This window comes from Sturnus vulgaris, chromosome Z (genome assembly GCF_052056855.1).
Source record: "Sturnus vulgaris isolate bStuVul1 chromosome Z, bStuVul1.hap1, whole genome shotgun sequence".
NCBI lineage: Eukaryota > Metazoa > Chordata > Aves > Passeriformes > Sturnidae > Sturnus > Sturnus vulgaris.
This window is the reverse complement of record NC_142283.1, coordinates 26,091,429-26,199,644: the sequence shown is the minus strand read 5'-3', so window position 1 is coordinate 26,199,644 and position 108,216 is coordinate 26,091,429. Positions and strand designations below refer to the sequence as shown.

Genomic DNA, 108,216 nt, shown 5'->3' with positions numbered 1-108,216 from the left:
TTCTCAGTGTCCTTTGGCAGCACAGGACTGCAAATCCAGTTCTACCCATGGTGCCTGTGACTGCAAGCCCAAGAAAAAATTACTTTGGAATATAATGAAAGGAAAGAGAAAAAAACATAATACAGGGATATAGGTGAAGGACCAACTGGGACCTTGTATGAATACATATATTTCCTCCTTAGCATGTCTAAAACATTTTAATAGTGTTTCCAACACTATTGTAAATATGTATTTTAGTTTCTGTTTGATGGTCTTGATGGGTAAAAGAAAGATGGCAATGGTCTTGTTCTGTCAATTTTATTTTTTCAATGTGATCAAAATGTGACATCTAGTAGTGACTTGAAGTTGCCATATTTCAAATGCCTTGATTCAGAGAAATGCCTTCATGTGTTTATTATGTATGGCAGGGGCAAGGGAGAAGAAAGAGAGAGGGAGAAAGGGAGAGAGGCAAAGACTGTCATTCACCCGAGGTTTAACACCCCGAGTGTTCATCAGAGTCAAGGATAGATTTGTATTGATCTGATGGCAATGAACAATGAAGGTGTTCTCAAGAGATGCCAATGTAAAGAGATCTTTCTGGCATCTGGTAAGCTTAAGGAAGTAAGTATGTGTGTCGTTCCCTTAAACAGTTGAAACATGTTTGAAGGAGGAAAACAAGGGCTCAATAAATCTCATAGTCCAGTTTCATTTACATGAGCATATTCGCTCACAGCATATGATGATGCCCAAGCCAGAAGAAAAGAATAGGGTCCCATTTGTTCCTCAACTACCAGTTTACTGACTCAAAGGTCAGAGGTGGATTTCCCTCAAAAATGTACACACCGTTAGTAATAATCACACTGTTAATAAAAGAAATATCCTTTCAAAATTAGGTGTGTTTGTGACTATGTTCATAGTATTAGAGTCTCCATCTGATGGTGAAATATCTTTGCTCTGTCTTTGAATTACATGTGTATATGGGTATGATGACTTGTGATCTGAACAGGAATAAATGAGGACTTAAACTCTGCAAATATTGCACAAGTGATTAAGGAGGCCCTTTCTTTCTGGGATTGAATCATTATCATGTTACTCCCATTATGTGCAAAAGCAGCACCATTGAAATTTACTGGAATGAAACACAAGAAGAGAACTAGTTGATCTCTATGCAAATATTGCTTATAATGTTAGGGAAGTTGCAGTCAGTATTTCACAGGGGATGAAATTTAACTAAAGAAATGAGCTTGTTGCATGTCCTTTCAAGGCCCATGAAAACTGACTGCTAGTGTCAGAAGTAGTTATAAAATTTTTGTTTTATTTTTGAAACCATTATGCTTTTCCTGTAGTTCTTGAAGGCAATGGCAGTCCAGGTAAATAATGTAGCGCAACATTCCAGCAGATTTGAGTGGGACTATTTCTTTTCCTAGTGAACTCTGCTTCTATCCCCTTAACACTATTAAAGGCACACCTTTAATATTCATGGAAGTATGACCAAGGACATGATTTTGCAGTCTTATTGGAAAGTTATCTCTTTCAAGTAAGGCATCTGGCTTGGATAAAAAGTGAAAATTCCCTGATGAAATAGGTTTTAGGAAGGAATTTGAAAGATGTGAACTTGGCAGCCAAAAGGTTTTTTGGGTAGAAGAGTAGTCCATCTGAGACACAAAAGATAAGTGCAGAAAAGACAAGTGCAAGAAAAGGAGGGGAAAAGGAAGGGAGCAGCAACAGAAGTATAAGGAGTTCAAAAAGGAACAAAAGCAAAGGATCACCCTGAGATTCTGAAAGACCTCACTGTAAAATCTCATTATAATTTTATAAGATTTAACATGAACTTTAATGAGCAAACAAACAGAAGAAAACATTTGAACTCGATGATCTTAGAAGTCTTTTCCAGCATTAATGATTTTATTCTACTTTTAAAATAAAAGGCAGGGAGGGGAATGCCAGTAACCCTAAAGAGAGGTTCAGCTCTGTGAGAAATTATCCTAGGAGTCTAAACCTTACACTCAGCAAAGCAGTTTTCCTCACAATAGGTTTCTTCAGTCTGCACTGTGTAACTGCACTCCTCTTCAGAGAGGCCTACAGTATCTTTAAAAAATTATATCTAAAGGAAAAATGTCCATGCCTTCACTGATACAAAATAGATACCTCAAGAACCACTTAGACTGTGTTCTTTTCTGTATATGATGTACTAGCCACCACTAACTAAGCCCTTCTAAAACCTTCAACATTTTGTCTTTCATTTTTCCCTGCCTCTGAGTATATATAGGCATTATAGCTAACCTCCACTGGTTTTTTTAATGTTAGAAATTGGACTGTTTAAGTATATAGCTTTATGGACACCAGAAGAACACTTTTTAAAATTTTTATCCAAATGAATAAATTTTTATGAGTTTTTTTTGTTGCACATGTTATTTATTCATTTTTTTCCCCCTTTTCATACTGTACTGACAGAAAAACCTGTATTTAAGTACTAATCATCTGCAACACAAATATGAGTTCCCCCGTAAGTCATTTTATTATGGAATATATTTACAAGAACCGAACCTGGCAACATTTTATTACATAGAAGGAGATTATTAAAAAAAAGGCTTTGACAGGCCAGACATATAGGAAGAAAGAGACATATGCCTTCTCTGTGTCACCAAACATGCCTGTCCAGGTTGTCCGGGTCAAGGTCACAATGGTTTCATTGCCTCCTTCTTCGCCAACTTCCCTAGCAAACAAGCTATTGCCTGTGAGAAGAAGTGGGGTGAGTCAGTTTGATGCAGATTTTAGTGGGGGTTTATGGCACTAATGCATTGGAAATAATCTGGAAAGAAGAGATTCACAGCTAATTAGGAGTTCCTTCATGTCATAAGAAGACATGGGAGAAGCCAGTTTTGTATTAAAATAATTGAGTCCTAGAGTCCAAAACTTTCCATCACCACCAAATCCAGCAGTCTGATATTTTTCACTGTTAAATTGAGCATTCGGAATTGTCCACGCTGGCACTGCTTTGTCAATAACAGAGACCACTTCTGAACACTCTATAGCCTATACAAAACTTTCAGTTCCACCTACTAAGGCTTTTTAAACAGAGTATTTTCAAGGAATGTCAACCGTCACTAGAATTAATTTTGATTGCTTAGATAACTGTGTCATTCAGACAAACACCTCCTATGAGTATTGATATGCTCTGCTGTACAGAAGTTCTTCATTGGAATCAGGTGCTTTGCTCCCTCAGGCCTGTTTGCATGGCATTACTGCTTTAACCTCCAAAAACGTGGTTTTGTCTGAAAAATGAACTTTAACTCCTTTATACTGAAAGAAAATGCACATCTTTAAAACTAATCTTTGTGTGAATGGTTCATGAAATAAATTATTTTGAAGATGAGGCTATTAACAGTGGTATTCAGCCAGGAAAATGTAAAAGAAATGTGGGGGCAGAAAAAAGAGCACATCAGTTTAGAGAATCCAGAAATAAATTAAATCTTTAAAACTAACACTCTTGCTGTATAAATAAGACATTACATGATTAAGCAAAAAAACCTGTTTACTTTTTTGTCATTGTGTTCTCTGTAAGAAATCTTGCTTCTTTAAAGTAATGATGTACAAACCTGTGAATATGTGTGACACATGAATTACAATCACCTGGTAAAATCCACAATTGCAAGGTCAGATATTATTCACAATAATCAGATGAAGGCAGAGGCATTCGAGGGAAGAAGGTGGACAAGATTTTGTCTCCCGAAAGCTTTACAAACCTAAAAAAATAAAGCTCGAAAAATTAAAAAAAAAATCAAGAATCCTACTGAGGAGGGAGAATATATTTTTATGTCAAGAGAAAAGTTGTGCTGTCAATATGGGCTTGACGCACTGAAACTTTTGCAGAAGTAGAAATAAAATATTTTGTATTATTTAACTGGCAGCAAAATATGGGCAATTATGAAGTTTTACCATTTGTAAGAATGTATTTTTGCATTATAACATTTTAAAGCAAAATTAAATTAATTAATTTAAACATTCCATCCCATGATCTTTTTAAACCATCACCTAAAAAGTCCAGGTCCTAAGATTTATTGTTCTTTCTTATATATTTCCTTTAGAAGCACTATTACAGGAAGACTAGAGGCCAGCATATACATGTGAAGAATTTAGATTTGAGAATAAAAATTTACCCTTGGCATAATGAACAGATTCAGAGAATCCATAGCTAATATTAAATTTAAAAGAAATGCAGATCCAAAAGACTGAAATGCCTGCAGATATCAGTAATATTGACTGACACTCCATAGCTAGCAAAGGAGAAGCCATTTGTGAACCTATGCAGGGTTAGAGGTAATAGTTTATTTAACTTATGTGTCATTTTGTTATATTTTTCTCATTTCTTGCAAATACTTATTAATAGATTAAAAAAAGAGCAGAATCATCCACAGATAACATACTAATATGTAGGATCCTGTTCAGCTCAATCTTTGATGCAGTTATTAATTTGGATTTCAAGAATGTTTTGAATATCTGTGAAACTTGTTTCTTCTTCTATGACATTTGTGACAGATGGATATTATTTCCTCTTTGTGGTAAATATATATTTCCTTTGTCGTAATGAAATGCCAACATTTCTTCAACAACAGCAACAAAAAATATACAGATGAAGAAAAATAATCTGTCAAGAGTACCTGCAGAAGGATTTATATAAAGGAAATGTTCCTAGCCCCAAAGACATGATGGCACAACAATACTTTAACTTGTCTTGTCTGTCAGCGCAATAAGAAACACATGAATGAAAATTATATAAGTACTGCAGAACAAGAAAGGATTCCGTTTTAACCTAGGATTGAAATATTCTTTATTTCATAATCTGCCTGCGAGATAATAATACATTTTATGTCACAATCCCATATAAATTATATGCAAACCTCTAGTAAAAATTAGCTATTTTTAAAATTTATTTTTACTCTTCATCATAATGTCTCCTAGAACACACCTGTGAATGCCTAGAAGACTGACAAAATAGCATAAATATTACCTGTAACACATACTTGATGTCTGTGAACATTTCCAGGAGGTACCCTGAACTCTCAATATCCAAGTGAGCATTTTAAGAACATTGAAAAGAAATCTGAAAAATTTAGTGTGCTAAGCACCAAGATAGCAATTTCAAAACTGATGATGAATTGGTGACCAAACATAGCACACAAGTAAGCAGCTAGTTTTCTGCATTTTCAGGGAAAAGCCCCTATCATCACTGGGCTCTGGAGTCTATTTCTGGCACAGATGCTTTGCTTCTAGTGAAACGGGAGAAAAGGAGAAAGGACCATCTACAAAGCAGGTTACTGTAGTGACATTTTCTGAAGAGGCAAAAAACACTGGGAAAAATCTGGGGTCAAAGATATGACACTCACATCCAGCACAACGAAATCCGCTTGCCACCAGGACCATAGGACGGAAAAATGGGAGCCCTAGCCTGAGCTGTGGTCTGCAAAGCTTGCAGCTGACAGGATTTCAGCCTGAAACTGAGCTGGTTCCTCCTTGTACAATTTAGGCATATATTGGGTAGCCTGGCTCTTGGCACTTGAAACTAGTTTTAAGCACATCTAGGAATACTCTAGCAGACATATGGGTATTTCCAGAGTAATTTTGCTAGTGGAAAGATGTGTTCACAGAAATTTCAGTTAATTTCAGACAAGGTAGCTAGAAGAGGAAGAATTTTACTCTGTTATTTTGAATGTAAGCCATGAAAGTGGAAATTAAATGGCTGTTTTGTGGAATTGGTTACTGAGCCTCAGATGTATCTCTCAGCTAGGTGGAGCTGACACAGGAAAAAACTATCCACCAATTCCTTGCCCGTCTAACAGAGTGGTCTCAGCTGAGTCAATTTGGATGGCCATGTATTTGTAGACTAACCCTAGCAAGAGGAGCCAAACTAAAAGAACAGATTCAAGAAACCTTGCTGGAATTTATCCAAAGCTCATCACAGGTGCAGAGATTATACCATCACTTGAAATGTAAAATGTGTGATTCTGCTATGTATCTTTGACATGCCATAAGAGAGTACAGACAGATAATCCTATACAAGTAGTAAAATATTTCTAGCAAAGATACTGTGAAAAAAATTTCCTGATGATGAAAATGAGATGTTTGGAGAACTGGCTGAATGGTAGATATAAAAGGCTGGTGATCAGTGGCACAGGGGAGAGTTGGAGGCCTGTGATTACAGGTGTCAGTCAAAGTCCAATATTGGGCCCAGTATCAATGTCTTCAATGAAGGCGCAGGTGTCTCCTCAGCCTGTTCACTGATGGCCCTGAGCTGGGAGGAGAGGCCAACACCCAAGTTCTGTGAAGCCCTTCAGAGGGTCTCAGCAGGCAGGAGAGATGGGTAAAGAGGAGCCTTCTGACATTCAGCAAGGGAAAATCCAGGGTCCTGCACCTGGGGAGGAAGCACTCTATGCACCAGGCTGGGGCTGACCTCTGGAGAGCAGCTCTGTGGAGAAGGAGCTGGGGATCGTGGTGGATGTCCCTGAGCCAGCAGTGTTCCCTGGTGGTCAAGAGTCCAAAGGTGTCCTGGGGTGCATCAGGAAGAGCACTGCCAGCACTCAAGGGAGCTGATCCTGCCCCTCTGCTCAGCCCTGCTGAGGCACATCTGGAGTGCTGTGTCCAGCTCTGGGCTCCTCAGCACTGCAGGGACAAGGAGATCCTGGAATGGTCCAGGGGAGGGTTACAAAGATGATTAAGGGACCAGAGCATCTCTCTTCTGAGGAAAGGCTGAGGGAGTTGGGCCTGTTCAGCCTCAAAGAGAGAGAACTGAGAGGGATCTCATCAATGTCTGTGAGTACCTGCAGGGAGGGTGCCAAGAGGATGGAGCCAGGCTCTTCTTGGCAGTGCTGAGCAACAGGACAAGAGACAATGGGCAGAAAGTGATGCACAGGAAGTTCCACCTGAATAGAAAAAACTTCTTGAGTGCATGGGTGACCGTGAGCTGGAACAGACTGCCCAGAGAAACTGTGGAGTCTCTCTCACTGGAGAAAGACTATTTAAGAACTGTCTGGACACAATCCTGTGCCTTGTGCTCTGTGATAACTCTTCTTGAGCAGGGAGATTGGACCAGACAACCCATTGTGATCCCTTCCAACCTGAACCATTCATGTGATTCTGTCATCCTGTGATTCTATGATGATGCTGAGTTTTATATTCACACTTTCCTGGAACTTGTTTCCCTGATTTCTTTCTGCAAGATTCCCAAACTATTTTAGTTTTCTTGTGACTTAAAAAAGACAAAACAAATTTACTCCACTCTGCATAGTAGCAGCTAGAGCCTGGATTATATAGGTTTGTTCTGGTGCAGAAATTGCCTGGAGGGAGTATTGTTTCCTGATATAAATTTATTTGTTTTATTCAACTGAAAAACAAAGTGGGAATTGTATATCCCATTGTTGTGCATGGCACCTGACTGTTCCGCCTTAGAGTGAGCTGAGAACAGAATCCTTTCTGCATTTTCATATTTGTTTTGTGTTAGAGAATGGAAATGTGAAGTCTGAAGTATTCTTGAACTTGTTCACTCATGATGTGGAAAATGAAGGGCTGTGTGCCTTCATATACCTCCTGAAAGAGATGTCTCGGCTTTTTAAAACAGTGCTGTATGTACCTCTATGGACAGTTTGTGTTGCCTTGCAAACATGTTTCCCAAATTATCTTCCATAAGACTTATCCATCTGAATATTGCTACTCATCAATGTATTTATACAGGAAAACAAAAATCAGTACTTAATCAATAGTTAGTTATTTTAAACAAGACACGTAAGACAGAGGGAATTGGGTTTTTTTGACCAAATAAGAGATTTTGAAATGAAAATTTCCTTTAGTGAGTTTGGATTTTGCCTTTTCTGTGTACTTCTAAATGATGTTTCAATCTGACTTTTTGAACAAGTATCACATTTTGTCGTATACTTGTAGTGAGAGAATGGATGAACTATTTTGGTCTGAAAAGTACCTATAAGTTAGATTACATGATTCAGCAATGTTGATTTAAAAGCAGAAACCAAAAGACTGATTCCCAAGAACATTAATATTGGAAAGGGGTTTTTCCCCTGAATTTTCCCATGTACTATTTCAGATGGTTATTAATTTTTTTATTTCTTTTAGATAGCCACAGAACAGCAAACATATACCACTGGCATTAGCTGAAACATCATAGCAGCAGCTTCTGGCACGCCCACAAATTCCCAGTTGATCTGAAACCATTAGCAGCCTTAATTCTGGCGACTTTTACAGGATCAACTAGGAAGGATTTATTCTTTCCTAAGGCAATTACTCACACAGATGGTGGGAGTTATCTTATGTTGTTCTGACCTCTACCGGAGAGAACACCAAGGCACATGTAATTTTTTTTTTTTTTTAATGAGGCAAGTGGAAGGGAAAGAGAAAAAAACACTTTTTACTTTGCTGTAAACTTTAAAACCATCTCTTATTATGCATGCAGGTAAAAGATTAATATGTATCTGATGGCCCATATCAGTGTGAAACTAATGGTTAGGTACTCACACACCTAGATGCTCACTTAGTAGCTCCTAGTTAGATTTGGAACAGCTTTGCAGTGGGAGCTTCACAAACAGATAAAAATGTCCAAGCTACCTCAAAATGTTCATATGTAGTTCAGGACATGATGTAGTCAGTAAATTTCACAATGTAAAATGTTGGAAGCAAAGAAGTGGATAGGGAGATGAAGGCAATAAGTTGGGGGTTTTTTTAAGAAGTTAAATTTTACTTAAATTCAGCAATTAATAAAGTGAGGACACCAGGCATCCTTCTGCAGTCAATGAATGCAAATGCTGGATTATGATCTCCTAATTTCTATTTTTAAGTGATAAAGTAAATAGGGTAGAAGCTAAACTAAAAGTTATGTCCATAGTTAGCAAGGAAGAAAGGCAAAGAGCAAGATTTCAGGAGAGAGAGAAAGACAAGGAAGAATTAAGGGACAATTTCATCAAGTTCATATACTGACAATAAAAATGTGACATATTTGTCTTTCTGCAGTTGGAACTGATGAACTAGTGAGACAAAATATTTCCTAGTTCAAACACTCTGGAATATAAAAATACAGAAGCATATTACCAACCAAATTTAATTGGTGTGAGAGGCATCTTCAAATAAAGAGACAAGGTAAAGGTAGGGTTTCAAAGAGTTAATGAGTGCCTTTTAGGAAGTGTTAGAGTCTTGTCAGGAATACCATATAATCTCTAAAAGTAAACATAGCCAGCCTGGGTTCACTCAGGTAAAGGCCTAAATAACCCTACATATAACTAGTGATATTCTAGTGGTATTCTGCAAAATTGCATATGGAACTGAGTATAGAACAATGAGATAAACCCATATATTAAGTAACCAAATACCATTTTAGCCTCTGACTTAATTAAGAGTAAAAGGAAGGGTGCTGGGACTTCTCTCATCTGTACATCAGAACAGGAAGGAAATGATGGAACCCATGTGAAAAAGAAGAAGTCCTACAGTCAGAGAAAGACTGCCTGGCCGGTCTGCACTTTCAACAACACTGGTTAAACACAGAGCCTCTCCTTCTGCCTCAGCCATGGCATGACCATCCTAGCACAGTGCCTCTAGTGTAATATGCATGCCTAAAACACAGAGATTGCCCATTTTACAGAAAGAGCATGGATATGTTCCATGAACTGAAATGATATGCAGACATGCTGTGTGTTTTCTGTCCGAGATATGGGGCATAAAGGAGCAGCAGCCGCTGGTCTGGAAAAGGGTGACAAGCCTCTCAAACAAGCAGATAGGGTGGCAGCTCAGGAAAAAAAACAGATCCTGCTTCTGCTGTGTCAGACTGGGACATAGGACATAGCTGGGCCAGCTTGTCACCAAGGAAGTGAAACTATAGCCACCACCACAATGCTGCATAGAAAAGGGAAATAAAGTTGCTTCCCTCTTCTCATCAGTATCTGTCTGCTCTTCAATAATCCTGCTGCAGCCTTCCATGGAAGTGTTACTAAAGGCCTGGTTCAAAGGGAAATCAAACCAGAGATCATGCCAAGGTTAGAGGAAGCTCCATACTGACAATGATACGTTTGCGTCTCAGCTGAACCAATCTGCAGGAGATGGCCCAGAGATTTAAGTCCTCCTTGATTTGAGTCAATTTTAGAAGATGGGAATCTGCAGGTTGTTGACCAGGATTCCCACTGTCTTTAGTATCCTAATGTGGAGGGAATGGCTGGGGGAGAGGGGATGATGCCTAAAGATTTTTTGCTTTTTATATCTATTTTTATATATTTTTTGCCTTGTCTATTTTTTTAAATATAGCTGTATATTTATTAACCCTTACTTACACTTTAGAATAGTAGGTTACCCTTTCTCACACATTTGTGCCACCTTCTTGAAATTCTGATTAGTCTTATTTTCAATAAGGACACCCAGCTTTGAACCAGCATTTAGGAGACAACAAAATAAGGAGTGAGGAACCCCTTGGAGTCTTTCCAGTAGGGCAGGTCCAAGGGTGGGTTACCAGGACAACCAGTCTTCTATTGGATGTACCTGCTAGATATATACAATTAATTAAACTCATTAAAAGTGTGGAAATCCAATACTGTGAATGCACACAGAGCTGTATTTTGTGCACCTGAAAGCTTTCACTTAAGAACTGTTCATTGTATTACCACTTTAATATTGTTTGGAAGATTTTTCTTGTGATTCCAGGCAACAGAGAGCTGCCTGGGTAATGTGCCTTAATAAGAGGTTTTTCATTGCCCCTGGGAGGCAATATTGAACAGAAGAGGAGACCAGATTTTAACACATTACATGGTTTGGATCTTAGGACATAGTGATAGATAGATAGATAGATAGATAGATAGATAGATAGATAGATAGATAGATAGATAGAATTACTCCTAGTCTTCCCTGGTGATGCTGAAAGCACCATCATATTATACAGGCAGATAGTGGGCACTAAAATTCTCTGAAAGCTGTTATTTATAGTAAATTGTCACTGTGACCCAGAGTATCTCACTTCCAATACATGTTGTGCCACTTCCCTCTGTTTCTGGAAATGACAGAATATTTGCTTTCCACTGTGCAGCAAAGTTCATTTGAGGAAAGGAAACACCAAGTGCCAAGGAGCTTATTTTGGCAGATAATATTAGAGACCACAGTTTACAAATTGAGAATGCCCATCTGCATGAGGCACACAAAAGCAGCAGTGGCACAGACAGAACTGTCAGCCTGCTTTTATGTGGGAGGACTGAGGCCGATATTGACAGAAAGAAACTGCTTGTTAAAAAAAGCCAACAAACAAACACTTCTCTATTTTTAATCTGGTTGCAGCTGGAACATAGCTGATTTGTGGTCCTTCAGCATTATTGTGTGTGGTCATCAGAGGCACCAGAAGGTGCCAGAATGGTGCAATACACTGGCAATATGAACATACCTTTAAAATTGTGTAAGAGACTTTAGGGTCTTTCATTCCTAGTTATTTACATGTTAAGGACTTTAAAATCACAGTTGCATGTCTCAAAACATTCTCAAGGCTACAGAAGGAATATGCCATAAGATAGACCACCACAACAGGAACTTGAGATAAAAAGTTATGAGAAGATAGTACTAATTCCAGGCCTAATATCCTGGACTCTAATCTCCAGGAGGTGAGATCTCATTATCACATTATGGCTAACATATCTGGACAAAAATTCCCAGTGTGGCAAACTGTGGGAAAGGAAGCAACTGCTCATACACATACAACATCAAGTTATGAGAACAGCATCTGCTACTACTCCACGGATACCCAAAACTTGGAATGTATAAAGGTAATATCCCCAGGGATCCCCACCACTAAGGAGCCCAGGGTGAGAAAGAAAAAGTGGAATGCCCCTGGATCCATGGGTGGTGGCTATCTTCAGCTTGATCTCTCTGTCTCTCTCTCTCTCCCCCCTATCTCCACCCCACCTATCTCCACCTCTCTTCTATTAATCTTTATGTTTTTATGTTTCTACCCCTACTAAGATTTAGTGTTAAATAAAATCCATATTCTCAATTTATTCTGTGATTCTGTGACCCTGTGATATTTTTTATTTCAACATATGGGCTTGTTTGCACTTTAATTCAGGCAGAGGCATCTCTCACTAATCAGATCATAACAACCAGCTTACCAGGCTTAGCACTTTTGGGAAAATGTCCTCAGTGTTTTAAATATGATTCCTTTAAACAAGTGAGTGTGACTTGCAGACATTCTAAAATTATCTTTTTTCCAAAATATCTGGATCCATGCCTGTATCTGCAGAACTGTTCTTAAGTGATTTAATAAAAAAAAGTTTTGAAATATCACATTTACTTTCAGCTAGCAAGAAATTAATCCCATGTTAATTACAATGATATTTTTCTACATTTTTTCATGTTGTAAGGATCAGATTGTTACTTTATATAAGTTATGGTTTAGATTGATATCATCTTTCCTGAGGTTATTGGTGTTTTGCTCATATGGCCTTCATATTTTGAGAATTTATGAAATTATTTTAGAAGATTTTGTTTCCTATATTTATTATTACATATCACTTTTTATCTTTCCTCTACTAAGTTTTCCAGGTAAAAAATTATTTTTATTGATTTACTTTTAAAAATCCAAGACTCATTCCCTATCAGTGATGTAACCTAATTGTCCCAATCTTCTGTCAGCCACGTGTCTCTCTTTTGGATAGCTCATTGCATGAAAATTGTTTCTAGCTTCTGGATCAATCACTTGTGATAACGATGTGTACCATTTTGTAGTCAGAAAGTTCAATATTTTAAAATTATCATTTTGATGAGTAAAACTGGTATTGATTGAAAACTATTTGCTCTAAGTATTATGGAAATTAAATATTTCCATTTTAACTGTTACAACTGATGCAATATTTTGACACAACTGGTTATAACTATTATTGACAGCAAATTACAAAATGGATTTTCTTGTCTATCTCCAAGAAAGAGACAAAAAATGTTCTTCATCTTTTTTTTTTATTATTAAGTTCTTCACAATGGATTAAGAATGTGAAATATTAAAAGCTCTCCACAATTGTGGAGAGCTGGCAAGGACACAGACAAAGAAGTCAAATAGTAAGTGGTGAGCATTATTTACTGAACATGACGTTAGTTATGCACGATACCAATGTACACATATAAGAATGGATCAAAGTGGCAAATAAACCAGAAGTATTGTAAATTTTCTTTCCTTTTGCAATTTCCAAGCTAAATCACCAATGTTTTTGAAAATTTACATAACTGTGATATTAGGAGCAGAGACTATTATGTAAAAATGCACAAAACATTTCAACAAAAAGTCAATGACCCAAACAAGCCTCAAAATGCATAATACTATTTTTCATTATTATTTTATTAACACTCCAACAGATGTGATTCGTAACTTTCTATGGCTATGCACTGCAACTGCGATGCTATATCTCAAAAGAAAGCAAAATATTCTGATGTCATATACTAGCTCCTTTCTTTAAATTTTCATGCTAAGCAGAATAAAATGGTCAGACCTTTGAAGTGTGAATCAGTACATTCATCTGTTCCTCAGACACAGAGGAGATTATATTTATTCCTACCTTGAATTATTATTAATGCCAAATATCTTTCAGCTTTTCACACTAGTCTAAAAGCTTCTAATAACTTATTAGAAGTTCCAATAACTCTTATGCAATGTTTAGTGTCTCTATGCCACTAGGATATTTAAGAGAAATTAATCAATAGTTGCATTACCTCCATTCTCCAAATATGTTTTCCTGTGCAGGAGATAATTCCTTTACCATTTTGATTTTTAAAATTTGTTTCTAGTCTTTAAGAATATGATAAAACTATTACTAGCTGAAAGTGGTAGTGTAATAGGAGTTCAACTTTCTTCATAGTTACAGGTTTTCTGTAGAAAACTACTGCTTTTCTTTTTCCTTTTTAACACATTTACAGAGACTTTCGATGGAATAATGCAGCTTTCCCTTGTTTTGGTCCTGATTTCCTCATGTACAATCTGAAATCTTTGGCTAAGCATATTTGACCTGCAGAGGAAAAGATGTATGCAGAGTTTAACTGACTCTTGTAAATGTTATACACAGCTGTGCTTTCAGTAAAATGTTTTTCTAAGGAAAAGGAAAACACATTAGGGACAAAAATTCAAACTTTTAAGAAAAGTCAACTGGATACAAATTGTTTTCCAGTCTTCTAACAAGTATCCCCAATAAAAATCTCTCATTTTAGCAATTTATTGATACAGACAACACATTTTCACAATGCCTTCAAATTAAAGAAGACATATGCCACGTTTTCTTCCGAAGCTCCTATGCTGCAAAAAACTGAAGCACATGGGTTACTTCTATGCACATGAAGATTTACAACAAACATATCGAGGTTCTGCTCTTACAGAAGTGTGTTTGAGTTTAGGACCACGCTTCTATCCTTCAGTGTCATATTATACTGTTCTTAAGGCTCCTTATCTGTACATGGGAGGGCCTCTGGCCATTCCTGGCTGCATCCCTGGGAGGCATGGATTTCCAGGTGGATAGCCTGGTACTCCAGGCCTCCTGGGCCCCGGTGGCCTTGTCACAGCTATGGATGGTGGAGGAAGGTTTCCTCCTCGGCTCTGTGGAGGATAGTGGCCATTCAGAGCAGGGCCAGGATGCTGGAGTGTCTGAGAGGAGCTGGCTTCTTGTGGCTGGCCTGTCTTCTTTGATCCATTGCCATCCTGTCCTTTCTTGCTGTCTGGAATGTGTTCAGAGGACAGAATTAACAAAGGTCATGCAAGTCTGAAGCTCCCTGACAGGGAAATCCAGCAGCTGCCTGACTATCCTAAAGGGCAGTAGAAAATCTGGGCCTCCTTTGCCCAAACGTGAGGTAATGCACCTTCATGACCTTTGTGCTGTGTTTTTCATCCACTTTTTTCTGCTCCCGTGGGGGCAGGTGGGCAATTTCTCAAGATGCACTTAGATATCATCTGTCAATGGCGATGAAGGCAGTAATTACACATGGCTCTTCCAAAGTCATCTCTCACCCGGGTTTCCCTCCTAGGCTTGAGGCAGTTCAGAGGCTGTAGGGCATGCATGCATGCATGCATGACAAGGGAAAGGAAACAGCCAGCAAAATTCCTCGGGACAGACTGACACCCACCTGCCCCAGCCAGACTTTCTGATAAGAGTTTCTTACTGTGTTCTCACTACACCTTCTCCATGTGAACCTGGCACAGATGACAAATACTTTCCTACATAGTTCTGGGTCAACAAAATGCAGCAGAAGGGTAGCAGATTTAGACTTTGACTCATGTATGATAGAAAAGAAGGATCACCAACACTTAGAGCAGGCTTTAATTGCTTTCTTCCAGCAGGACTATGACTTTCAGTTCAAAAAGTAAGCTTTTTACTTTGGTGCTGCCAGGTATGGAGTAAAATGTTGCAATATTTCTTAAACAAGCCAAAGAAAGATCAAGCTAATACTTGTGACTCAGTATTGTGAAGGTGTTTCAGGAGAGTATACCAGAGGAAACAGTCCTGGCAGTGAGGAAGACTGGGATCACACATACAGGAGTTCCTCATCATGAGACATTCAAACCAATACTTACCTTTGTTTGGAGTGGATTCATCTTGCTTGTCTCCTTTAGGCTTTGCTGGTGACTGTTCTGTCTCAAATGGATTTTCCTCTTGTTCATTTGATTTTTGTGCCTTTTGTTTATTTCTTCTTTTATTTTCTTCTGCTTGCTAATGATCAGGAGAGAGAAGGCATCTTTCAGTGACTCAAACAGTTTCTCTAATATTTAGTAAAATTCAAAAAATCAATAATTCTCTATTCTTACACTTTGTAACTTCTTTTTAAGTTCCAAGTTAGCTTCCTTGTAAGATTTGGATGTTGCGTTGAGATAATAAATGCTCAGGCTAAATTTAAAAAATAATAGTTTCTTGTTAGACAGTTATTTAAATGGAAAGACTTAGAACATTCCTTTAGTAACCATTGCAGTTGTGACAATATAAAGCCTGTATCTTTTTCTCATTTATTGTTCTTAACCAGTATTAATATTTTGACAACGAACCATGTGCTTCCTTACATTGTGAAGAAGGCGCTGTTATTTCAGGCGGGAAAATGAAAGAAATTATACTATCTATTAATATTCTACGTTCAATCTTATAGTATTTAAGAAAGAGGTTTCAATAAGTAGTGCTAAACTGTGAAGTGACTTCTATGAAATAAATTACAAAAGTTGCATGACACACCTTAAAAATGAGTAAATCATATTTATGAAAGCTTCTGAACAAATATAGTAAGCAATCTGAAATACTGTCAAGAACCAAAATAATACTCTTTTTTAAAAATTATTACTTGCCTCTTCTGCTAAGAAAAAACATAAGAACATTTTCATTTTGTAGTGTATTTAATTACTATTGTGACAACTCTATGAAATTAGTTGTTTTAACTATCCTGATTTAATAAGAAAAATCTGCTATGGAGTCTTTAATTGACATAAGCAGTAAATAATTAATCAGCATATGCTGTTTCCTTTGCTTTGCCTGATTTTGCTCTGTATTTGCACTCTTTCTTATTTTTCCTGTATTTATTTTTAGTGTCCTTACCCTTTATAGCTAAGGATTAAAATAGAATATGGCGTTAAGTGAACCTTGGCAAAATTTCATCTCAATATTTCATATTATTCATATAAATTCCTTTTATAATTTCTATTGTGTTCTGTAATCTTCTCTACATTTACTTGTAGTCCTGCAATGCAAAGTTAAATCCCAGCTTATCTCTGTATAGAATTAACTTTTAGTTCACCAGTATGCTAAATTACCCAATATAATAACCCAATCAAGCAGGTTAAAATGTCTTGATAAACCTGGATTCAATACAATATCTAAGAGCAAATATTCCAGGGTCATTTTTCTTTACCAGTTACTGAGTGACTCACAAAAGCCTCTATTAGCCTTATTTCACAGTCTCCAAAACCCTGTCTCACACCCCTGTCCCAATATTACAGTGTACAGTGTTTATCAGTTAAAGGTACTGAAGATCAGATTCACTGGAAGTAACTGAGAATAACTCTGCTCTGTGATGTTCGTGTTCCTACTGAACTTGCTAAGGATTTATGATGTGCTGTTGTGCATACTGGACAAGCTGATCAATATCAGAGCATTACAGATTTCCTATGGCCCTTTTCCATTTTAATTGTTTTCTATATTTTGTGGCAGGAACATTTTTTTAAAGTATAACTGAACAAAAAAAAAAGACATTGAACAAAAAAGACGTCAACATTTCTGCAAATGCACATTAAGTATGCACAAAGAAGAGATTCATTAATTGTTCAAGCACTCATCACTGGACAATCAGCTCTGGATTTCTTAGATATTCAGGCAGTAATGATTCAGAGTGAAAGAATCTTAACAGACCTTAGATACAACAAGCATGAGTTAATACTCTATACGTACACCATCAGCAGTATAAAAGGTAGGATTAGTCCAGGGTTAGAGGCATAACCAAATACCTTCCCAAACCAGGAAGGAAAGTCGTGCTCCAGAGTTTCTGATATGACTTCATACATTCTAGTCTTCCCACTATTAAACAGAAAAGTTGACAATATATATAAGCTAATCGCATCGCAACAAATCTGGAAAGAGGATAATATATGGTATCTTAACATTATTTAAAACTTTACACTCTGAAGGGAATATTGTCTAGTATTTATGTATTCTAAGGGGGAAAATAGACACCAAAATTCCTACTGTGTGCTAATAGGTTTTGCCGGGTTACCACCTAAATTATTCCTCAGTGAATCCATATATAAGCTGTGAACTCCATACCATCAACCAATGAATGAAGCATTATTTGTGCTCTATGAAGACATGGGGAAAAAATTCAAATCCTGTTTTTTATGTTTGATAAGGAAAAAGTGATCTGCTGCCAATTGTTTTTTGTTCAGCCCAATTCTTCTCTCTCTTTGGTGTGTACCAATGCTACACAGGTCAGTGGCTGCGTTTCAGGATATTTTTATTGTTGTTGCAGCAATCTAGTTAGCTTCATATGTAATTGTTCCAGCTTACTTAGAAAGTTATTTTCTCCCAAGATTATTTTCCTTCAGAAGTATATCAATAGATGTTCTGAAAATCCCTTTTGGTTTATTTTGCCTTTTTCTGTGCCTCAGGGCACAGAAGTTTGTAATTTTTAACCTGGATAAGACTGGCAAAATGGGTTTCTGTGCATCAATTATAATTAGTAGTTTTACTTAGTCGCAGGCATTGTCACCAAATTGCCACCTGATTGTCCAGTCATTGAAGTTTCCTGTCACTGCTTTTCAGTTATGGTAAAGAATTTATTACAAATAGGTCTTTTTCTTAACTTATTCTCAGTATTTAGGACTCAAAAAACCCCAACCTTAATTCTAATCTCTTGTTTTGTTGTAAATTCTTCTCTAAATTCAAGCAAATTTTCTGTCTCATCAGAATTTTAGTCCTGTCATGTGATTCTCCCTTTTAGGTAGCTGTGACTATTGCAATGGCAATCTCTGTCATTTTGCCTTTGGACAAATTTAATGTGGTGAGATTTCTGCTCCTTTACAAGGTGCACTGGGGATTCTACAGATCCCCATTTTACTCACAACAGTAATGTATTGTTTAAACCTTTCATTGCAACCAGAAAGTCTCTTTTACTTTTCTCCTACTCTTGCTGTGTTAATATTTTGTACAAAAACAAAGGCTAAAGACTTTTAAAATTTTTATTTTTTTATCTTGCCTGTTCTCATGTGATACAACTCATTATACTTATATTGCATGTTACCTGGCAGGTAAAAATGATGAAAATAATCCTAGACCTTGAATGCAAGATGTGTTTGCAGGTGTTTAGATGTTTAGAAAAGATCAATGACTATGGAGGCCTTGAAGACTTCAGAAACAAATTCAGTTTCACAGTGGTAGGTAGTACGGACATATGAAATTCTGTGAGCTGGAGAGAGTCATGGCAAAGACTGAACCACCATACATTTATCACACTCTCACTCATTCTGATCTGCCCTTCTTACAGCACACACAGACATTTCCTAAAACCCATCTCTTTCAATCGCAACAGCTCTACTCCTTAAAAATATTTTTTTCTTCAGTGCAGCAGTAATAATAATTTTTTTACACTGAAACTGACAAAAAGAAAAGATTTTCTATTCTACACCTCAGATAAAACTTTCTAAAGAATTAGTCCGTTTTCCAGGATTCCAGCTTCAGGAATTATCCACAATGAGAAATACATCACAATTAAACACTCAGCATATCAGGTGCTAATGCTTATTATAGAGGCACTTTTTTTCATTACTGCATCACTCACTATAATATGAGGAAGAAGTTCACTACAATTGCAAAAAATGGAGTTAAAATGCAAAGAACCTGAAAGGACCACAGTCAAAAGATGGTGGGATGGAGACAATGGTGTACACAGCAGGCAGTGTGGAGAGAAAGAGGATGAAAAGCAGCATGGCCATGTAGAAGTTATTGGATCTGGAAGCCTTGAAGACCCGTTCTTGGGGAACATTGCAGCACATCACTGCCCAGCACTGCAGATACATCGATGTGTGGAGGCGGAACACGTTGATTGCTGGGAGACATGGAGCATAAAAAGATCCCATCCTAGAAGACAAGCAAATAAACAAAACAGTCACTGTGTTATAGGACTTCTGTCTTCCCACATATGCCACACATTCCCTCTGACAGTGTGCTTTGCACACTGTGCACTCAGAAATTCATATAGCCAACTTTATGGGGGTTTATAACTGGTCTTTGTTCTTTTTTTTTAAAAGGTTGGAGATGTATAAAGAATTGTATGAGCTTTTTGTTTCGAAGTCCTCTTTCTCTGCAAATTAAATGATGAGTTGGTAAAATGTTTTTCCACTCTTAATTTTTCCAGGTAGCATCTTGTTTGTATTGTGTAAAAAAAGGATAGCCATAAAACTAGATATTACCAATTCCTACAGCTAGGTATAAACAAAATAACTTAATTAATAATTTATTATTTTTATTTACATACTAGCACTTTTCTAGGAAGGATATTTTTGCTTAATTGGCAGTTATTTTAACTGCTGTTGCCAGGGTAATTTAGTGCTTCATGCCAACAATTTTATTGATTCTCTTAAATACAGTTTTTTCTTGTGTATGGTTACACAGTTATGATGACACCAAAATAGTTGACACGTTTTTTATTTTGATCACACCTTGTTTCTTGTCTCATGCTGACTGAAGAGCAGCTAAATTCATTTTCATGGCCAAATTGCAGAGAATACAAGAGATCAGGAATCTGCTTCTTCCTTAATCCCTGTCCTTGTGATCAGGTGACAAGGTGATCAAGCCACTCTGCTTTTCCCCTGAGTGCTTCAGACATTCTATTTAGATACAGCAAATATATTTACATTAGGATTGGAAAGATCGTCTTGAGTACAGAAAAATGACAGACTTTATTATATTAATATATCTCCTTTCCCCTTTTTATGTATCTTAAATGAAAGATAAAGGGCTTTGCAGAAGTGATGGCTTTTACCACACAAAAAGCCTGATCAGCCAAGTCATATTAAATGTAAAAAATCAGGCCTTAGCAAGAGCTTAGAAGTTAACAGCACTGGCAGAGAACAGTTCCTGAGGAAGACTGAGCATCTTGCATGAGGATTCTACTTGCTGGTGGTTTTTACCAGTCATGCAAAGTCCAAAAATAGAATGAAAACTCACATCTTTTCTCCTCTACATCTAAGGACTAATGCTGCAGCAGTAGCATTGTTTTCACATTCATGTGACTGCACAGATAAGTATATATACATTTGCTTTAAGACCTTTTTGCACAGGAATATGGGAAAAGAATGGCAAAGTACGCTGAAAGGCTAAATTTCAAAGCAAAGCACTACAGCAAGCAATCAGTGAACAAAAGCATGAATTTAATCTATGTAGATTTTTACTGCTTGGTTTTACCAACACAGTGCAAAATCCTCATGTATGTGGTCCAATAATCTGAGCCCATAACTGTTTTGAACTCTTACAAATGATTGCAGTGTACCAGAGTTTGGTGTATATTGCATATGCTTCCATCAAATTAAATAAATGAGACATGATCAGGATTTCAGAAAAATCCTTCAAAGATACAGATAAATTCCACCATCCTGCAGATACAACATGCTTTGCCACACCTACCAGATCATGCCTTGGTTAAAGATCAGTCCCAGCACATTTCCACTTATATCAAACTCAGAATATGATGGCTGAAAGAAACGATACGGGTGTTTTCATTAGGTTTGCACAAAGGTTTTAAAATGAGTTAGAGCAGATGAAAACATTCACTTTGAAGAGTAGCAGCATATTGGCATCATGTTGCCAGGCCTCTTGTTGCATCTTATCAGTGAATCATGGAATAAAGAATATAATTCAAGGCCACAAGGTAGTCTTTAATATAGTTTGCAGCATTTTACTAAAAATCTTCCTGACATTTGTTCAGAGGCAGGTACTAATGGAGAATTAAAAATCATTCTGGGTCCTGGGTAAATTTTAAAGCAACAATTTAGAAAATTTCCATTGGAGTGGCTACTGGTTGCCAAAATATTGTGTCCTCCCGTACAGCATCAGCAATGAAATTTAATGTAATGAATATGATTTGACTGATTTAGTATCCAATTGAACTCTAACACTACTTTTCTTTTTTTTTCATATTTCAGTTATTGTGCTTTTGAAGTTTTTCTTTTAACATTGATAGAGGTTGCTAATAATTATCTTTGTTTAATATGAATATCTTATTTCTAATTTAAATGTTTGATGTGGATTTTTCCTTTAAGATTCAGAATTTTAAGAGCTCCAAGGGGTCCTATTATCTCTTTGTTTGCTGAAGAAAGTCCTGTTTTGTACATTTTTATTTCCAATGTAGACACATAAATACCACCAAAACTCTTTTATTTTTGAATTAATAATTTGACTCCTTGTTCTGATTTTTCAAATCTTTAGTCACTTACCCATCTCTTCTTTCACCTTAGTTATTAATATCGTAATTATGAATAATTCCAGTTGTAAACGTTGAATACACTGAATTTAAGCAACACACGTTAATTTGTATTTATGTGCACCAGATCAAAACTTTCTGCTAAGAAACTGGCTTTAAACTTTTATACTTTATAGTTTTATACTTGAATGTCTGTTTCAAATATATTATTTATGCATATATAAATATTATTTATGTATTTATACACCACAGCTGGTGTCTTGCCTGATTCACCACAATGATGGACAAAAAGACCATCAATAATGCATATCTTCCAGGTAATAATTATATTGATAACTGATAGAGGGTAAGAGGGGCATGAGATGCAAAAATAACAATTCAGCCCTACTGTCTGAAACAAGACAAAGTCATTCAACTGAAGTCTTCAATTAAAGACACAATTTTGACTTTTACTGTTCTGTGCTATTGGAATATTTGAAGCTCCCGCTCTCTTCCTGTGGGAGTCAGCCTGACTGGTATTCCAGGTCAGGCAACCATCACTGAAGAAGAGTTGTATCCCAACCCTAGACTGTAGGAAGCATTTGTTTAAGTTGTGACGACCCCAGAGAACAGTTCCAAAGAGTTATGGGATTGCCCATGTTAATATCTAATTTACTAGTCAATTATCACCACTCCCATACCCAGAATGTTCTCCCTTCCTTGTATCCCCACTGGCCCTCAGTTGGTGCAATGTTCCACCCCACCTACCCCATTGGACCCTGCCTCCCCTTATCCCACCTCTGCACCCCTTTCCCCTATACCCATTGGACCCTACTTAACTCCACCTCCCCTCCTACCCTATATTTTAACCCTGGACCTCCCTTGATCCCTGTCTTTGACCACTGGCTCCTAAAGAGACCTCATCCCCTTGGTTGTTGTGTTCAGATTTTTGGGCCTTGTCCCACTTTTACTTTCACTGTTATTAAAATGTTTTATATTACTAAGCCATGGTCATTGTACCACTCTTCTTTTATTTTGTCACTTATACCCAGAATATCTGAGAACCCTAAAAAGGATTATCAGGGACCACCCTCGACCTCAATATCTTTCTGTGTAATTTTGTTCATATACATATATATATATATGTTTACAGTAAACTGATATTTTTATGTCACATGTACTTATGCATCTGCTTACATAAGTGGAAAAATTAAATAGCTTACTAATACGACACTTGAAAAGCAATTGACTAAAGAGATCTGTATAGGATAAAATATCAAAAGCAACATGGAGATATTAATAAGATCATACAGAATCAGAAAACGTATGACTGTTTTTTGCAGCCTAGATAGATGCTAGCATTAACAGATAAAATAATTTGAAATCCAATTTTTGAACAAATAAAAAGAAAGTCTTCCAGCACAACATGCAAGTTAATCTCTGGAATTCTTCACCAAAGGACATTTTGATCGTAAAAAACATTTTTTTTTTGTAGCAAAAGGCTGAAAATTAATGAATATATATGCATGGCCACTAACCACAGAGACATAGGCATAGCTACTTCCTAAGGAAGGTTTTCAGATGAGCTATTTCCAGAAATTCAGTGATTTCCAGTTTCAACTTCCACTTCCAGCTGTTGTTTCAAGGCAGCTTACTGGACTTAAGGACCATAATGGACCAGACCATTAAAGACATTCCTATGACATTACTGCTAAATAAAAATATCAATTATAAAATGGTTTCAGGATCCCTTATAAGCAGATGTGTTGTTGCCAATTTTTCTGGTCATACTATATTCAAACTCCTCCATCTGATTTTGATATTAAAATTTGTTATCACTACCTGTTTGACCACAGCCTGACTAGCTGGTAGTATTTGCCTCCATCCCTACAGAATGTAAAGCAGAATGTAAAGCCTAGAAATAATGCTGAAATTTCATGGGAGTCAGCAAGTAAGAATGAGATTGTTGTGCTAGAAATGAGGTTTTTAACAGAAAATATGAAAATTTTCACTTCCTCTGGAAAACTGGGATTTCCCAAGATGCAGTTCTTAGCAATGCAACAAATTTTTATATGTATGAAGACAAAATTTTGACAAAAGAAGGTGAAAGTAACACCTATGATGATTGCTTATGCAGAGGTACCCTTAATAGCCTTTAAACTTCGTAGTTCTTTTCTATACTTCTCAATAAGTACAGAAGAGGCTTCAGGAGCTTCGCAAGCTTTTACAATACCATGACTACTACTTAAAAGCTGAAGAACAGCATCAGACCCCTGAAAGCATGAGTAGCTGGCAAATTTAACCCGGATCAGGTCAGTGTGAGACCTGAAGTCTCAACTCCCTAGTGAAGAGTTCTATGCCTGCTTATGTTATGGGCTTGTCTAACTTTACATCAGCTAAACTAATTCTAATGAAAAATATTAATATTAATATTAATAATATAAAAAAGATAAAAATATAAATAATATATACTTCTAGAATAGGATCTTTCATATTTTTCTCCACAAGAACTATGTGCTAGAAGACCCTATCCAATCAATGAGATCGTATTCTGCGAAATGTTCATATAGTAAATGTGTGAAAAATGTGTGTTCATACAAACAAAATAAAATTTACTCTTACAAAATAAAATAAATTTTAAAATTCCTAAAGTTGCCAAAGTCCAAAAAAGAAGACAAACATTAAAACAAAACCAAAATGCAAGAAAATGCATGTAGTTCAGGGATTTTGAAATTGATGTATCTAACCAAAAGTTTACTATGTATCATTGAAAGGAAAATGAATTTAGTGTGAAGCAATGGATAGCAAAGACATTTAAAATCAAATACTTACAAATCCATACTCTAAGTCCCAGCACCAGCAGTAATTGAAAAACCTCACAAAGACGGCTCTCAAAAAATCCCCGATTAGAATTGTGATGTATGTTGTCATCATGTCGGAGACTGTCAGGCGCACAAATTCCTGTTAGAGCAGTATTATCTTTTAGGAATACATTTAAGCAATTAATAGTTACAATAATAATTAAGTACTGTACTAAATCTGTAATTGTGTTTATCCTGCTTCAACATGGACAAAACTCTTAACCTTTCTATGTTCACTGATTCTGTAATGTGACAGATGTCTCATTTTCTAAGAGGTATCCTTGGCTCTAATTTGTGCTCATATTGTCAGATGAGACTTCCAGGGTATAATTAAACCAGGAAAGGCTTCCAGCCAAGATCACTGCTATAACAGAAATCTGAGCTGATATCTTAAACTGCTTTTGATCACAAAAGAAGAGTGAATGGCTTCTTTCTCGAGGAGTGTCAATGTCCAGTAGATATGGAGAGGAAGGAAGAAGATCCTAATGCAAATCTTCATGCCTCTACTTTTATTTTAGGCTTTTTATGTTTCACCAAAGCCTGTTGTAACAGGATTTACCCTGACAACCCAAAAGGCTATTACTCCTCCAAATATGAAATTTAAGGTAAAATTATTTCAGTTATGAGCACTTGGTGTTCTTAGCTTCTTATTCAGCATCAAGGAAAAGAGACGGGCTGATTTTTTCTGCATATATGGTCCCTGCTGGCAACAGGAGGACAGATTGTCAGAGTGATAGAGGAACAGCAAAATTAATTCAATATTGAATTTGTTGTCAAGGAGGAATCAACAATAATAAAGTAGGATCAAACAGAGGGAAAGGTATGTTAGAAAATTGTTTGGAAACCACACTTTATACTAGTGGGTCAATAAGAAAAAATGTTCAACTGAATCAAATAAAAATAAGATTTTCCACTAAACTTCTATTGTTCTTTTGCATTATTTTGCTTGGCTAAAGACAGAGATGCCTTCTCAAAACATAGTGGTGCAAGAGCTGTCTTATATACATGTCCTTTTTGAGCTACTCCTTAATTTTTTCAAAATTAGTAGACAAGCAAGGCAAAGATGGCATCAGAAAGAAGAAGATAAATTAAGAGGATAGAGGAAAGGAGAAGGAAAAAGGAAATGCTTTCAATTCTGTCAATTAACAGAAGAATTTCCAGTAAGACAGGATTCAAAGAAAATAAAATAATTTTTATAAAATTTTTAGTTCAAGAGAAAGTCTCACATCTGCTTCTTCTCACATTTTCTCATGTAAATGACACTTGTTAGCCAGAATAAAGAGAATTTAAATATCATACCCTATAAGACACTGTATGACCTATTTTCAAATATGAGCTCCAAGCAGCTACATTACCTGTCCTACCATTGTTTCCCAGCACGGCCCTCTGGGGACATCAGCAGGATCCACCTGTATTGGAGGAGCAGTTGAATTCTCTGGAATAGTACCATTGTACAAGCTGGCTTCCCATATTGTCATGTTATATTTGACTATCTTTTCTTCTTCCAGCTAAGTAGAGAAATAAATCGGGGGGGAAAAAATCAACATGAGCTTGATATCAACCCTCAAGCTTGTCTATTCCAAGATTCCCATTGCTAGCTTAGGCACAGACATAATTTACAGCACAAAAAGAATGTCTTTCTCTTATATGTGTGTGACTGACTGAAGGTCCTCAATGTTGTCCACCTACATGTCAAACATAGTGAAGGAAAGTAAATATCTTGCCTTGAGGTTGATTTCATCCATTAGGGCAATAATGAAAGTGTAGAGATTGCCAAGAAAAAGAGCAAAGATTCTTCCCAGCTGCCATCTTAGAGCTATTCGAGGGTGGTAATTTTCCAGAGAACTGATTACATCAAATAAAGTTGGACAGAACATTCCTAAAAGTGACATAACCGTGTTCACCTGAGGAGGGGGGGAAAATGTTAACAGTGAAATGTTAGAAATAAATTCCTTTATTATTGATCTGGGTGGAAAATATATTTCCGTTACTACTTTCTATTTGAGTTTTAATAAAAACCAAAATGCACTCTGATTATCACAAGTTGATGAAATCCACACACCATCCCAATCTGACTATTTCGACTAATTGCTTCCTCTCCATGACACACTAGACAATTGTATCTGAACTGTGTTCTGCCAGAGCTAGGTACTGCTGATACGGAGAGGGAGATAAAAAATTTATATTAAGAGAGAAAAGGAGGGTCAGAGAGAAAAAGGTATTTTCCACAAAGTCATCAGCAGCCCTTTATTATGCTGTGCACTTCAGGAGCAGATGAGAAAAAATATATTTACCATGGATTTCTCTACCGCATAATTGCATGTAAACAGTGATGAATCTAGTGTAATGAAATTCTCTACAAACTGTCTACAAATGTAGCTTAATACTTTTATGAAGAATTTCAAATGTTTAGCTATTGCTTCTTGCCTTGTATATAGGAGCTGCACTTTTGTTTACTCTAAGTTGTACATTAGATACTGGGATTTTTGGTCAAATCCTCAATTCATATATTAATGACACAAACATAAGAAAATCTGATCTATAAAATATGAAAAATGTGTGAATTTCACTCAGAAGACAAATATATTTATGCAATTAAATATTAATATCCAATCAAACAATGATTTGTATTCACAAATATGTTAATTATCTGTCAATAGGAAAAATTTTTAGCCAAATAATGTCAGTGTTGCTTTATCAACTCCTTTAGAGACACACTTGCTCCAGATCTTAAATCTGCCACTTTAGAAGTATATTTTTATTCCAGATACAAAAGTAAAACTGTGAGCATAAAGACAAATGTTACCTACTTTCCAGATTATAGCATAACTAATATAATAGCCTTTGGTAGCCCAGTTCATGTTAGCACAAATCTGTTATTGCACCTTTAAACTGAGAGAAAGCTGAATTCCTCCAAGCTCTGTCATCTCAGAGCTTATGCTGCCTTAAATCAAGAAATTTTGTACACAATTTTTACTTTCCTATCAAATTAAAATGTGATAACAAGTAACTTAATCCACTCTCAACAGCCTTATTTCTCTGAATTCCAGAGTTGGATTATTTCACATTTTAATGTTACTTTCTCAGTCAGGCTTTGCTGTTGAAAATTCTGGATTGATTTTCCTTGCTCCATCAGCTCATCAGCTTTGTGAGGCTAACACCTTTCTGCCTTATTTTAGGTCAGGTATGCACTTTACACTCCAGCTCAGAAGATAAACTTGAAGTAACAAACTAGTTTTACAGCATGCACAGTAGCATTTTTGCTGAGAAAATAAAACCTTCCCAGGTTTTCATACTGACATACTTCCCACTGTCGTAGCAAACAAAATCACCATCTTCACTACACACCTGTATCAGGCAGGCTGCATCTGCTTTTGAGGAAAGCATTAAGCACAGATTAGACACAAAAAAAATGGCATCGGACTTTTGGGCAGGGCAAGTGTAAATGGAAGGCATCGGTTTCAACCTGTTGCTACACTGCAGAGTTGTGTCCATGTGGTCCTAAATATCTTTCTCTGTGCCCACAGATCAATCACTCCGCTTGGACCAGTGTCAGAAGAAAAGCAAGAAGAGAGCAGGTTCCTTGAAGAGATCTTATGAATCCACAGAGTGTCTGGAAAACAATCCTAAGAGCGCAGAGGAGGAAATGTAAAGGCCTCTAATGAAAGCAAAATACTAAGGGATATTTGAAAAAAGCAAAGAAGAAACTTGATGAAGTAGGAAGCAGAGACACATAAGCAATTCTTTTGTTAGACATTTCCCACCCACTCAGAATATTTAAATTACCAGGGGGGGAAAAAGCAACATGCAAAGCAGAGGAACACAGTTTCAAACCACGTCTATTATAGAAATAGCACGAACTTCATTTCTTTCCCACCACCCGTAGTTCTCCAGACCTTCCAAGGCAAATTGCTGGGATCTTCTGACAACAAAAAAGATGAGGTAGCCACTTCCAGCAAGTGTGCATAGGGCTAAGAAGTTAGCAAGAACCCTTAGGAATCGAGTCAAATGAATATTTTCTTCTTTTCGGCTCTCCTGCTCCTCCACGATTGCTTCCTGCACTTGTTAGAAAGAAAAGAGCATTATGAATACTTTAATAGTCAAGGCCCCACATTGCTTTCTCAGTTGTTAGAAGTCAGTTAAAAAAATAACAAAGATGCAAAGGGACATCTGGGATTCATGTTTTGAGATGAATGCATATTATCTCATAAAATCTTGTTCAGGTTCTGGCAGATTCCGGGGTTTCCTTTGCCCTTGTTGAGTGTGCCCCCAATGAGTCTTGTTACACTTGTACTCCTGTGTCAAAAAAAACCAGCACATTCTTTCAACTTGCAAAGTGCTACAAGGTTGAGTGATATAGCAGGATAAATGTGTGATTGTCTGTCAGAAAAGGGAATGTCATGCTTTAAAAATTTGTTTGAAAAGAGGAAAAAGTTTTACTCTGAAAGTCAGCAACTCAGAAGGAACTAAAAGGTAGTTGAGATGTAAGAAGCCCCAAAAAATTGGGCAGCGCGGAGCTTCAGACTGCAGAACATGTTTGCCCCACATTTACCCTTGATCATAACTAATACTAAGACTCTGTGGCAACTATAATCTCCATTTTTTACTTTTGCCAGGTGAAAGAGCTTTTTGTCTGGAGTGTCCTCATGCAAGGAAGTTTTGCTAAAGCTTCTGACTTTGGTATAGAGATCAGTTGCCCAGAGGGGAAGCTGAACTGCCTGGTAATAACTGCCTTTCATGGTCTGCTCCTTTTGCAGCATGTGTTTGTCACATAAGTGACAGGAGACTGCAGCAGCTTTCTAACAAAACTCACTCAAGCCAAGACTTCACCCTTTCTTTCTGAGGTTGCTTGTTTGTTTGCAAGAATTACAGTAAAGCTTCATGAGTTTATTTCTCAAAATTAAGCCTTTTTCTCAACTGATTTGTATTATTTCCAAAATAGTAGCTTTCAGCATCTGCTCTTCATAGACAGGCAGGGAAGCTCATACAGATTCAGTGCCTTCAATCTGTATTTCTCCAGTATTTGCTTTCTTAGAATCTTCTCTTGATACCTTACACTTGAGGGCAGTTCTCTGTTACTCCTGCAGCTGAGGAGGCAGGCAGGGAGAGGGGGACAGGAGGACAGTCTCCTGCTGTGGACAGGAGAGGTGGAAATGAGCAGAGCAGCCAGTGCTTGGTGCTCCAGCTCCCGTGGGGTCACACTTGTCAGTGTGACTGCGAGCCTAGCATCCTCTTCACTGCCTCACAACATTTTGTATTCCTGTATTACATTCCTTGTATGTCATTGCATCGAAAATTATATCTTCCTTTGCATGCTACACGGGTGTGTCCCAGCCACCCTACAGCACAAACACACTCTTTAACATTTAACATATAGAATATATCCCCCCCACTGTTTTCACAGCCCTGCATCTTACATCTTGCCCCAGATTCTTTACACAATTACTCTTGAAATCAGTATTCATCAGCATACTCTATGGGCTGGAAAGAGGCCTAAGAACATTGCCTTGCAAATTGGGCCATATTTTGTAATAAATTTGGAAATAGAAACATTTTCTTACGGAAAAGCAAGTATAAACTCTAAATTCTGAGGCCTGTTCTTCTGATAAATAGCCCGACACCGATTATTCTATTACTTATTCTCTGTAACAAGAGAAGTTGACAATGTAAGGTTGGCAAGAGGGAAGACAAACACCATAGAAACTGGAAGCCATCAGAGATGAGAAAGGAAAATATTATTTTTACATTAGAATCAGTTTTCTAAAACAGAGGATATAAAACATGCTAATTTTCTTTATTTCACAAATAAAAAGAAAAAAAATCTGATGGTAATCAGAGACCCAGAAGGGTATAAAGATGTCAATTTGAGTATACGTTTCTGAGCCTCAGCACACCTAACTCTTGACCTTTATTCCGTCTGATTCACACCAGTGTGAAAACCAAATCGTGTTGCCTCTCCTTAGTAAACTCTGTTTTACCTTAAAGCTTGTTGTGATGGAGGCAAACTTATTATCTGCTGTCTCAGGATTTCCAATCAAGTAGTCCCAACTTGTGAACATTTTCCAGCTGAAATTAAAACTAGTGTCATCCCCACCACCATCATCATTTGCATTCTTTGCCATTCTACAAAAACCACAAAGACACAGAAAGACTTTGTTAGCACAAAATTCTGATTTGTGGGCATGATTTTTAAATGGTTCCTAAATTCTAACTTCTTTTCTGAAAAATTCTACATCATTCTTTCTGTCACTTATGCTTTATTAAATCTTTATTTCTGAAACAAGATGGAGATTTTCATATTTAGACAGTTTATAAGCTCACCACACACATTTTGATGAGAAAGAATGAATATATTTCTTTAACCTCAGAGAAACCCTGCTGGATAAGAAGCTTAATAGAAAAACAATATTGAGAACATCTCTTAAATAGAAAGGTGCAGAACATCCTGAACTGCAATAGACTTTATCAGAGAGTTCACAAATAGAAAGAGAAGAAAAGAAGTCCAATAGGTAAAATATTCTAAAATAACAATAAACAAAACAAATACATAAATAAAACAAAACAAAAATAACTAAGTATATAAGGAATATTCTAAAACAACAAGACAGAAGAAAACATGGTTGTAACATATAAAATAGCACTCATACAGCTATCTTCCCTATCATCTCCTATGCACATACAAAAAGATTTATTACAGTGTCCAGAAACATAAGATTATTTCTTCAGAAAAGCATTTCAGATTAAACATAATCTTGTCTTCGAAGTTCTCTGTTTTAAAGGGGTTTCATTCATGCAATAAGCATGGCATTGCTTTGCGTAGTTTGTTGCCTAATTCAAGTCATTAAACTCAAGGAAAGAGTGTTCTGATAAGGTACAAATCATGTACCTTATGTGATAGTCCTCAGTATTTCTGGTCAGGAAAAGGTGACACTTATTTAAAATCTCAATAATGCTGCAGAGTTATGTTATTGATATTGATGCGTTTTATGTACTACATTTTAAAAAGTCCAATAAAATGTATGCTCTGAAATCTAGGATGAGAATAATAAGTAAATAATACATAAAATCTTTCTGAGAGGCCAAAAATCAATACCAGAGTTGGTCATACCCAGAGGGGTCAGGGATCTTCTTGCTATTTTATTGTAGTAGTTTGTTTCCTCTCCAAAAATATATATATGTGACTGAAGACTTTTTTTTCTCAAGTGATTCTTGCCTTATGCAGGAAGCCAATTTGAAAACAGAACATGAAGTAATCTAGAGCTCATGCAAGTGAAAAATACTGGCATTAGAACAAAATAATGGAAATACACTAACAGCATTTTTCTCTATATTTAAAGTGTCTTTGAATCCTGAACTGCAAGCCCCTTATTTTTTTCACTACAGGCTTTTTATAAAAGTACTTGCTAGAGCCGGCTACTACTATGTTAGGTTGTCATCTTGTTTGAACCAAGAGTATTAAAGATTATATTAGCTGGCAGCATTTACTGTGGACTGTGAGCCACATGCAGTATTATTAGCCATATGCTTCCTTCTTGTGTTCTTCCTTCATAAAAGAGTTTAACTCACATAAAGTACCACTAAAGATAGAATTATTGCATTTCCTGTATTTTAGCTGAAAATCTACTGGATGCCAAGTACTATGAGAAGATGGGCTGACAGATCTCTTCCTCACTTTATGCATTCATTTTTATTTTTGAAGTTTAGGAGAGAAGTGTTTTGCTATTTCAGTAGAGATTTATTCTCACTTTCACAACACTGTAACACAACTTCTGGTGCAGAAGGACAGATAAATAAATACAAGTTGAAGGAGTCTTGCATAACTTTGACCTTGCACTAGATCCTGCATTGTCATGTAGTTAGAATTAGTGCACTTTTTAAAAAGACAGTCTCCAGGGTCAGCAGTGGAATTATCTGCCTTTCTGAATGTACTTTTTTCCAGAGCCAAGCAGAACTTACGTTCGAGTGACAATCATAAAGCTATAGCCAATAGACCCAACTCCAACAAGGAAATATGAAAGAGGCATCCTGAACTTGAGCCACCCAATTGTCCTCTGGTTATTGTAATAACCATAAAAGAGTACAGAATACTGTGCAAGGCCCTGAAAAGTGAGAAAAAAAATATAATGTCATTTAATTATGCACATAATCAGTAAATGCATCAATAGCAATGTATTAAAACATTTATTTCACTGAAATAAAATCAGTTGCAAGTATCACTATAACAAGGATCACAGAATAGAAAATGTGTCCCCTTATTTTAAAAAGACAGAATACTTCATAGCAACTTTAAAATCTTCTAAACTGTTCATTAACAATCTGTCTACAATTTAATGAGTCAAAACTTCTTCATCAACATACTTCTTGTAAAGAAAGAACCACATGTTTTTTTAAATTTATTTTTCAAATTACTAGCAGAGAAAATCCCATATTTTTAACTTAATTTTCATCTTTCAAAAAGTTATTTGCATTAGTTTGATATGAAAATCTTATATGCTTTCTTTGTGTAATAACAGTTGTCTGCTGTTCATTGGGTGATCGTTCAGTATATGTGATAACCAAAAGGTAGGGTCATTTTATGGGTGATTATTCAGTACATAGGTCTTTTGCACATATAGACTTGACTCCAACGCTGTCTAAAATGTTATATAAGTTCACTATCTTTCTCAGCAATTCTAAGTCTATCTTCTTTTCTGAATATCTTAGTATTAATTACCCTCTCTTCCACTGGTTAGACAGATGATTTTTCAAAATTCTTTACTAGTACCTTATTAACTGTAAGAAATTGCTGGCACCTGCACGGATCAAATAGCTAAAACTTCCTGGTAATCCTCAGGTTAGTGCAAGAACTCACCTCCTAAAAGAGGAACAAAGCCAGAGCCTTTACCAGGACAGCTCAGTGCATGCACAGCAGTGACAACCCTCCAGCTGGACGTAAGAATTCCAAGTGCAATATGTAGTATTTGACCACATATTGGGGGATAGACCATGCATAATTTTGACAGTAACAAAACAAGATGAAGGATTGGTGAATTAAAAAACATTTGCTTCCCTTCTGTTATTCAGTCACCCAGTTTCCTTAAAATTAGTAACATCTTTCTCTTATTTATTTTTTCAAAACATGCACTTGATTTATTGAAGCTTTCACTATACATGAAACTAGTCATAGGCTTATTTGAAAAACTTAATTCACAATTCTAAGCTGAAAATCAAATTTTGATATATGGCACACATAAATATTGTTTAAAATATCTTGATCCACATATCTCATTTTTCTTCATCTCTGACTAGATTTAAATATGTCTATGCAAAACAGATAAAAATATTCTCATGTCTAATAAGGCAAGTATTCTAACAGAGCACATTTTTTGCTAAGTAGAAGTAAAACTTCTACACCAGTCAGGACACATTCGAATTCAATAGTATGCATGTTGCACATTTTTGGTCACTAAAGCATCCTATAATTCCATTTTAGCCCAGGTTACAATACAGCCTAATGCAGCTCTGGAGAGCCTTTTGGGTTGCCAAAATTATTAAAATGCCTTTTTAGTCTCTGTTTTCTGCACGTCAGGGATAATTCCTGCACTGTGTATCATTCAGTTTGTTGATTCCACAGCATTTCACCATACGATTATGTAAAAGTAGATGTATATGGAAGATCTCTTTCACTCCTTTCTGAGCCTAAAATAAAAGATTACTTATTGAAAGTGTTATTGCAAGACTTGAGACTCTAATATTTTATGACTGGATTATAACCTGAAAACTGTATGTTAAACCTGAATTCCAAGTAAAATATATCAAAATCCAAATATGCTTCCCTCTTCCATGTCAATAATGTAAATACCATTTCAAGCACAAAAGAAAGCAGAATATGCATGCTGAGCTCATCTTTACTGGTCTTAGAGACAAGTGGGATATTATGATCCATTTATAAAGAGATGTCTCTGCCTGCAATAAGGTGACCATAAGAGACCATACACTGCATTCAACCATACAGATATTATTTAACAGTAACTATGAGGGGGAGACAGAGAGACAGAAAGAAATGGGAGTGAGGGGTTGTAAGAGACCGAGAGAGAGGGAAAGAGGGATGGAGAGACAGAGAGAGATTAAGTAGAAAGTTAGCACCAGTAGAAAGATACCACTATCACCAAGTGAATTCATTTGGCATCCTGCCAGTCCTTTTTCAGCCTGGTCTTCTCAGTGGTGGGGTCCCAAGTCATTATTCTGTGGTATCACCTTTATACCGTCCAAACTCCAGATATCCACGAGGTTCCTGTGACTTGGCATGGCACGTAGATAAGCACTTGCTCCCTTTCTCACAGTTTGCCAGAGTGGGAATTTTTGCTCATTTGCTAACCAAGCCTTCACCCCTGTTAGGCCTGGAATTAACTCCTTCCTACTGCAGCATCTATGCTTATCTCAGGTTCCATTATGTTGGCATATATTATGGGGACAGTGTTTCCTGCTGCATTTTTTACATCCTTTCATAGAGTTTGGAGTTCTTTGGGTTTTGTTGGGGTTTTGTTTAGGATAAAATATTGATTGGTGATGTGTGATCTAATTTACCTGGTAGCATACAAGTGTTGCTAGCAGATGAAAGGTATTATTTCCTGTGCTGTCTAAACAGAGATGTCATTGTCTTCAGGGAATATTTGTCAGTTTGACATGCCTCAAGAAAAGGTTTTCCCTTCATTATTTCATGGGATCCATCTATTTCATTGCTGTATTCTATGTCTATTATGTTTGCATTTGCTCCTTCTGTTAACTTCTACTTTGTTACTTATTCCACTTTCTTCTTCACACCTGTCAGTTTCTGTTTCTAATAATTATTAAAAACTTTTCCTGTCTTTCCACCATGCCTTCATCCATCTTCTCTCAAATACATTTCTTTTACAAGCTCTTCTCTGATATTCTGTATAAAGCTTTTCTAGCCTATTCTCTTTATAAAATCTTCAAGTTACTATAATTCCTTTTTTCTCCAATATTTCTCTGATGTTTTTATTTCTCATTTTATAATTTCATTATCATTATCTATCTTTCTAGACACATGTTTGGAAATTATTCTTACTGTCATTCAAATATACAATTTCTGAGGCACAAGATGCAATGTCATTTCATAAAATAGTCACTGCAAAATGTTACATACACATGTTTTTAGAAAAATCTTCCAATCCTTTTTTATCCAAGGAGAATCTATCACCGGCATCGTATGTAATCAAAGGGATAAAATGTATGGAGCTCACTGATATTTTTAATGTATTTTCTTCTCTTTTTTTCCCTAATTCATACTGCATTTAAAATTCAGAATCCTAATCATATAAAAGTGGAAGACCAAATTCACATTTAAGAAATGGAAATCCAGTACCACAGAATGGCAAAACTACTTTGAAGTATTTCCCCATGTGTCTTTGGATTGCTATATACGCTGAGACATGCTTGTGAATATCAAGCTTCATTATGTGTTTTTATCAGAAAGAAACATCTATACAGAGACCTTGTGAAAAAATATGTAAATTAATTGTCTTCTGAATTATGTCCTGAAATACTTAATATTAAAAAACTGAACATTAAAAAATGAAGCGATTGTGAATAAAAGTCATGTGGATATGCAATATTGCAAGATTATGCACTTACACTAAAATCCCAGAGAGTAGCAAAATTCATAGCAGTTGCTTCTTCAGCTCTCGGGACAGTTTTTCTAGGCAAAGAGCCATATGGCTTACCCATCAAAGCCTGGAACCAAAAATTAAAAGTGATATAGATTTTAAAGCAAAATAGCAGGAAAGGACAAAATGGACAGTGATCTCTCATTTCTTTGGAAGACTGGCTTCAAGCTCCTACACACTTTAATGAAAAAGACTTACTTCTATAATTCCTTTCACTGCTCCTCCACGTTATTGGTTGAAACTGTACTTAGCATATGCATTTCATGCTTAGCATATGCATACCATGGTGTGTTCTAAATTTAAAGTTCCACTAGTATCAATGGAGTGCCAAACTGTGCCTCTTCCATTCAAAGGCAACACAGAAATTCAACCATATTTCTCTAATGAGTGGTGTTTATCTTAAAAAGACCAAATTTTTTTTTTCTTGCATTACAGATTTTATTGGGATATTTTAAATAAAATGTATGGGAAGGTGCTAGGGAATCAGTTTTTGGATTCTGACAGTTCCCCTGCTGCTGGCAAGATGCTTGTTCAGGCACAGTACATCTCCTCACAGGGTCCTTTCCAGTCAGCTGAGACATCTCCTAACTCCCAAGACCACTCAAAAAATCACTGAGATGTTTTTGCAGTGACATCAGATGATGAATTCCATCAAACCCTACAGATTTGTGGGGATCTAGTTGGAGGGATCACACTACTGAAACGCTGGGCTGGGAAGTTGTTGGAATTTCCCACCTGACTCTTTCTAATCTGTTTACCACAAAATCAGAAAGATAAGAAGAATATGGGAATTGAAATCAGGGAGATGGCACAATAATTTTAATTCCATTAAAGCCCTGCTTTTAGAAGGCCAATATGGTGGCTCAAAAAATCCAGGAAGTATTACATTTCATAGAAGTAATTCATGTCTGAGGAGTACAATATCTGCTCTAAGTACCAGTCTTAACAGAGATGTTGAACAGAGGAAAATATGAGAGGTCTCTCCTGACTTTACAGTCCTGTTACATCTTATCAGCATGTGAATATTGCATCTGAAAGAATCCTCTGAGCCCCAGGACACAGCTTTCTATTTAGTCACGATAGTTCCCCTGGCTTTTTCTTAGCCTCAGTTCCTCCACTTTGTTATGCACAGAACCAACAAAAACAAACAAACAAACAAACCCACTCCCCCCGACAAAAAAAAGAAAAAAACTCCACTCCTATGTCATCCCAGTCTTCAAAACCATTTCAGAAGACAACCCTAAATATATTTTACATTTTCCTGTCCTAATTCAAGACATCTTTCTGTAGAGATAGCTTTTACAAAGGAAGCCCTTTTTTACAGGTTTAGAACAGTCTATTACTTGCAACTGGAGCATAAAGAGACTAAAATCTGTTTAAAGCTCCAGTCCTATGAAATCTCACTGCGAAGACAGAAATCCACACAGCAATCCTCAAAGATAATTTAAAAGATTCCCACCTCAGGCACCATTACAAGACCAAAGGTCAATCCAAAGAGAATCATGTTTATTCCATACATCCAACGCAAGAATATGAAATAGGATGCTACTGATGAGCCAAAATGACCTATGAAAACATGAGATGTGATAAAAAGGCAGATAATCTAGTCCTTTGATGTTATTTTATCTAAGGATGCACAAAATTTATTTAAAATAAGTAAAATCAGGAGAGGCTTTTACACATTTGGTTGATTCTAACTTTAATTAATTTAAAATTCTAATTAATTCCAAATTTAATTAATTTTAATTTTAATTTTTTTCTTTATTACCATAATTTGAATAACATTTTGCATATTGCATATTAGTACATCTTGATCTGGCTGAAAAAAGAGAAACAAAAATATAAAAGTATTAGTTAAATAGAGTATTTAGGGTCATATAAAAGCTCTGATACTTGCTATTATTAAATAATCTCTAGAAGAATGTTTCAATTATTTTTGTATTTTTTTCTGTCAGATGTGGATTTTAAGCATTCTTGTCATGCTAAGCCAGAACCAGCCCAGTTTTAATAGGAAGCAGCACAGAATAAGAGTGCTCACCAGATTTTTTCACATGAGATGAAAAACATTATCTGCAAGTGTTTGTACTCTTTTCTTCTCTTACTTTTCTGTTTATGTGCTCTATCTGTGGCCAGGTGTGCAGGCAGTCCCATCTTTAGGTGAAGGATTTGACCTCACACACTCCAGCCCCCTGTCCCAGACCTGAGTACAGCTGGAGGCTGCAGGGAATGCACTGAGAACCAAGGGCCTGATTTGACCCATTCTCTGCAAGTCAGGGCAAACAAAAATAAAAGCTCAAATTCATCCCCAGCACAGCTCTGCTGACTACAGGAGAGATATCTGTTAGAAAAGTCCCAGATTTCAGTTTCATTACCATTCATTTGCAGGGGAGAAAATGACCTTTCAGTAGATTTTTCACACAGTCTAGCTTGGGAGCCTGGAGCAAACTGACAGCAAATGAAAAGTAAATCTTCTCAGAGAGACTTATTTATATTGTTATTTCCAAACACTTTTGCAGACATGTAACACATTCTTTCAGTCTGTAATATGAAGTTAATATATCTTGTGTTATTTGGGACACATATATTCATATTTTACTCAGCTCAATCAGTAGAAAATTTAATAAACTTAAACAGGTATAATCCCAAAGTATAAAAAGATGCCAGCTAAGACACATTTATCGCAGCTGTGCAAAGGGAGGAACAAGCCATTCTGTCAAGGATTTCACCTGTGAACAAAACCAATCCAAGTTTCACCACTATTTTAAATCCACTCTGAGATGCAACATGTTCTGTGTATGAATGAAATAGTTTAAAGTAGACTTCAGCCATTTTTTCCTGCATGCACAGCCTCACCACACTAGGCATTGACATGAAGATTGGTATGCATTATATGAATTTCATCAGTGGAATAGGAGTCAGCCTTCCCCAGCTCAGGCCTGTGTGAGTCCCATAAAGTCCTTTTGCACAGATAATACAAAATTTCTGTTCTGTAAGGAAAAGAAGCATCTATTTTCTAAATAGGAATACTTCATCTGTTTGTCAATTTCTCTTTTAAACATCAAAGCTCCAACCTCAGATTCACCTATTGCCAGCATGGGGATGCAGCACAGCAGAGTTTTGATGCTCTTTGTTCTAAAGCCAGCCTCCCTGTCCTAGAAGGAACTCACATCTTGAAGAAGGGAGCCTACCTGAGATAGCCCAGTTCTTCAAACCCTTCCTTAATCTTTATAAATAGCTGGAGGACTGGAAGAGTCAGACTCAACTGAGAAAGGCTCTTTATGTTGTAGTGGGAAGCATTTGTTGTAAAGGGAGTCTAAGTGGCAGACCATCACTCAAGCACTTAAATCTCCTTCAAATGAAGGGCTGCAGTTTAAATTTGTCACTGGAACTGCAACACAAAAGTGACTTGTGACAGACTCCTACTTTCAAGTACACCCACAGTACTAACTGCACTGCCTCGTTTATGTATGGGGCGTCCAACATCAATACTGTTCTCTCTGTGTTATTATGTGGCTGACAATGAGAGAAATACAATTTACATGAAGCTCAAGATAATGAAATAAGCGGCAAAAATAATTGCAGTATAGCCTATACTGGATAATCTGTATAAAATAAATACAGACAAAATAAAGTGAAGTGAATAAAGTGAATGGCTAAATCCCAATTATACTTTCAATTATACTTTCCTAGGATTAATTTCAACACTGGCTCTTTAAGTACAACCTGTATAATGACAATTTTTAGCTGTATAAGTGATACTCTGAAGAAAATGATCAACTAGTTAATTATCAAGTTCAACAAATATTAATGAAAAATTAAATGCCATTGATTTTAAACTATGCATTGAAACAGGCACATATTCTAAAGAAATTTATCACTTTGGCAGACATCAGAAATATGATACTAGATACTATTCGTACTTACTTTCAATCTCCTTAATTTTCATTTCCCAGGGTATGCAGGCTGTCTTAAAATTTTCAAAATCTCTTTGAAATTTCATCCATTTCTGAAAAGAATCACAAAAAAAAAAAAAAAAAAAAAAAAAAAAAAAAAAAAACCACCACCATTATCTCAGTGCCCAGATGTTCAGTTTTCCTTGACCTAATGTGACCCCTTAATCATCCACAAAATCTATTGGCAGAGTCTACAAAGTAATTGTGAAGAACCATCTCCTTTTGCCTCTTTTAATATGTCTTCTACTAGATTTGTGTGAAGTTCCTATTTCTACCACAAAAAGAATTATTAGCTAATCACTTCCTTTCATGTCAATCTTTTTTTCTATTTGTTTTTTCTTTTTCTTTTTCTTTTTCTTTTTCTTTTTCTTTTTCTTTTTCTTTTTTCCTTCTTTGACAGAAGACTGTCTCAAGGGAAAGACTGGTCTTTGGATTCAGTCCACACAAATACTCAATCTACACCAAGAGAAATTAACTTTCACAAGATATTGAACTCTTGCAAATTCCTGTAAAACAGCTTGGTTTTGTTTTGATGACAAGTTTCAAAAATTAAACCATAAGCTTTCATTAGAAGTATTCTCATGTAAGAGCAGTGAAAATAAAAATTTAAAATCCATAGAAAGACAAAGAACGCTATTGTGGAAGATGAGTACCCATGGCAATAAGCTCTAGAAGTCTTCCCATTAGCTATACAGTATTTAACAATCAATTTACCTTGGTCATCATCACTTTGTATGCATAGAATTTTTTTCCTTTTCCTTTTCCAAGAGCACCTTCAAACTTTTCAACAAAAAGCTGTGCTTCCCTGGAAAGCGAGGGCAAAAGAGACATATATATTATGTTATAGCAAATTTTATATTGTCTCCATTATATTAGTGTAATTTTTTACTCCTCACAGAGCTTTATAAAATCTTGTTCCCTTTGTAATGTTTGGAAAGGAAAGCTCTGAGATTTTCTATTTTGCAGAAGTCTATGTATGTAATGTATACGTAATGCAAAATACAAGCAACTTCAGTCACCTGATCTAATACAAACATATCGGAGCTCTGAGATCTGCCTATGTCCATTAAAAGTTACTAAATACGATTAGTCACAGTAAGTTAGTAAACTGACTTTTGTAGTTCAGCTACTGCACAGTTATTCCTGCTATTCTGACAGTCATTCTGACAGAAGAAAGAAGGATCTTCATGGGACGCTGCGAATTCTTGGTGGTGATCATGTTTCCTGCTTTCTGTAATCCTTTGCTTTTTCCTACTCTTCTAATTTCTTCCTTCTCTCTTCTTTGATAGTGAATAAAAGTGAATTATCATTATGATTACCAGTATTTGACCTCATTTGTGCCTTAGTCTTCCTCTGGATACATTTGAAACTCCCCACTCCCAGCTTAGGACACATTGCCAGGTTGGGACAGATATGTGTAGACTAGAGCTTTAGTTCCCTTGTGCCCACCCGTCTCAACACTACATTTAATTTAGCTCTTCTGAATTTTTGCATGCATCTTCTCTAGCAGTACCATTCCTAGAGTAATTTCTTTGAAATGCAGCTTCACTGGTCCCCAAAAGGCTAAAATTTTGACTCCAGAAATATATAAATTAAATAATATAAAGATGAAAGGAAGACTATTAAACTCTTTTTAAAACACATAAACTGTTTACACATAAAGGATTACACAAAAGTGTTACACATAAGGGATTTAAACAACAAAAAGATGGGATCAAGTGCATACTAATGTTTCCTCCATTTAATCCAAATTCCATTTATGACTTTCCATTATGTCTCTCCAGAGAAAATGTGCTCTAAAGGCTAAACGTCCTAAACCACTGGAAAACAGACCAAGGATTCTTAACTGTCAGTGTACTCATAATGCTGTAAACTGTTTTGTTGTCACACTGGATAACTTCAAAGCACTCTATATTATGTTTATTTTTATTATATTGTATTGCAAAAAACAATACAAGGAAGAAGGTAGACTATTGGGAAAATACTAATTTTCATGCATATTTATTGTGATCCACATTTCTTTCTTCTCAGAACTGCTACAGATAAGTTTACCAAGTGAAATTAATTATTTTGCCTAGATCTTCTGCTCATAAATTTTTTATAAGGGAGGAAAAAGATAGTGTTAAACTGCAAAATCTGGCAGTGTTAATGACAGTATAGCAGTGTAGGTGAAATAAAGGAGAATTAAAATTACGTGAGATGTCCATTAACCACGTCACAACTTTTTTAATTTAATGGTTAAAAATCTTAACATCTATGAAAGTAACTTTGCATTTTTAGTTAGAAAAATGCTTAGAGTGATCTTCAGTCTGAAGATTTATTGAAGCCTTTCACAACTTAGACACCCACTGCAAACAATTGCTTTAGCTTGCAGTAGCAAGGGTCCAAATAAGTGCACATAAGTGCAAAATTGAGTTATTGAATTTAATTTTCAGTCATTGAGAGCTTTCCTTATTTGAGAGCCCTCTGAACACTCACTTTTACAAGTGCTTTCTCCCAAACCCAGCTGGTGAAACATTAGGGCCAGGGCAAGTTCACCTGACCTTCTCAGGGCTTCTGCACACCTTTTCTCAGCATTTGAAATTATGAATGTTAATCTAACATTTTTTTTCTCTCTATAGCACAAGGAAAGCAAAGATTCAGATGAGAAGAGATAAATATAACCAGCCACCCCCAAAGCTGCAGAGCCCATGTATTCATCATCTCATAAGTATTCCTTGAGGATCAAGTCAGCGTCCTTTTAAGGGTGTACATCCTTTATTTCCAATCCTGTGCTTCTGGATCACATTTGTGTTCTGGATTTTTAAGTCTGATCTTTCTGTATTTAGCTAACATTGACACTGACTGAGGATTCTTTATTTTCCAAGCCACTCTGAGTCCTCTAGAGATTTTACAACACACTGCTCACAAATATTTTTGTCATTTTGATTCCCAGAAAAATCTAAATTCCAGCCCTCCCAAGTAAGTCAGAGAAAATAGATTGGTTCAGCTACAGGAAACCTGTGTCCAAGGGTCACCTTTAAACACAAGCCTCAGGATCCAAAATCTTGCTGCTCTGTCAACAGATATAAGGGAGTCCTGACAGCAGATGGCAGCTTCCTCTTAAATTCAGCAGTCAGTGCTGGAACAGTGCCATAAAAGCACACAGACTCAATAAACTGCACCCCTATCAATCTCCCAGGTCAGCATACTATATTCTACTACCACTTCTATCACTGGGTAATTCAGGCTTGTTCATGAAAATTTTCTGAAATCAAAACCTACAGAGTAGAAGACTTGTGCTTTCAGTCACTAATTATGTTACACTGCAGAATATGAAATTTTCAAATTTTAGGTTGAGATTTTTTCAGAGTGAAGAAATAAGTTAGAAATTTAAGGACATAATGAGAAAACAGCAATAAATTAATTTCTAAATCCTTGATAGCATACAGGAGAACATTTAGCATCTATAGGTGAAACACTCAAGCTCTCCACAAACTTGTTCTGATATAAAATAAAGTTAAGCAAAAACAGGAAGTAATTTTCCATTTTTCCTTTTTTTTCTATCAAATTCCAAAAAAAATATTTATCTTAAACCCTTTTTACTTGTTTTAAATTAATTTGGCAAGGTTTTCCACTTAAACAAGTTTTTCTTATCCTCATCTGCCTCCTGGACCCCCATCAAGCAATTTTTCAAGTGTTATTGTATTTAGGCTTTTTCTCCAAGACAACCCAAAAAACTGCTTTTTGAAGGTGGTGATCTGGACGTACAGATTTTATGCTGCTGATGCTCCTGAATGCTTCCTGGAATTCTGTTTTGCCAGTGGCTGAAATTTCCCCTCTTCTTGCACCACTTCTTCCCTACATGTTTTATAATCTATATTTCACTGATTTTCATTCTGTTTCCCTGCATTGTACTAAGTTCATCATTGCACCACAAGCAAACATTTCTTACTGGGTGGTTACAAGTGCAGTCAACTGAGTTGCACAAGAAAGACTAAACCAAAAAACTGTTGGATCCGTATGTACACAATATTTATGAAGTTATTTTCATGTTTCATCAAAGAAGCATGAAGCAACGCCTTTCACTTTCTTAATAAATTGTTTTCCCATACTTAAAAGTTTGCTGTATAAATCCTGAAAGAAATCAGCTAAGTCCAAATGGTGGACTTGTAGTATTATTTTCATTTTCACTTACACTGAATTTTACTCTGGTCTAATAACAACACTTTTTTTTTTTCAATTAATAGAATTGCTGGCATTAATCCATTGGCCATTAATGCACACTGACCATGACAAGAAGATGCTTCAAGCATGCATTAGAAATTGTGGCAATAATGTTTCCAGTTCTTGTGAAGTAATAGCCAAAATCATCTCATAGTTAATAATCACCATATAGTTAATAAAAGAGTAGCCCATGCTATATGGCCAAAAGAGTGGTGATGAATATAGTTAAATCCATCTGTCATCCAGTCGCAGTGGCATTCCCTAGGGCTCTGTCCTGAGGACAGTCCTGCTTTATTGATGATCTGGAGGAGGGGATCAAGGGCACCCTTTAGTCAGTTTGCTTCCTCAAAGGAGGTTGTAGAGAAGAGGGAATCTCTTCTCCCAGGTACAAGCAACAGGACAAGAAATAGTCTCAATTTGTTCCAGGGGAGGTTTAGATTGGATGTTATAAAAATTTTTTCAGCATCAGAACAGGCTGCCCAGGGAAGTGGTTGAATCACCATCCCTGGAGATTTCAAAAAGAAGTGTAAATGTTGTGATAAGGAACTTGGACTAGAGATGGACTTGGCAGTGCTGTGTTAATGGCAGGACTCGATGATCATAAGGTTCTTTTCCAGTCTAAATTGTTTCATATTATTGTTACACAATTAAAATAAATTATTTTAAAAAGAAAGAAAGAAATTACTTTGTGAAAGAATAGTGGAAGTATTCTTTCATTGTTGGAATAAAAGAAATCGAGTTACCTTTGATGTTCTACAGGCATACCTTACATTTTGGTAATTTCACCAATAACATTCTAAATAACATTTTCATATTGCTTATGATGCTGGAGCCATCAAACAGAATATATATTCATTATCTCCTATTCTTTTCTTCTCCCATCAGCTCTGCAGCAGATTAGTCCACTGACTAATTACTCCACTGACCGTTTACTCCTGACCTCTGTGGTTTGTAAGTTACTGAAACCTCCTGGCCTCAAAAGTTCAGCATCAACTTGGCACCATTCAGTCAGGGACCAGGCTTGCCATGTCCTTTCCATGTCTGTGGCACATGTTCTTGTTAAATATAGTTCAAGAGATTACTTAGTTAAGGTTTCCACCTTGATGTCTTAACTATCTAAATGAAAGACCTCTATTTTTACATCCCTAAGGACTTCTGTCAAACTTTGTTCTTTTCTCGATTTCTTTTGTGCTATAAATAAATTGTGATAACAGGAGGAAGTAAGTCTTAGAAATATTTTAGAAACCACAACAAAAACCAAAAGTACATATATACATATTCATGCCCACTTGGAAGTAATGAGACTTCACAAACACAAGGATGTGTCAAAAACGACACAGACCAACAAAAACAATCTTTGTAATCACTGGTATCATGTGTTAGAGGTAAATTATCTGTATCACAAGATAGGCCAAAGTGTGCCCCACTAGCTAACTGTGAATTTAAAGAAGCTTTAGAGAAAGCTTATTAATTGAGTTACAGATGCAAGAACTAATAAATGTTTCAGAGGGCCAGGAGTTGTTGTCCCAGAGAAGCCTGAGTTAATTATTAATGCAAGGTGTGGAGTTACAGCTTCCAAAGTGCTAGGTGTATGGTACCTCAGGCACTTCTGTGCTGCAGAGAGGATGCATTACAGCTCTTAGAGCTTGTTGCTAATGAGTACGATTTGAGCAGATTGATCATATTTTTCAGTAACAGTTCAGGAAGGTTTCAGACCCTAAAAACTAAAAGCTCAATAAAAGCTTTTGTTGATCATCCAGGACTTTTGTAAGTCTTAGAAGACTGGCTGAAAGCAGACTTCAAAAAAATATAGTTGGGCACAGCTCACTTGAAAAGCAGTTCAGCAATAATAGTGGGCAAATTATAGTGTTATTTAATACGCAGCCTCCAAGACAACCAGTCTGGCCCCCAGGACTGTCAGTATGTCCACAGTAAGAGAGATGAAATAGTGATTGATGGGAATACAAAGAGTGCAACAAAAGATGAGAAATTTCCACCATCTCACACAAGGACTTTATGGATCTTTGGGTCTGTATGCTTATAAAACAGCTTATTTCTGATTTATTTGTCTTGATGGGCAATCTAAGTCCTGTAATAAAATGAATTATGCTACAAAAATACTGAAAAATCGCCATAATATATTCTGTCCCTAGCATGTGATCTTCTATGATGGAGTGACCACATCAGTGGAAAAGTGAAGCATATCAATCTGCTGGAGCTAGTCCAAAGGAGAAGCACCAAGTTTCTCTTAGAGTAACTTGGTTAGAAGGACAAAGCCAGCTTCCTATGAGTGAAGCCTGAATGAGCTGGGATTGCACAGCCTGGAAAATAAAAACTTTCAAGGTGACCCAATTACAGCCTTCCAGTACCTGAAGGGGCCTGCAAGAAAGGGGAGGGTCTTCTTATGAGAGGATGTAGTCATGGGGGAATAGCTTCCAAATGAGATAGAGTAAGCATGTATTACATATTAGGAAGAAATTCTTTACTGTGAAGGTGGTAAAGTGCAGACACAGGCTGTCCAAAGAAGTTGTGGATACCCTATCCCTGGAAGAGTTCAAGGCCAGGCTGGATGGGGCTCTGAGCAACTTAGTCTAGTGAAAGGTGCCCCTTCCAATGACAGGTGGGTTGGAATAAATTTAATTTTAAGAGCCCTTTCAATCTAAACCATTCTGTGATTTTAAGTGAAGAACAGATTCTTCACTTCTTGATTTTCCTAGGGGAAAAAAAGTTCTAACATTTCTCCTTGTGTTGTATGTTTATTTGGAAGTCCTTCAAAAAGCCTAAACTTGATATATTACAGTCTTTTTTTAATATAACTTGTTATTTCATTTGTTTTGATAATGAACTAATTCTCTTGTGGTATAAATTTAGAGAACACAGTTGGCACATCTCTGGATTCTTGTGTTCAATTCTCTAATTATATAGTACCATAATAAGCATTGCTATTGGATATAAACTAACTAGTTACTAACGGACTTTGTGTTTTTATAGTACAAAATTTTGTCTATCTAAAGTGCTATGAGCACTTTAATAAGGGAAATGAGATGAGTATAACACAGTAGCACAGCATTTAAAACCTTCCTTTTTCTTCATATTGGTGCAAAACTCAGGCAGAAAAATGCACAAACAGGGATGCAGTTCCCAAAATCCGACCCTCAGACTTAAACTGGGATGGCTTTCCCTGAAGGTTTTCCAGTTTGCAACAGCTGAAGCTCTGGCCCATTAATATTTGGGGGGTTTTGTACCTTCTTCTAATCAAAAAAATCACAAAATCATAGAATGGCAAAGGTTGGGAGAGACCTTTAAGAGACCTTATGTGCAACCATCAACCCAGCACTGCCCAAAACCCCTAAACCACATCACTGAACATGAGATGCAGATGCCTCTTGAGCACCTCCAGGGATGGTGACTCCACCACCTCCCTGGTGCACCTTATTCCAGTGCATGACCACCCTAGCAGTGACAATTTTTTTGCAGTATCTAAACTGAATCTTCAGGCAATTTCCTCTTGTCCTCTCACTGCAGGCACTGTAGTGGATATGGGCCCCTGACTCACCACAGCCTCCTTTCAGGAAGTTGCAAAAAGCAATGAGGTCCCCCCCAAGGCTCCTTTTCTTGAGACTAAACAACCCCAGCTCCCCCAGGTGTCCCTCATGGGACAGGTTCTTTAGTCCTTTCTGGAGCCTCGCTGCCCTTTGCTGGACAGGCTCCGGCCCCTCAATGTCCCTTTTAAAGTGAGGGGCCCAGAACAGAGCACAGACATGAGGTGAGGCCTCCCCAGTGCCCAGTACAGGGACATGGTCACTGCCCTTATCCTGCTGGCCACACTGTTCTTGACACAGCCCAGGATGCCACGGGCCTTCTTGGCCACCTAGGCACACTGCTGGCTCATGTTCAAACAGCAACCCCCAAGTTCCTGTCTGAAGAACAGCTCTGGAGCAGCCTCACCCCAAGGCTGTAGCACGGCACAGGGGCAGCTGTAACCCCAGTGCAAGGTACAGCACTTGGCCTTGTTGAACCTCCTGCAGTTGTCCTCAGCCCATTGATTGAGTCTGTCCCTCTGCAGAACCTTCTTGCTCTCAAGCAGACCAACACTCCCATCCAACTTCGTATTATCAACAAATTCAATTCCCATGAACAGATTATCAATAAAAATGTTAGACAATACTGACCCCAAAACAGGTGTGGGGAGCACCAAGAATGACTGGCCATCAGCTGGATTTAGTTCCATTCACCACCACTCTCAGGGCCCAGACAACTAGTTTTTACCCATTGAAGAGTGCGCCCATCCAAGCCAGTTTTTCTGGAAGGATACTTTGGTAGGCTGTGTCAAATGGTCTGCTGAAGTCTAGATAGATGACATCCACAGCCTTCCCTTCAGGTACTAAGCAGGTCACTTTGTCATAGAAGGTAATAAATTTGGCCAACCACAACCCTCCTTTCTTCAATCCATGTTGGCTGGGCTTGATCTCCTGATTGTCCTGCATAATGGCACCCAGGATAATATTTTCCATAAATTACCTGGAACTGAAGTTAGGCTGGCAGGCCTGTAGTTCCCTATAGTAGGACCTACAGCTGGTCTGTGGGTTAGAGAGAGTAAATGAATGAGGTTTGTTTTGAGACATATTCTCTGACCAAGGCTGTTGGCCTGGAGACCAAGAAGAGAAGAAGGAGATAAGCTGAAGAAAACTTTGCATCTGGGAAAAGTATTTTTAGAAAAGTCTTGCGAGAAACAGAGGTGGAGATGGGTTTCACACCAATAAATGTTATGTTGATCGATTGTAGCCAATGAATAAAGTGTAAACTGTGTAGAGGGTATAAAAGACAGCATGCTCTTGTAATAAACAGATATTAGCCTTCTGAAATGTAGTGTGCCTTTTTGTATGTCACATGGGCCCCTACAGTGACAGTTCCCCAGATCATCCTTCTGTTCCTTCTTGTATATGAGTGTTACATGTGCTAATTTCTAGTCAGCTGGAACTTCTCCAGTTAACCAGGACTGCTGGTAGATGATTGAGAGTGCTTTAGCTCTTTCACCAGTTCCCTTATTCCTGTGGGGTGGAATCCACCAGACATGTAGACTTGTGCATGTCTAATCGGCATAGCAGGACACTAACCATCTCCTGCTGGATTGTGGGGGCTTCACTCATTTCCCCATCACCAACTTCCTGCTCAAGGAATCATACGAGGTATCATAAGGACAACTGGTCTTGATATTGATGACTGAGACAAAAAAGGCATTAAGTACCTCCTCCCTTCTCTCATTCCCTGTCACTACACATTCAGCAAGCGATGGAGACATTCTTTGGCCTTCCATTTACTGAAAATATATTTATAGAAATCTTTCATTGTCTTTAAAAGAAGAGGCCAGTCAGGTTCTAGTAGGCCTTTGGCCATTCTAATCTTCTCCCTAGGTGAACTTGCAATATCCTGGTAGTCCTCCCAAGTTACCTGTCCATCCTTCCAGAAACAATAGATTCTCTTTTTTCCTTGAGATCAAGCTCAATATATCTGTTTAAGCAGGCTGGCCTTTTTCCCTAATGACTTGTCTTCCTGAACATGGGGACAGCCTGTTCCTGAATATTTAACAATTTCCTTTTTAAAGCATATCTAGCTTTCCTGGACTCCTTTGCCCTTCAGGACTGACTCACAAGGGTCTGTGTCAATCAATCAATCAATTTATCCCCCACTCTAAATCTCAGCCTTGCAAGTAATAATTAATGGGCATTATCACTTCATGGCTCTTCAGGTAACTTTGTGATGACCTGAGTAGGCAGTGACAAGAAGAAATGCCACAAGTTCTCATCTTCCATAGAAAAGACAAAGCAACACCATTCATAAACCATGTAAAACAGTAGAGGGAAAATTACTAGAACAAGAAAACTCTTCTGGATATATTTGTCTAGGAAATGATAAAAAGTCTGAACTCTAGGTGCACTCACATACTCAGTAGCATAGACCAGTGTGTCCTCAGCACACAACCTAACAAGCCTATTGCTTAGCACCTAGGAGAGTGGGGATGCTGTTGTAACATCTTTTCAACCCTCTCCATGTCTTCTTCCTCTTTTTTTTTCACATCTCCAGACCTGTGAAGATCTGACCATGATGTCTCAAGGTGAGCTTAGAGTCTGACAGAATTGATACAGTTCAACTTCAAACTACAGAGGGACACTGTATCAGAGCAGTATTCTTCCTATCAAGTCATGATTCTTCAGACAATAATCATGGGCTGTTTGAAATGCATCTTTGTAGAACAGTAATGTAAATTAGAAGTTAGAGTTGATATAAATTTACAGTGTAGTTCTATTAAGAATGCCATTTCTGCAGTTAACTCTCAGCCATGTTTTGGCAGAAGGCATTTTCTGCAGAGTAACTAGTTTTACATCTGTGTTTTAAAATTATTGTTCATTCATACAGTAATCACTAGTTAAGTATAAATTATCTTTCCCACCCTATGCAGTTTAAGCCATGAAATAATGTTCCTGTGAAAATCTTAAACAAAATGTTTTATTTAAAATGTCCTGTTTTTCAAAAAACACACATTTCAGTGGAAATTAAATCTTTCCCCAAAAATTGTTTGTTCTGACAGTACTTCTTTTAAAAAGCCAATATTTAAAATGAAAGGTCCTAATTAATGCTAATATTAACTGTTCAAAATAAAATAAAAATAGGAAATTTTTGGTCTTGTTTTGTCCTGTATAGGAGTATTACTGGATGGCACTTTTTTCCCATTCTTGGAAATAAAAGATGCCAATACATAACAAACATGGAAGTGGGGGTTGGCTTATGCAATTATGTAAGATTTATCATAACTCTGAGAAGAAACCTCCAATGAAGTATGTCTCAATTGTGAAAGCTGGAAGACAAAGAATGGGGCAATTTTGTCTTCTACCTGTAAGAAGATAGTTTTGTTTTTTTCACCACACATCCCATGATACTCTAAATCCTTCACAGGGAAAGAAGCAGACGACAGGGCAAAATAGTTGCTACTAACAATGGCTCACCAAGAGTTTAAAGAACCAGAAATTCTAACACAAAGTTATTCAAAAGTCACACTAGTAATTTAAAAGTTTAAGGTACTTACAGCCAGCATGTGTCTATTTTTCATACATACAAGAAGGCCAATAATCAGAGTAATGATTCTGTTATAAATCTTGCTAAAACACAGAACATGGATACCTTAAAATATGCTGATACTATTGTAAATGGTATCATAATAAAGTGCCCATTTATAATATAATTTTTTTACTTGAAGTAGCATAAAAACTCCAGTCTTGTATTGCAATTAGTTGAACTTAGGCTCCAAAGAAACAATTACAAAAGCAGGACTCTAGAAAAAGCACTCTATAACTGCATCTTGGTATGTATGTCTTCGGATCAGAAAAGCATTAAATGGTTTAGTCTGAAAAGAACCTTAGAGATCACTTATTTCCAGACCCTCTGCCATGACCAGGGACACTTTTTACTAAGTCAGGTTGAGCAAAGCTCCATCCAGCTTGTCCTTGGACACTTCCCAGAATGTCCCTTGAACAACTTCTCTGGACAGCTTCATCCAGTGTGTTGCTAACCTCACCATAGAGAATATCTTCCTTATATATAGTCTGAATCTAAATTCTTTAAGTTTTTATTATCATTTTTCTTTAAGATTTTATTACCACTTGTCTAATTACCACATCCTATTCTAAAAATTGGTTCCCATCTTTCTTGAAAGCCCCCTTTAAGTACAGAAAGGCTGCTATAAGGTGTCCCCAGAGCTTTCTTTTGTCCAGGCTGAACAACACTACTCTCACAGCCTGTCTCCATAGGAAAGCTGTTGCAAGCTTCTGACCATTTCTGTGGCCCTCCTCTGGACCTGCTCAAGTGGATTCATGCCCTTCCTGTACTGCTGACCCCAGATCTGGACACAACATGGCAAGTGGGGTCTCACTAGAGTGGTTCAGAGAAGCAGAATCCCTTCTCTCACCCTACTGGCCACACTGGTTTGGATGAAGTACGGGACACATTTGGTTTGCTGGGCTGCAAACCCACATTCTTGGCTTTTCTTTAACTTTCCATCCACCAGAACCCCCAAGTCCTCCAAAGGGCTGCTCTCCATCTGTTCCTCTCCCAGCCTATATTGATAATAGGGGTTGCCTCAACAAAGTTGGAGCACTTGGTTTTGTTAAACCTAATGAGATTCCCATGTGCCCACTTCTTGAGCTTGTCTAGGTCTCTCTGGATGGCACCCTGTCTTTCAGGTGTGTCATCTGCAAATTTTCTGAGGGTGCACTTGATCCCTCCATCTGTGTCGTTGATGAAGACAATAATTTGAATTCTTCCCAATATGAACTCCTGAATGACATCATTTGCCAGTGATGTCCAAGCAGTCATTGACCCATTGACCACCAATTCCCTGGGTGTGACCATTCAGACAATTTTTAGCAACTGTACAGTCCACCCATTTAATCCACATCTTTACAATTTGGAGAGAAGGATTTTGTGGTTTAATGCAGTTTAGATTTTAGTTCAGGAAAAAATCCAATCAGCTGGCTAGTTTTGAATATTGCAACTGTGTTAAACCACTTCAGAAAGCTGAATACGCCTCTGTGAAAACATATCTAAAGACAAAAAAGGCCTGGGAAAATCTCTTGATTCCGGCCTTTGAACATGAAACTGGACACCGGCTGGGCTAGGCCCCGCTCTGCTGCACGGCCCACGGGACCTGGCAGGGCCGAGCCAGGTCGCGCTTTGATGCAGCACTGCCCGGGCCAGGCCCCGCTCCACCACACAGCCCAGCTGGCTCAGCTGAGATTCTGCTAACACTGAGTTCCAGCCACGGCCGGCAGCCAGGCCGGTTCCACTCGGCTTTGGGCAGAGCCGAGCCAGGCCCCAATCCAGCGTGAGCTGACAAACCATCCTGCTGGCACCACAGAAAATAATGCGGCTAAGAACAGAGGTGGCCCTGCAGCCCCAAGTAGAAAGTAGCCCCACTGCTAGAATTGAGTGCAGCAGGGGCCAGAAAACAGCCATGTAGGCAGAGTGGCAGAGATCACATCCACAGGCCCGGGCAAGATATCAACTCTTCTAAGTGCACAGATGAAACCTGCAGACCTCAATCTTCTCTTGAGTGAGAAAAAATGGAAAGAGTGAAGACATGTCAAGAACACAACATAGAGACACCAAGGTCAGATGGGAGCAGAATGAGTAGACACCTTAATCTTGGGCTGAAATTCTCTTGTAAGCCTGAAGATATAATTGATACATAAGACTATTTTTCCCCCTGTAACTCATGAAATGCATTGGGGGAAGTGGCATTCTAACCACAGCCATGAGCAGAGGCACCCGTGTTGAAGCAAGCAGATGTTAAAGTAACTGTGATCCAATGAGAAGCTTGAACAGAGAGCAACAAGATAGAAAACCTTGCCCCAGTAAAACCTCTGTTCCCAGAGATAAAAGAAGACAACCTTTTGTTTCTGTACTGAAGCAGCTCATCCTTAAAATGGTACCCCAATAAGCTGAAATGACCACCCGTGGTGGCAGTGATGGGAAAACTACCAAACCGTGGGAGAAACTTCATGATTGCAGATTTCCAGGTGGCTGCTGTCCCTGAAAATTCAAACAACAAGAGAAGAGTTTCTTGTGGAAAAATCTCCATGGCATGGCAGGGGAGACTCCTCTCCATAAGTGCACTGATTTAAAAGTGGTAAACTGATTGAAAATATCTGATTTGTCAAAGAGACAAATTCACATTGTCTGTGAAAACAATAAAAAAGGAAGAGCTGGGGAGAGGAGAAGTGTTCTGAAGGTTTATTCTGATTTCTTATTATTTTTCTTTTAATTCTCTTTAAAAAGTTTTTTATGTCTTTTAAAGTTCTGAGCCTGCTTTGCTCCCCTCCTAATCCTTATCTCACAGCAGAAAATGAGTATATAATTCTGGGTGCACTGGCGTTTGGCCAGCACTAGACCCAGTACACATATCAAAGACCTTACAGAAGTCCTCCCTAAATCCACAGCCCTTCCTTTGTCCACTGATATAGTAACTTCATCACAGAAGGTTTGTTCAGACAGTTCTTTTCCTAGTGAAGATGTACTTATTTCTCTAATCATCTCCCCATCTTCCAAGAGCCTTAGCAGAGTTCCTAAGAGGATTTTTTCTGTGAATTATTGTATTAATAGACAATAATTCTTCCAATATCACTGCCCACAACTGGAAGTATAGAGGAAAAAATAGCTTCTGTGCCAGCTTTCCTCACCAGATATCCCAAAACCCAGAAGTGTCTCTTGATCATCCTTGAGCTATATGTTGCAGCATCATCACTGCCAACACGGAAAAGCAATAATGGACAATAGTCTAAGGGACATATCAAGTCATGAAGTTTCCTTGGAATTGCTAGGAATTATGGGATAGAAGAATGGCTGTAAAAATAGAAGCTTTTTCCATAGGAAGACTGCAAACAAGTTTATTTACATGGGGATCCTTCTGTAGACTATCCAAAATCTAATCTGCCCATTTATATTTTGTGAAATCTCTCTTACCTTCACAATGCTTCTACTCTACATCTCCTAGATACTGTTCCCTTTTACTACCTTTGATTCTTTTCATTGTCTCTTTGCAAGTTTACCCTTTCCAAAATTAGCTTACTTTCTAAAAGAACAAATATATAGACTTTCCACACCATATTTCATGTCTGTGTTTTCTGTTCATATTAAAAACTCTCTGTGGGACAGACCATCCTTTCTCTGATGGATGTTTTGTGGATGTCTTGGCATTGCTGCAGTGAATGAGCTATCTAAAACAGTGGAACATAGTAGTTTTGTCAAAAGAACAAAGTTCTCTTTATTTACCCAGTTCCTGTGCTTGGTGGAAATTTAAATGAAAATGAATATTTAATTTTTGGCTTCCAAGTAAATATAGCAATAGGTTTGCTAGGGCAAAATGCAGTTTTCTATGTGGCATAAATAGAAATGCATGAAAGTACAAGTTCTGCTTCCAAAGAATTTGCTTTTTCATAAGTTAATTTTTTTTTTCCCAGAAGTCAGACTAGGGAGAAAAATGCTCTCCTCTTTCTCTAGCAATCTTGAGGTAATCCTGCAATTGCACAATTTTTCTGAGAGACGTTAAATCTCACCAATGGAAGAATTCATCAACATTAATTTAACTGAAGAAAAGGAAAAGATTTTGCACTGGGTTATAATGGAAATTCTGAAAACAAAAAGGTATTCGCTTTCCATATTTGATTTAAGCTCTACTGGGACAAGAAAGCACTGATCTGCAAAACCATTTACCTCCACTTACTTTGAGAATACCTCCTGGGGAAGAGACAGTAGAGGTGGTCTGAAGTTAATTTTGTGAGTAGGTGCAGAACTAAAGTGAAAGTTCAGAAAAACAGTGCAAAGCAGGACAGCAGATATTCATTATGGAAATCAAACCATACTTCAGGACAGACAACTTCTTTTTCATCTTCCATGGCTTGTTTCGTAGTGTGGCAATGAGTTTCTTTTTTTCTTCTACCTCTTCTTTCAGCTTGGCCAACTCCTCCTCTGTAATTGGCTCCTCCTCAGATTCAGAATCAGACCTTCAAACAAAAGCAGGAATGAAAAACATCACCAAAACTCAGATAGGACAGAAGTTTTCACAGAAAAGTATACTTTATGTTAATTTCTGTTAAATTTGAGACTAGACAAATGCCTTCACATTTGCACAGAAGTAACGACACTCTTCATTTAGAATTGTTGTTATTAATTTTAGTATGAAAAGCAAAGCCTTCACGCAAAGTGCAGAGCTGCAGGTGAACCAGCACTACACCTTCAATATCACAGGGACAATGAGCAGCACTATTGGGGTAAAATGTGACAGTATGTTATTGTTTCAGCTGTAATCAGCCTCCTAAGAGTCCAACTCAAATTCACAATGGTCAAGTGCAGCCATATGCAGCCCTAAAAGCAAACTCCTCCAGTTTAGTGTGTCACAGTAGAGACAAGAGACACCACAGCTTCAATTAAGACAAATTTAAACACCAAATGACAGCCTATGCACTTACTAAAGCATTAACATTTCATAGATGGGAAAAATTCAACACCATATTGCAGCAAGACCATGAGAAAGCAGCAAGCACTCAAGGAAAGTAGGTGCAATTGTAATGGTGTCTCCAGGTATGTTGTGTCTGTAATCTGAACTTATTATCCATACATCAGTCTACAGTATCTTTGCAAAGAATTGCTGATTAAAACAATATTCACTTTCCTAAAATCTGCATAGATACCCCTTTCTGTGAGCAATCTTACTTCTCATATAATGGCATGTAGCAATTCATTAGCAACAGGTGTTTCCTCTTTTTATAGCAGTGAGCAGGAAAAGGATAAAAAGGAAATCAATAGATTGACTTTCTGCCCTAAAAATCTGACAGTGACAACTACCATTGAGTGGCCTCTTGGTGATAGTAGTTTGATGCATTTCTACCTGTTCTTGTTGTGCTTTCTTTAGCTTCTTTTGTTCATTTGCTTGCTTGTTTATTTGTCTTCTGAATGTTTAAATCTGTACTCCAAGTTTATTTGGAGTTTTTTAATGGTTTTCTGACTTGTTTGGAGAAAATTCATTCTGACTTTATCAAGCAAGTAGTTTTCAGACTTTTTTGCACATACTTCAACCTTTCTGAAAGTCTGATAACCAAAATCTGATTTAAGAGCTGAATGATTCATTACCTAATGCATAGGTTCTATCTCCTGAATAATTTAAAAATTATTTAACTGTTCTTCACCAAAACAGATAAAACTGGTCTCTTTAGAGATTTAAATTATATAAATGACACAAGAGTTTACCAGCAAGAATATTTAAGGGTTTAAAACAAACAAATAAATTAAAAGCAAAATACTTCTTGAAATACAGTAAAATACAAACTTCTTACTGGTCATTTACCTATAGTCTTCACACATTTTATTCAATTACAGCAAAAGATTAGGGGATGAGCTGAAAACTTTCAGACACAGAGAAGTTAACAAAGGAAAGAAAGAGGCTTCCATAGCTGTGGGCCAACCTGCTATTAAAGGTTAAAATGCTATTTATTATCACAGAGCCATAGAATGACAGAATGGTTTGGCTTGGAAGGCATCTCAAAAATTATCTCTCTTCAAGCCTCTCTGCCATATGCAAGTATGCCATTCACTGGATCAGGTTGCTCTGGACCCCATCCAGCCTGGCCTTGAACACTCCCTAGTTGTGGGGCATGCACAGCTTCTCTGAGCAACTTGATCCAGTGCTACACCATACTCTGAGCAAAGAATTTCTTCCTATCTAATCTAATCTAATCTAATCTAATCTAATCTAATCTAATCTAATCTAATCTAATCTTTCAGTTTAAATCCTTTGTCTCTTGTTCTGTCACTATCTGGCCATATAAAAAGTCTTCCTCCTTTTCATAAGCTGCTTTAAGGCATTTGAAGGCCACAGAGAGATCTCCCCACAACCTTCTTGTCTCTAGGCTGAACAATTCCAATTCTCTCAGCCTGTCCTGAAGGAGAGGTGCTCCAACCCTCTGAGCATCATTGTGGCTCATACTGAATAGATGGTCACCTTAGAAAGTCGTATCCATCAGTCTTACCGGTTTGGGCTTCACATGGCAAAAAACTGCATCACAGAAAACTTAAAACTGCATAAAGAAAAACTGCTACTAAACACCATATCTATTTACTGTCATAACAGTATTATGAAGAGCAAGTTGAGAATGGTATGAAAACTGAAGTCAAAAGCATAAAGGATAACAAAGGGATTTGTGCATAAAATTTTGAGGGTGAATGCAAGTAGAATCACGTCTTAGTGAAGAACAGAAGGATTAAAAGAGTCTGATTTGAGTGAGCTCAGAATCCATTGTTACAATCAGCTACTTTGCATTTTACAAAGCAGAGTGCCTGATATTAAATATTTCCTTTGATGGAAGATTGCTGGTTTATGCAAAGCTGAATTTGCTGGGTTACAATGCTGCAGTGAGAGGGTGGGAAATATGAGGGCTTTGTGCTAATGCAGTGAGCTTACTGAGAAAAGGAAGCTTAGCAGAACACAAGAGGTCAAGCCGGGATAATATGGGCTTTGTGCCCTTTGCCAGCTAGTGCTTTGTTTGTCTTAACAAACAGGTCTCATCTTCCATTCTTCACCTTCCTTTGGAGCCAGAAAAATAATTTTAAAAATCTAAATTTCAGAGTTTCTTAAAGAAAGCAGTATTATCTAGTTATGTTCACATTATGCAACCAAACTTGGTAGAGCAACAGCAGAGTTTTCCTTTAGCTCCAGTGGTGGAAAACCATGTTATTCAAGTCAGGAAATCAAAATTCTGTCTTCTGCAACCAAAAGTCTTAGCCTTTTATAGAAGGTTTTTTTTCACGCATTTGAAAGCCAGAAGGGTTCATTGTGACCTGCAGGCTAACATAAAGCATCAAGGGTCAATAAATATCTTGACATCAATCCTCCTTGGCTCCAATTCAATACACATCTAAGTCAGTAGAGCTCTTGAAATCAAGTGCTTTTTCAAGTTATGCACATAATGAACTTCTACATTGTATTCATCTGTAATTTGGTTTTACGATCTTATTATACATCTCTATTTTGGTCTTAGATTCATCTCCTCTTTATGGATGTAATCTACTTTTCTCTTTATTTCTGTGTATAGCATTAAAAATTAGGATGAAAATGTTTTCTTTAAGATAGGATGTTACAGGATAAGACTGGTATGATTTTGAGAATATAGCATGACAATTAAATAAATTTGCTAAACTTGAAATCTTTCTTTCTTCTTTTTTGTGTAAATTCTATTTATACAGATAATCTCCATATCATTGCCTGTCAGTTAATGCTATTCAGTTAGAAAAAAAGTATTGTCTTAATCTTCCATGTACCTCCAGGCTTTCACAGAAGTTTTATACTCTCAAGCCAACCCAATAGAAGTCAGTTTATTTACTCACTGATAGAGCTATGTAGGAAGAATATAATCCCATTCCTAATTTTTTTTCTCATGTGACTGCACAGTTTCTAAAATCAATAAGACAGAATGAAACAAGGCAGTAAAGAACTAAACCCTTTTTTTTAACCCATTTACATCTCTGACCCTCACAGTGAGACTAAAGGAGAAATTTATCATTGATATTTTGGGGCTGATGATCATGAATGGTATAGAGCAGGCCCTCCTCACACCCTCAATAACAGTTAACAATCAGCCTCATCACATCAACAACCATTAACATCTAAGGACAGATTTAAAATTTACCCAGAAAGAACTCCTTTCACCATGGCATTACCCTGGGAAACTCAGTGCCACAAATTAATCAAGAGTGGAATATTAAGTTTTAAAAGACCAAAACAGCTACACCAGAAAATGAATGCACAGTTCTTCTAAGATTTTCTTGTGACCTTTATGTAGAATAAGCAGTGCATGAAGAAGTTTTCCTGATTTAAATGAAAAGCACAGAAGGGAAAGCGGGCAATTGCAGCAGATTCTACTGACTTGTGCTGTGACCTCACCAAAATGAGCAATGTTGGTAGAGTTTAGCAAAAGCCACAATGACAGGAGTATATACAATGTTATCTCTCTCTCAAATAGTTTCACTTGTCTTTTCATTTAGGGAAATGTTTTTTGTGATTTCTTTCTCAACTTCTGATTTTGCTCTTTTCATGGTATTTCATGCTGAAACATCTTTGTAATTAAAAAACTTCATCAGCAAGGCCCATGTTTAAACAGTAGAGAGCATTTGTTGTGATAGGTCCTCACAGACTCGCTAGACAGGCTGTATTTTTATATTGATAACCTTATTTTCCATTCTGAAGCTTCACAAACCTGTATCTTAATCACAGCCAAACTGATCACCACTCTGCTCTCCTTCATTCTTACATTATTTTGTTTTTTCTTTTGAAAATATTTTAAAAAATTCTTACTATTCTGCAATCTTTTCAGCAGGTCCCGTAAGTATACAAATATAATATTCTTGAGTTATTTTTGAGAGTATCCCCAGTTTTTCCTCAAATGTTGTTAGGCTTACTGCTTAAAGAACAAAGTCTTGCTTCAGGTAGCAATTTCAGGTTATTTAACCCAAAATTATGTATTTTAATATTAAGAACTTTTGAAGACAACGAAAAACATTGTGCCTTTGTTCAATTTTCTATTTTCAATGGCCTTTTGAAATTAATGCTGATTAAATGTTTACAATTAAGACAAAAATAAGCAAAGAAGCATAGGTTTACACAGTCAGGATTGTTGCTATGTGAGTACAGGAAACTGCACACAGGAGTATAATTGCCATTACAGTGAAGAGCCATCAGGAAGAAAGATTTTAGGCATTCTCATTCTCATTGGGAAAGGAAATGAAGTAGAAACATATAGAAATGCGATCACAGACAAATTAATACCATAGCATATCTCACTGTATTTTTTTCTTTCCTCTTACTCCTGCTGTGTTTTCCAGTGATGCCTCTGGGAACAGAACAGCTGTTAACAACTGCTGAATGAGGAATGGGAGTTCCTCTCCACTGAGACAAGTGTGCCTAGCTCCATTTGCTCCCTTATATGTTGGTCCCAGGGAGGAAGCTTTCAAAAGCACAAGAAGGGACAAGGAGATGGGATGGCAGAGAAATAGATATGTTTTTCTGAAGTGCTCCCTGTCACTGGAGTCTTCTAAAGACCCCAGGTTGCATTAGATACTTCGGAAAGTTGAAAAGTGACATTTCAGAGAAAGTGAGTGAGAGACAGATTGGAAAATGCCATCTCAGTTTTTGGTTCTGGGGCCTTGAAATTTTGGCACGGATCTTAAAAACCTGGTTCACAAGAATGTGATCTTCTGAGAAGCATCAAGATTTTAATTCTATACTGGAAAAAACTTGGCTTTCTTGGAGGATTATCAGCTTGGGGTTTAGGGCATTTTATTTTTGCAGAAAGAAAAAAAGCAGGGCAGATCTCACCTGTTATCATCTCTCCACATGATTATCTTCTCCTTTGTCATTTTCGCTCCCTTTCTCTAGAAAACAACTCATAAACTTGGGATATAGCTAGATATGACTTTCTGGAAAGTTTTCATTTCACTCAGACATCATTTCCTCATTGCAGGACAAAGAATATCTGACCAGCTCTAATTTGACTGTCACAAGTAAGGGAATCATATTGAATTTTGGTATTTCACAGCTATAAGTGAAAACAGGTTTTATGTAAGATAACTATTGTTTTATTATAAGAAAAAAAACTTAATTACCCTGATCCCGATTTCTTTTTGTCCTTTTTCTTCTTGTTCGCCTTCTCTTTTTTACCTTTTTTATCAGGCTTTTTGTCCCCTTTCTTCTCATTTTTACCTTTCCCACCTTTACCCTCTTTCTCATCTTCCTCTTCTTCATCATCTTCCTTGGATTTCTGGTTTGCCTGATTCTTCCTGGCCTTTGCAGGTTCCATATCAGAATCACTGGCCTCATTTCCAGCCGCTCGTCCTCGTCGACGGTTTCTGTGCCGGCGATGCCCAGCTCTCCTTGTCCCATCTTCATCCTCCTCATCCTCCTCATCACCATGCCTGTCTCTCCCTCTGGCATGTGGCCTTCTGGTTCTTGGTGTTGCTCTCTTCCTCCCTTTATTTGTGATTGATTAAAAAACATTAAAACACATGAAAGGAGGGTACATGTTAGAAAGAGAATTTTCCTCCTCCTTCATTCTTACTAATAATCAGAAAGTATCTGTGTCTGGCCTCAAAGTAATCCACATTACTAACCTGCTCCTTTGGCAGTTTCTTCATTCTCAACTGCACTGCCTTCTTCATTGTCATCACTGCCATCTGTTAAGTGAAAAAAAAAAGGCCAGTCCGTGTGAAGGGTAGATAAATCATTAGGAATTTGGGGATTTCAAGAAATTCCTGGCAATTACGGCTTTGTACTTCTTTACAACATTTTATGAACCCAGACTTTTGGAGCACGGCAAACAGTTTTCAAGAGGTAAGATGAAGACAGAGAAAACAGTTACACTTTCCTTCAGCACTCAAATAAATAAGCCTCAAAGGGACATTGGGAAGAACTCTTTCATATGGAAGCAATATATAGGAAAGGAGAATGCTTTATATAAAATACCCTAAAATTTGGAGAACAATGATGAAAATGCTTCTCAGAAGTTTTTCTGAGATTTTCTTAAACATGAGAGATAAATAACAGGGTGAGATTAAAAAATACTAAAAGAATTTTCTTATTTGACTGACTGGAGGGCATAAAGCTCCAGACCTGCAGCATAGCTGAAGAATGCAGTTCCAGAAGAAAGGATAAAACTTGATCCAACTCACTTGTATGCTCTACCACAAACAAGTTCTATTCTACCACTCTCACACATGAGATTTTTTTTAACATTGAAGGCTGTAGAGGGATGGTCTATTTATAGAAGATTGTAGTGGTTCTCCTTAGAAAAATCTTTGGTTTGTAGTGGATCTCATGCTTAATTTTTCCTTTGCAAAAAGTTCAGTAAGACACAATGCCCGTGCTACCCATCAATAAGCAGAAAAATATCCACTTCAATTGCCTGGTACACTTTGAAACTGCAATCATGGATTTATAGAGAATAAACTAAATAATAAAAATGCTCTCATATGTATTATATCCATATAATATCTAATTAATATCTAATTAATGTGTTCTTTGAAACATATGTTGGTATAAACATATTAGTTAACATGTAAGTAATCTGAAACTGCTTCTGAAACTGCTACTGATATTCCCTAGGAAAGTTTCTTCAGAAGCAATACTTGAGAAGCCAGGTTCTAATGGGCCTTTTTGAGGTTTTTTTGAGCTTGTATGTGTGGGAAAACACTTTAGATATATGGGTGATGTTTATGGAAATAGATGGTAGTAGGAGATTAATAAGAAGAATAACAGAGAGTACAATGAAATAGTAGAAGTAGGTAGCAGTCATTCCACTCCTATATAATCTGTATGTTCTCTATGTATATTGTCCAGTTTCCCCTCTGGACAGGTGAGAGGTGCTGATCCTTAGAGTTACATTTTTCAGGTGAGAAAGTGCAGGTATCTTCCTTTTTCAATCATCTCTAACATTTCTGAAATTTTCTTTATATTCTTTCTTCACACATTCCCTGGTTCCCCAGTTTATTTTACAAATTTTTCTAAACCACTAGCAACTCATTGAAAATTTATTCACAAATTGATTTATTTAGGGACCACTGTGGCTAACTATGAAGGGCAACCTCCTGGCTTTGCCTAGTATCAAAGAAAAGTAGCAAATATGTCAGGCTGCAAACAAGAAGGAATCCAGGGTCTTGTTTCACTGTGTGCAGTAACATTCAAAGTGTTATTAACCAGAATTTAACTGGCATGTTAAAACTGAGTCTAACTTCTCTACACAAAACGTCCATTTGTAATTAACACTTTCTACCATCTCTACAGCATCTGCACCACAATTTTTAAGACTATGCAAAAATATTGTCATTCAATATAATCATTGGAATGTGACAATAAGTGCTCCTTTGTTCCTCCTAGACACATGCCTCCTGCTGCTGACAGTAACAGGATCTCCTTTGATAAAGACCATTGTGCTGCTATTGAAAGCTTGCAAAGATGAAGAAAGACACCTCTAAAGAGATACTTCTCATGCAACAGTAGGGCACTATCTCTTATTGAAACAAATTCTTTGGCTGATCTCCTATGGCCAAACAGAAATTCCCAGAAAAGCACTTTATTGGTCAGAGATTGGCCTCAGAGCAGCCTGATGAGCCCATACAACAAGCAAACAAATGGAAGTTTATCATATATACTGAAACATGCATCAGCAATAAAGTCTACCAAGCTTGAGCTGACATCATATTGACTTAACAAAGACAGTGACAAGGGATTGTGAGGCACAGAGACTTAAACAAGGTAGAAGATAGCTGCTGGAGTCTGTTTAATTCTAGTCACATAACGATAACAAATCCACTACATTGAACATTTGAGATAAAATTCTAAGCTAATTTACAGATTTCAGACTGCTTGGAGAAAGCATTGAAAACACTGCTATGGGTGAACGGTCTGAATATTAAGTTCTGTATGTTGATATTTTTTTAACCTGAATTATCAGGCACATGAGTGATAAAGAACAATTTTTTAAAAAAAATAATAAAAAGCCTATAATCAAACAGAAACAGAATCACCATAAAACAAACCTAGAAAGCATGACCAGTGATTATATGAGATTATCAGCTAGAAGTGGGTACTGTAGACATGCCCAGCAAGCACTAGTACACCTTCAAAATTATGTCTGCAAAGATTTAAAATTGTATCTCCAAACTGAATTTCATATAGAGATACAGTGTGTTAATAGGAAGACTGTTAGAGGGGTGTCCTCATTCTGGTGTATCTACAAAGAAAGAGACCTCTTCTAGGTCCTTGGGTATGACGTTGATGCATGCAGAGAGCATTTTGCTGAAGCTCAAGCTAGAGCTAAAAGTTATTGATTGTGACAGTCGTGATAGCAGTTGGTGTTGTTTACGAGGGAAAAAAATCACTGAGGAGAGGGAATGGAAGAGCTTTGTCACTCCTGAGAACTGTTCTGAACCACATATATGCATGGGTTGATGTAAGCTACACAGCCACCCCACACCACACGCATATTGCAGCTACCCCTGTCAACTTGTAATTCAGACAAGCTACATTAATACTATTTGTGTCTGTTTTGCACTTATTTTTGAAAGACCAGTGTTGATAGTTGGCGGGGTATTTGAGTAATAAGAGATAAATAAACATGTGAGAACGTTATTATTATTATTATTATTATTATTATTATTATTATTATTATTATTATTATTATTAAACAATTTCAGGTCATAAGCTCTGTGATACTTTCCAAAGAGGAAAGGAACAGGCTAGGCAGCTCACAATGAAGCAAATCAGGCGCTAGTGTAAAAGCCTGTCTCAATGAACTACAGGAGAAGAATTTCAACAATATTCAAACACAAATTACACTTCGTGATGACACTATATCTAAATGCAGTTTAGCACTTAATTTCAGTATTCTGCTGTAAACCACAACATAGACAAATGGTAGAGTGCATTCCTCAGGTACTGTATTAGCATCATAGAGGGTGCCAAAATATATTTTTTATGCTTTAGTTTGTTAAAGTTAAATTGTAGTATTCTTTGCAGGGAAAAAATCCTCACTATAAAATTCCACGATATGGGAAATTCGTATACTAATCTTGAGAATTTTTAAACAGATCATGTGATCACACTTACTAAAAGGTCAGTGAATCCTCCTGTAAAAACAACTCAGTGTCACAAAAGCACTGTCTAGAATCACTAATTTTTCCAGAAAAGGGTTGATAGAACCCCTTATCTTCACAGTATTTATATTCCTGGGCTAATAGCAGCCTTTGACTCAGATAACTTGAATTAGCGTGACCCAGACCAAAAGCTCAACTGCTACACCTTCCAGGATACATCATCTTGTCCTAATGACAGTATATTTGCATATGTATCATTAAGCATATTTTAAAATATAGCCCATAAGTCCTTTTAGTCTAGGAAATCCAATCACTTTCTTATTTTTTTTTCCAGGTAGTTTAAGGGAAACTTTCTCATCTTTCTAGATTAAGGGCAGTGATAGCGTAATGTAAGTAAGCTATCATTTTACCTGAAGTGTTATTTAGACTATAGCCATAAATAAGACTACAAGACTTAAAGAAGGTGTCCTGAATAGGGGCTCAGACCAACTTGCAAGTCACAAAGCAGAATATCAGACAGCTCAGGAGAAGGCTCCAAACACTGACATGTTGGCTGTTGAGAAAATTATGGGCAGAAAATCATGCATAACACCATAGTCTTTGTTCTATGAGGTGTCTATTTAGCAGATGATAAGAATTGTTTTACCCTTACCTTGCTTTCCCAACTTTCTTGTACACCATCTATCAGAAGCAATTACCCAGATTTCATGCTTTGGATTTTTTTTAAACTTATTCTATACTGATATAGTTTTATGGATCTTTCACTGTGAGAGGGGAAATAATTCTTGAAACACAGTCATAGAACATGGCCCATTCTTGTAAAATCTGTGCTCCCACTACTACTGTGTAAAGCTGATTGCTGCTAAGCAATTCTACGTTTTGGTGCTACTAAAAATTCAGTGGAATGCAAAGTGACCTGTATATCAAAAAGTGCTGACTTTTTGTATACGTTATAAAATAAATTTCTACTTTATTAATTAATTGTCAAGCCAATGAAATGGATCATCTGCCAACAGAGCCTTGTAAAGCAATTACTGTGTTTTCCTCTGAAGTGGATCATGTCTTTTCAGTGATGGAAAGACATCAGCCTAGACTGATAACAAACTAAGTGTTCAACAAAAGGAAATGTCAGAAATGCAAGACTGTTTTAGACAATAAATGCCTGGCAAGTACTAGTCAAAAAAAGGGAAGTGTTATGTAATACTCAGTTTATATTTACATACATTTCCATTTTATTCCTTCTAATCATGGATATACGAGTGTACCTCACAACAGTTCTGTAATAATAAATAACACTAGAAGTAACACCGGTGAAATACAACAGAAAATAATATCTCAAGATGCCACAGAAAGTCTGTTGCAAAAGTGAATTAATGCAGACTTCAACATCCAAGATTTGAGATCTTAACTAGAGACCCGATCCTCTTAGTCACCTTGGCCCACCTTGGGCACATAAGAAGAGAGCTTGAAACACAGAAACCTCAAATAAAAGATACATTTATAGAGTTACCATAATGCTCAACATTAGACTATGCTCTATTTTTCCTCTGTTTTTCCCAGTAAGTGTCACAAATTTTTACTTCCAATGAACAAACATAACTCACACAACTCAAAAAATGTATCCTGGCCAGCAATAACTGTGAATATATAAAGTAAAATAATAATTGCTATTCAGTTTCACACAAACTGGCTAATGTATTGCTGATTTTTCCCATCTAAATTGACAATATCATAAATACCAATATGAATATTTATGTTTCAATGTCATAAGAACACCTGGGTCTTGGAAGACTTACTAGTCTTAATGTACAGTGCTGTGCCCTGAAGACCTATATGCCTGAATTGTTTCCAGAAATTGTCTCTGGGGCAATGGGTTTTCCCTCTCTGCAGTAAAGAAAATTCGCCCACCTAATATTTGAAATGTTTGAAATCAATATTTGAAATGTTTGAAATCAATATTTGAAAAATACAGCTGGGAACCGCAGAGAGCAAATTAAATCCATTCAATTCACATCCATAAATAGCTCATTTGTTCTCCACTGGTAAGAAAAAATTTCTGATTTTCTACTGAAAGGACAGAGACTGAGCTCGCACAGGTCATGTTGACACTGTAGCTAGCATGGGATACATCATCTGATTGTTCTCTCCTCTTTCTGGTTTCCTTCTCGGCTGTACTTACACGTGGCAAGGTTTGATAGCTGTCTCTCAGTTTGAGGGTCAGGACTTCTCGTAGGCTAATCCTCCCTTCAGGGATAAATAAGTTGTTCATTGCATTATCTCAGTGCAAGAACTCTAAAATCTGATATTATTGTTTTAAAGCTTACAAGAGGTAGAAGGGGAAGACAGTCTAATGAGAATCCCCTCAGTATTTCCCCCCCTTCAAGGAAACATGCATAAAAGTTTCCAGGCCTCTGTATTTTACTCCATCTCTGTGGATATACCTGTGTTCTCCCACCTGTGCCCTACAAAGATCTAACCTTGGAGTGCTCTGCCTTTTCCGAGGCTAGAGAGCTGAAAAGCTTGCAGGGCACATCGAGTACTATAATAAAACAAGACACAGCACTTGCATTTGGTCTTCATCACACAATGGGATAGTGGTGGGCAATTTTCCATATTCGTTGCAGTCTTTATTGCAAGAATTAGGATCAGAATATTAAGTGTTTGGTGCACCCTGAGAAGTCTGAGTCTGAGACTGCAGTCTTTTCCAGTTCTGAAATGGGATTTATTTAGCTCATTGTCATTCACTAATAATGATGTTAAAATGGGAAGAACACTTGATAATATGGAGAAAAGAGTTTATATTCAAGTTAAAAATGAAGGCTTCTTAGTGGATGTGAAGTCAATTGTATTTTTTGCTATATCATAAGCTCCTTTAAGGTTGGTAACTAGAGCTGACCAGCTCACCACACATTCTTTTTACTATATTTAGAGGGTAATAGGCACTTTCCAACTGCTCCTTTTTAAAAATCCACTCTTGATGATTTTTGCCCTAGGTTGTCTTTTCCCGTATGAGATGGCAGGAACAATGAATTCACATTTATGAACTCAGCGAAATGAGCCATACACCTCCTACTATTTTAGACTTTGAAGCAGACATGCTGTGAAACAAGGAGAATCACCAAACCAAGAATGGTTTCACTAGAGATAAAGATACCAAAAAGCAAAAATGCATTATTTGAAACTTTTGCAAGAATATTCCTCAGGACTGTCAGCAGGTATGATACAAAACCTCCTGTAAAGAGACTGCAACTAGATTAGTTCTTGAACTCCATGCTATATAAGTCCAGTTCCTGGAATTTTTAAGTTAGAAGTGGATTGAGAACTACATTCTGGAAGTGTCTCATAGTTATTTGTAATGGAAGTCCAGCTTTTCTAATGTTCTGAAATAATAACGCAGTCCTAAGTTTATTCACATGACCTCATCTCCAGATACACACATAACTGTCATTAAGTTTGTTAGGTTTTATTACAAATTATACATACAAGATACATTTTCATGGGAAAAAAAATTGTCCAAGAGTGATCATGATTCAGCAACAAAAATCTTTACATTCTCCAGGTAAAAAGTGTGCAGCATTAGCTTGCCATGGGAATGATATCCTCTATTATTCAAATGAATAATAAAGTCACTGAATCACAATACAAGTCAATTCAGGTATTTTCCAGTAAAAGGCAGATGTTTACAGCAAACTTAGAACCTTGTTAGTCTTAGAATTTGTTCATTATAAATGCTTAAAAAAATGTATATGTTTTATGGTCATGCGCATAATGTTTCTTATGGAGATAAAATTTTTTTTTAAGCCATTAAGTATTTTGTCTATACTGCATTAAATTCTGTGATTTTCTTCTCTTAAAATGAGTTCCATTAGCATATACTTGAAAATTAAATTGGTCAGTAAAGGGGGTTGTAGAAAAAAAATGAGGTGAAGAATAATAAGAGGAGCTCAGATAATAAAAGGAAAGCAAATTGGATAGACTTTAAACATGAACTGCCTGTTATATTATGTCAAAATGCTCAGCAGTCCCTTCTGATGTTATCTATTGAAGTAGAACGTATTTTATTACTATTGTGTGTTATAATTATGGATTAAAAGTCTAGAAAGCCCTGTTTAGTAGTACCAGGTTTGGTACTTAGAAAGACCTAAAGAATAAGGTCCCTGGAAATTTTCTTCCATGGTGAAGACAAGAAACATCATTCTTGTTGCATACAACAGAGATCCTTGCTTTAGAAAGAGTAGCACTGCTCATGAGAACTGAGAGCACTTCCCATATTAGACTTGCCTTGCCACATTGCCAGAAAAAGCCATTAGACATTATTACCTTACAAAAACATTTCTTAGATCCAGAACATTGTAGCATTAGTATAGAAATACTGTTAATCTTACCGTGAAGAATTTTTTATATTTCATTAAAAAAATACTGAAAGCAGTAAGAAAAGGAGGCATTGTTTTTGTGCACCTTACAGAAGCCACAAAATAGCAACCGTTTTCTTAGTCTTTCCTACAAACTACATGTAAGTGTAAGAAAAGTAACAGGGCTGTAGCCACAGCCTTTTGATTCTCTAATCAGTGGAAAGCCACACTACCATGCTACAACTAGTCAACTTCCAAATAAAACATAATTCTGAATAAAAGTTAATAAATTGCGACTAACAAGATTTTATATTAAAGTAGAAGAAAACAGAATTTTCACACTGTTGAGCTACATGCAGAAAATGAATATGTGCTTAAGTTGCATAATTATATTTGTAATTACCATTTCCTTCTGTTGACTTGTCCTGTTTAGTCATCGTGGTATTTCACAGGGCTGCTTCAGGTGCTGGATATACAGGAAAATATCAGAAGGCTGAGTGACTCACGATGAAGCATACCTCAATATCATCCTGCTTGTCACTGAACGGATGGCGCTGGTGAAGTTTCACTCACTGAAATACAAGAAGATACTAATTTCGTAAGTGATAAATCTTTCATGAGTGTTTAGTTTGCTATTTAAGTTTGGCATGCTAGTGTTAAAATAATCAAAGAAGTTATTAATCTTATTATTATTGCTGAAAAAAACTCTTCTGCAAGGTACTTGCCTATGACTAACACTAGTGTTTAAGTGTTTAAGTGCCTTACTGAGGAAGGAAGTTGCACAGTGTCCACATCAGTATGCTCTCATGCTGTATTCAGACCTACAGTTCTGCACGTGAAGGAAGTTATATAGATTATTCTTCTGTCACAAAAGTCAGCTTTTACCATAGACATGCTTAAATTGCATCACTTTAATAGAACAGCCTGACACTGATTTTAAAAATCTTAGCAAAATGAGACAGATCGTGGTTTACATTTGCACCTCCTTGAAGTTCTGTTAAGACTCTTGTTTCTGCCTTTATATTCAGGTATTACACCCCAAGTTTACCGAATTTACCCAGATTGGCTTATTATTTATTGCTAAATTAACAGTGAAAGAAAGCCAAAATGCAGTTTACAAGACAAGTCAGGTGGAAGTAAAATCTGAAAGAATATCTTACAAATAAAGCAACGTGAAATACGATTCTTGCAATAAGTATTTGTATTTAACTTGATAATTCCATCATAACTCTCCATCTGAAATCCTTTCAGTGTGGCCCAGCTGAAAAAGAGTGTAAGCATCTGCAGAATAGCTTACTTTCTCAGATGCTCCTTAGTGGTGTCTGGATCCTCTTACACACAGGGCTGTGAAAGCCATTTTTTTTCCTTTGGAGCTGTCATTTAGGTGTGTGAAGGAAGTTTATCTGGAAATTAATCCAGTGAGGCTGACTACTTTATCTTTTAATTTTCAAGCTTTAGCACAGACTTGAGGGTTTTTTTGTTTGTCTTGTTTTGAAACATATTGCTATTTCTCTTAGAGGATTAACATTGTATGTTTGAAATCTTCCCCAAGAGATTAAGCTTGCCTTTACAATTTGAAGAGTCCCTGTGCTATAAAACATGTTTTCTGAACTAGTATTATTCCTTTTTGCTGCATTCTTACATTATTCATTACATAATATCCTAGATCTTGTGTTTTTGTGTACTTGGGAAAGACTTATAATACAAAACAAGAAATTTAGGAAAACATTCAAATAATCTCTGAATATCCCTAGTGAGACTATGTTTTAAGTATTCAGAAAAGTAATAATAGTGTTCTAAAAGTTCAGTTGAAAGGCTTCTATACTTCTTTAATAACAGAAAGAACTTCTTGGGAAGAATGATGATCAGGTTTTTGCAAGTACTTGCAAAAGGAAGCAGTCAAAAATTCTAACAAGACATTTTGTAGTTGCAGTCAAAATGGGATGATAGCACTGGTCCTGTAAGCCTTCTTCAGGATTTAAAATTAATAATACCTCACTTACATCTATTAGCCACATTGGAAAATATTTTACTGGATATATGAAAAGGAAAGGGACAAATATTGAATGCTGACTTATCCATCTTACCCTACAAAACTACAAAACACAAAAATAAGAGATGTAAAGGTAATATTTTAAAAGATACATAAATAAAAGAATTACACATGCAGTCTGAATGTTGTCTGCGGGTGAATATTTGCTATGACATACATGAATTGTACATTCCACTTCATGTGTTTCTCAAGGTCTCCTGACTCAGTCAGCAATCAGATTTCACTAATTACTTTTATCACAGTACTTGCTAATGTTTCCAGTCTGGTTTGTGGTTTATATTTGTAGAGTTAAAAGTTTCTTTAAGTTCCACTACTTGCTGCTCTCAGCAGTATGTCACTGTGGGGCTGCAGTGCAGACTGGATCACTAATCAAAGCAAATAATCAGTTTCTTAAGTCAGCTTAATGCAGTGATCCCATCCACAACACAGTCCAAAAACAATTGTATTAGCACAAGAAGAAGTAGTCAAATTTTGACATGATGTGGGAAAGGGCAGCCAGGGTCAGGAGACAGGAGACAGGAAGAGGGTGTGAAGCTTTGAAGAGTGACTTGTCACTGGAGCTAACATAGCAAGGAGATACATGCTAGACTTCCCTTTACCCTGGGAGTTCACATACTAATCAGAGATTGAGAACAGTTTTTATTTACACTACGTTCTCTTTACAGCACATAAGCCTTGAAAGACAAAAAAGCCAAACCCCCCCCAAGAAAACTAACCAAACCAAACCAAATCAAACCAAGCCAAATCAAGTAAATAAACTAAAACTCAAGCAAACGAACAAACACCCCAAATCACTTTAATTTAGCTCCATACCATAGTAGTGAAATCAGAACAATACAGAATGCTATTAACAAATAAAAAAGGATGAAAATAGTCCCACTGCAGACAGGTTTAGAGAACTGGCCTTAGTCCTGACTGAGTTTGTTGAACATTGTGAAAGCTTCCATTGTTGGTAAACATGTCATATTTTATTCCCTTTGTTCAAATCTGCATCTCTTTGTAAGAAACATTTATTATATTTTCCAAGAGCTGAATCATGCATGGTAGGCAAACGCTGAAAATGGCAATACACAATTATCTCTACCTAGCTGAAAACTCATAAGAAGAAGTGGAATGTTCTGGCCTGCATACACTCTGCATATTGCTGAAGTGATAGCCATCTACAGTGCCACAACCTATGTGCAAAGAACCATTGTCATTTCCTTCTTCATACTTCTACATAGCAGCTGAAAACCCTTTCTACAGCCATGAAATGGACTGAGTATTGATTTTTACATGTTTCAAGGTGAATTTTTCCTCTGTTTCTAAGCTTAATGCAAAGCATAAGGCAATATTTTCTGACAGACTTTGTTAAAAGTTACTCTTTTCAGGAGGGAATTTTAAAGTATCATTTTGTTTAGAGGGACTCAAAATGTATATTCTTCCTGTCAGAAGGACATGATAAAATCAGGGAGCTCTGGAAGGAGATACAAAAACAGTCTGAAGGCATGGCACTGCCGTCCTGCTAGCAGAAATCTCTTTTTCATTCTAATATACTACTTAATGTAAATCTTTCCCTAACTTTGCATTCAAATGACTCGGATGAGTCTGAACAGCATTAACTGGTAAGTCTGTGCCTACTACCCTCATTATCCCACATCTTTTAACAGTTGAGTGGATGAGCAGCAGGAGGCTGCACCAGGAAGAGGCTGAGGTGGGATGAGGTCAAAATTTCCCCCAGAGCAACCAGCCTGCAGCAGGGCTAGCCGAGCAGGGAGGTGACACTGGCACTGGGGGGACCCTGGTAAGGGCAAGGGTGAAAGGCACAATCAGATGACAAATCAGACTGATTAATATCATGTCAGAAACTTCCAAAAGCTGAGTTGCGTTCTCTTTGAATATTAATTCCCAAGTCAATGAGGTGAACATTGATTAGGGAATGCCATTAACAGAAACGCAAGTAACATTGTTCTCATGCCTCACTGGTATTGACTGAGAAAAGTGTTACAGCTTACATCTACTTGTAGAGAGAACTTTATTTGTGCAGAGATATCTGCATCCCTTGTGAAAAGGAAATTTAACAACTAAATTAGAAAAACTACAGGGAATGCCAACAGACTTTTACAATTGTTGTTTCTAAAGCCATTTGTAATTGCTCTGACATTTCTGAAATACTGTATTTCACATTTTTCTAAAAAACTGGAATTTAAGCTAAAAGTACAGCTGGATGTAATTTTCATTAGATTCTCATGGTAGGCAAAAGAACAGGGTTGAGAGATAAAACATCAAAAGCCTCACAAAAAAGGCATTTAAAAAAATCTATTCAATTGATGTGAATAAAGATATTTGGGTGATAAGATTTAGAAGAATTTATCCAAATTGGTCTTGGTCAATGAATCTATCCTGCTCTATTAGTAATCGAAATGTCTTATTACAACCTCAAAACCCACTTTAAAACCCTAAATATTCACTAAAACTCCTTTTTTTTTTTAATTTAGAAAAGCAGATATTTAGCAGAGTTTCTACAGACCCATATGTTAGCTCTTTGCACCACTTCTGGAAATATTTGGGAATTTCATGTGAAGATATGCATATATATTTTTCCCTAATGATAACAGTACATAGAATTAAATAATTATCCTTAGAATCATATTCTTGTCTTTGGTCTAGCCAAAATTAATGGCTGAATGAACTGTCATTAATAGGCCTGCTTTTTTTATTAACCATCAGCAAACAATGACAGCAGAGACTGCCTATGTGACTGCTTGTAGCATCTGCTATGCTAACAAATGGGCACACTGCTCAAATAATCGCATTTACTACTTAGGTGTGGCTGCACCCAATGGAGGAACTCCAGATTTACTTTCATTACTTGAAAAATACTACTGTGCTCAAACCCTGGACTCACAACTGAGGCTTGAAATACATGCTTGAAACCCTATAAACCCTTAAAACCAAAGATATAAAGTTAAGTACTCTTGAAAGAATTATTTGCAACATCCTTTGAGAAAAAAAATCATTAAATGTAATAGACACTAAAGTCTGTCTTAAAGTTACTATGATTTGGACAAAATTCAGCTAGTATTCTAAAAATCTTACAGAAAACTACATCATTATGACATGCTAGTGAGCTTTTCCTCACATAAGTTTTGGTAGTCACTGGAAGACAAAGGCAATTTTACAAGACTTTTTTCAGAATACTCTTGTCCTTGTGTCTTAACACAATAGCATTGTATCATCATTTAGCAACACAAGATCCTTGAGAAAAACACCCCTCATGTTCCTAAGCACAAAGATTTTATCCCTGTAGTGATAAAATGCCTCTATCAAAATTTTAAATCCGTGGTCTTCCTGGTCCTCCAAGCCCTGGCTCAGTCTTCTAATTATCCCCAAGAGGAGGTAAGACAGCTGAATATGAGCCATGGAAAGAACTTTCTTTTTTTCCTGAAGGTTCTTAATGTCTCTGAGTATCCAGTTTCTGTGGGCAACATGCCATGTTCCACAGTCCTGGCCTCTCAGCCAAATTCTGGGAAAAAAATTTGTAATTCTATTGGCACACATTTATTTTCATTGTGTGATGCAACATTCACTCATTAATTGCAGTTTTACGCACACACACATGTTCATGTCTATCAAATAATATCAATTGAGTCAATGCTCGTCATTTATCCAGAAGTGGAGAAAAATTATTATTTTATTATCTCCATCACTCTTTGACCATACATACATACATACATACAACAGAGTCAAACAGAGAGAAATTTGGATTACAGTTTGCTAGGAAAACCTCCAGAGAACAGACACTGGAGTAAGAGGGTAACACCAGACACTAGTGGCAGTGGAGACCTGCAGGGCTCCATCCTCAGCCATGTGCTCTTCAAGATCTTCATTAATAATTTGGATACAGGCCTCAAAGGAATACATGCAGATGACACTTAATTGGAAGGGATGTCAACTCCTTCGAGGGCAGAAGGACCTTGAGTGCTGAGAGAGCTGAGCAATCAGCAACTACATGAAGTTTAACAAAGACAAGTGTTGGATTCTGTACCTGGGACAGGGCATTCTCTGCATGTACAGACACACTGGGGAATGAGAGATGGGAGAGCAGCGCTGCAGAAATGGATCTCAGGGTCCTGGTTGATGGCAAGTTGAACATGAGCCAGCAGTGCCCTGGCAGCCAGGAGGGTCAAGCGTGTCCTGGGGGGCATCAGGGACAGCATCACCAGCTGGGCAAGGGAGGGGATTGTCCCACTCTGCTCTGCACTGGGGCAGATGGGGGCAGTTTTGAGTGCCACAATAAAAAACAGACATTAAGCTGTTAGAGAGCGTCCAAATGAGGGCAACAAGGATGGTGAAGGGTCTGGAGAGGGAGCTGTATGAGGAGTGGCTGAGGTGCCTTAGTCTCTTCAGTCTGGAAAAGAGGAGACTAAGGGGAGATTTCATAGTGGTTTCAACATCCACACAAGAAGTGAAGGGTCAGTGTCTTAGGCTGCAATGCAAGATGTAATCAAAAGCATGTATTCCATCATCATCTGTTAAAACCAGGTGGGGCAGTCATCTTTATATCTTCCATCTTCTCTCCAGGGAAGTATCTTCTGTTAATGGGCCATTGGGTGACACTGCATGACTGATAAAATGACATCATGCCATTGGAAGATGCTCCACCCAGAGGGAGGAACCAAGCATTTCCTACGTTATTTTTTTCTACCTAGATAAAAATCTGAGATTTGGAACACCACAAGTGTAGAACAGATTACAGGACGTACAGAATGGGGCTGTGGCCGAGCCTCATCCCCAATGGGGTGCACGTGTATAAGACAGGTAAACAGCATTGAAGGAAAAAGAAGCACAGAACACTGATGTGCAGTGGCCAATCACAAAAGCATAAAAGGGCACACAGGTGTTGTGCATATAAAAGGTTGTACTGGGGAATAATAAAGTGCTGAAGCTTGAAACCATTCTTGGTGTCAGCTGTGTGTCCTCCGTCACACAAGCAACCTTTTTCCACTGAATTCCCAGAGGAAGACCAGACCCTTCTACACCACTCGGCCTTCAGAGGAAAACTACAGCCTTCTACAGGATCACTACTTCCACAGAGTCACGTCTGTCACTCCAGGACGACTGCAGCCATCCTTTATTTAATCAGACTGCTACCAACACCCTGACTGACAGGATGTCAGGTTGTATTCTGACTCTGTCAGAGTTTTTGTACTACGGCATTTTATTTTAATTTTCCTATTAAATTGTAGTTCTGACTTGAAATCTCCCACTGGTTTGCTTTCAAACCAACACAGACAGGCACTGATCTCTTCACTCAAGCAACCAGTGAGAGGACTAAAGAAAACAGCACGAAGCTGTGTCAGGGGACGTTTAGGCTGAATATCAGGAAATTTTTTTCCCCCAGAGGGCTGTTGAGCACTGGCTCCCCAGGGAAGTGGTCACAGCACCAAGCCTCACAGAGTTCAAGCAGTGTTTGGGCTATCAGGCCCACAGCATGATTCTTAGGATGTCCTGTGCAGGGCCAGGAGTTGGACTAAATGATCTGGATGAGATTCTTCCAAAACAGCTTATTCTGTGATTCTGTCTTTCTATGACCTCCCCTATGGATCTACAGCTTCAGCTATCAACAGATGTCAATGCACACAAACCAACTGCACCTTAATGCAAGGGCTCCCCTTACAGCAAAACCTGCATGAAAGGAAAATCACAGCCTCATTACTTTGGAAAGCAGTGGACCACTCAACAGATGTTTTGCTTAAAAGCAGCAAAAGAGAAAGAATGAAAATTAAACAGCATTAATCTTGCAACATGTCAGTTATGTTCATTCTTTCCATGACCTGCTGTATCTAAATTAATTAACTGTTTGGATGGTAGAGATAAAATACCATTCTTGGTCAATCTGTCAGTGATATAAACAGTGCACTCTTTTGTTTCATTGTATGGAAATAACTTCAAAGCAACACCCAGAGAGCAGCTAACTACAGGAGATAAAGGCTCTGGAAACAGTCCATTTCTGCTATGATATGCAAACTTTACTTTTTGGCTGATGTTTCTAACAGTAAAGGGATGCTTACATGCACAAATTCTACCACTCAACAAAGCAAAGAAAAATTACAGAAGAATGCAAGGAGATCTATATTCTTTATTCAATTTCTTCCATCCAGCAGGAAAAGTAGAAATTTAATTCTAACTCCATGTATTCAAATGGCACATGAATCAAAAACCTAAATGCAGCTGTAATACTTAAGCAACTGCAAATAATTTTGTGAACCCATCCCTACAGCAGCAACATATACCAACAGTCTGCTACAGAGAAGACAGACATAACTACAGAGACAGACAGGTGGACATGGGTAAATAAATATTTTCAAATATACTGACCTTGCCATTCACCTGTCCCCTCTTTTTAAATAAAGTCCAGTTTTCCTCTAATGATCAGTCCTATAAATTTATTTCTATGGCTGTGTCATCCCTTCAAATCTATGACTATTACTCCCATCCTTATTATCACATTTTAAGATTTCTATTCAAGTCTATAAATATATACATGGAAAATGCAGGAGAAGGTAGAAGTTTTGGTCCAGTCCTAGAGAATGCACATCACTGGCAAAAGCAAAACATGGTGAGATGAATCCTGTAACTGTGGTGCCTTGCTGGAGGGTTACAGCCCCCTTTCAGGAGGCATAGGCAGGTGAGGTAAGGTGAAGGGGTGGCATTTTTTGTAATGGATAATCTGGAATGTACGGCTCTTGCAGCCGGAGGTGGCACTGTGAAGACCCTTTGTGTAAGAATGAAGAGGAAATAAAATAAAGAGGATGCTGGAAGAGCAGACTTTAGGGTGCAGAAGGAGCTACTTAGTAAGGTTCTCTAAGGATCTGCTTTTGAATTTACTTGGGTCCCGAGGGCTGGTGGCTTTTCTGTCAACTCTTATGAGTGACAATTTCATAAGAGCAGGCAATGTCAAAGTGTCAGAAGTCAAGCTAACAGGGCAGAACAACAGCTTGGCTAAGCACAGATCTGCTTCCAGAACTTGGGCAGAAAATGAAGGTGTACAGACACTGAAAACAGAGACAGGCAACACAGGACAACTACAGCAATGCTGTTCCCTGATGTACAGAGAAACTGTGTTTCTCCTTCATGCAGTCAAAATTCAATTGGAGTTCAGGCTGCTCATCACTGTGAAGGGCAACTAAAAGTTGCTTTACAAGTATTTGAAAGCTGAAGGAGGATCAGCCATAACACTGGTCCCTTGCTTTACAAGGCTAGTCATAAATAGACAAAGCAAAAACATTAAAACCTTTTTCAGCTCTTGTCTTCAGTACCGGTGGTGGGCCCAGGTGCTCTCAGAGTTGGAAGACCATGACTGGGGGAAAGATACACTCTCTGTCAATTCCAAACTTGTTCAAAACTTTCTTCCTCACCTGGATGCACATAAGTCCCCAAGGGGGTTTGTTCCAGGGTACTGAGAGATCTGGATGATGGCATCACATGATCTCTCTCCATTATTTTCAGCATCTTGGGTATCTGGAGATGTCCCAGCGGACTGGAAACTAGAAAAAGTTGCCCATTTTTCAAGAGAGGAAAGAAGGAAGGCTGGTAATTACAGACCTGTCAGTCTTACAGTGCCTGCTGAAAATATGGAGGAGATTAATCTGAGAGCTACTGAAAAACACTTGAGAGGCAACAAAATCATTTTTCACAGCCACCACGGCTTAACAAAGGGAAAGTGCTGCTTAACTAAATTAATTGCCTTTTATGACAAGGTCACCCAGGTAGTTGACTAAGGGAAGCTAGGAAATGTGTGGGGTTTTTAATTTTAGCAAAGATTTTGGAAATGTCTCTCACAGTATCCTTACTGATAAATTGGCCAGCACACAGCAGCACAAGCCAATGATACTTTGGGTGATCAGTTATCTGATGGGTTGGGCTCAAAGGGTTGTATTAATTGGGGTTCTAACAGATTGGCATTTAGGGCCAGTGCTTTTTAATGCTTTTTAATGCTTTTTATAATCTATCTGGATACAGGAATCAAATGTAAATTCACTCAATAATTTTTCCTACCATACTAAACTGGTAACTCCTTTGAGGGTAGAGAGGTTTATAGAGAGATCTGGATAGACGAGAGAGCTGGGGAACCAGGAACCATATGAAATTTAACAAAAGCAAGTGCTGCATTCTGCATCTGAGATGGAAAAATCCTAGGCATATGTACAAACTGGGGGTGGATAAGAGGCAGGGAAGCAGCCCAGAAAAAAGAGGCTTGGGGATTGGATTAGTAGCAAGGTAAACATGAGTCAGCAGTGTCCTGTGGCAGCCAAAGGGCCAATGATTCCCAGGAGTATGTCAAGCACAGAATCACTGGCTGGTCAAGGGATGTGATTGTCTCACTCTACGCTGCACTGGGGTGGCCTTGCTTTGAATCTTGTGTCTTGTGTCTGAGCACCTCAATACATGAACCTCAAATTCTGGAGTATATTCAGAGGAGGGTGACCAAGCTGAGGGTGATATTACTCAACAGCAAGACTTAAGAGGAGCATTGAGGTCACTTGGCTTGTGCATCTTGTAGAAAAGAAGGCTGGGGAGGGCCATTGAACTGAAACAGTGGAGGGGGAGATGCTTCCCCCTCTGGGAGAAACTTCCTCTCTCTGGGAGCCAGAGCTGCTTAAGAGGAATGAAACTGCTTAAGAGGAAGTTCAGATTGGTCTTTAGAAAAAGATTCTTCACTGAAAGCATTGTCAGTCACTGAAACATGCTGTCCTGGGAAGTGGTCACAGCACCAAGTCTATCAGACATCAAGGAGATTATGGATAAAGCTCTAGTTGTATGGCTAGTCCTGAGAGGAGGAGGGAGATGATGCATATGGCTATCTTGTGATCTGAAATATTCCACGCTTCTGTGATTCCATGATTAACTGTTTTGCCATTACTTATGTGTACAGTGTTTGAATGTTTCAGTGGAGGCACTTGAGCTTCTCTCCTAAGATACCTTCAAAGGCAGCAGAAATTTTAAGGAATGGGACAAACTACTACAAGGGAAGAACTAGGATGCTGAGATATGTATAGTGTTGGCCTGAATACCAGCATGAGGACTTTGAAGGAGCTGGGTGAAGGTCTGTGGGGGTCTGGGTCCTGGATGCAGTGGGAGAAGTGAGGGATCCTCCTTCGAATGCAACTTATCTTATAGTCCTGGATAAAGTAACACACAGACACAATGCTGGTATTTTTACCTACCTATTACAGAGGAAAAGAGCCAGTAGATGGCACTCCAGTATATGTAACACTCTTCTTGGGGTTGAGAAGGAATGTAACACCTGCAGTTTTACTTGCCTACAGGATGCTATGAGCTGCATATAATTCACAAAGAAAAATCTGAATCTCTTAGTGATGTTGGAAATGCACGTGCAGGAAAGAGGCATCTCCCTAGCAGTCAGCAGAAGTATTCCTGGAAGTCTCCACAGTCCCCAAGGTGCTCGTGGACTTTGTGGCCTCTACACTGAACCACAGTTTTTTCACATCAGCTGGACAAGCTACTGAAATTGGTTAGACACGATTTTCATGTGAACCAGAATCAGCAAGGATTTAACAGAGAAAAGAGTTTCAGAAAAATGACAAGAAGAGGATATCTGTGCTGCAAATGCACAGACCCTTCTTTTCTTCTAACAGGATTCAATATTTGAAGTGCTTCCTTAAGGAGCGAGTGAACCTTTACCAACATCAATGAGTTCAAAATTACAGCTGACCATTATTTTTCTCCTGTGGAGCAGCACTGATTGGGCCATACTGAAGTAGTTAAATGGGCAGAAGCAATGCACTTCAGATGCAGCCTGCAGCACCTGGCCGTATACCTAGCCAAAGGCAGAGAGGTAGCACTGAAACACCCCAGGCTTCGCTAAACCTTTCCAATGAGCTCCGATACCTTTAACAAAGGAACTGACATAAAAATGCTCATAAAATTAAAGTATTTCTTGAATTTTGTGCTTCATGTAGTGGGTCAATAAAAACCTGGGGAGGGGATGGGGTTTTTGTCAAATATAGTGTTTCTTCCAAACACTTTTAAACAACATATAATGTCTTGTCCTTTTCATTTTTTTATTTTAATAATGAGCTACTGCTGAAGGCTTAAATTCTCTTTAAATTTTCATCATATTCTAATTGGAAAGAATATGTTTCATTGCCTTCATTTAAACACAAGATATCAATTTAAGAGAGAGAAAAAAAGCAGTGGTGTGGAGAGGAGTGGTGTTGCTTTAAACTAAAGTTGCCAGAAGAGGGGAACCTCAATCCGTCCTATTCCTACCAGTCTCACGCCAGGACCAGCACCACATGCTCATAATCTAGAGAGGGATCACAGGTCAGCGGGAGAGCTGAGACAGTCCAAAAGAATTCCAGCCACTGCACTTAGTAATTCATGGGAAGTCATATCTAAATGCTTCCACGCAAATGCACACAACATGGGGAATAAACAAGAAGAATTAGAGACATGCACATGCCTGTAGGACTATGATCTTACTGGAATCACAGAGATGTAGTGGGATGACTCCTATGATTCCTGTGTTGGAATGGACGGACACAGGCTGTGTAGGAAGGACAGGCAATGCAGATGAGGAGGGAGTGTCACCCTTCAAGTCAATGACCTGATGGAGTGCACAGAGCTCTGCCTGGGGATGGATGAGAGACCAGCTGAGAGTTTATGGGTCAGGATCAAAGAGAGGGCACGGACAGGTGACACTATAGTGTGGGTCTGCTACAGACTGCCTGACCAACAAGACCAAGGTCCTTTATAACAGTTAGGAGCAGCCTCATATTCAGAAGCCCTGGTCTACATGGGGGACTCCAAACACCCTGACATCTGTTGTGGGGGCAGCACAGCAGGGCACAGGTGATCCAAGAGGCTCCCAGTATTAACTGATGACAACTGCCTTCTCCAAGTGAGAGAAGGGCCAACAAACAGAGGTGCCGTGCTGAACTTTTCTCTCACCAAGGAGACGCTGACAAGGAAGGTGAAGCTCAAGGGCAGCCTGGGCTGATGTGACCATGAAATGGTGCTGTTCAACATCCTTGCAGCAGTGAGGAGGAGAAGAAGCAAGCTCGCTGCCCTGGACTTTAGGAGTGATGCATCCTTACAAAAAGGAAAAATTTCCAGGAGGCCTGTGTATATGAACAAGAAGTTCCTGGAAAAACTCAAAGACAAAAAGGAAGCCTACAGAGGATAGAAACGCGGATATATAACCAAGGGAAAATATGGGTTAGAAAATCTACAGCCATAATAGAACTAAATTTTGACAGGGACATTAAGAACAACAAGAAAAATTCCCACAGGTATGCTGGTGGTAAAAGGAAGAGTAGAGAAAAAGATGGACTCATGAAGGAAATTGGAGACCTGATTACCTGGGATGTGAAGAAGACTGAGGTACTCAACAACGTTCTGCCCCTATATTTACGGGCAAGTACACTAGCCACACGACCTGAGCTGAAGAAGAAAAAGGCAGGGGCTGGGAGAATAAAGAGGTGTATATCAGGTTCAAGAACATCCAAGGAACCTGAAGGTGCACAGGTCTGTTGTACCTAAGGACATGCATCCCCAGATCCTGAGGAAACTGGTGGAAGAGAGATACTATTTGTAAGGTTTGAATGTCTAGTCAGGACATAGTCTGATGAAGATCCCACTCAGGAAAAAGGGTTATAAGGCCTCTTTTTAAAAAGGAAAAAAGGAAGACTCAAGAACCACAGACCTTCCAATCCCACCTCGGTGCCCAGCAAGATCATGAAGAAGATTCTCTTGCATGTTAAAGGAGGTAATAATTGACAGTCAACAATACATCTCTAGGCACAAATCATTTGTATTGGGCCGAGTGAGCTGTAGTTCCTTTTCCCATAGCAGACCCCACAGTGCTGTTCTCTGCATTGGCTGGAAGGCAGTTGATAACACAATAGTGTTTCAGCTGCTGCTCAGCAGGGCTGGCACAGCAACAGCATCTCCAATATTCTTCCCCCATCAAGGGGCTACAGTGAGCAAGATCCTTGGAAGAAACAAAATTAAGCCAGCTGATCCAAATTAACCAAAGGGATGTTCCATACCAAATGACATCAGCTCAGATATAAGAGCAAAGGAAAGGGGAAGGAAGGCAGGCATTCACTATTTACAATAGAGCAACATCGGGAGCAACTGCTACACATGCTGAAGCCTTGCTTCCTGGGAAGCGGCTGAACATTTCTAGCTGATGGGAAGTAGAGAGCAAACCCTTTTTCTTTTTCCTCTTTCTTGTACATGCATAAACTTTCACTTTGCTTCAGTAAAGTCCCTTATCTTAGCCTATGACTCATTTTCTTATTTTCTCTACCCTGTCTAGCTGGGAAGGAGAACAATAGAGCAGCTTTGTTGGCACATGGCATTCAGCCAAGGTCAACCCACCACAATCATTTTTGATTCCCCATGTGGGCTTGAGGGGTTTGTGACAATGGAAGACTTGATTGGGGTGTACTAGATTGAGCTTACATTGTAAGTGTACATAGTGCTCAGCTGAAAATGAGCAAGCTCCTGTGTTTGGCATGGGCCTCTATTTCCTGACTGAGTATTAGAGTCTAGAGCTTGTCAGTGGCCACTTTTTGATATTGCTGATTCTGCTGTATTACTCATCACCTTCCTATGCTCTGCCTGGGAACACTTTGGTTACAACCATGATGAAGCACCTGCACTGACCACTGGCCAGAGTGCTGCTGCTGCTTTCTGTGCTGGGATACTGGGCAGGATGGAGCTCCAGCGTGAAGATGAGGGACTGTGATGTGAATGAGACCATGATGGAGCAGTGATCCACCTGCAGCCCATGAAGGACTAGGATGCGCTACTAGGTGGATTCTGGAAGAAGTCCCTTATTGTTAGCCAAGCTGAGAACAAGGGGAGTGGTTTGTTGCAGGGTTGAAACAGATAACCTGGTCTAAAAGGACCAGGGGTGGAGATTGTAATGGATATAGCTTTAAATTATTGCAAGCCATTATTTGAGTTGCATGTTTCAGGACTTCTGAGAAGAGGAACTACTTAAACCAATGGAGGAAAAGCCTTACAAGAAGCAGTTGCCTTGCAGCAGTGACCCAGCCTGACATGGTGTTGGTGCTCAGTAAGTCCATGAAATACAGCACCTCTTCTGTCCTGAGGGACCCCCATAACAGATGGAGCCCAAAGTCATGGACTAATTTAATTTAACAGACATTGGGTGGACATTTTATGCACATTCTTCAGAGGTGGTCCGTAGGCTAAGAGAGCAATATGTGTGTTCATTATATGAAAGAATAGGAAGTGGGGTGATCATTACTGGGGTTATGTGGGACCTGAGGCAAAGCATATGGAGTAAGGATGGAGAGGATGTGATGGTTTTAGCTGGAGTAGATATTAGATTTAGAATACCTACTTTCATTTACACTGTTGTCAATCTTATGTACTCCAAAGTAGTAAACAGTGCAAATCAATACCTTGAGATATTGTGACAGGACACTACATCTGTATAAGCTAGGTTCTGTATACAAACTGTAGTCAGCATTCTTCATCCAGCAAATTTACAGACTGGTTGTACTGGTGCAGGTGAGTAACAAAACATTGCAATTCTTCTATTTCTTCTTTTATTTCTATTTCTGTATCTTCTATTATTATTTCATAGTGTTTTCTAGGAATTACCAAACCATACAGCAATGTAATTTTTTTCTGAGATTCTGTGATCATAAAATGAAAGCATATCAAGCTTCTCAAGGACTAAAAAGAGTCACTATTGACCAGAGCCACAGACTCCTGTAGAGGTTGTCCAGATGACTAATGAAGACCCTAGCTCAGGTGAACATCAAAGCACATGCTCATGTGAGGCATTACAGCAGACTCATCCATGAAAAAAATTGGCCACTAAATGTTTAAGTGACTAATCGTGTTTCTTCTTACCAAGTGGCATAAGCACGAGATGTTTGATTCTCAGCAAAGCCAGAGGCAAAACCCCTGTCAAGAATAGACCATGTCAAGGTCAGTGACTAGAGAGCACCCTGACCATGTCCTTCAAAGAGTGTACAAATCACACTGGAGGTTTGTGGAAGTCCCCACACAGATGATAGAACACTATTGCAATTCACCATGTCATTATTCCGGTTTTGGACATCTAAATCCATTGAAATACAGTTTTGAACCTATACAATTTGTGCAATTCAGCAGCAAAAAAAAATCTCAGATCTTTTGTGGCTATTGTTTTTTCCTTATTTTAACATTTTACTCAGTTAGACTTTATGATGAACTTAATATATATTTCTGTCTTTACTAATTTACAGCTTAGCCTCTTATAAGAGACTTACCCCTGCTAATTTTCACTCCATTTTCTTCTCTTATAATTTAGTTTTAAAAAATACTACACACATCATATATTGCCAACCAAAAAGATTGACTTTTGATAGGATGAAACTAGAGTAGATTTCATTATTGTATTTTTTGTACTAATATGCAACTTTCTGCGGGTTAATTTTTAAAGCCAAAATTTCATTGGCATAATTATATAATGCAGATGAGAAATACAAATAATACAAAATATACAATAATACAAAATTCCATTATTTTTATGATAATGGTTAAATACTGTATGTATATATGTAACTCAAATTTCAGCATCTATATTTATGATCTAACACCATCACTTCATCTTTTTGCATTCTTTCTGGACAGTAGAAAACAGAGATGGTCCTCCATCAGCAGAAAGCTTATCAGCATGTACAATTATTGATGACAGTTTCTCTACCCACTGGTTTTATATTGATCATTAAAAAATAATGTATGCATATACACTCACCATTTGCAACCTAGATACTGTGCCTGTCAGAGTAATTAAATCATTACTGTCAGCAGGTCAATCAAACCAATACAGGGCACACAGGTAGTTCAAGATTGCCAGTGATCAACCCTGGCTGTTTTTATAGAGGATATGCTCAAGAAACTGCCGTCTTCCTAATTGGCAGGAAGCACCAGAACAAAACCATGACCAGAAGTATGGTTTGTGTTCTGTCTCTGGCTTCTTATGATTAAGACAGCAATCAAGGCAGCACTTAGGTTTTGTTTTGTCACAACAAAAAATTATGCATTTTGTATCATGGCTCTCTTTGTATATTTTAGTTTATTATGAGTCAATGTAAAGAGAACAACCATAGTAAAATGTGTTTCAGATTAATTACCAGATCATGACCTTATGCCAGTTACATCACTTAACTTCACTCATCACTGCTAGATATGACAAGCTCACATATCCTAGTGTTTATAAAGCACCCCATCATTTAAAAATGGAAGCTGACCTTCCTGTTTTTAACCACACTGATCTGTCATGTGAGAGCTGTGCCACTCTTGTACAGGGTGCCAAGTGTAGCTAAGTCACTCATTGTCTCATGAGCCAAGAAAACACTGTGCTGGACTGTCCGTGCCCTGACAGACACCTCACCTCAATCAATTTTCGGTGAGCTAAGGCTATGGGGGCATTCTATGGACAGTTTCCAGCAGAGGCACGTGTGAGGGCACATAAAGTCCTGTAGACACCTTTGGTTGTTTTCAGGACAGAACAGAGAGCTCAAATGAAAAAATTCATTAAAATGCAGAACAGCTAGTGAGACTCACATGTTTATGTAGAGCAGCTCTTAACACCCACTGTAGCTACTGGGACTTAATTAGAGGAAGTTTCCAATGTCATCCTCATCTGACAACCCAAACATGGAGCCACACTGAATTAGTGGGCTCTCATGAAAACATTGCACTAACAATTAGTATCACATTGCACTAACAGTATCACACTCCAGTGTGAGCCATAAATACTGAAACACGTGTAGGGAAGGCTTCTTGCAAGACTGAGGTCGCCTCTGGAAACCATTCCATCTACGTTTTGTAATTTCCTTCTACCTCACAGAATTCTTAAAAAATAATGTATGACTTACAGCTAAGAGCCCATACAAGAATTCTGAGTTAAAATGTTTCCCCATGACAAAGGGAGAAGTCACCCATTTGCGATGGACACCCCCCACTGTTTCCAACAATGTCAATACCCCTGACTATGCATGAACATGTTAGAACCATTTTAGATGAGTGAGCAGAAAACAGTATTTTTTAAAGTATTGGGAACAAGAGCCCCTGTAATTTTTGCCATATTCAAAAACATTCTTAGGGCATTATTCAAAGTAATACTCCACTCTTCTATTGGTCTGCTATTTCAAAATAATTTTTGTACTTTTGCATAAATATAAATAAGAACAGCTCTCCTGGTCTGGAACGAAGGTCCCTCCTGCCTGTGGCTATAAATTCCATGGCCACATAAGCACTTCCAGCTGTGGAAGACAGGCATCTCTGACTCTTCCCTCTAGTCCCCTCCTCGCAGCCTCTCACTTTTCCCAGTTCACAGACCTCCCAAACCTGACACAGTCACTTTGCTAATGCACAGTCCTCGGAGAACTCTTTTTCATTAATTTGTCCATCGACCCATGCATGATTTAGATGCCCTTTCACACCCTGACCCCTATCAGCCGGATGAACCAGTGGCTCTGCTTGTTAATCCCTCCCAGCATTCATTTTGGAAGAGACAGCAAACAGACGTCCCTGCCTCGGCCATTGCATTCATGATTTGATAGATCCCTGAGGAAAGGCTCACCACTTTTCTCAGATATCTCAGCCATGGCCAGCCTCTGCTGAGCCCTGCCACTCACCATGCCATGCATACCACACACAGGCCAGCTGAAGGTTTATCACTGAGGAACTAGTGCCAGTTTTTCCCGAAATCCTGTGGGGACACAGCAGAACAACTCACCACAAGTTACAATGAGAGATATCTGCTGAAAGGGGGAGCAGGGGCAATTTGGACCCTTGGGATCTGTCTGTAGAGACAAGTGGGATTCTCAGTATAAAAGTCACACACTGACACTTGGAATTAAGAATATGACTCTTGTTTTTTGCTTTTGTTTGTTTATTTATTAATTCTTGATGCCTTTATGTTTTCACTGACTGTTAGAAAGTGGGAAAAAAAAACCAAAACCAGCGCCTACGTAGACTAATGAACAATGTGCTTTTCTTCTACAGGAGGCAAGGAGAAGTTTGGCTTTTCACATGCCAAAAAAAAAGTAATAATAAACAAAAGAGCTAAAACAATCTCTTTCACCTTGTGATATTCATATGTGCAGACAAATGGGATTTTTTCAAAGCTCCTTTTTCTAAAAACCTGAGCCAGAGAATGAGCCCCGGAAAAAATCCTACCTGACAGGACCTCTGAAGTTTTCCTCTTGTTCCCATCTCTCCACCTTGCATGATCTCCCTCACTGAGACTCAGTGGCAGGGTACAAAAACAAGTTCTCTGTCTGTTTGCACGCATAGATGTTGTCCCTACGTATGCCTCAGGACCATAAAAATATTTTTGAGACTCCAGACAGAAAATCACTGCGCAATACACAAAAGATCCTTGAGCCATTACAGAGTTTAACTCTGCTCTCAAACACACAGAAGCATGTCTCTGCCTGATCAGAGCTGGCACCTGTTGCAACTCCTTAAATCAAGTGTTCAACAATCCCACAACTGATTTTAAAACCAAGTTATCATAGAAGAAGGAGAAGCTGGGTGCTCAAAAGTGTGTCAGAATTTCAAAACAAATATTAAGCAACGTAAGAAATGACTCATTCATGTTATTACAGGGCTTCTCATTGGTGCAGCTGGATGAAGTGAACAAAAACAGGAAGAGAAGCATGAGCTGCTTTCCAATTACTTTTTAAACTCAGACACAATAGGAGTGTCTGCTCCATCACATGTGAAGCTGCCACAAGAGCCAAATCTTGCAGGATCTTCCTCTCCAGTAAGAAACAATCCTCTTCAACAAACTACTTCCCCTATCTGCTCTGGTTTACACAAGAAATTTATCAGATGCTTATAACACTGTGGCTGAGAGGCCTGAGGATAGTTATTGTTCTTGGGAAAAAAAAAAAAAAAAAAAAAAAAAAAAAAAAAAAAAAAAAAAAAAAAGAGCAGAGAATTAATTTAGCACAATAAGGTCTGCTCCCTTTGACACTTTTTTATTTCTCATTTCCAGATTATATTCTGGACTTGCAAACAAAGCAATCAGGTATCCAAGGAAGTGTCAGGTTTCCTACTGACCTATTTTTTAAACAAAGGAAATATATTTCCTTGGAGCTGATATCAGAAGATGCTCTCAATTAGTCTGCATATTAAACAAATCTGGTGAGGGAAATACTGAAAATATCTGCTTTCCACACACTCTTTAATTACCCATTGCATCTTTGTTAGCAAAATACATCTTCTCATGCTCTAAATTGCTAAAGCTGAGCTCAGGGTTAGCCTGGAGAAAAGTATGGTCACTGCTGTCATCCTTCCTCCCTCTCTAGACCATGTCACTCTGACTGCAGGCTCTCTGGAAGCATAGGATAGGACAAGGCAGGGGCACCAGCCACACCTCCCTGCTTTGTATCAGGGCTGAGCATAAAGTAAAGCTGAATTACTAATGCAGAGCTATCTCCAAAGCAAGTTATTTGTTAGTAGCTTAAAGAAGAGGAAAAGCTAAGATGTTTTACTACATGATATGGACAAGAAGAGGGCTCTGATGAAGTCACTAGTCTTGGTGTGATTAATTTAGCTGAAAAGTTAGTCCAGCTGAATTAAGCAGAACTAATTCATTTTGCAGGAGCTGAAGACTCTGTGCTCTGTTTCTTATTCCACCAAGACTGGTCCTACAGGACAGCACACCACAGGCAACCAGGGCCCAAGCAGTAGTTCTTGTTCTCAATACATCTGAGCTTGAAAATTCTACTGTATGAAAAGCCCAATTGCCCTCTTTTTTAAGTATTCATGCTGAATATGGCTAATACATTTGTTGTATGAGGCACCTATTTCTTCTTGTGTCCTGTTCAGTATGCCTCTTAGAACAGCAATTTTGATTTGCACACCTGATAGCATTTAGTAAATTATTTTTAGAAAGCCTGAAGAACCCACATGTTTTTTGATTTATTCACTAGATCTTCAGCTATCTGATTTAAACACGCGTTGCTAAGATAAATGAGGGATAGTAGTTTGTAATGTGCTAAATATTATGACACAGAAAACTTCTGTTAAAAATAAGCCTGAAGCAAGCCTTCTAATAATGTTCTTAAAATATTGTCTGGTTTCTCAGATAAAGCCCTTACTTCTTAGGCAGAAGACTGAATGCTCAGATTTTACTCTGTAGTGTGATCTGTAAGAAATCCCCACCTACACACTAGATAAAATAAGAAAAAGAAAAATTATAAGGAAGGTGAAGCAGAGACCTTTATTATATTGTTGAGATATTGTTGTGAAGGGAAGAACGTAAATTGAAAAAGACAGCAAAATGCCACATGGTGCTCTAGGCACAGGCATGAGGAGCACACAGATCTGTCTTAGATACCTGTGTAGTTCAGAATCCATCTTATCCTTCAGACTCTTTTCCTTTCTCCCTCATCAGCTGTGTAGGAAAACCTAAGATTTACAACAGTAATTGACATTTATGAGCTTGGGAAAAAATATATTAAGAGTTTCACTTCACACTGTCTTCCTTCCGTTTTAATAAAAGCAAGAAAATACAGAAATTATCAAGCTATACTTGTTTGCAGCTTCAAATAAGTAAACAATTCCACTGGTAAATAGAGTTATGGTTCTGGTTTCCTTTCATTCACTCAGCCTTCTAAAGGAAATTATTCTTTCTATGAGTAATTTTTTAAATTGTTTTTTGATGTGTCATATTGTTGAAATACTACCCATATGCAAAATTTCTCTGTGCACTGACTCAGCTATCACAAACAAAATGTATCTTCATTTCCTAGTTTTTACCTAGTCTGAGTTAATTCAGGAGAAATTATCCCCAAATTGTAAGTCTGCTTAAAAAATGTGTATAGCTATGTCTCCAGGAAACCTCCAGTTTTTTTAAAAAAAAAAACTGGTCAAATTTCTCCGGATTGGATTTCACTGAAATCACAGCAATCATTAAGGCTTTATTTATTTTGTAAGCCACGAAAGGTGCACCTCATTAGGATGCTAGAAGGGAAAGGCAGTGGTACTCAGTGGTGAGCCTACAGCACACCTGAGCCATACTGGATGATAATACCAATTCATAAAAGTACATCACAGGAGAGGAAGCCTTTCACACCCTGACAGTATGTTTATTTAATATCAAAGTATCTCATCTCTTCCCTATCATAGTACCATTGACAAAGAAGTCACATCAAATAGGACCTAAAACTATACATTTAAGTTAACTGCATTTAAAAAATGAAACTTGCTCAGAATGAAAAAAAAAAAGGACTAAAACCATTATTTAGACAATGGCAATGCTGGATATAGGAACATGTAGCTGCTCTTTTAAGTCAGCAGAGAAGAGCAAATAAAACCACAAGGCATTCTTGTGAATTAGGAAGCACAACACATTTCCTATCTTCTATTGTCAAGAGCCATCTGAAATGTCTTCTTGTATATATAGCTCCTGAGAAGAGTACCTTTAGAAAGTTTTTCTCTCAAGAACAGGATCACCACACTTGGTGAATTGATTTTCAACTACAGGACAGGTTTTAGAATTGCTACTTTGCAGTGATAGTAGCAATCATTCCACAGTTATTTTTGAGTGAGGAGACAGAGTGTGATTCAAACTGCTAGTACACTTTGTATTTTTGGATGTTTACAAATTTTCATCTTACAAAAGATTGTCTCATTTCTGTGTTTGGAAATACCAGACTTCCTATTTCTTGTTCATCTTCCTTTCATCAAATGCATTCACCTGCTGAGAGGTCAAGTAAATCCATTTGAAGAATAAACAGAAATATTTCATAAATACTGTCCAAACAGGTCACAGAAAGAAAATTACAAGAGTAAGTGAATTATAGCAATATAAAATTCCACCTTCTGAATATTAAATATCAGTTGGATATTAGTTACCAAAAACCTCTCCAAAGCCGATTCATTCATGTTTGTCCATAAAAATACTGGTGGTTCCCACTACTCCTTCACCAGTTTCCCCACTTTTTGAATCCTGCCCAAAATATAGTAAAGCTAGGGACAAAAGGGACCACTTCAGTCCAGGCTGAAATCTGTGTCATAATTTTTCATACTGAGTTTCAGCAGTAATAAAACTTAATATGACTCTATTCTTCACTTACAGAATGTTAAGGTTTACCTTTAATAGTCTTCATTGACATGATGAGAATAGCTATGCTACAAGACATCCAACCTAGGCCCAGCCTCCACAGCATCCTTGTTTCAGCTCTTCAGTTGTTGCAGCTCATGAAGGTAATTTGCTTGTGAAATATTTTTTTCTTTTTGTCATAGATGAGCTCTCTAATCTAAGCCACTGTATGATCTCACAACCAGTTTGTATCTTTACAACTGAGAGTGTATGTAACTAAATTGAGCTAGCCTCATTCATAAAGGCAAATTTGGCTTGGAAACTCATTTTGCCAGTGACAAAGATGGGTGGAGTTAAAGCTATTCAAGTTTAGGCTGAGAATAAAGGCAAGGGTAATAGCCTTTAGCAACCGCACCACTGGTAAAAGAAATGTTTGTTAAGCCAGTTTCTTTATGAAAAGCACCTTTCATTAAATGTTTTTTTTTTCTTCTTTTCCAAAAACTAATTATGAAAAGTTCGTGCTATGCAAACGTAGCCATGATAACTGGCTAAAGAAATACATATTTCTACTGTTTACTGGGAGTCTGTAACAGGTGGTATTAAAAAAACTGGATAAATCTTAAAATGTAATGTGATTACATATTTCAAAAAAAACCAGCATTTATAACCAGCCCCCGTCAACAGCTGAAAAATGTTCTACATGTCTTCTGGAAATGGGTACATGTTTCCTCAAGTGGGAAAACTGACAGTTTCAAGGATTTCAACAATATGGCTCTCTGGGGAAAAAAGAATCAACTAGATGGATTGCTCAAGCTGAAAAAACATTGTAAAGTGGTTGAGGTGTTTAAGCTTCTTCTAAATATCACACATAAGACAGGGAGGGGAAAAAACTCCAGGTGATCAATTATTTATTTACTCTGGCAGAAAGAGAACTGCTACATAAAAAAAAAAAAAAAACAGTGAGGATCACAGTAGGAAAGAAATAAATCAATGAGTAGCTTCTTAAAGAGGAAAACAGCTACACAAACTGGCACTACAATTTGAGGATTTGACCTCAATTACTGTCTCTGTCTACTGATCAGGAATTAAAGCTAACACAACAGGTGGAATTGCAGAGAAAAAAGGTGATTCTCATAGCTAGTAACCTAGAAAATATAACTATGTAATTGGTGAATTGATTTTTCTATTGTTAAGCATCCAGTAAAGTCTTCTGCAGCAGTTAAAGATGTCCTTGTGTTTTGTACCTATTTTTCTGCCTGTAGAGAGGAAGTGCAGTGATGATTGTCATCAACCACATTGTGCTTCCTGCTCTAAATTAGTTATCTTTATCTTCCTCATCTTTACTCATACTTGCAACACCAGCTGCAAGTGATGATAGACTAATTATCAGGTCTATTCGATAATGCACCTCCTTATTAGCACTGACAAGAAGAGCAATGGTAATATAAGGGGCCTTGCTGTATGTGAACAGAACTTATTTCTTGTAGTGTTTTTAAACCTGTCTGGACACTAAGAATACCCAACCTTGAGTGTGATGGTCATTCAGAAAGCGGTTGCTTGACAAAAATATGTTTGATTCCTTGTGGACTTCAGCTCTTACATTTCTCTTTCCATCATCCTTCTAAGATTTCAAGGAAACAGATTACTAGCCTGTATTTAATTTATCTAAGCATTGTTTTGGCCACAAAATCCATTGCGACTTATTTGAGCATTTTAGCTTACATTTCATTCATTTGAATATAGCAAATGCAATTAAATATGAATAAACTGTCAGGAAGATAGCAGAAAACTCACATCATATGGGGATAGTTCATACAAAGAAGACTTTTGCTTGGTGTTCCTGACTCACAGATTGCTCAGGGAAAACAAAAAACACAAGCTAATTATTCAGGGGACTAGAGAGATGCTTAGCTGGCAAATGGGTGTTCTGTTTGATGGTTGGTTGTTACCATTCCCTGCTAGCTATAAACAACACTGAAAAGTGGATTATAGAAGCACACTCCTGTCCATTCAAAATTGGTTTATCCAGCCAGACAGTTTGAGTCAATCTACCTGATTTTTCCTCATGTGGATGATTCACATCTCATGAGATTCCTTCAACTAAAACAACCTTTTCTTGGCTGATGGCAGCAAAGATGGCTTTTCATCGAAGAGAGAAATGTCCAGAAGTGGGCAGACCCCCTTTTAGATTATCAGAGCTTTGGAGGATTATGGACCCCAGCAGATACAGGCTGGAGTACACTACCTACCACAAATGCCAAGAGAAAGTACTGGTAGAAAGAGAGATCCTCCCTAATAATATAAACTCCCATTTTTTCAGATATAAATAGACTAGACAAGTCCTTAAATGAGCATCTCAGAATTAAGAGGACATTACACAGCAGTACCTCCAGAGAGTCACAAATTTCTCAAGCAAATTGGTTAGAGTATTACAATAGAATACAATATGAAAACACAAGGAGGTAGGGTTAGCAGCTGGTTTTTTTTCATTACCCAGAAAATGTTATCAGTTGTTGCTTTTCACTATTTTGTGGGAGACAAAATATTTGCAATCCTTAAATCTGTGAACCCCGAACTGAATTCACTACAGAAAAGAAGTCCTTCCCAGGGCAGGGTATATTTTTAAGGTACCTCAGACACTTAATTCTTTAGAGAAAAAAGATTCAATAAACTAAAAAGAGATTATTATTACAAGTATTTTGATAGCATCACAAGTAAATGCTGCTCTAACAAGGTTTCTTTGGGCAAGCTCTGCACAGGCCATAAAATTCCTGCCTTGAGGAGACTGCAGACAAACTTCATTTACTCTTGAAAGCAATTGTGACACACTATTGTTCTTTACACAGCTTAAAAGAACAATAGCCACTCTAATAGCCAGAGTAAATAAATGGCTGATTTGGCAGTCCTTTCTTGTCCAGAAAGCAATAGAGTTGGTCGTCAGGATATGCAGCTTAGAAATATAATGGGGTGCACAGAAACATTACTAAATATTTTCACATAAGTTTAAGAACCTTAATAGTATTCAATTGGTTAGAACTAGCCTTTTTTTCCTCGCCTCATTTTCTCTTCTACTCCCAAAAAGTTTTTTGTTTTTATCACAAAATAAAGCATTTCTTTCAGCAGATATTTGTAATATCTTAATACTTCTAGCAGAATCTATGATTTTAAAAAAAGATAAAACATGAGGGTAGTTACAGATGGAGTCAGTTAACACAGGAGTCCCTTTCTGCAGCATTTTTGAAATAAGTAGAAGTAAGCCCACATGGCAAGATGCAGTGAAGTCCCTGCAATGATACCTCAGTGGGCCCTGCTCCCCCTTCCTCTCCCACTCTCACTGAGGCACCAAAGGGTTTCCAGTATATTTTTCAGTCAGCACTTCTCACCCATGGACATGATCTCCACTTCCACACCTCTGCTTCTCTCCCATGGTAGTTAGTCTTACCCAGACACCCTTTTCTGTATCTTGAGCTACTGTCTAGGGCTATAGGAAGAAGGCAGACTGCTATATTTTTGCCTTTGTTCTGGTTATGTCAGAAAAACAAAAGCCTCTCCTACACCCACACTGTCCTTCATCACCGAAAATTGGTTCCCTGGTTACAAATGTAACTTTGCTGTTACATTTTTTTGAAACTTTGAGCTTTGCTGTATGATGTTCAAGTACGTGCAACCCTCACTTTCTGTTCTTTCAATTTGCTTTTGTGACATTTTTTTCATTTCCTTTCAGGTGGAAAGGGATTACCACTCTGACAGCTTTTCTATGATAGCCCCTTCAGGCTGCACACTTTCTCACATAGATCAGACCACTTCAAATGGTGGTGTTGTTGTTGCTGCTGCTGCTGGCCAGTACCCACTCACCATGGCAGTCACGACAATGCCTGCTGAATAAAGTGCCAGGACTAATGGGACAGGAATAAACTTTGCTCCTGCAGCTAGATAGGCCACGAGGAGTAGGATCAAAGCACCTGAACATTGAAGCGGCCCCTACTCCATTCAGACTCCAGTTCATTCTAAATAACGACGACTTTTTTCAAAGAGCGTAGGAAAGGATGCAAAATGGAAGGAGGAAAAAGTAGGCTGGAGACATCCAGAAAGCACTTTTAACAGCCTTTGGAACAAATAAAGATCTTTGTCCCTGGTTGTTTGACATTAACACCTTTCCTCTACAGACAAGGTCTGCTCAGAAGCATCTATAAAGGTGAGGAAGATACAGATGACTCATCTAGAATAGAAACAATGATGTGGTCAGTGAGTTGTTTATTTGGCTTCACAACTTCCTGCCACTTTTAATTGCAAGGCCTCTCCAGGTCCTCCCAGGGTACCACCCACCCCTGCTCATGTCTGTGTACCGTATCTGAAGGTGACTTGCCCCTGAAAACAGGGAGGAATTTGACAGCAATTTTAATGGTGCATTATTTGCACTAGTGTTCTCACTATTACTGTACAAGTGGGGTAAGACTGCAAAATGAAAATGTGCCACGGCTCAGAAGAAATGAACATGTAGGCTCTACATGCTGTATTTTATTTGCTATGTTGCTTTGCAATGTGTCTTGCTGTTCTCTGCCCAATTTCTCCTTGAAATTAAAGAATTGTTTAGGTTTGTCCTTTTTTTTTTCACAGTTTCGTAAGCGTGTCTCTCTACATTCATTCTCTCTCATGACACTCTGCTAAACAATTTTTCTGTGACTGACAGTTTCTCACAAAGCCAGTCATACACCTTAGTTAATATTTCTTCTTCAGCCAGAATACACTTTTAACTTTCTTTTTAATCCCCAATATCAAACAAACTACCAAGGTCTTTAGGGATTTTTGTTGATCTTGGTTTTTTGTGGAGAATCTTGTTTGTTTTAACAGCAATCAGCTTTTAGTGCTCTACTTCCCTCTGCTTTTTCACTTGATCATCCTCCTAGATGTTATTCCATTCCCTATAACTCTTCTGTGTGTTTGGAGAGCACCTAGCACATCATTGCCACTGCACATTATTGTTGCTGCTGTCAAAAAGAGGTCTTAATTTATTGCTTAGGAAATATCATGCCATATTATTTCCTGAAATTTCTACAATCATGTGGTCACCTGAGTCTTAACCAGTCAAGCCACTAAAATTCAGAGGAAATACGTAAAAGACAAATTACATTTGTATAAAGTTCAGTCAGCCAAGTAAATATCTTAGTATCATAACCACCCCCACTTGGTATCAAGACTCTATCCTTTAGTACTTCACTTTTAAGAGAAGGATATCCAAATAGAAAGATTTCTAAGGAACATCAATAGCTCTATAGGGACATACTTAATCTTTCCTTTTAATTTTATGCAGGTCTATTTACAAATAAGATCCAAGAAACAGCTACTAACTGTATTTCTTTGGTGGAAACAGCCTGTCAGAGGTAACTTAACTGGAGAACTTTGGCTTTGGTTTAGGAGGGTATTGTGAGCCCTCAATTTACTTTGAAGAGAAAATCTTTGCTGTGAGCAGCCCAGGCTAATAACAGTCAGTAACATTCCAACTCTTCATTCCCTTACTTGGTGTTATTCTCCTACAGGAATTCCCTTTCTAAAAAATTCATTGAAGAGCAACGTTTCATGTGTCTGAGTAAATCAGAGTCAATAGAATCATAGAATGGCTTTAATTGGAAGAGACATTAAAGATCATTTAATTTTAACTCTCCTACCATGGGCAGGGACACCTTCAACTTGTCCAGGTTTCTCAAAACCTCATTCAGCCTGGCCTTGAACACCTCCGGGCATGGGACATCTACAACTTTCTCTGGATAACCTGTACCAGTGCTCATCACCCTCACAATGAAGAATTTCTTCCTAATATCTAATCTAAACTTGTTCTCTTTCAGTTTGAAGCCATTACCCTTGTCCTATCACTACATGCCCTTGTAAAAAGTCCCTTTCCAACTTTCTCCCAGTAGGTCCCCTTTAGGTACTGGAGCACCCTACCACCCCGCTAAAACCTTGTCAGCCTTCATAAGAAATCCAGCAAGTGCTCCTCACCAACTGAGTGGCTTCCTAGAAATCTGCTCCCAACATGAGTCCTTTTCCTGCCTGTGTGCCCTGCTCCTGCCAGTTCAGCAGCTCGTGTCTGCTGGACTGAAATGACCCTGCTGGTCAGCAGGTCCAGCTGGACTTCTACCAGTCAGCAGCTCTGGAGCAGACTACAGTGCCTCTTATCTTGTCATTTGTAACCTTTTTTTTTTTCGTCTTTTTTTCTGAGCTGCTCACGTAGTTTAACTGTAATTGGAAAATACTGAAAGGATAGAGTGGAAATCCAATAGGGAAGTTCCTGTCTGCCTGGTTTCACCCAGTCCTCACACACATACTGGTGAATTTTGTCTCAAGTGTTCAGCAAAAGATTACTCACTTTTCGACTCCAACTTGTCCGTACTCAAATATGTGGAATTTGGGAAATATTTACATGAAGCCTTTCCATGCACAAATACGTGATAATTGGAGGAAAAATGTGCTGGATAAGGACGCTAAATGATGAGCACATTGAGTTCAGGCTGGGTACATCTTATCCTTGTCGCTGTGACTGATCAACTTTTCTTTTGTTCAGGTTTTGGTCTGGGGTTTTTGTGTGAGATTGGGGGGTTACTGTATTACTATTTTAAGTTTGGTTTTGTGGGTGTTTTCCGGTTTTGTTTGTTTTAAATAAATGCTTGGGAATAGAAGAGAAAGAACTTCCTGAACAATTTCTTTTTTATCAAGTACCATATAGGCCTGAAGCAGCATGTACTAGTGTTATTTTTAGCACATGGCATGGCACTTCCTTTGCTTTTAAACATGTGCAATTTAATGAAATAAGTATTAATAAAAGACGATATTTTAAATGCCAATTGAAACACACAAAGGTGCAGCAAAATTCTTCCTCCTGACAAGGAAAATGCTACCAAAAAAACTACTTTCATATCGATCTAAATCAGGGGAATATCAAAAGCATCAGACAGACTTTAAAATTTCTGGGGCATAACTTTCAAATATAGAATGTTACCTAATTAATATCAAGCAAGATACCTTTTTTCCCAAAAGGTGACTTAAAGCTGCTCTAAGCATCTAAGACTACTAGTAGGGTAGATGTGGCTGAAGCTTCATTACAGATCCTGTTTTGTGAACACTGGCTTTCAGTACGTTTTGGAGAAAGCAGCTGAAACTTCACTTGATTTTATCAGTGTTTACTTATCAGGTCTATGATATCTGCAAGGCAAGAACTGAAAACTTTGGCTGATTAGTTCTTGTCAACTGCAATGTAAAAATTGAAAGGAATTCACCTGCTCATATATCGGAACAAGAAATGATAAAGCAGCAGATGCAGTAAGTGGAAAGGTAAACACTCTCATCATAATTGCTTTTGATTTTTGGATGTCAACAAGAGAAAAAGTGTGCCTGGATTACCATAGTCTTTAAAACAGGTTAGGATTTAGACAACTGTGAGAATAGTTCTTACACAAAACCAACTTATGTGCCTGGAATTCCAGCAAAGGCTTAGGACCCTTCCCAGATAACTGCCTGCATTGTTATTGTCAGCCAGGTTGCACAAGACAGTGTGAGTCTTATTCCATACTCCTGCACTGGTTCCAGACTAAGTCACTTTCTCTCCCCTGTCTGTAGGATCCTCCATGGAATATTATTTCTCCCTATATTGAGATATTAAAAAGAAACTACACAAAAGTCCTCTTAGTCCACTGTGCCCGCTTGCTTTTTCACATGAATAGGTGACTTCAAAATGTTATTCTTTTGTGTTGAAATTAATTAACTTTTCTACATATTGTGAGCACAATATCTTGACCACAACATTGTGGACCTCCAAGCAATCCTGCTAATGATCATGTCCCTGTGAACAACTCAGCAGGATCTCAGTGTCTTTTGGGGTGACACCAAAAGGGCAGAAAGAACAGAAACAGTCATACACATGCTGGATGGAGAAAGATTCTCAGTTCAGCCAAGTACAAGAGGGTAGACATAGAAGAACATTAAGTCCCAGAGATGTCTCCAGTCCCTGAGATTGTATTTCTGCTTAGATTACACTCATTGATCACACTCATAGTCATACCCATCACCCTATACCCACAGGAAGCTCTCCAGGGATTAAAGGGAGTTCCAGGCCTCCTTTGCACTTCCCCAAAGACCTCCTGCCAGCTATTAATCCCTACCAGATCACAACCTCCCCCTTCTGTTGGACACTGGTGGGAGACACACAGTGATTTTACAGTGTTTGCAGCTTCTCTACTCTGTCTTCTTGGGGTAGCTTTCCTGCACTACCTGTCACCAGTTGACCAGAAAGAAACCAATGGTATTTAAACCAGGGCTAGACCTGATTAACTGATTTTTCTTTAATTATTTTTCTTGCATTATAGAACTTTTAATGAAGATGTAACACTGGTAAGTCTCTGGATAAATTCTAGACTAGACAAGTTTAAATGCAACAATAGAAAATGTTTGCAACTGTTCTCTCAACTGATTTAAACTCACAAGCAGAAGGATACAGTCTTTCATTTTAAACCTTAATACAATAATTCCCCAACCTCCTTCTCTGTTGAGTACCTGGGTGCTTATCTTGATGCACATTACCAAAACATTTGATGCCCCACAAGATTATATTAACAATAATAAATCTCTCACCTTTCTCATTATGTTGTAGTTAGAACTTGATTAGGAATAATTTTAGGCGTTGTTACTCCTGTGTTCCCCTCAGGGAGCAAGCAAGTCTTGTTTACTGAAACACTAGTAAACAGGATTATGATGAAACAAATCATTGAAGTAAAAGAGCCGGGGTGTGAAGCCCCAAAGCATTTAGAGAAATGCATTAGTCATACCTTGGAAATTAATCAAGAATTTGGGGAAGGGGGGCAGAAAGCCAGAGAGGTCAAAAGGTAGGCAGAACTAGCTGTAAATAACTTCCCTCAAGATAGCTGACTATCACAACATGTATGAGCTGAAACTTGTTTATTTGAACCCCGTGAACCCAGTACACATTTCTGGAGCTGGAGGCAGATGCAAGATGTAAAGGTTACTCCCTAGTTACTAACACAAAGCAGCCTGATCTCCCACACCTCTCCACCGAGGGCTGGAATGGGGATGATCAAACAAAAAAACTCTTAATCCCTGGGAAATACATTCCCCTGTGACAGGTGGGAAAGGTCCTGAAAAACAGCATGCACATCCACTTTTTTTACATACCACTTGTTTGGTACAGTCCAGGACTAATAAAGGAAAGGAAGGTAGGACACACTGCCTTGGAATTTTCATTTCTTTTTCTCAGCATCTCTTCTCCCTCTTGTTTCCCTTCTCTGCCCATATCATTCTCTGATCTTGACACTTTGTTGCTGGAAATACATATTTGGGCAAAAACTGCAGAAAAAATAGCACTGGACACCAGTGAAACCACCCTTAATAAATTTGGAAAAAAACCCAAGCCAAAAAAAACCACCCTCCTAGAAGGAAAGTTTTAAACAATCTCTAAAACAGTAAGATCTTATTACTTCATGATACTTTTTCCATATAGGTTCTGGATAGTGGGTATTCATACATTTCATCGTGAGATTTACTCATCTGCAGACATCTGTATTCTAATGTGTTTTCATTACAAATTTTGAGGGAAATACTAGAAATAAGAATAAGGAGAAAACTATGTCACTGCAATCATAAACTTCTCAAATCCAAGTACTAATGCCAAGCTGTAATGAACACGTAAAATTAAAACTCTAAGCCCACATCATAGGCCTACTCCTGCTGCATCTCAAGTCCTTAAAATCAGTTTGGTGATGTCTGCCTCATTTCACAACTGAACTCAGGAGCTATCTAAAATTAAAACCTGAATGAACGTGTTCCTAGCAACCTGGGGCAAATCTTTTCTTGCTGACATCAGAATATGTCAAAACGCCCCTTTTTCACTCTTAGAGCGAAAAGATTATTCATATAGTCAAAATTATGACAAAAAATTTAACAGGAGAAAGATGAAGGCTGTACATAATTTCCAGCTGAAGTGAGAATGGTTTGTGAGTGCAGTTCACAGCAAGACCACTGCAAAACCATACTTTCACAAAAACATACTTACCACGATGGTAGTGCTTCTTTTCCATTGCTGTCATAGTCATGTACAGTATTGGAAGGAAAGAAATGCTCCCTGATGCCCATTATTCTCTGGAAGGGGAGGAGAAAAATAATAACTGCCAGTTTTAGAGCTGATCAAAATTTCTTGCTGTAATCGTCACACATTAAGTGTATAAGTTCAATTGTCATTATCTCCAAATAAAAATACCTATTTTTTCCAGAAGTGCCGGACTGACATTGTTCTGTTTGAATTGCTGTTCATATGTAATTACATTTGAATATATCCAAATATCAACTTGTAGGAGCTTCAGTACAGCAAAAGCAGTAAAGCCAACTATAAAAAAAAAGATGTTTCAGACAGTAAACTGGTTCCTCAATATCAATTGTAAATTAACATTCATGACAAGACTGTAACTTAGTTATTGTTACTTCAAGGAATTATATTAGAGAAATAATAGGTTAATATATATAGTGTAGAATAATTCAATGAGCTGCTTCAGGATGAATATGATAAGGCATAAATAAGTTTTGACTAATTAACAACTAGGTTAATATAACATGGTGTGTTGTGTGCGTTGGATGAAACTTACACTGTTATGAATGTGCCAGATCTGCAATACTGATTACTCATCTTTGCTTGCAGACAGACTGAAAGTACTTGCTGTCAAGTGTGTGTGCCAATTAAGTCATAGAATCAGAGAAGTACTGGAAGACACCCATCAGGATCATCAAAGTCCAATTTCTGGTCCTGCTCAGGACACCCCAAGAGTTATGCCATGTGCCTGAGAGCATTGTCCAAACTCTTCTGGAACTCTGTCAGGCTGGTGCTGTGACCTCTTCCCTGGGGAGCCTGTTCCAGTGCCCAAACACCCTCTGGGTGAAGAACCTTTTGCTGATATCCAACCTAACCACCCCTGACACAGTACCCTTATGGATTAAGTAGAAAATATTGTTGTTCAGGGTAGTAGTGGTTCAAATATTGCTGCTTAGTGAATAAATTTTGTTGAGTTTTTTAATAGCTTTCTGTTCCCTTGTGTTACAGTATCTTCACCATCCTAGAGCATAAACTAAAAAAGTGTGTCTACAATTTAGCTATTTTTACCCCAGCATTACACCAGAAGAGTTCTGAGTTTCTTCTCAGTGCTTTCTGTGCAAGGTTGGCAGAATAAATAGCTTTGACAGCTCTCTGAGCCCACAATTGCTCCTCCAGTTGTACTTTGTGGTGTTTATCCCATAAAGGTCGAGGGATGTCATACATCTGCATTCACACTTCTTCACTGTATAGTTGTATCATCCTCCTCTGCAGTTACTAAGTTAAACCTAAGCCCTACATGCAGCATGCCCCTGGTCCCCCCAGTCACACCTGGTGATAGGCCAGACACAATTTCTTTCCTGACACCGCTTCCAGTCAGGAACTACAACTGGATCCAGATCATTACACTCACAATTTCACAAATACTTTCCATTTAACTTCACTAACAGTTTGTGGAACTACAGAAACTGGTTAATTCCAGTTGTTTTTTATATTATCTGTTGCAGGGAATATACCCACACTTTACAACATTATTTCAAAACAACTGGAACATTCTATTTAGAGGAATTCTGCATTGAATGCAAGCAGCAATCCCAAGCCAGTATCAGTCAACATTCCTCTTCCTGACAGCATTATAGGTGTGAAAAAGAATCAGATTCTTGAAAATGTTGGCATTTACAGATGACTTAGCAGTCTAGAAGTTTTGACACCCTCAAATCTATACCTGCAAACCAAGAGGCTGAGGAATCAAAGATATTCCCAGGGCAGACAGCTCCTGAATTCTGAGAGCTGTCAGAATCATATTTCAGTAAAAGAATTTACCTTCCTTCTGCTGATGACTTGCACTTGGCTGAGGCAAGCCATGGTGAGAAGCAGAAATGTTCTAGCTCCAAAGCTGCATCCCAGGGAACAGGTGACAGGGGGAACAGGCCTTTGGGTCCACAGCTCTCAGACCACCTGCACACATGATCAGGCTTCAGACTTGTTCAATCGCTTTTACTGCATCTATTTATTTAGGAAAATTGTTAGTCTAACAACTAGCAGAAGATGGTAAATAGTTCTTACCAAGCCATGAGCTCTGTTGACTGTTAATAAGTGAGTTTTAAAGTAGTACAACCTTGCTTTGACTTTCATTAGAACAGCTTTGGGTTTGAACAGGCTTCCAAAATATTTAGAACCTCACAGACTACTTACACTGGTTGAAAATTACCTCTGAAAACCCAAATTTTTGCTGTGGATGTGTTCCCAAAAATTTAAAAGTGGAAAGAAATTACTGAATAGGTTGTTTCAAACTTTACTATTATTCTCACTGTAGAAAAAATGCTGAAAAATGCTTTCTGGCCTAATGTTTTGCTTTTTCAAAATCATAAGGCCAATGACGGTCAGGAAAAATACAACTTTAAAAAAATCCAAAAACCCTCTGTTCAATTTTCAAACCAAAAGGATAGAGATGCAGTAGTATGGGGAGATATTGTCTTTTCCTTCATTCTAACCAGCACCTGTTCAGAGCAGGACCTCAGACTGCACAGCTGCAAAACCCGTGCCTTAGAGGGCAGCCTGTAGTATCATGAGTGCACTTTATCCATGCAAATCATCCCATTAATCTTAATGGGACTAGTCATTTTCTAGGTTGATCTATATTCTCCACTATTTCTACAGTTTGTGTAAAAATATCTGTTGAGGAAGAAATAAATTATTAATGAGTTATAAGCCTCAATTTGCCTTCTATATTTGTCAAGCAGAGCTGTGTCTAAAGATTTAGCCTTTCACTCTGCTTATGGATAATGCATATCCAGGACTGTGAAATGCAGGACAGCCTTCTACAGGAGAAGGATAGAAGGCGGAGGAAAAAACTCTCTTGTAAAAAAGGAAATAACATGGATCTTAGCTAGCAATTTAATGAGAAGTTTTGTCCTTTTCATGGTAAAGTTTCCTCATGCAATTATTTTTCACTTTTATCCAGATCAATTTAATGACAAGACCATCATTTTAAATTCCTAACATCCAGACCAGTTCAGCCTGGACAACTGGAATATTTTGGCACATGTATTTGCTTTGAGATTAACAGAAGACATAACGTATGAACATTGGGGTTTACAGAAGACTAAGAGTAAAGTTTATTTCTAAACCTGAAAAGGTAGCAGCTTGATGGAAGGGTGGAGCATGAATCACCACCTTCTTAGTGACACTGATTGCTTTGCTTACTTTCTTGCCTGTTATTTGTCCATTTAAACACCCTGTCATTGCCAGGTTATTTTGCAACAGAGGAACCTTGGATCTGCTGAGAAAGAAAACACTGCTCAAACATGCACATTTTCTGAGTATTAACAGACCAGAATTTCTGGGCACGAGTGAATGACATTGCATAGGAGAAAAGAAATTATTATAGCATGCTTATCTCTGCTGTCTTTTGCCTCAAAAGGTACAACGCTCCCTGTCTGGTAGCACCTCATGGCAGTGGCCAACAAGAAAGCTGTTGATAGTGGGCTGATCTGCAGCTTAGCCACCCAGGCAGACAGGACACAGTGTCCCCTTCAACAGGACTGCATGCCCAGCTGACCCTCACGAGTATTTCAGTCATTAGGCAGCTGTGATTAGGCTCCTGACCCCATGAGATGCCGTGCAGATTAGTGTGGGGTGACAATGGCTTCTCTGCTTTGAAGTAAAGGTGCATATGTACAAGGGCCAACTAACTGCACACTCCTGCAGACACTCATCTCATCTTGTGACTTAATTCTTTCTTTCCAATCCCCTGGTGGGCGCTGGAAATCCAGAATAATGCTGTTCCTTGCCATCAGCACAGGTTAAAATCATATGGACTGAAATGGTCTATGTTCAAAACTACAGTTCTATTCTAGAACATGTAGAAGTCTACACCGGAGGTCTTGTTTTACCCATAAACAAAATTTTTGTTCATGCAGGTAAGTAGACTGTGCACTCAGAATCATGTCTGATATAATGATGGATATTTAGTTCCTTGTGTATGCATTTATTACAGGGGATCGCTGATTTTCTGAAGGAGATTAGCTTTTTTGTTCCTGAAGAAGGAAAATAATAGTAGCATAAATACAAAGGGTTTAAAGCTAGAACAAACATTCGAGGAAGCCAAAGTGTATTACAGTTGTGCTGCTACTGAGAGGTCTTTTGATTTTTAAATGCAAGAAGTCAACACTACAGGGCTGGCACAACCACTTTGCCTACAAAGGGCAGCACCATTCCTCAGGAAGGAAAACAATGAGTTCTTAAAAAGGTGGATTTCTTTTTCCCTTAGTGTTAATGAGACCCCGCAGGCTGAAATTGCCCATGTTTGATGGGTTAAGGACTTTACCCAAGTGATTCTCTGGCAGGTGTGAAATAACTGCTGAAAACAGTCTCATCTGTAAAACCAGAACACATTTTCTCTCCATATATCATGTGCTGACTGATAAGAGTGTGAGTGACAAGAATTAAAGACAGAAAACATCTATTAGCTCACTGCTACCAGGCCAGTTTTATTCCCTGACGTGTATTCAGCACTACCTTCAAGTCCTTTTATGAAAGGTGCATACAGGCTTCCACCAATTCTTTGTCAATGCACAAGGCTGATGCTTCCCCAGTTAGAAAACCTTTTTTAAAATGCAGCTTTTGCTTGATTTCATGACATTATCTCCTTGGCCTTCCCTTGGTATACTTTTAAGTCTCTTTCCTTTTATTTCCACTTTTGCCACATCGTTTCTGTTAAACACCACAGCAAAGGAGCAGATTTGTAAATGTGGCATTTTTTAGCATCCTCAAAATTTTTCAGAGCACCTCTGTATATAACCAAATGGCTGCTGGTGAGCAGCTATTAAAAGGAAATGCAGAATTA

General features: G+C 37.9%; 1 protein-coding gene across 1 annotated transcript; it reads right to left on the bottom strand.

The window, feature by feature from the left end:
- Nucleotides 1–15,657: 15,657 nt before the first annotated feature.
- On the bottom strand, nt 15,658–70,567 carry TMC1 (transmembrane channel like 1). Its single transcript, XM_014886286.1, is given in 19 exon segments — nt 15,658–15,686; nt 15,784–15,860; nt 17,403–17,528; nt 19,344–19,583; nt 21,129–21,196; nt 24,736–24,864; nt 26,120–26,272; nt 26,489–26,668; nt 28,626–28,820; nt 30,743–30,887; nt 32,721–32,863; nt 36,399–36,497; nt 37,890–37,996; nt 40,355–40,436; nt 41,098–41,188; nt 56,004–56,144; nt 61,795–62,164; nt 62,299–62,361; nt 70,534–70,567. Coding segments are annotated over 19 exon segments (2,472 nt in total).
- Nucleotides 70,568–108,216: the final 37,649 nt, after the last annotated feature.